Source organism: Panicum virgatum, chromosome 6N (genome assembly GCF_016808335.1).
Source record: "Panicum virgatum strain AP13 chromosome 6N, P.virgatum_v5, whole genome shotgun sequence".
Taxonomy (NCBI): domain Eukaryota; kingdom Viridiplantae; phylum Streptophyta; class Magnoliopsida; order Poales; family Poaceae; genus Panicum; species Panicum virgatum.
Genome location: NC_053150.1, coordinates 43,876,560 through 44,019,341, shown reverse-complemented (window position 1 = coordinate 44,019,341; position 142,782 = coordinate 43,876,560). Strand labels below are relative to the sequence as shown.

The following is a 142,782-nucleotide window of genomic DNA, read 5'->3' as shown; positions in this document are numbered from 1 at the left end:
CGCTATGGTAGTTATGAACGCTAAATTGGGTTATAGCGCAGCTATGGTAGTTATGAACGCTAAATTGGGTTATAGCTGCGCTAAATGTCATAGCTTTAGCGCCACTATAGCCTTATCCTTAGCTCAGTGATATTATTTTGGTCTTTTGAGCAACTGAATATTTGATTGTATGAATTTATTGCATTGTGAGCTTAAATAATATTCCCATAGCTATAGAAATATAGTTATGTTTATGAAATTCGCTAATTACTATATTTTTGTGCATCTATTACTTGTATTTTTTATGATTTAGTAGTAAATCGCTATTTGCCATAGCCTGCTATAGCCCCTTAGCTACGGAAAAAAATATACTGCTATTTGTCATAGTCCGCTATTTAAAACCATGGTAGAATGCAACGAGGCCTCCTCCTGCGGCGCAGCTATAAGCTAGCTTATGCCTTTTTATAACTGATGAATAGTGCCAAACAGTACCAAAATGAAGAGACCAGCGCGCTACGGAGCGCTAGCTCGCTCACGTCCTTCCAGAGATGGCTCCCTCTCTCATCCAAAGTTACTGTACCAAGTTTTCCACTGTAGGAGGAGGCCTGAGAGGCAATGCAGGTGACTACCAGGACCATACGAACTGAAATGGAATGGGAAACGGTGCGTTAAACATACAGGTAAAAAAGAAACAGACAAGGAAAAAGGCTCCTCCACGGGTGGGTACGTGGCATGGCAGTAGCACACGTCTGGATCTGGTCGTGCACTCCTGCAGTCCACAGCTAGCACTGCAGAGTGCAGGATAGCAGAGGATCGGACCGCATCCCAGAGTGGATCGTCGTATCCCAGCCCCAGCACGGCAGCAGCCCCTTTTCGGGGGGAAAAAAGGAGCCAGGCCACGGATCATTGCGGTGCGACCGTGCGAGAGACCATAGTGCATCAGTTCCGGGGGTGTTTAATTGGTGAAAAGTTTGAGTTTGAGTACCGTATCACGTTTCATTATTATTTGATAATTAATATCTAATTATAAATTAATTAAGTTTAAAAGATTTATCTCATTTTGATCAGTTGAACTGTGCAATTAATTATTTTTTCAACTACATTTAATAATTCATGCATGTATTCGAAAATTTGATGTGACACGAATTGCGCAAACTTTTTTGCCAACTAAACGCGGGCTCAGTGCAGCTAGCTACGAGTACTCCCGGCAATGCGAGGTGAAATCATGCATGGTTGTCCACGGATGTACAGTGTTCCTCCTAGAGGTGCAAATGAGTGCCCCTTAGAGTATCCATTGCCCCTCTTTAATACAAAAAATTGTACTAATTTTTCAAATTGAGCTCCCACTCTGAAAATTTAGTACAAACTTTTGAATTAAAAAAGGGCGATGGATATCCTTAGATGCACCTCTTTGCACCCCTAGTTCCTCCACAACCACAAGAAAGCAAGCGTGCTGCTCTCGGATGCTGCTCCCACAAACACACGCCACCTCACCGCAGGTCGCAGCGAGGGCGTTCCCCTCGCCCCGCCTGTGCCCTTTCGGAGCTTTAAGGTCTTGGTCTCGCTGTCTCGCCTCCCCGACCAAAGAGTATGTTCGGCTGGTAGAATGAATAATACTCGACTGGTAGATTGAATAGTATTGTGTGACAAAAAATAAGTCATAATAAGCTAAATCTAAACCAGCCGAACATGCTCAAAGTACGCGGATCCAGCTGAGGAGCACTAGTGCTAGCTCTAAACTCGTGCGTTCTGGGGTGGGCCTGGTTGTTGTGCGCACTGTGGGGTGACGCTGCCAGCTGAGCTGAAACCACGAGGGAGCCAATCACGCCGGCGGTGCCGGTGCAGGCTGGCCAGGGTGGATCTTGAGCGGCGGTGCCGGGGCTCGACACGTGGAGAGGCTCTCCCTCCTTTGTGTCGCGTGCGTCCTGTGCGGATGGAGAGCTCGGTGTGACTGACTGACCCCGACCAGACCCGTGAAGGGAAAGAAGGGGTCGCCGAAGGGCTCCAGGGCCAGCTAAGGCATCAGCAGCAGGATATGCCCATCAGCTAAGAATGGATTCGGATGTTAGATTTTTAGTCATTTTTTTTTGATTATGGACAAATAAGATATAGAATTTACTATGTAAATTCATAGCCTTGTATTTAACATTGATCTTGTAAAAATTCATAAAAACTAAACCTCAAATTTATCATATATATTCTTAAATAATAGATATAAAAATTCGAATACGGATCGGATACGGATTCGAATCTTTTTTCATCTTTTTAATTGTAGGGAGCAAATAATACATAAAAAAATCTATACAAAATTTTATTCTTATGTGTAATAATATGCTTGATAATATAAAAAAAAATTAGCATAAAATTTTAAACATATCTATTTTAAAATATCAAATTTGTTCTAAGAATTCGGATGTCTAGATCCATCTTTACCATCAGCCCGTGTCACTTACAGTGTGTGTAAGCTGGCGACGCCCAGAGCTTACAGATGGCGCGGCATCCCATTTTCCATCCACCTGCTTTTCAGGCTGTCCAGCGCAACAGCGGCCGAGGTAGTTGAACTGAAGACAGTAGTGTCTTGGTTCAGTGGAAAACACACAAGGCCACAAGGGGGTCCAGCAGGTTCAGGTTAAGGGTGAGGCATCAGCATCGTCTCCTCTCCTGGTAGGAGAGTAGCAATGTAGCATGGTTATTGGTTAGTAAGCTTAGGAGGTCGAAATTCGAATAAGCCTTGCAGCAGCGAACAATTTGCATAAATCCTTCACAAAAACGTGTCAATTCCTCTGCGGTTGTTCCTGAAGGGAGGAACTGCTGTTTACTGCCGTCTGTCGATGAAAATTTACACCTGGTTGGTCATCTGTACTAGCATCATCAGTTTCACTGCTACATAAAACACCCTAGATTTACAGTACAGCGAAACTCAGCACCGTGAAGTTTGGTAAGAATGGGAAACACGTGTGTCTAGAGCATGGTTATACAAAAATTACTTCAAGCTTTGCACAGGGGTGGTCTTTGATGTGTTGCTCAAGTTCTGAATCGTCTCTGAACCTGAAACCGTATAACGCTTGACGCTGTGTTAGACCGACTGGGTAGATCTTGTATACCTTCAGATCGTCCCCACCTCTAATACTCGGTGGTCTTTCGTCCTTCCATACAGGAACGTGGTTGAGGGACCTGAATTTAGCAAGCACCGCGGACTCCAAAGCACCCAGAGTTATCTGGTCCGATCTGCACATCAAAGATTGTAAGCATGTTTAAATATATACAGGCAGCAAGAGATACAATGGACATTGCCACTCAAAACATAACCAGTAGGATAGGTTGCTGAATTGTGAGAAAACGAACAAAAGAGCTAAAAGACCACAAAGCATACGAAGTTTGCTTTCCTAATGTAACTAGCAGGGTACTTTTCTCAATTACCGTAAGACCTATGATTGAAATGCAGTTGTATTTTCTTTTCTAATCTATGTCATTATAATCAGGCCTCACCAATATAACCTGTGTGTATCTTTTTGCATTCCTTTGATTTTTTTAATTTAATTATTTTGTAGCTTTCATATCTCAAAAATATTGAGGGTGAGCACAGCAGTAAAACTTCCATACCTCAGATAAATGCTCTCTGACTTAAACTGTCCTCTCTCTCGGACAAATAAGTGGTAAACTGTTCCCTTTTTGCTGGAACAGCTACAAGGACGACTTGCAAATTTTGGAGTCCTTTCCTCTTTCTCATGAATTTTTGTAGCAATATGTATGCAAAGCCGACAAGATGAATGAACTGCTGCCATGTCGATAAGAGCTTTGAAAGAATCTGACGGACCATCATACTTCCACCTACACATTCAAACAAAGAATGAGATATATTTTACTGTTTACAACAGGTGCTATAATAATGGTTGCAAGATGATTTTTTACAACTGCAGTGGCAAATGTAACCAATAGACAATATTCTTCCTTTTAATAGGATGACCTTTGACAAAATTTCACAGCAATACTTTAAGCCTCCATCAATATAACTAGGATCAAACACACATGTTGCAGAAGAAGTATTCACTCTGAATTTAGTAATAGAAATTCTGGTACTATTAAAGTATCAATATCCAAAGAAATTGTGAACAGATACTTAGTCTTACTAAGAGATGTAAACAAAATGAATTTACGATTCCTTTTCCGATCACCAAAATAAGCTGACGACAAATTTTTAGCTTCACACAAATTGTGTTTTAAATTGCATTGCGGATGATTACTCTCCAAGGTGCACTTGTGTGAAGCTAAAAATGGAGCAATGTGGCACTCTTATTAGTTTTAGTTTCATGGAAATTCTAGCAGGTTCTTGCACGCATATGCTTAAAGTATTTTTTCTAAGTAGTATGTCCATTTGAATTCTTAGGATTTAGAATTGGATGGTGGGATTAATTGGGGTGATGTGGCATTTTCTCATGCCCTGGTTTCTGCTGGCCTTACAAGAGAGATAAAATATACTCATATAGACTTTAAATGGAAAATCTGAAAAAACACTCAGTGATACCAGCATGTTATGCACCAAATAATTGCTGCAAGCAGAAACTCCAGAAATCCTAAGCGTGAAACAAGGGTGTGATGTCAAATCAAATCCTGGCACAGGCTCACAGTAGTACATTATGCCCCACAAGTGCTAGAGACCCTCACAGTTTTGTCCAATTAGCATGCCCATTTTTCTTCACATTGGCATAGGCAAAAGGGGAGCATTCAAGCGCAGTGCCAAGGTATGTACATGGATCTTATAAAAACAAGGTATGTACATGGATCATAATGTCAAATGCCATCTGTGAATCAGTTTCCTAAAAATAGATAACCTATTGATAACATCATTAAGAAATTGAGTCTCTCACAGTTATGACCTGTGGCCTAACTGAAGCAGTTTACCCATTAATTCAGTTTGTGGTTTGTAGCTTTCATGCTTTGGCAGTGTCAAAACCACAGAGGTAAAGAATTTGCAAGGTGAGCTTTACTACCAAAGTTGAGCCACACTATACCGTCTTTAAGGAGAAACTGTTTTGTTAAGGGGCAACTCTTTAATTTCATGGTGATTCAGTTACTCAGGAAGGCACATCGTTATAAATAAAATGTTTGTTATCACCTGATCTTGATATGGAAAAATTTAATTGTTCAAACCAGCACCGATTCACTATAATAAAGCTGATAACGTAATACATGCCACTCCTTATGAAGTTGAACTAAACTCCAATAGATACACACAGGAAACCTGATTCATTGCAGATCATGCTAAATCAATATACAATTGTCCCAATATCACCATGACTGTGCAAGGCTTGGCATTTACCTCAAGGACTGATTGAAGGCATCAGGATTTGAAGCAATATTTTTCATTGTCTTTGCAACTGAAGCAACATCATCAAGCTCCTTAATATGTAATATTGCGCCTTCTCCTGGAGAAAACTCCTGAATATTCGGAGCACCAACAACAACTGGAATAGAACCTGTAGTGGAAGGGAAGGGAAATGAAATAGTCAATCACTACACTACATTCCACTTACAACTTTAGAATTCACAAATACCGTTTCAGAATATTTTCGGCTGATAAAATAAGAATTGCAGATTGATTTTTTTTTGCATGTTTACAACATCAATTGGAAATAAATTACTGCATCAGTTAGCTAATTATAGAGAAACAATCTAAAAGGACAGGAAATCTGCCCATGGGGTGAAATGCTTCATCCTATAGATGAACTAAACATATGAAAACAAACGTATCCTCAGCATGCAATGGTGGAAGAGTATTTAGTGGAAAGTTGTGGGTATAAACAGTTACCTGCTACCAGCGACTGAAAAAACTTTTCTGTTACATAATCCTCCTCATTAGAATTCTCAAAAGCCAAGCTGAACTTGTAGCGCTTCAAAGTCTCCACTTTGTCCACTGCACCCAAGCAAGAGATAGAGTGTGAAGTGTGAACTACAAGCTCGCAGTCAAATACAATGCATCCCAACAGCAGAAACTACGCATAAAAAATAAAAGGATTAATAATCAGAGAAAAGCATCAATTAACAGCGAAGGTGAACGTAACAATATCTTCGAGGATCTAACATGGCTACAAGAAGACCATAATCCAAACCTACTGTCACTGCTAGGAAATTGGCAAGGCACAATAATATTATATTCCTACATGATTCCCATGAAATGTAGCATTCCAAGATGGACCTTAAACCTACATATACACCTTAATTGATTTACTAGGCACACCTTTATTAATGCAAATGGAAAACAGGGACCTTGGATAATACTAAGTCTTTGCAAAATGAACTGTGACTAATGCTGTCACATCTACTACAACTAGAGATGGTGACATTGATATGCCTGTGAAGAGATAGTGAATTAAAGGTGCGGATCTGGTGGGTGGCAGTAAGGTGGAGATCTTAGCCCTCCCAATGCCAGTAATACTTTCTCCAAGCCATAATGCAGAAGGAAGTGAGAACTGGAAGCAATAGGTGGATTAGGGAGGGCATGCGGCTTACTTGTTAGTCGACATGACAAAGTGAGATAAGTAGAAATTGGGTACCGACACCAAGCATTTCTTATTCACAACAAAATAAGTAGCTTATCTGCCACCCTGATTTCGTGCACTGCTACTGATGTGGAGTAATTCAAGTTCATTGACAATACGGTGGAAGAGAAATCAATGGTCAAAAAATCTACTTTTGATGGATTTATCATTCCAAACTATGCTATGGACAGAGGGAGTACCAACTTTTGCAAGCAGAACAGAAAATATCCCATTTGTGTGCCAACAATGACACCAAGAAAAAGATGATGCTAACATACAGCAGAGAAGGTGTACCTTTGCCATCGCGGTTACGATGACAACCACCATATGAATCGATTTTCACATCCAAGTTTTCAAGCATCTCAAGTGCTTGCAAACGGAAGTTCCGCGCACCACAGTTGGAAATAAAGGCTGCAGCAAGAGCCTCTTCGGTCTTTGGAGGCACAGGTGCCATGATATCATATTCAGCCCATGAAAAGTAACCAACGGGTACATCTGAGGAAAGGCTGGTTGTCATCACAATTTTGTACCCTCTCCTGTATAGAAGGCAATGAAATTGCTAGCCCATTAGAACAATGATTCTCAATATTAATAAATCCTGCTTCTGAAGACAAAATTCCAAAGCTGAATAGCAGGGCATGAATGATGAAACATGGTACAGAATGAGGATAGCAATCAACAAAGTGCTCAGCTCAAGATCAAAAGCATTTCCAGCGGATGAGCTTGTCGTGGCTGCTTGCTTTTTCCTCTTTCTTTGAAACAACAATGGTTAAACATCAGGAAGCAATAGTATTTGGCCTTCAAACAATAGTCCATACATTCTTACATACCATAAACAATAAGAATAAACTATGCTCACATTAGTCCCTCAACGTTGCACTCCTTAACATGGATATTAGGAGGCAGAAAACTAGTTCTAGTGTCAATATCCCATATATGGAAATATAATTTTTGTAACCAAAGCAGTATTAAATGTGGAGTACAGTTGAAGTTCATTGTACCAAATTTAGAAAATCATTTCAAACAGGTAAAGAATGTGGTACGAAATCACCAAACAGAAATAACTTGGTTCTTACCCACCCTCGAGCCACATCAATATTGTTTTCTGAATAATATTGAGATGATTCCATTGATCTGAGGATGCTTTCTACAGAAGAATCTGGTGCTATTCCAAAAGTAGCATCAGGGGTCTTACTCGCAGAAAACCCAAACTCACATCCTACAGCACATTTATTCCAATCCTGAGTGAGAAAAAGAAACACATAAGTATCATGAAGAGAGAGGAGCGATGCAAGCTATGGATGGTACATATGTTAGGATATGCAACACCATTTCCCTATATAACATCATGCCACTAACAGTGTGAACACAAACACTTGGCACCTCTTATTCTTAAGTGAACAACACCCCACCAATGATCAAATTTCCAAAAGCATTTTTTAGACAAAAAGCTTTCAACACTGCTTTTCTTACGTAAACTGGGACATCAGTTTACATTATAAGCCTAGTTCAACTCATTATCAGCAATCCCAAACATACGTAAAGTGAAGCAAGCACTGGCACAAAAAACAACAACAACAACATAGCCTTTTTCCCCAAGCAAGTTGGGGTAGGCTAGAGATGAAACCCGAAAGAAATAAGTTCAAGGTTCAGGCACATTGATAGCTAGTCTCCAAGCGCTCCTATCCAAAGCTATCTCTTTAGAGATATTCCAATCCTTAAGGTCTCTCTTAACCGACTCATCCCACGTCAGTTTAGGTCTACCTCTACCCCTCTTTACATTATCGACCCGCTCAAGAACCCCATTACGCACCGGCGTCTCAGGAGGCCTTCGTTGGACATGTCCAAACCATCTCAGCCGATGCTGGGTAAGTTTCTCCTCAATTGGTGCCACTCCGACCCTATCCCGAATAACTTCGCTCCGGACTCTATCCCTCCTTGTGTGCCCGCAAAACCACCGCAACATCCGCATCTCTGCTACACTCAGTTGCTGGACATGTCGCCTTTTTGTAGGCCAACATTCAGCACCGTATAGCATTGCCGGACGAATTGCTGTCCTATAGAATTTGCCTTTTAGCTTTTGTGGCACCCTCTTGTCACAAAGGATGCCAGAAGTTTGCCGCCATTTCAACCAGCCAGCTGAAATTCTATGCCTAACATCTTCATCAATGTCGCCATCCTTTTGTAGCACCGATCTTAAATACCGAAAAGTATCCTTCTGGACCACCACTTGTCCATCTAGACTAACGTCTCCCCCCTCATGCCTAGTCGCGCTGAAATCGCATATCATGTACTCGGTCTTGGTCCTACTAAGTATGAACCCTTTCGACTCTAACGTGCGTCTCCACAGCTCTAACTTCCTATTAACTCCTGCCCTACTCTCGTCAACTAGCACCACATCATCAGCAAAGAGCATACACCAAGGGATCTCACTGGCACCAAAAACACATTATTATAATCCTCCATAACAGGTTGGAGCATCAAGCCAAGCAGCTCGGGCTGTGTCCCCCTTTTCATTCTGGCACAATATGCATAATTAAGAAGCTGTTGTTTGCTGCATGCTAGGCTGTAAACTAGTATTTTACCTTCCATAATCCACCATTCTGTAAATTTTAGTACTGAGTTTTTCAATAGAGATCCCCCCCCCCCCCCAAGCAGGTAGTTTGGGCAAGTTCTACCACTGCTTCTAGAACCAAAGACATCCCAGAGCTTTCAGAACAATAAAAATTGAAACAGAGGATAAAATAGAAAGGAGGGTATTTATTAGTCACTCTTGGGAATTTCTTGCTCCATTGTATTCAGAAATCGCTACTTGAGTAACACATTAAACACTGGTTCGACTTTTCTTTCTACATGAACAGGACACCAGATCTGTTCGAATGTAGCAGTCCCTCCGAAGAGTAAATATCAAAATATTAATTGAAGAAGAAATAAATGCCAAATGTCAGTTAACTAAACCATACGCTAACGCTATTCAAACTTATCTCGTTCATCTGTAAAAACTATTCCAATTAAAATTTTTAGCAATAAATAGTGGCAGCAGAGATGACATGAATTAACATTTCCACAGCTTCCCATTAGCACTCATGGAGGAGAGTACTAATCTAGTACTAAGGTTTAGTACTCTAGGTTTAGACCTTGGACTGAACATCAAAAACCAGCCAATCGAGCAGTTAGGCTGGGATAAGCCCATCAGCTCTCATGTCAAGCATGGCCAGTATGGGACAGAACAAGAATAGAAACTAAAATGAAGCATTTCGCTTGTTGTGGCCTTATTTCTACCAGGCTCGATTTCTCGCGTTAACTTAGTTACACCAGATGCTACCTGAACACATGATACATGAGCTTAAGGTTTGGCAATCAGCTAGGAACTAGTGGCACTATTTCAGATAATGTACATACAAGCGGACCACAAGCAATCTGATGGAGCCCATTGTATCATTCAACGACTTACTCATTAAGTCATTATATTATATATGTTGTTCAGGCGACTCAATATTCCATAAATTTCGGAATGAAGAGCTAAACTTAAGAAACAGCGAGCATAAAATGGTGTCGTGCTTCACCAAGTATTGAAAAGTTCATGAGACTAATGCTAAGGTTAGATGGTCTAGTTTTCACAGCACAGATTTTGCTGAAACTTATGGAACAAATTCGATACCCTTGCGCAGCAGATCCCGTCGTTACAAAACTAACTGTCCTAACTCAAACTAAGAGCACGAAGGCAGTGGGCATGAAAGAGACCTTGGCAGCGCCGCCGACGAGCACGGGGTCCCTGTCGAAGTCGCGGTCGTACGGCACGGCGTCCTCCCTCTCGAGCCGCTCCTCGCACCGCCGGATCTCGTCGTCGCCCTCGTCGCCTCCCCCGCCCTCGCCCCAGTTGGCGGAGCGGCGGTAGAAGGAGGTGGTCCAGCTCTCGACCGCCTCGGCGTTCTTCGCCATGTCGAGGCGGCCGAGGAACGCGATCTCGGCGAGGAAGGCGGCGCCGACGAGGAGCGGCAGCAGCAGCCCCCAGCGCCGCCGCCGGCCGGCCTGCGCCTGCGCGCCCGCCTGGGAGTTGGAGGCGCCCTTCATCGGTGGCCCTCCTCGCGGACGCCTCGGCGGCGCCGGCGGGGGTGGGGGTGGGATCGCCGGGGGCGGCCGGGGAGGGTGGGCGGAGTCGTTGAGCGACCCGGTCGTTGGAAATGGACCCACGACCCAGCCTCTGTCGAGATCTCCCCTGCCGCTCGGGTGAGATTTTTGGTCCGGCTCGGCCGGCTCCGGCTGCGTTGGGACTTGGGAGGGAGGGCGGACGGTACCACATGTCAGTGAAAGAGAGCGGCGGCCTTTTAGGCTATCTCCAAACATTCCCCATCCAACCCCCAAACGTACTATTTAGTATTTACTATATTTTACTATTTTTCTCCAAAAAATTTCTCCCCCTATAACTCCTTCTCTCCAACCATTCCACATATCTATTCTCTCTATATACTATCACTCATTAACTAACTATTTATTTATTATTTTTAAATTTAAAAAATCATACAATATTTATATTGTCATAATACACATTATCATTATATTACGGGACTCAAACGAGATTAATATAATGAAAAAATAATGTGATTAGAATATAAGAGGAGGAACTCCCCCCTAGGGAGAGAGAGCTTCGAGGGAACGGTTGGAGCGAGCCTTAGGCCAAATGTTTCGTCCGTAGAACAGCCAGGTTGGGACCCATTTGGTAAAGTAATGGGCCGCGGACGCTGGGTACCTGGGTCCAAGCAGAATTCTAGTCTAGGCCACCAGGGCTTTGGGCTCCAAGTAAACCAGGCCGCAACAAACTTGTCAACCACTCAGCCTAGCAAGAAAATTGAGCGACCAGCCCTTCAGCATTTGGCAAGGCGCTGCTTCCCTTATTAGGCCTAATTAGTTAAGTGGACCGAGCCTTGGCCCACCAACGAAACTATTAACCGGTGTTCTTATTCTTAAGATTTCTTTTTGTTGGGCGTAAGCGGCGTCGTAGCCCATGTTCTTAGGACAAACTTTTTCGCTTGCTGCTTGTCCTCTCACCGTCATCAGGCGGTAAAAAGGCGTGCTGGACCACAAGCACAAAGGGAACAACCCTGAACATGCTGTGACGGTGGATCAGGACGCATGGGAGCAATATAAATCGTTACGGAGTGCCATCCGTGCACTCCGTGTCCGGGGACAGCAGAACAAGGACAGATCGGTAGGCCGGTTAAAAACAGCTAGCGCGACTGGAAAAGGGGCCGAATCATGCACACCGTGCACATGCATGTCCACATGCATCTTATGGAATGCCCGCTCTTAACACAAGAATAACTCACTCTAGAAAACGTATGATAAATTAATAGAGAGGTAAAACAAAGCGAGTGAATCTTTAATTTGCTATTCACTCTGAAGTCCGAAGTCTGAAATCTTTAATTTTTAACTCACTCTAGCAACTTGGTGAAAACAAAGCGAGTGAATCTTTAATTTGCTCTATACCTGGGCTGGGAGAGCCGGAGAGGAGAATGAAGGTATCTTTTTGGTGGTTACGATCAATCAGGCCCGCGCACGGGTGTGCCGACCGACCTGCAAGCCCCTCTTTCCTAATCCATCGTGCATGCTCATCCAGCGACCGCGTAACCATCTAAAAAGTAAGCGATCATGGGATCATCTTTCTTTCCCACCGAGGTTTTTTTTCGTGGCTATATATGTGCCTAGGATGGCTGGCTAGCTGCACGCCTGCACCTCCCTAGGCTAGGCTAGGGCTTTCTTTTTAGCCCAACCGTGCGTGTGTGCACGTAGGGTTTGTTAATTTGGGCGCGTTTAGTTTCCAAAAATTTTCGCATCGAAATTTGTGTCTCTTCTTTTGGACACGTGTATGGAGTATTAAACGTAGTTAAACAACAAAACTAATTGCACAGTTTGGATGTACACGGCGAGATGAATCTTTTGATCCTAATTAGTGCATGATTAGCCATAAGTGCTACAGTAACCCACTTGTGCTAATGATGCGGTCAAAGGCCTCACAAGATTCATCTCGCGGTTTCCAGGTGAGTTCTAAAATTAGTTTTTTAATTAGTGTCTGAAAAGTCCTTCCGATATCTGGTCAAACTGTTGATTTGACAACCAAAAATTTTTGATTTCGGAACTAAACGCGCCCTTTGTTTAGTTAAACCCACCATGACCGAAGGGGCTGCTTCGCCGTGTTTGGCTACTAAAGTGAATTTTTATGTGCATTTTTCTCGAGAAGAGAATCGCACATGTATGGAGTACTAAATAAAGTCTATTTGCAAAACTTTTTCAGGGATGGGTGTAACTTTTCGAGACGAATCTAATGACGGTAATTAATTGATCATTTGCTACAGTGATACTACAGTGACCGTTCTCTAATCACGCGGTCAAAAGGCTCATTAGATTCGTCTCGCGATTTACACGGGGGTGTGGAGGTGGTTTTTGTAATTAGACTTCATTTAATACTCTAAATTAGTGGTCAAAGGGCCAAAAAGTTTTCGCCAAATTTTTTACACCCCAAACCAAACACAGATCTGGTTCGTTTTATTTGCCTTTATGCTCAGGGCCGGCCCAGACTTTTTGGTGATCCGGCGCAGAACAAAAAATAGAGGCCACCTGTTCACCATAAAAATATAAGAAATTAAATTGGCAGTCGGGCACGACAAACAGGCGGTAAATTGGTAATGTGCAGATTGTGACGGCGTCCCGCGAGGAAGTCAAGTAGGCATTGAGACGTGCAGCTAGGCAGATGGTGCAGGAGTTATTAATTGGTCTTCCTCTTTATTAGGTCTACTCTCTCTATGTAAACTTGCAACCGGGCTTTGTTGGCACTTAAGATTTTTTTTAATCCCAACACAGCTCGTTGCTTTATTCATCCAACTGAACAGAGATGTCACGCCCAACAATACGGGTTATAAAGTCTAGGAGGGGATCATACCGAATACTTGATTCAATCCTTTTTAACACCAAAACAAACTAATTTATAAGTATAAGTGTTACATGTGACTTGACAGGTCTCTTAGCATAGCAATTTTTAGAGCCTCTAATTTTTGGAGGCCTGGTGTGGTAGCACCGCCCGCACTGCCTCAGGGCCGGCCCTGAATATGCTGCAGGCCGTAGAGGAGCTGGGGAATACTACTTAACCTGCTCTTTAATTGTTATTGAGGTTTCTAGAAAAAATTAATTAGTAACTACTAGATCCTCCATTTCAAATTGTTGGTCGTTTTAGCAAATCTAGATAGATACATAGTAGTAGTAATAATGTATAAGAGCAAGTATTATAGCAGGCTGTAAGCAAGCTGAATGATGAGGTGAAGAAGAGAGGAGAGGAGAGAGAGGGAAAGTGGGCTGTAAGTTTACAGTCTGCTTTGACACAAAAAGAAAATTTATGGAGATATGTGGGCTATACATTAATGGTGAATAGACTAACCACTATACAAATGTGCTGAAAAGTAGGATACAAGTATCCTTACAGCCAGCAATAAGCTAAATTATTATCCTTGCTCGAAAGGCTCATCATTGAATGTATATTGCACTACATTTTTTTCTTCGACAGAACTTATGTAACGTCCTGTTTGGATCCACATAGGATATATATATATATATATATATATATATATATATATATATATATATATATATATATATATATATATATATGGATCTGTCTAGATGTCAATCGATTGATATTTGCGGTATCCATCAATCACCGGTTTTAACTGTTGCATCATCATCCAGCGGGCTGCCTGCTGTCCGTCAGCTTTCCTGCACTAAGTGTGTTGTCGGGTTCACCTATTTTTCGTTTCAACCCGTTAGCGTTGATATAGGCAGAGCTGCTCCTGCTTTCTTGTTCTGTCAAAGCACAGTTGCCAGTTGCTTCTAACGGGTCTTTGTTATTAACTAGTCATTGGTTAAAGATTTAAGCTTTTAATTGTTAAAAGCCCAACTCATTGTTGTTCGACATGAGTGTACACAACATATACATAGAAGAAAATATCGCCCATAAGAATACTAGCAAGTAAAAGCATGTTATAAAAAAGTGTCTAATCTGTAGTGGCCACACAGCCATAACAGAACTAAGCTACATGTTTGTTTGAGGCTTCTATTTTCTATTGGCAGCTCAAGTACAACATAAAGACCCAAAAATATAACAAGAAAATAAAAAGTTACAGGCAAAAAATTTCAGCAACAACAAAGTTACAATTATAATTTTGCTAAAAAAATCACAATTACCAAAATCCATGTAATTTGCATATAATAAGACTCATATCACACAATCACATGCAGCTAACATCTACTACTATATACTAAAGGTCCTCCATCTGTTCCTCTTGCTGCATGCCTGTGTTTCTACACAACAGAAATTTACAGCTATAAAAATATATATTCAAGCGTGTTGAGTTATTTTATTCTCCATTTCCCAATATATATTGATTAGGATAATGAAGACTATTAGTTCCTCATGAGCCACAGCAAAGCAGATTTCTTAGATGAAGAGGTCATGGCACCTTGATCTTGTCAAATGACTAATATTGATACTCGATCCTACGAACAATAGATATATTTTAAATTCTGAACAGAATAAATAAATTGCACATGCTAGTAAAACACAAGCCTCTGTGTAACCATACCTCAGGCTTGGAGTCACTTTCAGAAAATCTCGGCTTAATGTCTCAAGCAAAGGAGAAAAACAACTCGCTCCACATGCTCAGTAAGATACAAAATGAAATAAAATCAGAAGACATTCATCATCAGTGTCGCAATCCAAAAAACGCAGCAAAATGAGTTAAAAATTAAGCAAAAGTGGCCACTTATAGAGCTTTGAGGAAAGAAGCTCTGTAACACACACACCCCTCAGCTCAGATTATATGTGACCGGTGATCCTGCTGCTCAGACTCCAAGCTTTCATTTCCTATGTACAATTTTTAGCTGATAATAAAGTTATATTTACTCAGACATTTATAGGTACAATTTCTAAGCTGATATAACAAGCAAAAACCCACAGATCTAAAGAAGAAAATACACATTTACTGGTACAATTTCTAGTCTGATAACAAGAAAAAAATACATCTGAAAACACACACATTTATAGTGCAAATTTTTGGATGATGACAAGAAAAAACAGCTTAAAAATAGAGGTTTAGAGGTACAATTTTTGGGCTGATAACAAGAAAAAAAAACACATATGAATAACGAAAATCAGAAAATTTTGGCCTGAAAAAACAAGACAGGTCCATGTTAATAATTATAGTTCTTGTATTCCAAAATTTAATAACTTAACTACTTAAAAATGATAGATATATATCAGCAAAGCCTAGACATCCATAGTCGTCACAAGACAAGTCCATGTTTATCTTAAAAAACAACACAAACAAAATAAGGTTAAACAAGGGATGTGTGAAGAACACCTATGTATAAATATTTTCTTCCAACAGAATGCAAGAAAAGACATTAGTTGCTAGAAGTAGAAGGTTTGAATCTTAGTTTTGTTAAGACAATGTACAATGAGAGGATTAAGTATGCACCTTGTAAGATAGAACTTAACAACCTCCAAGGGTAATAATAATAATAATATTGGTTGCCAAAACAGTTGTAACAAAATGAAAAGACATTAAGATCATGTGAAATTAGTAAATCGCGGAATGTTAGAATATGAAAGTAAAAAATAGGCATTCATGAGGAATGCACAAGGGAAAGGGAGAACAGTAAATGAAATGATATTCCAGCCACTAAATTGGCTATCTGTATGAAACATAGTGGTCATTCTAGGTTGAACAAAGTGGGGGGAAAGCAATTCCTTAAAGTAGCCCCATGGACGATAGGTATAACATACCTAATCAAAACAGCTAAGTCGACTATGAAAAATGATTTAATAATAAATTGATAATGCCAAAGGTCAATGAAATTACATAATATTGTTTTCTAAATGGGCCATGCAAGATACAACCATCAATCAACAACCCTGTAACCTGATAGATGTAACACTAAACAACATAAGAAGAAAGCTGCACCAGGAGATTGGCATATGCTCGCGTTTATACTGTTAAACACTGAACAACATATGCCATCGCCAAAGAATCCGAGATCATACCTCCTGTAAAAAGCGAGATCCGTGTATATGGAGCCTTTTAAGTGCCATCATGAGACCCACTGCTTGACAAAGTACTGACTATCAGAAAGCTACTCTTTCTGGTGCCAATCAACGTAGGGTGGAAACCGGTGGAAACCTGATGCATAAAAGTTCATACAAAGGTTTTAGAGACAGCTCAGTTACTGGTCTAGACTGTTAGATATGCCAGAAACTAGAGAAGTAAAAAAAATTGTTCTAATAGCTTTATTAACTGAAACTGACATTAGTAGTTCAAAAATATTCCTAGCTGGGTAATATGAGCTTTATATAGTAAATAGCTTTATAAATGACCATCATTTGCCATACAAAGTTAAGTACCAGACTATTGTTGTTCTAGCAAAAACAAGAGTTCAAGTTAATCAATTCAACACATGGAGAAAATAGAAATTCAGAATTAAATCAATTTACATCATATCCAGAGTATTTTAAAAATATCCAGAGTTGGCACAATGTGGCATCTGAAAACAGACATAAAAGAAAAACCACATAGAAGTGGCAATAGAAATGGATAGTAGCAAGACATGGTTGCTGCAGAATGAATAAAATAAATGATTAATGTAAGTTGCACACATATTTTTTAAATTATAGTGGCCATACACACAAGATGCACCAAAATTTGGGGGTGTAAGTATAGTATTAGGCAACTCTAGTTGAAATAAAAGAGGAAGTTCAACTACCAGAATGTAGTGTCACACAAAAAAAATGATAAATGTTCCAAGAAAGTAGCAGCACATCTTAACAGAATAGGCACGAGTTGATACACCAAAAATAAAATCCACAAAGATGCATATATGAACAGATGCTACTAAATATTGAATAAAAGAGGACTGATTATACCCCTCAAACTAAAAAATTACATCCAGCAAGAACATAAGATACAACAAAATCGTTCTCTGTAACTATAACATATTTAAACTATAATAGGGAAAGAAACTTGAAAAATACCTTGCTTGCAAAAGAAGGATCCTGACCCCTTGCAGTGGAGGTAGAGTAATTTTTTTTGCTCCATTTGGACTCATATGTAATTATTATAATTAGAATTGGCAGGAATAAACTAACACCCTTCTGGCCCCAACACAAAAAGAATCAGGAAAGTAGAAACACAAGGCAAAGGGGCCATATAAAGGACACACAGTGATAAAGGGGCACATGCATTATCTTTAGAATTACATACATGAAGAAAAATGACACTATAAAATATTGTGAAATATAGAGATTAAGATTCTTATAGTTGTCCTATGCACAAATTACACTTAAACGAAATTTGAAGTGAGGATTCTATTGCAATATCATCGGATGCCATTATTACCTATTCAGAAGCCTAATTATATATATAGCGCAGGTGCAAATCACAGATAAACACAAGAGGAAATCCTAGAATAGCACAAATCGAGACACACTACACATCTATCGGGGAAAACAAGTACAGAAGCTCCAGACCAACAGAAATCGAGATCCAGGAGCATAGTTGGCAATGCTTACTCCATGAAATGGAGGGGGAATATGATGCAATGCAATCATGGAATCCATATGGGGTGAACCAGATACAGAGAGGAGGGAACTAGAAATGCTCACCTGCAAAGGACACAGCACCCAGCCTGGATCTAAAGAGGCGGTGAGTGGGCTGCCGGCCAGGAGCTGGAGGCCTATAGCTGCAAATCAACAGACAACCAAATACAAATATCAAACCTAGTAAAACCCATCTCACACACAAACCAACGGGAAATGGAGAAAATAGTACTAGCGGAGAACACCCCTCACAGCGACGAGCTCGAGGAGCATGGGTCATGAGCCGGCTCAATGCTGTGAGCATTTGGTGAAGAGCGAAGCCCGTGCGACCTCCTAGTTGGTTCATCCAGCACGGTGCAAGCTGACCTCATCACAGCCCAGGGAGAAAAGAGGAAGGACCTAGATGCAGCCCGCACAACCTGATGTGGCGACGCCGGCGCAGCCGCGCCATGGGAGATCCCCGCCGCTGCGCTGAACTTGCTGGATGGAGAAGAAAGGGAGAGAAGTGAAGGGGACGGAAACACGAAACAATGTAGTCCGGGTAGCATGATATTAGTCAAACGGGTACACCAAATAGAGAGAGGCGGACCCGATTCCACATTTATACATGAATCACTCACGACCGTGGATATCAGATCCAACGTATCACATCGTCGATTGAGAGAAAGACAAAATCTCAATCGATTGAAGAGGAGCAAATATGTATATATATATATATATATATATATATATATATATATATATATATATATATATATATATATATATATATATATATATATATATATATATATATATATATATATATGACGGATCTAAAATACACCTTGTTGCATATGCTATAGAATACACAAACCCCCAAACTCCCGAACCAACCAACCCGATCCCGCGCGCCTCCCCCGCTCCCGTTCCCCCATGCCCCCGACCTCGATCCCCCACGCGCCTCCCCATCCTGCGCGCAGCCCCCTTCCCCGGGCCCCGCGCGCCCCCACGCCCTCGGTGCCCTCGGTCCCGACTCTCCGCTCGTTTTCTTCCTGTTCCTCTGTTAGCGTACGTACAGAGGAAGCTGCCCCTCGTTGATCTCCCGCTTTAGGCCACTAGAGCTCGATTCTTTCGACGGTGAGCACCCTATGATCCTCCTCTACCATCCCCAAGCCTAGCCTCTTACTATCCCCTTCTGTGCAGAGCTCCCTGCGAGCTCCAGAATATCATCCATGGTTGCCCCATGGCCCCGTCCTTTTCCAACAGCAGCCCCCATCGGGAAGCCCAAAAATCGAATCCACTCGTCCTCCTCTCTCTAACCATGTCCTCGGATTTGAAAACGGTGGATTGTAGCTCGATTTCGGCGAAGCTTCGGCGAACTGCCATGGGTTGTAGTTCCGCGAAACTAATTGCAACAACAAAAATAGATCAATTGCAACGAAGACACCATATCCATTGCAACATGACGGATTTTAATTTCTCGTTCCTCTATTCATGTACGGAGGAAGGCCACCCTCGTCGATCTCCCGGATTAGGCTACCAAAACTCGATTCTTTCGGTGGTGAGCACCCTAAGGCCCTCCTCTACCTCCCCCAAGCCTCGCCCCTTGCTATCCCCTTGTGTACAGAGCTCCCCACGAGATCCAGAATCATCATCCATGGTTGTCCATGGCCCCCTCCTTTCTCAGTAGCAAACCACCGAATCCCCTCACCCTCCTCTCTCTAACCATGCCCTCAGATTTGGAAACGGTAGACTATATCTCAATTCCGGCGAAGCTCCGGTGAACTGGTATGGGACTGGTACAGTACCAGTTCCACGAAGACCAATTACAACAGCGGGAATAAACCAATTGCAACGAGAACACCGAATCAATTGTAACGCGACGGAAGTGCACTCTGAACAGCAAATGCACAGACCGTGGCGGTTGCAACTGCGCCACTGCACCAATTGCAACTCAATGGACATGTTGCAACTGGACGCGAACCAATTGCAATCAAACCCAACCCAGTTGCAACTAGAGACGCAATTGCAATCAGACCCAACCCAGTTGCAACTAGAGACGGACCAATTGCAGCTGCGTGCGACCAATTGCAACAACGACACCATACTAATTGCAACTGACAGAACTATTGCGACAAATTTGATCCTGTTGCAACTAGATATGAACCAATTGCAATTGGGCCCGATCCAGTTGCAACCTGACACGAACCAATTGCAACTAGAGGCGACCCAGTTGCAACTACACGACGAGCTCAGTTGCAACCAGAGGGTGGGTGCATTCTCTATACAGAATGCACTCAGGTGTATTATAGAATAACTATATATATATATTCCTCATTATCGTCCCTCATCAAGGGAGACGAGAAGTAACCAGCAACCGGCTAGGGCGCAAGAGTACACGCGTCTGAGCTACAGTAGATTCTCTCTGTCTAGCGCAGCAGCAGATACCGTCACTAGCGAAGGCAAAAGGTTTCCCTCTTTACACCCAGATCCCACTCGTGAGTCTACAGTCTACCTGTTTATTCCTCGGAATTCTTTTTAACCCCTGTCATATCAAAATGAATCTTGCTATTTACTCCTCCGTCCCAAAAAAATAAGTCATTCTAGGATTCGAAATTTGTCCCAAAAAATAAGTCGTCTTACCCTACCCGAATACGCTAGAACGCTCGAACGATCGTCAAAACGATCAACACCAGCGGTGCCCTGGGCGAACCGGTCAGACCGGTCCAACCAGTCAGACCGGTCGGATGCAGAGAACCACGTCGGGCCTAGAAACGCGAGCTCGGGAGGGATCCAATCGGAGCTTGCGCAACTAGAGTTGCTCTGAGGTCGGCAGGCCACTCAGAACACCTTCAAACACCGTCGAGACGCAGGAAGAACAGAATTAGGGTTTGGTAAAGCTAGTGTTCGAGGGAAACAAATAGTAGATGTATTTTGTATTGATTTGATTGGGAATACCTCAATCGGCCTTAGTCTTTATATTTATAGGCCGGGGAAGTCGTACCCCTCTTCCAAGTCGGATTACACAAAGATTCCACAAATAAAACAACTCCTACTCGGACTAGAACTGGGCAGACCGGCCCGTCAGAACGGTCGGTCTCTGATCTATCAAATTTGGCTGTCAACATATGACCCCTTGCTTTTTGGTGAGTTTCACAAACCAAAAAGTAAGAACTAATCTGATGTACATGTTTTACACAGAGCATTGATGTACATGTTTTACACAGAGCGTACAAGTCTAAAAATAAAACTAAGGGCGATACCTAATACCGGCCATCTTCGTCTTCACGCACTTTGCCACATGCTGGGGTAGAATTTCATCAAGTATCTCCCATTGATAACCCTAGGTAGACGCTCACCTCGCACCGTTTCCATCATATATGAATTACTGGAGATAACCTTGATAATCTTGTATGGACCCTCCCAACTTGGCGATCATTTGCCAAACTTGTTGCTTTTCATTCCAAGAGGCAAAATCGTCTTCCAAACCAGATCTCCAACCTGAAAAGATTTAAATTTTACCTTCTTGTTGTAAGCTCGGGCTACCCGAAGCTTGTCCTTCTCAATTTTCTTCAAAGCCGGCCTTCAAACGCTTATCGGTCACCTCATTAATATTATCCATCATCAAATCATGGTAAACAATAGCGGAGAGATTATTTTGTTTTGCTAATCTATAAGCGTCCAGATTTATCTCAACGGGTAAAACTGCCTCTTGACCATACACAAGCTCAAAAGTAGTAACCTTAGCAGCACCATGTCTAGATATACGATGAGCCCACAATGCTTCGGATAACACTTCATGCCACCTCCTAGGATTCTCTTCTATCTTCTTCTTGACAAGTTTGATCAAAATCTTATTACTAGACTCGGCCTATCCATTGGCCTGAGCATAGTATGGAGACGAATTGAGCAACTTAATCTTGTAAGATTCGGCAAAGGCACGCACCTCTTTTGATATAAATGAAGAACTTTGATCCATTGTCAAAGTTTGTGGAATGCCGAATCTATGAATAATATGCTCAGTAATAAACTAAATAACCTCCTTATGTGTCATATTTTTCAAAGGAACCGTTTCGGTCCACTTAGCAAAGTAATCCGTAGCAACCAACACGAAACAATGCCCCTTATAAGATGGAGGATTAATTTGTCCAATGAAGTCCAACCCCCAACCTCGGAACAGCCATGGTTTAATAATAGGATGCACCAATGCAGTTCGACGATAAAACTCATCGTCAATTAAAACATACTTGAAAGCCAAACGCCGAATATTTCTTTCTGCACCACGACCAGGATCTCTCAAATATGATATAAGAGGGACCCTCCAATCCTAGACTTCGGCCGCGATGATCGAATCATCTTTTTTGGCCGAATTAAAATCAACAGCAGCATCACCGGTCAGACTGGTCTCTGGACCGGTCAGACCGGTCTCACTGACCGGTCGGACCGGTGCGTCCAGAACCAGAAACTTGGCTTTCGTTTACATCGGCTTGCGAATGTTAAAATATTTTTTCGTAACATTATAGCTAGATGCTTGCTAAGCCAGAGTGTTTGCCTTTCCATTCTCTTCCCTCGAAATATGTTTAATGATAAATTCATCGAATGAAGAAATAATATCAAGGCATTTATCAAGATACGCATTTAGAGAACTATTATAGCATTAGTGTAACACCCCAGGTGTTTCATTAGCTAAACCAGGGTCATTAGCACCAAATCATGTACCCTTAACCCAATGCAAGTCTACATGAAATGGTTAGCAATTCAAAATCTTGGTTGTGTTAAATTTAAAATAATTTTCAACTCGTGGTCTAATTGAACATTTTTCCTGAAATAAAACTGGTAGAGTTTTAAGTGTTGAACAATTGTCAGGCTCAAATATATTTAAGTTTTCATGCAAAAGTCGAAGAAAAATTTGAATTTAGCTCGAGCCGGGTAATAACTACGTTTGTCGGGATTCAAATTGAACTTTTGAATTGGGTCCCAAATGAAAGTAGGCCTGAAACAAAAGTGGTAGGATTTGAAATTTGGAACATCTTTCGTATTCAAATTTTTTCGAGTGTTAATTGAAAATTTTGAGAAAGATTCAAATTTGAAATCAATCAAATTTCTCTCTCTCTCTTTCTCTCTACTCTCTCTGCTCTCTCCCTCCCTCCCTTGTTTCTGCTGAGCCGAGGCCGCCGTCCGGGTCAAGGTCCCCGGCCACGCGCCGTGCTCACCTCGCCCCGTCCTTGGCTCCTCCGCGATGCTTCTCGGCATCTCCACGCGGCACCATCCCGTGCGCGCACGCCGAGGTTCGACGCCGAGCCGCCACGGCGAAGCCGTGCTGAACCGCCCGACCGCGTCATGCCCTCCCCCTCACCTTGACCCGCCTGGAACCATCCCGCGAGCTCCACGACGCCCTCACCCCTCTCTCCTTCCTCCCTGAGCCCGAGCGCCGCGTCCCGTTTGCCCCTCTGCCCGAAAACGGCCGACGCCGCCGCCATGAAGCGTCCCCTCATAAGAGAGAACTTTAAATGTGATACAAAACACCAGTCCCAGGAGGCTGATGCCACATTTATTACATCAGATGGTTCAAAACCGTACAAACCTTGGAGGACACTCGATACAGATGATAATAATGATTAACCAAGCTACGACATAACACCAGACCGCAAACCACATGGGGTCTCCCACAGGCTCAGAGTACTGCGACAGCGGAGGCATCTCGACAGGGCCGGTACCACATGCAAGGTTGGGTGTAGAACGATAACCCTACTCGGCGTCGTCTGGTACGAAGTCTGGGTCTTCTTCTGTAAAAAGTAAGAGTGGGGTGAGTACAAACGTACTCAGCAAGTCCAACCACACCCACGGAGGGGGTTATAACAGAATAATATGCATAGGTAAATCAAGGATAAGGTTACGGTTTAATTTGCAGAAAAACGACATTTTATGCAGGGGTTTATTTTACGGAAAACCTTTTAGAAATCAGTTTTTGCAGTAACACAGAGTTCAGGTTTTAAAACTGCTACCGGACTCCTCGTCCGTCGTAGCACACGGCACAACTGCCGGACACAATTCCAAAACAACTCACACCGGCCCATCCCAAAGAAACACTAGTTATGTGACCACACCGTAACTCGCCCAATACCGTGGGCACGGACTATTCGAATAGATTCTTAACTCTGCAGAGGTGTGCAACTTTACCCACAAGTAGGATACCACAACTCGAACACCGTCGTGTCGGTGTAGATCCCAACATAGCCATTACCCACCATAGCTAAGCCTGACTAGCCATCACGGGATGCACCAAGGGGTCATTGACCGTTCACTTAGGTATAACCGGGCATAAGCCACTCGGGGCTTATCCCTTTTCCTTAGTCACCCGTTGCTCTCAGCTCTCCTGATGGCTATCACACCAACTAGTGGGATTTATGCTACGCCGTTGCCCATTCAACGGTCGAGTGGTTTGCACGTTAGTGGAGTTAGGTGAGATGACACACCAACTCGGTCCTTAGACACGACAAGATGGATATCTCCCTTCTTTGCCCTGCCACACAGGCATAAGCACACCAATCGGCAATTCACACAGAAGTGCCGTCCATCTCGTCCATACTCATCTTTCGAAAATCCACATTTTATCCCTTCCCACACACACACATGTTCTTTATCAAATAAATCGTATTATGAGTAAAGTCCTAAGCATTCTAATATCGATTAACGTCCAAGCAAAAGCAGACATTAATCTAGGTGGTCAAGGAATGGTCATCATAAATCAAGGGGTGGCTATCCAATCGTGTTTTTCATGCAAGCAAAACATATGCAATTTTATAAAACGGGCCATGGGGTTGTGTTTATAAAATCTAGGACCGAAACATGCATCAAAGGATGGGATTGAACTTGCCGTCTTCAAAGCCTTCGGGGAAGTCCTGTCCTTCGGGCTCGGGGTCGCGGAACTGGTCTTCGTTCTCCTGCTCACAGTACGGCTCGTTGACGGGCTCTCCTTCGGTCACTCCGTGGTCTACAACGCACACAAACAAACACACAATCAATACACAGAAAAAGTAAAGATCTGTCGTCGAGCTCGGTTCGAAAACGCATGAAATATAGAGCTTAGAGTATTATTTTTGAATGGTTTCTGAATGGTACGTCCAAAACTGAGTTAAGAGAGGCGTGGTAAAATTTTAGGTTAATCCGGGGTCATTTGGCGCATGAAATGATAGGTCAAAGGAGTGTTCAGGGCCCAAACAGGGGTCCAGGGCCCTAATTGTAATTAAGACTAAGTAGGCAGGGGCTTGGTTTATATTTTAGAAACTTCATGGGTCAATCTAAAAGGGTCAGGGGCTTATTTATAACTAAGTTTATATGGTGGGGGTTTGTTTTGAGAATATAACAGAAAGGGGGGTTCTAATTGCAAAAATATCAAGAGGTGGAAGGGTTCTTAAGGAAATAGGAGAAAGGGAGGGGGTTCTGGGCGAAATCGCCCTTCTTCTTCCCCCTTCTCGCGTCCAGAACAGGGGAGGGTGGAGGCGGCGCTTGGCGCCGGCGATTCGGCGGCGTCGGGGCTTGGCGGCGGCTGGGATCGAGGGGAAAAGAGAGAGGGAGCTGCGGTGAGATGATCCCCTGCCTTACCTCGGCCGGAGGTGGCGTGTGGCGGCCCGGCCACGGCGGCCAACGGCGGCGGTGCTACAAGGCAGGCGGCGGCGGCGCTAGGGGAGCAAGGAGAAGCTAGGGCGGCGGCGGTGGCTCTGGGTGGTGGATGTGATACCCGGGGATGCTCCGCGGCCCCTTTTATAGGCGGCCAAGGCGGTGGAGGGGTGAGAACGGGGCGACGGCCAGCGAGGCGGCTCTGAGCGGCGTTAATGGTGTGGGGGGCGGCGAAGCTCTGTGCGGGTGTCAACGGGGGGTTGAGGCGGGATGCGTGCTGGTGAAGTGACGGTTCGAGGGGCGGCGCTGTGCTTCGTCAATGGCGCCAGTGGACGGCGAGGTGACGCGTGCGGGACAGGGCTACGGCTATTGACGAGACGCGTCGTGGGCAGAGGCGAGCGGGGCCGGACGGCGAGGCGCCGCGCGCGTATGCGTGCGTGCGTGTGCGCGCGACGTCGCGGCGGCGCTGGTGCGGCTCGGCGTGGCGGGTCGGGGTGTGCGGGCTGGGCAGGCGGAGCACGGCCAGGGGGCGCGCGTCGGTGTGCGCCGGGCAGCTGTAGGGCGGGCGCGCGGGGGGAGGACGACCGGCCGGGCCGGGCGTGCTGCATGGCCGGAGCGGGGTCCAAGGGTGGCGTGTCCGGGTGGAGGGCGCGGCCGGGTGGAGCAGGGGGCAGAAGGGGCCGGGTCAAGCGCGCGGCAGAGAAGAAAGGAAGGAGAGAGAGGGAGAGGGAAGGAGAGGGAAAAGAAAAAGAGAAAAAGAAAGAGAGAAAAAGGAAAAAGGAGGGAGAGAAATAAAGAGAGAAGGAGAGAGAGAGGCGAGCGCGTCGGCGTCGATCGCGGCCGCGGTCGGCCACGCGTGGCGCCCGGGCACGCGTGAGCGCGACGCGCGGGTCGGATGGGACAGCGGGAGATTTGGACCCGCCAAACGCCGCCGCCGGAGCTCCTGCTCCGCGGAGCCGCCGCCTCCAACCGTCCCGCGCCCAACCGAGCCCACCCTTGGGTTCCTCTCGACGCCGTGACGCTTTTCCCCCACTTTCCCCACGCCCCCGGTGAGCCCCCACGCCGGAATCCCGCCGCCCGCCGCTCCCCTGCTTCAAACTCCGGCCAGGGGCCTACCCGCGAGAAGAAAACTTCTTCCAGGGGCCTCTGCGCAAAAAGTTCTTTCTTTTTCTTTTTGTTTTCCAAACCAGCAAAGTTGTAAATTCGATATAAATTCATAGAAAAATCAGAAAAATGTAAATCCAAATGTTTTGGAATCCTTGCAACAAGATCTACAACTTTCATTCATGCACGTGTTTATTTTCTGTTTATATTTTAATCTAGGAAAAATATTAGATTTCAAAGACTATAATTGTTCTAGGAGTTCTACTTAGAATTTCTAGGTAGTACATGTCATGCTTAGTGTTGTGTAAAAATTTGAGCACCAGTTGACCTTTGTAACTAGATGAAACCCTAGTCTTGGCTAGATCTGGTAAAATATTTTGCTTTTTATTTCTGGATGCTATGACTTAGATATATGTATGAAACTTTTTCTGTGTATTTCCAATACTAAATGAGCACCACTGTCCAAGTTTCGATGTTTTTAGATTTGTGTAGCTATTTCTTTGATTTAATGCTTGTTTAATAGGTATTAGTTATGATAAATAGTTTATGTTGATAATGAATCATGAAAATATTCCTGAGTGTTCTTTTTGCATATTTTAGCTTGTCCATGGAGTTTGAGCCCCAGTTCATGACTAGAATAGGATCTAAAAATTAATCTTGATAAGCTAATGTATGTTTTGTTTATTTTCTCCTATTTATTTCTGTGCATAATAAATCCTGAAAAATTCACAGTAGCTAATTCGTCCCTTTTTAGACCTACTGTTAAAGTTTGAAATTGTTTTATACTCTGGTCTGAGCTGTATAATTCAATCTTTTTTCTAGGATTTATCTGATTACATGAATTGTTCTAGATACTTGGCTACAAGTTTTAGGATGAGTTTTTGCAGGATAGCTAGTCCTGTTTACCTTCTGTTTGAAGTAATTTTTGTTGAGTTTACTACTATATGTGTGCTGAGTTACTGATTTACTAACTAACCATGATTTAATTGCTATATGAAACTAATTCCACTTATTTAGGTAGTAGTATAGCTTTCTTGTGCTGTTAATCATGATGTCTTGTGTAGTTAGATATGTTGAGTTACTACTCTATAAACGATTGCCCAGTAAAATATGAATGCAAGTATTTTAATCTTTAACTTCGGGTTTTGTTTGATTTACCACTTTATAGTGAAGCAAGTTATAAGTTTTATCATCACAACAATTCACCCATGTGCATCTCATATAGATACTACAACTCTCGCTGACGGAACATACGAGCTGGTGCCCGAGTCCGAGAGTGAGCAGCGTGAAGCTCAAGTTAACCTAACTGAAGCTGCGCAAGACCCGAACCCGAGTTCGGAAGAGCCCAGATCCAGCTACGCCCAGGAAGGCAAGCCCCGGAGCATGTCCTACTGTTTTAAATTTATGCAACTTAATATTGTGCCTATCTATTTGTGCATTTAAGTTTACAGGAGTTGACTGGAACCTTAGCTGCATAATCCTAGGTACCGATATTTGAACACTAGTATGTGTAGGTCGCTAGTTGGCTATGCTAATGTTCGGTAGAAGTCGAGTGATTTCCTGTCACTCGCGAGAATTATAGGAGTTGGATGTTTACTACCTGTTGCAATCATAAGGCCTACGGGCGGGACTGTGGTACTTGGGATGTCCCGTCTGTTTAGTGAAATGTGATAAGGCCGCAGTGTGTGGTAGTGGTAGTTAAGCGTTTGAACGTACTAAACACATGCCGAGAATATGGTAATCGGTAAGCTTAAGTACCTGATTGGCCCGGCGAGTGGACTTTTCCCTCACCTTCTTTGAACGCCGTTTCTCATGCGCGCACATGCGGGTGCAGAGTCGTCGTACTCTGTAGTCGAGGACGGTGACCCTGATCCACAACCCGGAAAGAAAGGGGAAATGTTGCACGTGTGACTCTGCGAGTAACCACGTGACGTGTGTTTAGGTCTGCCTTGCAAGGTTAACAAATTCGATTCGAATCGTCCGCCTCTCACGGATAATGGGACTGCTTAACTCTTTTACCACATAGAGTAAGAAGTGGAACTTGATGATGATGATGAATATGTTTGATTGATGAAAGATAAGTTTTGTTCACCATGTATGTTGTTGGATAGATGCTCACTTAGAATGGGTAATTGAACTAGAACCTGAAAGCTAAAACCTGCAATTAAGGACCCACTCTTTATCGCTTTTCGGCAAAACAAACCCCTCAAGCCAAAAGCCTTGCATGTCTAGATAAAGGGCTAAGTATACCCTCAGTCGGGTAAGCCTTGCTGAGTATTAGAATACTCAGCCTTGCTTGTGGCTATATTTTGTTTCAGGTGAAACCTTTGAGGATATGATTGCCAGTTTGACCTGGCCTTGCACTCTTCCGCCTGGTTGGTCCGTGGAGTGGGATGCGTCCCCGGCCAATGATGACAAGAACGAGTGATGTCTTGTATTGGGCTTTCTCGAGACATCCATATCGTCGTTAGTTCTCATGTTTACTTGCCGCTAAAATAAAGGACTCTGATGAACTTCTGTTACTTTGGTTTGAAAAGTACCTTGTTAAATTTGGAACTTGGTTTGTAATTCTGTTTTTATGTCAAACTCTGTGGTGAAATATATCGTGAGGTGTTGTAATCTCTGGACTCGCCTTCGTGTGAGTTATGCTGCTTTGTTCGATCCAGGTTTAAGTGGTTTCATCGGGATTTTACCCGACAGCACTGCCGGATTGCTCCGTTTTAAGTGCGTGTTAACCCTGATTGGCGTTTTGATGATGGTTAGCGCACTTAAGCCGGTTTATGTCGGGCGGGGCTGCCACAGCTGGTATCAGAGCCGAACAAAGCGTGCACCAGAGTTAGTGACGAGTTTTTGAAGGATTTTATTAAAATTTTGACCGTAACACTTGCGTTTGCAAAATATGTTGGTTCGTTAAGGTGGTGCCTAGTCCGTAAAGCCCTAGGGAGATTATGGGAAGTTACTAGGTGGCTATCTAACTTATGTCGTTATATATCTGACTTCCAGCACTTACTTTCTGTCAGACCTTATTTTGTGCTCAATCAACCCTTAAATTCTGTAACGACGCACCTACGCCATGGTAAGAAGGTAAGGGTCCTCAGTCAGCTGAGGGAGTCTGACCTTCCCGTCGGTGATGCGAGCCGAACGTTGCCCTCAAGCAATGGCTTACTTGAGGTGCTGCCAATATATCAACTATCGGTTGACTATATTGGGAGTAAAGTATACTCAGTCAGCTGAGGGAGACTGACCTTCCCGTCGGTGATGCGAACCGAACGCTGTGCTCAAGCAGTGGCCTACTTGAGCTGCTACCAATATACCGACCTCGGTCGATTATATTGGGAGTAAAGGAATTTGTGAATACGCCACTGAGTAGCGTATGTTAACGTTGGCCATACGGCGGAAAAATTGTATGGCTGCCGTTTCTATAGTGAATGGCAATGTATGGGTGAATATGTGGGCAACTGCATATGCGTTACCCATGTGGCGTAGGACACATGGGGGCCGTTCGTGAGTGCTGGCACGAAGGGTCCAGTCGTGGATATTCATATATATATACATTCTATGCATCTTTTGCAGGTACACTAACCGCGGTTACGTTAAGTTAAGAACGGTTAGAATTCGGCTAGACATATATAGGGAGAGACGTAATTTTGTGCTATGCTACCAGCGCTAACCCCGTAAGTCCAAAGCTATTTGGCAATTGTTTGTTTTGTGAGGACGAATAGGTCGTGCATGCATCATGATCTTAATATGGAAATCAATAAAAGTACATGTGGTAATAGGAAAATACTGAGGTTTGCACCTGAGCACGTGTTATTTTTCACGATTAAGGTCTATCTAGACTCTGTTCTGTCTGCCGTGTTTGAATATAGGAATTTACCGAACTCAGCCAATGACTTTAATTGCCGAAGTGCTTGAGTAGAATACAAAGGTGTAGAATGTTAAAATACCCCTCTGCTGTCAAGAGTTGTTCTTGAAACGAACGACTTTTTGTCCATGTTGTTATATAGTTCATACAAGTTTCATTGATCTGCACCTATTCTTTTGTATTTTGGGGCTTTGCATCCCACTTGCTTACGAAGGAATTTTTCTTATTCCAGATGGTGGGATCAACGCGTGGTAATCCGGAGGGTTTCGTGAACGCGGGTGGTAGCGGATCACAGCAGCCGCCACCCCCACCACCAGGCATTGCGGAAGTCCTGGCCGCCCAGACTGAGTTGCTTCGCCAACTTGTCCAAGGGCAGCAGCGAGGTGGACACCACGCCCATCAACCTCAAGCTGCTGGTTATCAGGATTTCTTTGCAACCCAGCCTCCCTTGTTTCACAAGACAGAAGAACCACTGGATGCGGATGCTTGGATTCGCACAATCGAGTCCAAGTTTGCACTACTTCCGGTGCCATGTTCGGAGGAAAATAAGACTCTCTTTGCCGCACAACAGCTTCGCGGTTCTGCTCGTCTTTGGTGGGACAACTACCATGGCATGCTTCCGGCTGATCATGTTGTTACTTGGAATGAATTCAAAAATGCTTTTAGGGACCACCATATTCCAGAGGGTCTTATGGAAAGGAAACTGAATGAGTTCCTGGCTCTCACTCAAGGGACTCGTACGGTTATTCAATATGCCCAAGTTTTTAATGGTCTCTGTCAGTACGCGGGTTATCATGCTGACACAGATGTTAAGAAGCGTGACCGCTTTCGCAGAGGACTCAATACCAAGCTCAGGGAACGTCTGAATCCCATTAGGGTCGACACATATAATGAGTTGGTTAATCTGGCAATTACACAAGAAGATTGCATTGTGGCTCATCGTGCTGAGAAGAAGCGGAAGGCTCCTCCTGGACCCTCGAGTGCTCAGTCACCGAGGTATCGTTTCGTGCAGAATGTTTCTCCTACAATCCCTCAGAAGGCCCCTCAGCCAGGGCGTTGGGTTATTAGGCCGCCACAGCAGCAGGGTGGAATGCACCCCCTGTTCCTCAGTTAACTGGTCCCAGACCTTTTGCCCCACCACCAGCCCGTCCAGGCGATAAAAATCGTTGCTTCAACTGTGGGAGTTCATCTCATTTTGCTCGAGAGTGTCCGCAGCCTAAGAAACAAAACCAGGGTCAGGGTTCGACTCAGAACAACCAGAACAAGGGAAGAAGGCAGACTGTTCAGGTCAGGCAAGGGCGAGTCAACTTCACCACTCTTGCAGAACTTCCTGAGGGTGCACCAGTGATGACGGGTACCTTTTCTATCCACAACAAGCCTGCAGTTATACTATTTGATTCCGGTGCATCCCATAGTTTCATTAATGCAAAATTTGGTGCAAAAGTGGGTTTGGATTTCTGTCACACAAAAGGGTCTTATATGATATCAACACCGGGTGGAAAAATTGCTTCCAATCAGATTATAAGAAACGTACCCCTGAAGCTGGGTAGTAAAATTATCAGAACTGAATTGATCCTTTTGGCACTTGAAGGCATAGATATTATTTTGGGGATGGATTGGATGACGCGACATGGAGTAGTCTTAGATATTCCTTCCCGAGTTATGGAAATCAATTCCTCTACCCATGGAGCCACTACTCTTTATTTGCCCTCCCAAGAGTGCACCAATTCTTGCGCATATGCCACGAGCGAATCCAGAATAGTAGAAATCCCAGTGGTATGCGAGTTTGTCGATGTTTTTCCGGATGACTTGCTAGGAATGCCACCGGATAGGGACATCGAGTTTATTATTGAGTTGCAGCCAGGCACTGCACCTATCTCCAAGAGGTCCTATAGAATGCCACCTAAGGAATTGGCCGAATTAAAAATTCAACTGCAAGAACTTCTTGACAAAGGTTTTATTCGTCCTAGTGCGTCACCTTGGGGTTGTCCAGCCCTATTTGTGAAGAAAAAGGATGATAGTTTGAGGTTATGTGTGGACTACCGGCCTCTCAATGCGGTGACAATCAAAAATAAATATCCCCTTCCCCGCATTGATGTTTTATTTGATCAGTTGGCTGGAGCTAGGGTGTTTTCCAAGTTGGATCTTCGTTCTAGATATCATCAGATCAAAATCCGACCCTGTGATATTCCTAAAACAGCCTTCTCTACAAGATATGGACTATATGAATATTTAGTCATGTCCTTTGGCCTCACAAATGCACCTGCCTATTTCATGTACCTTATGAATTCGGTGTTCATGCCTGATCTTGACAAGTTTGTCGTGGTCTTCATTGATGACATCCTTATTTATTCCAAGAATGAGGAGGACCATGCCCAACATTTGCGCATTGTTCTTCAACGCCTCAGAGATCATAAATTATATGCTAAGTTTTCCAAATGTGCATTCTGGTTAGACAGGGTGAAATTTTTGGGTCATACTATATCCAGTGAAGGCATAGCCGTTGATCCTAGTAAGGTGCAAGAAGTGATGGACTGGAAATCTCCTGCTTCCGTTCATCAGATTCGCAGTTTTCTTGGTCTAGCTGGATATTATCGTCGATTCATTCCGGACTTCTCAAAAATTGCTAAGCCTATGACCGAACTGTTGAAGAAAGGAATCAAATTTGTCTGGGATGAAAGATGTGAGAAAGCTTTCCATAATTTAAGGGAGTTACTGACTAAGGCCCCAGTCCTAGCTCAACCTGATAATGCCAAGCCCTTTGACGTGTATTGTGACGCGTCGGGTACGGGTCTTGGTTGTGTGCTCATGCAAGACAATAGAGTCATTGCCTATGCTTCACGATCTCTTCGGCCACATGAGCAGAACTATCCTACTCATGACCTCGAGTTAGCAGCCGTCATTCATGCTTTGAAGATTTGGAGACACTATCTTATGGGCACTCATTGCAATATCTACACAGACCATAAGAGTCTCAAATATATCTTCACTCAAGCCGATCTAAATATGAGACAAAGAAGATGGTTGGAATTAATCAAAGACTACGATCTCGAGGTGCACTACCATCCGGGCAAGGCCAATGTAGTCGCGGATGCACTAAGCCGCAAGACTCATTGTAATTGCCTAGCTGTGGAATCTTATGACCAGACACTGTGTTCTGAAATGAGAAGACTCAATTTGGAAATGATTCCCCAAGGCACTTTAAACCACATTTCCATTGAACCAACCCTCCACGATCAAATTATCATGGCGCAACTACATGATGAAGGTATTAATATCATCAAGCAGAAGCTCTCCCAAGGGGAAGACAAATATAAGTGTTTCCGCCAAGATCACCATGGAATTCTATGGTTCGAAAGCCGCATAGTCGTTCCAAAGAATCATGAGCTCCGAAAGCAAATCCTCGATGAGGCACACCTTTCCAAGTTCTCCATTCATCCAGGCAGTAACAAAATGTATCAAGATCTTAAACAAAACTTCTGGTGGACTAGGATGAAAAGGGAAATTGCTAAGTATGTTTCCGAATGTGATACCTGTCGGCGAGTAAAAGCCAGCCACTTGAAGGTAGCCGGCCCTCTTCAACCTTTGTCTATCCCATCATGGAAATGGGAAGACATAAGTATGGATTTTATTGTTGGATTGCCAAACACATCCCAGAAGCACGACTCTATTTGGGTTATCGTGGATAGGCTCACAAAGACGGCGCATTTTATTCCAGTGCACACTACCTATACTGCCAAGAAATATGCCGAGATTTATCTCGATCGCATTGTTTGCCTACACGGTGTACCTAAAACGATCATTTCTGATCGTGGTACTCAATTCACAGCACGCTTTTGGGAACAATTGCAAGCTTCTCTTGGTACCAAACTGATTCGAAGCTCAGCTTATCATCCTCAAACCGATGGACAAACAGAGAGAGTAAACCAAATCCTAGAAGACATGTTAAGGGCTTGTGTTATTCACTTTGACAAGAGTTGGGATAAGTGCCTATCTCTAGCAGAATTCTCGTACAACAATAGCTATCAAGAGAGTTTAAAAATGGCACCATTTGAGGCTTTGTATGGTCGAAGGTGTCGTACTCCTTTAAACTGGTCGCAAGTCGGAGAACGAGTGGTATTCGAACCTGATCTTGTAACCGAGGCAGAAGAAAAACTGAAGGTAATTCAAGCAAATCTTAAAGCGGCACAATCTAGGCAAAAGAGCTATTTCGACAAAAGAAGAGATCCCTTGCAATTCAAAGTTGGAAATCATGTATACCTTTGGGTTTCTCCAACCAGGGGTGTACAAAGATTTGGAGTGAAAGGAAAACTAGCTCCCCGGTATGTAGGTCCCTATGAAATCATCGAAATTTGTGGACCCGTGGCCTATAGAGTGAGACTTCCTCCGCAACTATCCACCATACACGACATCTTCCATGTTTCTCAGCTTAAGAAATGTGTCCGAGTTCCCACGGAGATTGTCGAACAAGAGGATATACGGGTAGAACCGGACCTTTCCTTTGTGGAATATCCTATCAAAGTTCTGGATCAGAAAGAAAGGGTAACAAGAAGAAAAGTAGTTAAAATGTACAAAATCCAGTGGAGTCATCACACTGAAGAAGAAGCCACTTGGGAGACCGAAACTTATCTAAATGAACATTATTGTGGTTTTCTAGCTTCCCTCCAAGGTACACACCTTCCACACTTAGCCTATTTACTCGAATCTCGGGTCGAGATTCTTTTTAAGGGGGGTAGGCTGTAACACCCCAGGTGTTTCATTAGCAAAACCAGGGTCATTAGCACCAAATCATGTACCCTTAACCCAATGCAAGTCTACATGAAATGGTTAGCAATTCAAAATCTTGGTTGTGTTAAATTTAAAATAATTTTCAACCCGTGGTCTAATTGAACATTTTTCCTGAAATAAAACTGGTAGAGTTTTAAGTGTTGAACAATTGTCAGGCTCAAATATATTTAAGTTTTCATGCAAAAGTCGAAGAAAAATTTGAATTTAGCTCGAGCCGGGTAATAACTACGTTTGTCGGGATTCAAATTGAACTTTTGAATTGGGTCCCAAATGAAAGTAGGCCTGAAACAAAAGTGGTAGGATTTGAAATTTGGAACATCTTTCGTATTCAAATTTTTTCGAGTGTTAATTGAAAATTTTGAGAAAGATTCAAATTTGAAATCAATCAAATTTCTCTCTCTCTCTCTCTCTCTTTCTCTCTACTCTCTCTGCTCTCTCCCTCCCTCCCCTGTTTCTGCTGAGCCGAGGCCGCCGTCCGGGTCAAGGTCGCCGGCCACGCGCCGTGCTCACCTCGCCCCGTCCTTGGCTCCTCCGCGATGCTTCTCGGCCTCTCCACGCGGCGCCATCCCGTGCGCGCACGCCGAGGTTCGACGCCGAGCCGCCACGGCGAAGCCGTGCTGAACCGCCCGACCGCGTCATGCCCTCCCCCTCGCCTTGACCCGCCTGGAACCATCCCGCGAGCTCCACGACGCCCTCACCCCTCTCTCCTTCCTCCCTGAGCTAGCTCCCTTGGCCTCCACCGGTGCTCCCCGACCCGCTCGCCGCCGCCCCGGACCACCGGACCGCCGCCGCCGCCGCCAAACGCCGCCGCCGGAGCTCCTGCTCCGCGGAGCCGCCGCCTCCAACCGTCCCGCGCCCAACCGAGCCCACCCTTGGGTTCCTCTCGACGCCGTGACGCTTTTCCCCCACTTTCCCCACGCCCCCGGTGAGCCCCCACGCCGGAATCCCGCCGCCCGCCGCTCCCCTGCTTCAAACTCCGGCCAGGGGCCTACCCGCGAGAAGAAAACTTCTTCCAGGGGCCTCTGCGCAAAAAGTTCTTTCTTTTTCTTTTTGTTTTCCAAACCAGCAAAGTTGTAAATTCGATATAAATTCATAGAAAAATCAGAAAAATGTAAATCCAAATGTTTTGGAATCCTTGCAACAAGATCTACAACTTTCATTCATGCACGTGTTTATTTTCTGTTTATATTTTAATCTAGGAAAAATATTAGATTTCAAAGACTATAATTGTTCTAGGAGTTCTACTTAGAATTTCTAGGTAGTACATGTCATGCTTAGTGTTGTGTAAAAATTTGAGCACCAGTTGACCTTTGTAACTAGATGAAACCCTAGTCTTGGCTAGATCTGGTAAAACATTTTTCTTTTTATTTCTGGATGCTATGACTTAGATATATGTATGAAACTTTTTCTGTGTATTTCCAATACTAAATGAGCACCACTGTCCAAGTTTCGATGTTTTTAGATTTGTGTAGCTATTTCTTTGATTTAATGCTTGTTTAATAGGTATTAGTTATGATAAATAGTTTATGTTGATAATGAATCATGAAAATATTCCTGAGTGTTCTTTTTGCATATTTTAGCTTGTCCATGGAGTTTGAGCCCCAGTTCATGACTAGAATAGGATCTAAAAATTAATCTTGATAAGCTAATGTATGTTTTGTTTATTTTCTCCTATTTATTTCTGTGCATAATAAATCCTAAAAAATTCACAGTAGCTAATTCGTCCCTTTTTAGACCTACTGTTAAAGTTTGAAATTGTTTTATACTCTGGTCTGAGCTGTATAATTCAATCTTGTTCTAGGATTTATCTGATTACATGAATTGTTCTAGATACTTGGCTACAAGTTTTAGGATGAGTTTTTGCAGGATAGCTAGTCCTGTTTACCTTCTGTTTGAAGTAATTTTTGTTGAGTTTACTACTATATGTGTGCTGAGTTACTGATTTACTAACTAACCATGATTTAATTGCTATATGAAACTAATTCCACTTATTTAGGTAGTAGTATAGCTTTCTTGTGCTGTTAATCATGATGTCTTGTGTAGTTAGATATGTTGAGTAATTTTCGACAGCAGCAGGAGGCCATGAGGTTACAGCTTCAGCAGCAGTCCCAGATCCAGCAGCAGATGTTTACCTTCTTCTCGGGATGCTTCGGTCAGCTGTACCGACACACTGGACTGCCAGAGCCTCAGCTCCCTACACCCCAGCAGCTCCAGTTCGACCCCACTGCTCCTCCTCCACCTGCTGGCGGATTCATGCAGACACCCTTGTCATCTTTCCCGGTGTCACCACTTCTACCGACCGGGTTGTTTGCCAGTCCTGTTCCTACTGCTGCCCCGGTTCCTGCTCCACAGCCTAGTGTCTGGACAGCCGAGCAGCGTGCAGAGTTTCATAGACAGCAGCAGATCCTACACCAGCTCCAGCACCCCTCGGCTCAGTCACTCACGTTCGACTCTCCTTCTCAGCCCGAGGTGCTCCGTCCGTCCGTCGTGCGCCCCACTCAGCCAGACCTGACTCCCGTCACGTCTGCTCCTCCGACGGACTCCACGATCGTCGCCGCGCCAGCTCCTACCGCTACTCCAGCTACTTCTGCTGCTCCGACGACTCCGGTCGAGCAGAAGTCTTCTTCGGTCGACGACGACTGGACAGACGACGACGCCGACGACTCCGCCGCTCAGTTCTCCACCGGACCCAGCCGGAAGACCCCGCCTTCTCCAGCTCAGGATTAGATCGCCTTCCTTTTTGGTGCTTTGTTGCCAAAGGGGGAGAGGTGTTAGGGGGAGGGTAGAGAGTTAGGGGGAGGGTAGAGCTAGAGAGAGAGCTCGTAGTTATCAGGACTTTGATTCTTTGTATCACATTTGGTGTTAATTCATGGATATGTACATTTGTCGCTTGAGTATGCCGCTCTTTGAGACATATCTATGGATTTCGTTTGAGCCGTTGAGCTCTTTGGTCCTGCTTTTGGTTTGCTCGTGTTTTTCCTGCTTTATCTTTCTCGCTCTCTCGTTATTTATGGTTGTGTTGTCATCAATCACCAAAAAGGGGGAGATTGTAAGCATCTAGGCCCTCAAGGTATGTTTCGGTGATTAATGACAACCATTATTGTGACTAATGAGTTTGTGCAGCTTAATAGATCATTATCGCTCATTTGGTCATATGTCAAAAGAGGCCCCTCAAATTTCGATCATTCAAAAAGGCGATCTCGGCTTTTAACTTATATTTGTCAAGGCTAAGGATCTTTCTAGTCCTAAGTGTCACAAGGTTGAGAAGGACACTTAGGTTAGTATAGGTTTTATAGTTTTGTAGTGATCGCACTATTAAGAGGGGTTCATGAGTTAGTAGCTTGATCAATCTTGAGTTGGCCCTAGAAATATTACACACTCACTCAAAAACAGCAAAAGATGGTCAACAGAAGTCAACACAACTCTTGGAAGAAGAAACAATCAAAGTCACATTCGAATCCAAGTCAAAACAGCTGAAAACAAAGAAAATCAGTAGCACCGGTTGAACCGGTGCACTAGCATCGGAGCATCCGATGCATGGCGGAAGGACCGATGCCCTGTCGGTCTATCTTCTCTGGATGAAGGCAGACATCAAGTAAAGCACCGGTTGAACCGATGGTCAAGAAGATAAGCACCGGTGCAATGAAAGCCCTTTGTTCCAGAGAGCATGTTTTGATGGATTTCAACCTCTCTTCAGCACCGGTTGAACCGACGGTTCAGAATCAAAGCACCGGTGCAATGAAAGTCCTTTGTTCCAGAGAGCATGTTTGGTGGACTCCAACTTCTCTTCAGCACCGGTTGAACCGACGGTTCAGAATCAAAGCACCGGTGCATTGGATGTACTTTGTTCCAGAACGCTTGTTTGAGTTGATCAGCGAACCTCTTCAGCACCGGTTGAACCGATGCCCCTACGGAGCATGCACCGGTGCAATGACGCAAGCGTGGATACTGTGTCAGAACTTCAACGGCTACTTCTTTGACACAGAGAGACCGGTTGAACCGATGCCTATATTTTCTATACCGTCGGTTCTTCCGGTGGTCACGGTTTCTCTGCAGAAAACTTCCAACGGCTATGTGACCTCCTCCACTCTATATAAGGGTACTCCCTGGTTCATTTCAGTTGCCTTTGACACCTTGAAAACCTAAGGCCACCCTTGAGAAGAAGAGATAGAGCTTTGAGCAAAAGAGAGAAGATCTAGTGCTTAGTTTGTGCTTCAACCTTGAAGAACTCATCCATTGCAAGTGTAGCAAGTGTGCTTGAGCTAGGGCCAACTGAGTGTAGGTCAAGTGAAGGCTTAGGAACTTGTTACTCTTGGTGTTTGGCAGCACCTAGACGATCTTGGTGATCGAAGTGTTTCTCGCGGAGCTTGCCAAGGATTGTGGGAGCCCGGAGAAGAAGATTGTACGTGGCTTGATCTCCACCACGCCGGGATGGTGAACGGAGACTCTTAGTGAGCGCCCTCGTCTCGGTGACTTGGGAGGTGACAAGACTCTTTGAGAGTGTCACAACGTGGATTAGGGGTGTGTGCCAACACATCGATACCACGGGAAAAAATCCGGTTGTCTCTTGTCCATTCCTTTTATTCAAGCATTTTCCTTCATGCAATTTACTCATGTGCTTGACTTAGAGATCATAACTTAGCTCTACCTTGCTAGGCTTTACTTTGTTTTTCTCTCTCTTAGCTTGTGTAGGTAGCTTAGTTATCCGGTTGGTGAATTGGTGCCCTACTAGCTTTGCATAGGTTAAGGTTGCCTTACTTTGTTTTAGAAATTGAAAAAGGCCCAATTCACCCCCCCTCTTGGTCCATCGATCCTTACATGCATAATCCTAGGTACCGATATTTGAACACTAGTATGTGTAGGTCGCTAGTTGGCTATGCTAATGTTCGGTAGAAGTCGAGTGATTTCCTGTCACTCGTGAGAATTATAGGAGTTGGATGTTTACTACCTGTTGCAATCATAAGGCCTACGGGCGGGACTGTGGTACTTGGGATGTCCCGTCTGTTTAGTGAAATGTGATAAGGCCGCAGTGTGTGGTAGTGGTAGTTAAGCGTTTGAACATACTAAACACATGCCGAGAATATGGTAATCGGTAAGCTTAAGTACCTGATTGGCCCGGCGAGTGGACTTTTCCCTCACCTTCTTTGAACGCCGTTTCTCATGCGCGCACATGCGGGTGCAGAGTCATCGTACTCTGTAGTCGAGGACGGTGACCCTGATCCACAACCCGGAAAGAAAGGGGAAATGTTGCACGTGTGACTCTGCGAGTAACCACGTGACGTGTGTTTAGGTCTGCCTTGCAAGGTTAACAAATTCGATTCGAATCGTCCGCCTCTCACGGATAATGGGACTGCTTAACTCTTTTACCACATAGAGTAAGAAGTGGAACTTGATGATGATGATGAATATGTTTGATTGATGAAAGATAAGTTTTGTTCACCATGTATGTTGTTGGATAGATGCTCACTTAGAATGGGTAATTGAACTAGAACCTGAAAGCTAAAACCTGCAATTAAGGACCCACTCTTTATCGCTTTTCGGCAAAACAAACCCCTCAAGCCAAAAGCCTTGCATGTCTAGATAAAGGGCTAAGTATACCCTCAGTCGGGTAAGCCTTGCTGAGTATTAGAATACTCAGCCTTACTTGTGGCTATATTTTGTTTCAGGTGAAACCTTTGAGGATATGATTGCCAGTTTGACCTGGCCTTGCACTCTTCCACCTGGTTGGTCCGTGGAGTGGGATGCGTCCCCGGCCAATGATGACAAGAACGAGTGATGTCTTGTATTGGGCTTTCTCGAGACATCCATATCGTCGTTAGTTCTCATGTTTACTTGCCGCTAAAATAAAGGACTCTGATGAACTTCTGTTACTTTGGTTTGAAAAGTACCTTGTTAAATTTGGAACTTGGTTTGTAATTCTGTTTTTATGTCAAACTCTGTGGTGAAATATATCGTGAGGTGTTGTAATCTCTGGACTCGCCTTCGTGTGAGTTATGCTGCTTTGTTCGATCCAGGTTTAAGTGGTTTCATCGGGATTTTACCCGACAGCACTGCCGGATTGCTCCGTTTTAAGTGCGTGTTAACCCTGATTGGCGTTTTGATGATGGTTAGCGCACTTAAGCCGGTTTATGTCGGGCGGGGCTGCCACAATTAGCATACCTTAGATACTTGCTGCACCACCAGAAGAGAATCTCCAAAGGCCTCAACATGTTTCACGCCCATGGATTGCAAGAATTCCAAGCCAAATAGAAGCGCTTCATGTTCAACTTGGTTATTTCTGCATTCTTCTTCCAACCGGTTTGAAAATTCAGAAACGGCGCCATTCAGGGAAATAAGAATATCACCAATTTGTTGACCATCATCACAAACCGATCTATCAAAGTACAACTTCCATGGTGTGCAAGTAATATAGCCGACTTCTAAATCATGCTTGTCATTAATCCGATGCTCAACAATAAAATCCGCTACAATTTGGCCTCTCATAGATTTTAAAGATTCACAAGCCAAATCATATTCAACCAAAACATAAGCCCACTTGCCGATTCTACCACTCAAAATCGGCTTTTGCAACATATGTTTGATCACATTGGTTTGACACACTACTATGCAAGCACTAGATAGTAGATAATGCCTTAATTTGCTACAAGCATAATAGAGAGACAAACAAAATTTTTCAATGAACGTATACCTTGTCTCCGCATCAATAAGTCGTCGGCTTAAGTATGTAATGATGTACTCCTTCTCTTCGGTTTCTTGAGTCAAAACAGCCCCAATAACTTTGTCTTCAGTAGCCACATAAAGTCTGAAAGGTACTCCTCTCCTAGGCGCCTTGAGCACAGGTGGTGAAGACAAATAAATCTTGATCTTCTCGAACGCTTCTTGCTTTTTTACCCCCCCCCAAGTAAATTTGGTTTCATCTTTTAACCGAAGAATAGGAGTAAAAGCATCGATCTTCCCGGACAAGTTAGATATAAACCTTCTCAAGAAATTTATCTTGCCCAAGAAATTCTGCAAATCTTTCTTGCATGTAGGAGCTTCAACTAGCTTCATGGCTTCAATTCTCTATGGATCAATCTCTATCCCCTTCTCATGAATAATGAAACCAAGAAATTTTTCAGCCGACACACCAAAAACACATTTGAGTGGATTCATCTTCAAACCATACCGGCGCATCCTCTCAAGAGCAAGTCTCAAATCGGCTAAATGATGATCCAAGCCAGCCAATTTAATGATAATATCATCAATGTACACTTCCAAGATGACACCAAGCAAATAATGGAAGATCAAATTCATAGTTCTTTGATAAGTAGCACCCGCATTTGCCAAACCAAAAGTCATAATGACCCACTCAAAGAAACTGACAAATCCCGGACATCTAAAGGCCGTTTTAGATATATCTTTTTCGGCCATAAATATTTGATTGTAACCGGCGTTACCATCAAGAAAACTAATGACACGATGTCCGAAAGCCACATTGATTAACATATCGGCTATAGGCATAGGATATTCATCCTTGGGAGTAGCTTTATTAAGATCTCTAAAATCAATGCACACTCTAATCTTTTCCGAATCTTTTTTCTCAACGGGCACAATATTAGAGATCCAATCAGCATAACAACAAGACCGAATAAATCCAGTATCAAGTAAACAATTAATTTCAGATTTAATTCAGTCATAAATAATGTGATTGAAACGCCTAACCGGTTGCTTATAAGGTCTAAAACCGGCTTTAATCGGTAAACGATGCTCAACAAGATCACGACTTAAACCAGGCATTTCATGATACTCTCAAGCAAATAAATCAACATATTCTTTTAATAAATTAACTAAATCAGCTTTATATTCAGCCAATAAATTTTTGTTTACAAAGGTCGGCCTGAGAATAGTTACACCACCAATGTCTACCATTTCTAAAGGATCAGCCGATATAAACCCTTGGCCCAGCTTATCCAGATCATCAGAGTCTTCAATGGCTTCACACATATCATTCGTACGCGCCCGATATTGATCTAGCCTCTGCTGCCGCCATTCTGCATTAGACCGGTCTGACCGGTCGGGGGCCCGGTCTGACCGGTCGGCACAAGCGGTCTGACCGGTCGCCTCTGGAGTTTCTGTTGTACTCATCTGATTTACATTAAATGATTCAACTGATTGTCCATCGGCTTTAGTACAGCAGAAACAAAACCATCCTTAGTGCAACTGATCAAATCATAATCGGACAGATCCACACCCAATAAACACTTGACGTTGTCGTGTGCACTAATAGAATTGGGATCGGCCAAAGCAACAAAGGATGAAGTGTCTCCATGGACTATCTCAACCTCATCGCCGATCCACTGAACAAGAAACTGATGCAAGGTAGAAGGAACGCACTGATTTGCATGAATCCAATCCCTCCCAAAAATCAAATTGTAGTTATCTTGCACTTCGGAGACGAAGAAGGCTATAGCAAGCGTCTTGCTTCAAATAGTGAGCTCCATGGAAGCAACTCCCTTGGCGCTAAGGAGCTCGCTTCTGCCAACACCATTGACAGTCATGTTTGTCTTGATTAAGTCCTCGTCTTGGCCGCCGAGCTTCTTGTACAACGAGTAGGGCATAAAATTTACAATGGCCCCACAACCCACTAGCATGCGAGTCACCGGCTTCCCGTTGATGTGTCCCCTCATGTAAAGAGCTTTGAGATGGTTATCCTTCTCGCTGGCTTTTGGAACACAGCTTCACGGGGCCCAAACTGATGATGAGCCATGTCCTACTCCGGAACCACAAGTAATCTGAAGACAAATGCACCACATTGACCTCCAAGTTGGTGCGCTCCGGAGATGCCTCGTAATCCACCAATTCCTCGTCTTCTAAGGTTGGAGGAGCTACTAGGGCTTCATCAACAGAAGGAACCAAAACGGGTGGCACCGATTCGGCTGCTGGCTCTGCACAGGGCTCGACCGGTCTGACCGGTTGGTCAGAGCGGTCTGACCGGTCCATCTGACCGGTCTGACCGGTCGGCTGCGGCGGTCCGACCGGTCTGGCTGGCTGATCAGCCATATTGATCTGCCAAACCTTACCTTGAGGGATCATGGGTCTGTACCTGTTGAAGTGCTCATCCCTCATCTTCTCTGCCTCCTGCTCCTTCTTTTCCTTATTGCGAAGGCACTGCAGCTTCCTCTTCTGTGTATGAGTCAATCCTGAAGGACACCACCTAGACTGATGGTACTTATCTGCTGCGCTCTTGCTGCCACCGGCCTCATGATCATTAGCCATGACCGGCTTTTGTGAAGGAACATCAACCGGTTTCTCTATGTCCATCGGTTCTTTGCCCGTATCCTTTATGGGCACCTTGATTTCACCGATCTAAACAACAGCATCGACTTTAGCCTTCTCTGGATCAACAACAAGCTTCTACTCCTACTTCTTTTCTTTGACGCGGTACTCAAACCTCGGAATAGGAGCTTGACCCGGCCTCTGATGAGACCGGTCCGACCCACCGACCGGTCTGACCGATGCAACCTGCTGCGCTGGACCAGATTGGCGTGGCCCCAATCGGTCATGTACGGGTACTCTAGAACTTTCCCCCTGATAATGTGGAGGATAAGGCATCGGGAAACACTACATCCATATCTCTTCATGCTCCCATGCCGGATTTGTTGCATTTGATGCTGGTGGCACCCATGGCATGGTGGCATACATCTTTTGGGGAGGATACAATGTGACAACATCACTTCTGCACCTGCTGGATTTCCTCCTTGGGGACACTGGACGATCTTGGCGCGGTGGTGATCGCGGTCTCTTTTTTAGTGCCTGATCCTTTTGAATGGCCTTTGTGTACTTGTTTAACAACTGGTTGAAGGTAGGCTTTTGATTAGCAGCTCTTCCCTGCACCTTCACCTCATTGGTCTTCCAAGTACCCACTTCCGGACGCTTTGGCTTGAAAGTCCGGGGACAGTCACCAGACCGGTCTGACCAGCTGGAGGCACCCGTCTGACCGGTCGTGCCTGAGCAGCAGACCAATTTTTTAATGGAGAGCTTCCTTGCCCCCCGAGCCTTGGGTTCCTGATGATAATCTTCAGAGTATCCTTGCCATCATCAGTCTTCTCCTTGATAACCTCTCTGGCAAGAATTTTGTCACTTGTATTCATCGATCTTGGATCACCGATGACAACATTCTTCCCCTTAGCTCCTTCGGCTTGTTCCGGCCGAATGAGCACCTTTGGATTGTTCAATTCCAGCGTATGAACAGGAAAAGGAGCCTTATCAATTTGCATCTCAGAAAGCACCAATCGTCCTTTATTAATGGCTGATTATACCCGTCGACGGAAAACATTACAATCATTAGTAGCATGAGACGTAGAGTTATGCCACTTACAATATGCATATTATTTAAACTCGTCGGGAGATGGAATAGCATGTGACAATCGGATGTTACCATTCTTAAGTAATTCATCAAAAATCCGATCGCACTTAGAAACATCAAATGTAATTTTCAGCTCCTCTTGCCGATTCTTTTGAATCGGCTTGAGAGACGGAGCTGAATCGGGTTTGGCCTTTGATGGCCAAACAAACTCAGCGGCATACACCTCTTTACTCTCATCGTCCGAACTATCCGAATCACGATCAAGGATATGAGTATTGGACCGATGAGGCTTAAAAGTGTCCTTGGCATTTTAAGCTTAAACTCTAAACCCATGACTTTGACTTGCAAGAAATTCACCGTGTGATATTCAAAGCCCTCAAATTTTTCTTTCAAATATGAACGTAAACCATTAAATGTCAAATACGCCAATTTTTTTCGGAAATCGTCAAACTAAAACACCGATTTTTAATTTCTTTAAACCTTTTGAAATAATCTGAAGCAGGCTCATCACAGCCTTGCTTAATCGATGTTAAGTCCAACAATTTTGATTCGGTTTCCCCACTAAAGAAGTGATCATGAAACTTATGCTCCAACTGAGCCCAATTGCGAATAGAATTAGGAGCAAGCGAGGAAAACCAAGAGAAAGCCGTTCCAGTCAAAGATAAAGAAAATAAACGCACATGAAAGTATCTTTGAAACCGGCTTCCCCCAACTGCAAGACATATTGACTAACATGTTCCCAAGTTATACAAGAATCATCACCATTAAATTTGGTAAACTCGGAAATACGCCAACCAGCAGGAAAAGAAATAAAATCAAACTCGGCGGGATAAGGTTTTTGATACAAACGCATAGTACCCATATCCACCCCAAGCTTACTCTTAATCGCATTAGCCAGATCTTCTTTGAACTTAAGGAGATCGGCATGATAGTGCTGGCTGGTATAAAACTCAGAAAATTGACGATGTGCATTAGGATTTCCATGTGTCATCATCTGTGAGGAAGTTGGGATCGGTCCTTGGTTAGGTCCAGATCCTCGTGATCCACCTGCTACAGTAGTGGTGCGAGGTGGTGTATACAGTGACAACTCATTAGTTCGGCCAGGGGCAGCCGAACCTGGAATTGTCTCGAGAGGCGTCGGCGACGGTACTGAGTAACCGGTCTGACCGGTCGGACCGGTCTGACCAGTCGGACCGGTCTGTGGGACCGGTCCGGCAGGTGCAGTATACACGGTCGACAGTGGCGGGGTTTGCCCTGGGAATGAGTTCGGCGGCATACCATAGAGTGGTTCAGATGTGAACTCAAGAGTAGTCGAACTCGGATCTGATGAGTTAGGATCTGACATAGGTTTTTTGCCCTTAAGCGCATCAATGTCACTCATCAGCTTAATTAAAACAGCACCCGCAACGGCTTGTGCAACAACAATCTTTTGATCCATCATGGATGACATCTTATCAAACATATCAGAGGGAGAGAGGTTTACATTGGGTATCTCTTCAATCTTATCCTTGCTAAGCTTGAGAGACGACAGTACAAACTCCTCCACCCTCTTGACGAAGCCACCACGATCCTTCTTGAAGCCCTTCAAGAATTGGGTCTTGACGTGCTCCTCCACAAGAAGGTAGGCCTTGCGCTCCTTTTTGGTGAGCTCATCCAGCGTAGCCGTGATGATGTTTTCCTTGTCGATCTCTGAAGAGCCCATCTTCTTCGAGGACTAGATTAGATCGGTTTTAAAACCAGATTAATCTGTCCCCAGCGGAGTCGCCAAAAAATATGTTGACACAGAATCGCGCCAATACACCCGAATGCGCTAGAACGCGTGAACGATCGTCAAAACGATCAACACCAGCGGTGCCCTAGGCAAACCGGTCTGACCGGTCGGATGTAGAGAACCACATCGAGCCTAGAAACGCGAGCTCGGGAGGGACCCCGTCGGAGCTAGCGCAACTAGGGTTGCTCTAAGGTCGGCAGGCCACTCAGCACACCTTCAAACACCGTCGAGATGTAGTAAGAATAGAATTAGGGTTTCGAAAAAGTAGGGTTTGAGATAAACAAAAAGTAGATGTATTTTGTATTGATTCGATTGGGAATACCTCAATCAGCCTTAGCCTTTATATTTATAGGCCGGGGAAGTCATACCCCTCTTCCAAGTCGGATTACACAAAGATTCCACAAAAAAAAACAACTACTACTCGGACTAGAACTAGGCAGACCGGTCTGACCGGTCGGCCTCTGATCTGCCAAATTTGGCTGACAACAGTGCATATGCATGCAAGAATCAATTAGTGACAAATATTTTTTTTAGAATTACACAGTACAACGTAGACGCCCACAACACACACGCACACTCACACCTATGAACACATGTACGCAAACCCTATCCCTATGAGCACCTCCGAAGGACTGAGCACCGGCAGATTTGAAGATTCCCGAAGTCACCACTGGCGCCTCGTTGTCGACGGGAACGTCGCTTACCACTTAACGCATAATGCCGAAAAATCCTAAGAAAATCCCAAGAAAAGGTGCGAGCACCAGGATTTGAACTCTGATGGGTAGCGTCCCACTGGACCGTCCTACCATTGGACTACAATCCAATTCGCCAATTAATGCCAAATATGGGAAGTAAATAGAGGCAAACATGGTCATTTTACCCTTTTGTTAATTTGTCCTAGAATTCCTAGGATGACTTGTTTTTTGGGATGGAGGGAGTAGAAGTATTAAATAAAATCTACTTATACAACTTTTTGCACAGATGAGTGATAATTCGCGAGACAAATCTAATAAGCAAAAGTAATCTAAAATTTGCTACAGTGATACTGCAGTAACCATCCGCTAATCATGGATTAACATACCTCATTAGATTCATCTCGCAGTTTAGCCTCGGAGTTCCGCAGTTAGTTTTACAATTAAATTTCATTTTTTAGATAATGGAAACAAGTTCCGGCCTCTACAAAGTGTACACAGCCCAAAGATTATTACAAAACATAGTTGTCTATAGGCTAGCTGGGGCAATGAACAAAGGAAAAATCATCTAAACCAATTATAAGGTTATGCTTCCACCTATGATTGGATATCTCCAAGGCGACGACCTCCAATGCAAGACTTGCCTTTTAGAACATCACCTTTATCGTATCTTTATGCTGCAGTTGCGCCCATAAGCGCAACCCGTAGGTCCCTCTGAAAATAGCCTGCATAAATGATGAATACTTGGTTTTGTTAAAAATAATATCATTACGGCATCTCCAAATAGACCAATACAATGCAGCTACCCCCACAAAAACGACACGCCTCTCGTATCAAAATTTGAGAGCCAATTTTCTAGCATATGGGAAATCGATCTTGGCGGGGTTAACCCTATAGCTAAATAGACTATCTTCCAAATCTCCTTTACATGGTGACAATCAAAGAAGAGATGTGTAATTAATTCATTACAATTACAGAAGGAATACTTCAAACTCCGCTTCCAATTCTTCCTCGCTATATTATCTTTTGTTAGGATAACTCCTTTTTGGAGGAACCAAAAGAAAATCTTTATCTTGAGAGGAATTTTTAGTTTCCTAATTAATTTGTGGCGAAAGGGAGCATTTTGGTTCATCTTGTGGAGGTACATAGATCTAACTGTAAAGACCCCAAATTTATGTAAATTCCGTCTAAAGTGATCACTCCCTTCAACTAAATTGATGTTGGTTTTCTTAGCTACCAAATCAAGCCATTCTTGACATTTTTTATCAACCAATGCCCAGCGGTTCTGAACTTAACACACTCGCTACCGATGCATATGTGGTTGGCGAGCTATGTTGTAAATTGATGGATACTGTTCTCTGAATGGCCTTTGGCCCACCCAAGTATCCTCCCAAAATCTCGAGTGTTTCCCATCTTTAATCTCAAAGGATCCACAGACCAAGACTTCTTCTTTAATCTTCATTAACCCTTTCCAAAAATGAGAGTCATTCGGTTTAGTTTGGACTTGTAGTAGAGATTTTGTGCTCGAATAATTAAATTTCATTTAATACTAATAAATATTAAAATTTATTTTGACGTGATATGGTCTAAAATTTAGCTCATGTATCTAATCAACCCATCAAATTATCGGGTGATCGATCGGCCAAGAGAATTTGCCGTGCCCGCTACAGACTGCTAGAGTTGCATGCATCACATAGGCTAGACCCACATGATGGTTAGCGTTGCACGACCAACCCACCAAAAGCAGGAGCTGACAGAAAAGCAGAGATGCGGATTCTCCCTCCCGTGTCCTCCGATCCGCTTTGCCGAGATTGCTTTGGTAGCTAGACCAGACAGGCGCAAACTCTACATGGCGTAGGTCAGTATGTATATAGGTGCCGTGCGCGGTGGCAACGCCGGTCCACAACCGCACGAGAGCGTGAGCGTGCGTGCGTCGTGGCTTTATCGGGTGATCGATCGGCCAGGAGAATTTGCCGTGCCCACTAGCTTGCTCGCTCTGCCGCCGTGGAAACTGCTTCGCACGCATGCGGCATGCATAAACATATAGTACTCCGTTGATGGACATAGGCACAAACGTAGTGTAGCAGTAGCCTCTAGGAGGTGTAGCATCATGGCTGCATCTTTTCGATCGCCCGACATGGCTTTAACCATGCATTTGCATGTGTCTGCTGCTGCTGCCAAGCCAACTACTGTGCCTCTGCGCCGCAGATCGAAAGAGGTCGATCACGGCCAAAGCATAGGCCAAAGGGGGGCTAAGGGCTCAGCTGCAAGCCAGCAACACTCCGGCCGCCCGGGCGCACAAAGGTACACTACTACTCTCTCGTTACAAATTATAAGTCGTTTTAAAAATTTTGGAGAGTTAAATCATCTCAAAATTTGATCAAAATTAAAAAAAAAACAAATATTTATGACATCAAATAGTTATACTATGAAAATATAGCTAACAAAAAATCTAATGATATTTAATTGGTATCATAAATGTTATTATCTTGTTATATAATTTTGATTAAACTTGAAAAACTTTGACTTTCCAAAATTCTTGTAATGACTTATAATTTGAAACGGAAAGAGTAATTTTCAAAAAAAAGGTACACTACTAATGGTGCTGGAGAACTCGTGCGGTGCCTCACCCTTTTTTTGATGTTTTGCCCACCGGGACAGATCGAAGATCGCTCCAACGAGCGGCTCCAAAGGCAGTTCGCTACGGCCGCATTTTTTTATTTTTAACTTTTCTCGTGAAAGAATTTTACATCTAAATTCTTTTAGTAACAATTTGTGAAAATAGACCCAGGGTCCGCGCCGTAGACTACGGCGCTGCCGAGCTAACATGTCTCGGCGCCATAGCCTACGACGCCGAGCCCTGGGGAGCCGTCCAGCGTGTGGCTCCTTGCTGGCGTTGACGTGGCTGACAGCTCGGCGCCGGGCATTGTGACGCCGAGCTCGGCGCCACGAATCTTGGTGCCGAGCTGGCTGCCGATGCAGGACCACCGGAGCTGGGATTGGCCACGGCGGCCGACCTCGGCCCCGCCGAGCCTGGGTAGGGATGGGAATTTTACCCGTGGGTGCCTGACCCGAGGGGTGAGGGTATGGGTATGCAATTTTACCCGCGTATGGATATGGATATAGAATTTTACCCGCGGGTACCCGAAATACAATAAATAATCTAGTAAGCTCATATCATTAGTATATTTTATATCTCATTTTCTTGTAATTTTATGAATATGAACTACATAAAGGAATAATGAAATTGTGTGAACTAATAGATGTGAAAATGATATTGACATTTGCTTATTATTAGTAGTAAAGTGTATGATCATTGTTGCATTTTTGGATGAAATACTTAACTAGAATTGAACATATTTATTTACATACAACTACAAAATAGATGCTGAAGATAAGAAAAAAATGGTGCAAGATAATCTGTTTAGTTCTCTATTTTACTAATGATTTGTGTTCGTTTGTATGGGCGATAAATCCAAAATTTGCTAGTCTATACGACGAAATGATAGATTATTTATGCTATCATTAATATACTCGATGGGTACCCGAAACCCGACCCGTACCCGGCAAGTATGGGTATGAGTATGAAATTTTACCTGCTAGACTTCGCGGGTATGAGTATGCCTTATAGTTTCGGATATTATATTGTCGCAGATAGGTATTTGCTCTACCCGCATCTTATCCGACCTGTTGCCATCCCTAAGCCTGGGCGGGCCGCCGCGGCTCCCCTCGGCCGGGCAAAGCCTCGCCGCCGTGGCCCCGCTCGCGCCGGGCGCTGGCCGAGGCGAGGCGGCGGATTGGAGGGGCGGCGCCCGCCGGCGGCCAAGGCGAGGCGACGAAGGGGGTGGCGCCCGTGACGGCCGAAGTGAGGTTGGGGAGGGGACAGCAGCCGGCAGCGGGCGAGGCTCGGCGGCGGAGGGGGCGGTGCCCCATGACGGTGGTGCGGAGAGGGGGCGGTGATGCTTGAAGAATGGGGAGCCGGCGGAGTCGGATGCACGAGCGGTATAGGGAGGCGGCGGAGCGGCCGGACCGAGCGGAGGCGGCGGCGGGGGCACGGTAGGGGCGTGAAGCGGGTTGCAGGATGAAGGCAACTAACTCGGCACTAGAGATTGTGGCGCCGAGCTCAGCGCCAAGATCCGTGGCGCCGAGCTCAGCGCCACAACAGTCCCTGGCGCCGAGCTGGCATCCACGTCAGTGCTAGCAAGGAGCACACGCTGGACAACTCTTCAGGGATCGACGGCGTAGATTATGGACTCGAGACGTGTTAGCTCCCTCGGTATCCATTTTCGCAAATTGTTACGAGAAAGGTTTAAATGTGATTTTTTTTTCCGGCAGAAGGGCTACAAAGTAAAAATATACGGTCGCTACGGTTGCTGATTGTCGGAGTAGCTAACATAGCTGCTAGTAGGCTCGACGGCTGCTCGAGCAAAGGAGCAGCAGCGAGTGATTCCTTGTCCCAGACGGCCGGAGCAATCGCTCACTGGGACTGCTAGCTAGCTAGTCGTAGTAGGCTCGCTACTAGTGCCGCGGCGCGTGGAATCACGGGCGCGCGCGCGCGCGCTTTCGGTTGGCGGCCGCATGGGCCTCGCTCTCACCCGCACGCACGGGGGAGACACACGAGAAAAGGGGTGGTCGCCATTCATCCAGTCGGCCTCGGAGGTGGAGCGGTTAGCTTTAGCTCGGCTTGGCTTGGCTTTAAAAAGGACCACGAGAGGGCAAAGCAGGAGCCCACAGCACACTCATCACCAGTTGCTGTACAGAACTACTGGCACGGCAAATTGGCACCACGCAAACGGTGAAGAGCCTCTTGTCTAGATTGATTAAGGCTAGTTTTAATAGAAATTTTATTGAGAGTTTCATAATATCGTCAATTTTGCTGACACGGCAAGAAGAAAGAATGCTGAAGTTTTATGGGATTTAAGAAGAGTTTCGTCACTATAAAACACGTCAGCCACAGTTATCTAATTTCTAATTTAAATAATTATACTATAAAACTGTGCCCTGAGACTTATCTTAATATAACAGCTAGGCGCGTAGTAGTACTTTGCTTTTGAGTGGGTGACTGCTAGTCACGTCCACCAACAGCATCCTAGAACAAAGTATGGTAACCTAGACGCGTAGATTTGGTGCACGGCTGCACGCCCGCCCCGGCCTCAACAATAATTAAAAGGAGACACGTACTACAGCGTAGCGCCCCCAATCAGTAAGCTAATTGCTGGTAAGTACTGTGACCTGATTGAACCCTACTAGTACCTTGATGGAATGGAAGCACCACGAGGCCTTCTGTGCGTGCACCTCAAAAGCAGCATTGTTCGTTATCCACAAAAAAAAAGGCAGCATCGTTAATTGGGACTTCTCGAGAACCGAACAATTTAATATTATTTTAATCAAACTGCTAGTCATTATCTTACAGATGAGAGTTAACACGTGCCTACCAGAGAGCGTGCCACGTGTTACCTCATATCTAAAGAGACGAATAACCGACACGTCATTCGTCTAAAATAATATTAAATCCGGTAGTCCTGATATGTGCTCCAACATACGCCCAAAATCAGTATATACACATACCATTTATAATCAAATACATCGTCAATGAACCACAAAGAGCAGTTTTACATTACCTGAGTTCAAAACTTAATATTACAAGTTCAATATGGGAAGGTTCAAGCTAATCTCCATTACAAGCATTGAGCCCACGGAAGCCATATTATACAAAAACATAAAAATTATTATATTTACATGCTCTCACGAAGTTCTGCTGCGAGAAAAACTAAAAGATAATGGTGCCTTGCTCAAGGACACTATCACAGCCTCAACGACCTACTCCCCCCCCCCCCCGCACCTTGATCGGCGGGGTAGAAGTGGCCGAACACCACTTCTGGTTCACCTGCAACTAAGTTTAGAAGCAACCTGAGTACAAATGTATTCCGCAAAACTTACGCGATTAAATAAACAAGGATCATGCAAAGGCTCAAGTAAAGGCTTTAGGGTTAAATAATTATTGCATAAGTAGGAGTTGTCTAGACTATCCCCTAGCAAACTTAATTAATCTTGCCCAACCCCCAGAATATTTTAGTTGATTAAGAGAGTAACATAATAAACATAAGGTCATCACTATGACATGAATCCAAAGCCAACAACACCAAAACTCTCGATGAAGAATTCGACGAACCAAGAGCTTGCTCATATCCAATAGCGCGGCAATTCGAATTGATTATAACCTTGCAAGGGTGTACTACTTTACCCACACGACGCGAGGACCATGCGACTCACCCAACCGATCACGCCGGGCAAGGGGGTACTCACGTCAACCGTTCCTAACAAGGCTCGATTATTGAACCTCACACCTAGCTTACGAGTAGAGACTTAATTCCACCAGGGGCATCTCTAAACTTTCCTACACATAGGTCCACCTGGGGACACATTAAGCCTCTCTGCATAGCCCGTAGCCACGTATCTTGGACTGCACATCAATGATCAAGTCAAAGAAGGTAATTGACTCATCCGTACCATTATATTGGATATGTGGTAGCACAGAAAGTTGCTCAAGGCCGATGGCATCCACTTGGTCCTTAATCGATCCAAGCGGACTATGCCCATGTGACTTCATTCTCTAGGCCCTACCATTCCGCTCGAACCTCGATACTACCAGACCATACAACCAAGGCGGACCAGTGCGATCAAGGGTAACCGGTAAATGTGATCCTCCAAACTATTCCTATCTAGCGAGCGATATAAATATTCTAAGCAGGGCTAAGCATCTAGTCAAGTGATTAACTGACTAACTAGTGCCAAGAACAAGGATAACAAATCAAGAAAGGATAATGCACTCAGATAGGTGCAAGAATGCAGTACATACATAATATATATAACACAATATTACCCGGTGAGATAACTAATTAAATTAGGTTAAATAGGAGCAAGGATTCATGCTTAGCTGCTTGCCTCGACTAGCTTCGGACTCGACCACGAACGGGACTCCGAGTTCAGGCTCGATGGACACGATGGGCTCCACAGGTTCGACCTCTGACAGTTCGGTCACTATAATGCATGAATCAAATGCATGCGTTAGTGCAATGCTATGATTGTGCATAAATAAACTGCATGAAATGATATGCGTAAAAAGATATACATGAGATAACATTTTGGATATGCAACCCTGATAAAATCGGAGGTTTCGGAATTTCAAACCGGAGGTTCCGGTTTTAGGCACTTGTCAGGCCAAAACCGGAAGTTCCGGTTTCTAAAACCAGCGGTTCCTGTTTCAGCCGCTCTTTGCCATAGCATGCACGCGACGCCCGGAATGGAAGAAGAAATGGCTGGAGAGGTTGAGGGGAATGCCGTGATGCTTATCTCGAGCTCAGGTCGTGCGGAGAAAGGCCGGAGAATTGAGCTCGACGCGTGAGGCAGAGTTTCAAGCGGTGGCGGCCGTGGGGAATCGATTTCGGTCGGGAAACAGCTCAAATGGTCTCGTGGATGGGTGGAGGACGAGGCTCGGCAGATGCTGGTGGGAGGAATTGACGAACGGCGGCCGGAGATGGCCGGAGCGGCGACGGGGCAGCTCAGCTCGGCTTGAGCTCGAGCAAGAAGAGAATGAAAAGAAGAACACGACAGCTCCACATGGGGCAAGGACGTGCACGGAATGAGGATGGCCGGCGCGTGGCACGAGGATGGCCGGCGGCGGTGGCGACGTGCGGCGCACCGCGATTCGTGCTTTGCCCACCGGAGCATAGTAAAACTGGAGGTTCCGATTTTTGAACCCGGAGCTTTCGGAGTTTCAATTTTTCCAAAACCTGTGATGTTACAAACTTGGGAGCCTTGGAACTCCATGCAGATGCATATCTAATCTATCGGCAGATTGTGCTTGCTGCAGTACTGTTCCGGCACTAAGAGACAGGATTAGAGAAAGGGGCGGCACAGGTTCTTCAACAGGTGATGAGCACCTCACTTCCAGGATCGAAGAGAGTCTTCATTTTGACAACGAGCGAGCCAGCGAGGTCCTTATCACCGTCCCTATTCCGGTTCCATGTGAACAGCTTATGGCCGGCAAGCAAGAGATCGATCGAGCAATAACGCCAGAAGGAAACGTGAGAAACAACCCCTTAATTAGTTCTCAGCAACGAAAGTCAGACGGCGGCGACGGATCTGACACTGACTTTCAGCAAGCAACTGTGAAGCTCAGCCTTGTTTAGTTGCGAAAAGTTTTGGTTATAAAGTACTGTAGCACTTTCATTTATATTTGGTAATTATTATCCCACCATGAGTTAACTAGACTCAAAAGATTTATTTTGTAATTTATAGTCAAACTGTGTAATTAGTTATTTTATTTAACTATATTTAATATTTTATATATGCGTTCAAAGATTCGATATGACAGAATTTTATAAAGTTTTGAAATTTTAAGTGCATCTAAACAAGGGGTCTGTCGAGATAACACAAGTTGTGCCATGGATCACAGCAGATTCTTTCCGTCTCTTCTCGTGCCCAGCTGCAAATTTTCTCGAGGCAGCTAGACATCCATTGGCTACCATTGAGTTTGAGTCCACGAGCCAAGTAAAAAAGTCATCTTGATAAGGTGTCGGTCTTGTCTAGGCCGAACGGTCATGTAGAGGTAGGTAGGTCGTTTCTACTGGCGTCTGACATGAATTTCTAGTTACTGGGCCAGCACCGGCCGAGAGCCATAGATCGCGTGCTAAATTCAGCTGAACACCATCGCAGATAGCGAAGGGATGATGCGATACAGTTTGAGCATCTCCAAAAAACTCTTTATATTTTTTTCTAATTTATAAAAATATAGATTTTGATGAAAAATTAGCCTCCAACAGATTCTTCAAATGAATATCCAAAGATAGATATCCTCTATTTCGGATTTCATGTTAGCCAAAGATGAAGAGTAAGGATGCCTCTCTAGACTACAAATAAGATATAGAAGAGCTGTTGGAAAAGACAAAGATATGGAAAACGATTTTCACTCAAATAACTCTCTAAATGATAATTTAGAGAGTAGATTTTAGAAAAGCTCTTGAAGATGCTTTTACATATGCAAAATTAAATGAGGATTTTTTTTTTGCGAGAAGTATAGTAGACTGTACCCGTTACAAACAAGAGGATCGACCCAAACACGTAAATAAAAAAACGGCATGCAGCCGCAAAGAGACTCCACATTGGAGTGGCTTTGTCATAAACAAGAGCAGCCGGTCAGGAAGAGAAATCTTCGAAGTACTTTGCAGAAGTGCATCACTTGGGGATCCATGCGTTTCCCTGGCGCCGTCGAAGGCCACGCCCGTCCAAACGTTTAATGTGGGTCCAGTTCTAAAGGCTCCACGCCGTCCTAAAATTAGTACCACGCCTCATCTTTTCCGTCGACACTAGATTTCCTTTGAAAACTCGCCACTGCACACATGGTCGTACAGTGAGCATTGAAAAAAAAACGCATCTTTTCGTCCATGGAAAAAGAAAAAAAATATGCCCTGAAAACTTTGTAGGCCGTTTTGGCCGTGCAGGTGGGAACACGCATCTCTGGCAACTCAACGGCCGTTTCCTTGTGCCAGTGCCAGGCAGGCTGAGGCGCCGCTCGGGCACGTTCAAGCGAGCTGCTCCATCATCTGCACGAGCCTCCCTGATCTGCCCGGAGGCGCCAACCACATGCCGATATGCCGTAGGCCCCCAGTAGAGCATGCGAATGTGCTTCAGCTCCAGCCGCGACAAACCTCCTAGGAGCCGAACGCGCCGGAGGATCCAGGCATCGCCGCCGCTACCCGGTTGCCGGCGGCAACCGCGATGCGAGCGAGCGGCGAGACCTCGCGGACAGTGACCACCGGAACGGAGACAAAAATTTCGCTCGCAGGGCGGAGAGAACAAAAACGAAGCGAGCGACGCCAACGCTGGCCAACTCATCAGGAGCGAGGGATGGGCGGGCACCACCCGCTCTACTAGGTGGCCCGGAGATCTCTGCCGCGGGGCCCGCCCTCCCCCGTGCCGCCACCTCCCCACCACGCGACGCCGACGGCCAACGCGTTGGCCGCCTCCCACCTTTATATAACCCCGCCTCCACGGCTCCGACCCGGCCTCTAGCCAGCCTCACAGCTCTTCATCCGCTCGCTCCGGCCGTTACCCAAGCGCACGCCTCAGCTCAGCGCACTGCCTCCTCCATCCTAGGAGTAGGAAGGCGGCGCCGGCGCCCGCAGAAGAGAGAAGCTCGGGGAGCGGCTGGTCGGTCGCGGCGGCCGCGGCAATGGTGGACGTGGACCGCCGGATGGCCGGCCTGACCCCGGCGGCGCACGCGGCGGGGCTGCGGCGCCTGTCCACGCGCGCCGCGGCGGGGCCCTCGTCGGCGTCGGCGTCGCCGCGGCACGGGCTGCACTCCTTCGCCCCGCTCGCGGCCGCGGTGCTGGCCCACCTCCGGGCGTCCGGGGTGGCCGTGCTCCCGGGGCTCACGGAGCTCGAGCTGGCGCGCGCCGAGGCCGAGCTGGGGTTCGCGTTCCCGCCCGACCTCCGCGCGGTGCTCGCCGCGGGGCTCCCCTCGGGGCCCGGGTTCCCGGACTGGCGCGCCCGCGCGGGGCTCCGGTCGGCGTTCGACCTGCCCATCGCCGCAGCGTCGCTGCAGATCGCGCGCGGCGCGCTGTGGCCGCGCTGCTGGGGCCCGCGCCCCGCCGACCCGGACCGCGCGCTGCGGCTCGCGCGCTCCGCCATCCGCCGCGCGCCGCTGCTCGTGCCGCTCTTCGACCGCTGCTTCCTGCCCTGCCGCCCCTGCCTGGCGGGCAACCCGGTGTTCTTCGTCACCGACGACCGCGTCCTCTGCTGCGGCCTCGACGTGCTCCACTTCTTCACCCGGGACTCCTGCTTCCAGCCGCTGGACCCGTGGGCGGCGCCGTCGTCGGCGGCGCAGCACGGCGAGGCCGCCGCCGCGACGCGCCGCAGCCTCGACGCGGCCTGCAGCGGCGCGGCCCCGCGCTGGATCGAGTTCTGGAGCGACGCGGCGTCCGACCGCCGCCGCCGCGACTCGTCCTCGTCGGAGGCCTCCACCGCGTCGTCGCTGTCCTCCGGGTGCGCGTCGCCGCCGCCGGTGGCGGCCAGGATGGCGAGGACCCCGCACTGGGTGGACGCCTACCTGGACCGGCTCGGCGCCGTGCTGCGGCAGGGCGGGTGGAGGGACACGGAGGTGACGGAGATGGTCGAGGTGGCGGCCTACGGGGTGTTCGACGGCGAGGAGGCGGCGGCGGCGCCCCCCGCGGCCGACCCCGACGCGGTGCTCGACGCGCTGCTGCTCAAGGCCGACCGGTGCTCGGACTCGCTCCGGCACGCCGGGTGGAGCTCCGAGGACGTGTCGGACGCGCTCGGGCTCGACCTCCGCCGGCGCAAGGAGCGGCCGCGCCCCGCCGTGCGGATACCGCCGGAGATCGCCATCAAGGTCGAGCGGCTCGCGAAGTCGGTGGCGCGCCGCTGACTGACCGGCCTCGCCGGAGAGGCACAGCCGCACAGGCACTTGCCACCGGCGGCCGGCGGCCATTTCCTTTTCTCTAGGGAAAAAAAGTTGCTCTTTTTTTATCGACTTTTTCGCTATACAAGGAAAGAATACCTGTACTTTAATCGAGTAGTAAAAACTGTACGAAAAAGTTAACCCCATGATCATGTCCATGCCAAGGTGTAATTAAATGCTTGGAAGTGAGCAGTACTAACGGCTACATTTGATGGCGCAAGCCATTTCTTCCCCGTCTTCCATGGCTGATGGGTCTCGCTAATGCTGAAGTTCGAAGGCCTATAAGAAAGAAGAAGCAACAATACTTGAAAGATCGCCGTGATTTGCATGGAATTTACAGAAAAGTGTTCGGTTTCAACAAGGGCATGAAAGCACACAGACACACACGGAAGAGTCGGAGCCGTCGCGATTGCGGAGTTTCCCATCCAAATTTTTTCACTCAGCACATCAAAAAGAAACTTACATACATAAAATATTAAATATAAATTAAAAAATAACTTATTACACAGATTAGCTGTAAATTGTGAGACAAATTTAGTGAGTTTACTTAATTCTTGATTTGCAACAATGATGTCACCGTAATTATTTGCTAATCGTGATTTAATTACCCTTTAATTATTTTTATTAGATTCGTCTCGCGATTTCTATGCGAGATCTATAATTAGTTTTACAATTATTCTACATTTACCGCTTCTAAATGGTAAAATTCTATTCGCAAAAAAATTTCGTCAACTAAACATCCCTCCAGAGTGGTTTCGTTTTTTCCAATCTGTTTCCAATCTGGCTGTGTTTAGATGAGGTGAAAAGAGGAAGAAAAAGTCACATCAGTCACTGTAGCATTTTTCATTGTTTGTGGTAAATATTGTCCTACCATGACCTAACTAGGCTCAAAAGATTCGTCTCGCAACGTACATCAAAACTATGCAATTAGTTTTTTTATTTAACTACATTTAGTACTACATGCATGGATTATTTGCTATATTTAATGTTTCGATGTGATAAGAGATGTGATAGATATGATGGAAAATTTGGAAATTTGGTGGTAACTAAACACACCCTCTTTTGATAAGGATACGGTACTTTGTGTCCATTCTCTGGGTGTCAAGGCGGATGCCGGTGTCTGCCGCCAATCTACAAGATCATAGATCTCATCTGCCGAGCCCAGTCACTTCCAGGCTGTGTTTATATGAGGTGAAAATAGGAGAAAAAATCACATCAGTCATTGTAGTATACTGTAACACTTTTCGTTTGTTTGTGGTAAATATTGTCCTATCATAACCTAACTAGACTCAAAAGATTCGTCTCGCAATGTACATCAAAACTATGCAATTAGTTTTTTTATTTAATTATATTTAGTACTTCATGCATTGATTATTTACTATATTTAATATTTCGATGTGATAGGAGATGTGATGGATGTGATGGAAAGTTTGGAAATTTGGTGGGAACTAAACACACCTATTAGCAAACGGTCAGATTCCAGGTAGCCGCTGCCGTACCGGTATAGTTTTGCGCCAGGGATCTTCCGTGCGAGATCTAGCCAACTACTACTTCGATGTCCAAGTCTGTGATCCTGTGGTCTTTCCCTTCATCAGAGTTTAATTCACCCTGTATTTTATTCACTGACTGTATTCACTCTGTTTTACCGTCCAGATTCTGCTTTTTAACCCTACCCTTTTCAAAGCCATGAAACGTTGGTTGGCTCGTGAGCTCGTCGGTTGGGCAACGCTCGCGCAGTCATGCCCGCACTAGTGCAGTGTCCTCTGCTTTGCTCGCTTTTGGTTAGGGTTGGGGGTGGTGTTCTGTGAGCGTGCATGCCTAGGCTAGCTCTCGCACCCTTTTCGTACAGCCTCTGCTCGGCCACAGGGGGAAAAGAGCAGCCTTGTTCGTTGTTCCGTTGCCGCGGGCCCGCGGAGGCAAAGCGAGCGCGCGCACGCACGCACACGCGCGCGGCCGGGGGGAGGGAGCGGCCGGCTGGCAGGCCCTCGGGAGCCGCGCGGTCGTGTCGCGCGCGCCTGCCTCTGCGGCGCTGCCCGCCCGCCGCGCCGGCGCCTCCGTGCGGCTGGCGGCCGCGCGCGTGCTAGGGCGCAGCATCGCGTTCCCACCTCGCCCCGTCACCACGCCGCGCGTGAGGACTGAGAGCGACAGGTCTGGGGGGGGTGCTGCGGCGCCGGCGCGCCATCTCGGTTCAACGCGGCGGGCGGCGTGCGCCCGCCCTGCCCTGCCCCTCTGCGCGCGCCGCGCGGCGTCGCGGAAAGCGGAGCCGCGGCCTTTGGCGGAACAGCGACCGCTTGGCGTGCCCGGCGTGGCGGTGGTCCTGGCTGGCGCCCTGCGGCGCCGGTCTCCCCACCGCCAGGCCGAGGCTGCCCGCCGCCGTATCTCGACCGTTGGTTTGGTTGGATTCGATTTGAAATGGCTGGCGAAGGCTGCGCGCGCGGAGCGGCAGGGCCCGGGGCTCGTACTCGTTCGCCTCCAAAGCTGTCGCCGCCAGCTTTGACGGAAGCAGGAGAGGGGAGGACGGCGACATGCACGCACGCTGGCTGCTGCCGGGGTTCCGAGTACTTCGCTGCGAGCGTTGGTCGGGAGCTCCGAGAGGTTCCGTGAATTTTTGAACCCGGGAGGTGCGGCAAAGCAGAGGCGGATGGATCACAGCTTCCGTCCCGCTTAAACTAGGTTAAACCCAGCTTCGTTTACGCTGCAACTAGGGGATTAAAAATTGGAGCAGCGCGGTAATATCCTGTACTCTCTTTTTTTTATTAAACTTGATCCTGTCAAATTGTTCCTTTGTTTGACATGTTAATGGTCGTCAGAGGAGGTAACAGCTACTAGCAGCTAGTACTCTTGTAGGCTGTAGCTTCAGCGTTGTGCCCGGCCTTTCCACTTGGGACTGTCCGCCACAACGGGAGTTTCTTACTCTTCTTTGCATGTACGGTAGTAGCATTTACGCTTGAGGTCCTGCTAATTTGCGAGTAAAAAAACCCAGGCGCAAGGGCGGGCCCAACTCAATTCAAGGGTATTCAACTGAATACCCATTATTTTGGTAAGAAAAATTTATACATATAGTATATAACATGTGTATATATTCAAAAATCGAAAAAGGACATGTAATAGCAGCCCAATCAACCTCCTCTCCTTCGGCTCAAAAATGATACTATCCCACCTTCCCTTGCCCCTAACCGACGGCCCAATGGCCCAATTCTACCCTACGATCAACTCCAGCGCTCCCAGCGCAGTGCGCGGCCGGTGGAGTCCGAGCAACTCCAGCACGTCCACGCACTAGGCCCCACCACCACTAGGGCTCCGCGCCTCCGCGCTGGGTGGTAGGCTGGCAGCAGCCGAGTGTGGAGAGCTTCATGGCGCACGCGTGCGCAGCCAGCAAGGGATTCACACCTCTGTGGGCCGGCGGCAGCAAAGCAGCACGCGCTAGGCTCGCAGGGGCTACGCACCTCCGCGGGGCTAGCGGCAGCCGAGCGGCGAGCGCGCGCTAGGCCCGTGGGGGCTCTGCAGCTCCGCGGTGGTCGGCGGCACCAAAGCCACGAGCTGCGAGTGAGCCAGGCAGCCAGCGAGATAATTCAAGTCGTTCTCTTTCTCTTATTATTAAGTAGCTTATTAGTCAGTTCTTCATGATTGTGGTCCACCTTGGTTGCAAGTTTTTTGTTTGGTTTTCTAGTAGTTTTGCAAGGCAGGGGCGAAGCTAGATCACGAGAGCACCGGGGTCTTATGTAGAAGAGGATGGGATCATTAACAGCTAGCTACAATAATTTGCACTGATTTCCTCAAAATTTGTGGGGGTTGGCGGACCCCGATAACAAGCCGTAGCTCCGCCACTGTTGCAAGGGCAGTAGCCAGGGTTATCTTCGTGAAAAGAAAACAAAAGAAATGATTAATAAGATTTGCTCTTCTTCATTTCTTCCTTTTTATGTTTGTTGTCATTGTAAATTTTAGATATGATTCTCGACTCGTTCATTGGTCAACACAGCAGAAGAAAAAACTTTCTGGATATAATTGGTAGTAGTTTCATATATTATATAATTACTCAATTTGAACTATTCGATGCTATAATAAATTATGCAGGCTAATATTTTTTTATGGATACCGGCCAAAAATAAAGGTTTAGGTTGCAAAAAAAATCTTTTACCCATTGAGATTTTGAATACCCATGTTCAAAATTCTGGGCCCGCCCCTGCCCAGGCGCCCAACTTTTTACTGCTAACGAGATCAACTGAACCGCGAGGGACAAATGTTGCCACTGCTTTTGCATTGTTATTATTGCCAGCACACCACTAGAAAACGGCAAAAAAAAAAACGATACCTCTGTAAAAAAGAAGATTGCAAAATTCAGTGGCGAATCTGCACATCACTACAAGATTAAGGTTCAGGATTTATGATTCACTCAACTCTTAGGCCCTGTTTGTTTTCGCTCAGCTTATAATCTAAGTGTGTCCGAGAGAAGCGAAGATTTTCTCGCTTCTCAATTCTCGTTTCTCGTTTCTCGTAGTTCAAATCTCTGAAGCGGATTACCATATAAGCGAAAATAAGCGAAACATTTGTTGAGATTATCGTTTATTTCCCCTGAGAAGTCAATTATAATAAAAAACAAATAAGGCCTTAAGCCAACCATAGAGCAGATCGGATCCATCCAATTGGCATAGTAGTACTAGCTAGTACAAATGTGGAAAATGTATGTATGAGTTAATAATCAAACTCTACAGCTTCTAACTACTAAAGCTGCCTAGTACTATAGGATGTAATGCGTTATTGATTAGTAGTCCTAATCCTTTGCGTTGGTAAGGACGACATGCGAAGAGCATCGTGTTAGTTGACGGGTATCATGCGTGCATATGATGCACCGCTATGATTGCAGGACGGAGGGTCCTTGCATGTCCTATGGTGTCCGTCCAAGCCTCCAAAAACACCAAGAAAGTGGAAACGCTAGCTTGTCGCAAACGAGCGCGCGAGCCAACGCGGATCGATCAAGCACTGCAACTGCAAGGATTCCCTGCGTTGTTTACGTCGAATCCTTCAGGTCTTTCCTGTGGTCCTGCTCCAACACTCATCTGCCGACTGCCGTCCCTGCCGCCGACGGAGTTCTTTCGGAGCGCTCGCGCACGCGGATTTCTGTCGCGGGACGGGGTTTTTTGGGTGTAAAAGCGTGTCCAAGGTTTGGCTTGCTCGCTCGACGGGGGAGCACGAACTGGACATGAAAGCGTGGCAATACGCCTGGACCACAGTCACGAACGGGTGATGAACTCGATCTAGACATGATTTGGATGGGATGGTGATCGATGCACACGCTTCGTGTACTTTTTCGTTCTTGTCTAACCGAGTGCTGAATTGTTTATGGTTGGATGCACCCCAGGGGAAAAGCATAACGAGACGAACGGGTTGTCCCAATACCTTTTGTTTTTTCCCTGAATGGAGATTAAAATTGCCACACTATTCCTGGACCACATCGATGTAATCCGGCCCGATGCAGCAGAGGCTTTAGTAGCTAGCAGGCATCACACACGCATTGGTACTAAGATGACTGAGGTTACTTCGTCAATCTCAAGATAAGTGAGGTCGATCGTGTTTGTATATATGAGCATCATCAACTGTGCTATCCTTTGGACAATATACCCTTTTTTTTCATATTCTTTGTAAATCCTCCAACTAATTCTTTTAGCTAGCAAAGGCGGTGTACAGCTCATTGTGGGGGCTACTTTGTTAGATTATATTCATCGCATTCTTAATAGAGAAAAGTTCAATTTACTCCTCGGGGGGGCTCGCTGGAGCAGGAGGGGGATTTGATGACGGCCGGAGTTAGAGAAGAAGAGGGTTATTAGGCAACAGTAATGGAGGTACCAAAGGGCACTTTCATCCGGTGCCTTAAGCCATTTTTCTAGTAGTGTTAGGCAACAGTAATGGAGGAAGGGAGAACAATTGGTTGATGTTGCTTGTGATCTTGATATGGTAGTGTAAGTATTTGTGCTATTTTTATCTCGAGTGTCTTAGAATTTATGGTTAATATAATAATCGCATCTGATGAATCAGAGTGAACATAAGAAACTTGTATATGTATTCGCTAATTAATGGATACAAGATATGTGTGTATTCTCGGTAAGCTACAAATGAGATGGTGACAAATAGATCCGATAAAGGAAGTAGTTTTTGCATGGTCTAATTTGTGTGCGGGGTGGGGGTGGTTTTGAATCAGTTTTTCCTCAACGTTTTGTTTCTCGGTAAGCTACAATGAGACGGTGACCAATAGATCGGATAAAGGAAGTAGTTTTTGTATGATCTAATTTGTGTGCGTGGGGGGAGGGGGGGCAAATTACCCTCAGACACAAGGGTGGTTTTGAATCAGTTTTTCCTTGATGAATTGTTGCATGTGTTGGTCCATCATGAGGAGTTGGATCCAGGGCCGGCCCTGGGGCAGTGCGGACGGTGCAACCACATCAGGACTCAAAAAATTGGGGCCTCCAAAAATTGCTATGCTAAGAGACCTATTAAGTCACAAGTAACAGTTTGCTAAGAAACTAGCTCGTTTAGGTGTTGAAAGGGACCCGAATCATTCAAGTATTTGGCATGACCTCTCCCACACTTCGTAACCCGTATTGTTGAGTGTGACATCTCTGACCAGTTGGATGAATAAAGCAATGAGCTGCTTTGGTATAAAAAAAAGTCGCAAGTGCTAATTTGTGTGCGTGGTGGGGGGAGGGCAAATGTCCCTCTGACACAAGGGTGGTTTTGAATCAGTTTTTCCTAGATGAATTGTTGCATGTGTTGGTCCATCATTAGGAGTTGGATCCAGAACCGGCCCTGGGGCAGTGCGGATGGTGCGACCACATCGAGACTTAAAAAAATTGGGGGCCACCAAAAATTGCTATGCTAAGAGACCTATTAAGTCACAAGTAACAGTTGTGCTCAGAAACTAGCTCGTTTAGGTGTTGAAAGGGACCCAAATCATTCAAGTATTTGGCATGACCTCTCCCACACTTGTGACATCTCTGACCAATTGGATGAATAAAGCAATGAGCTGCTTTGGTATAAAAAAATCGCAAGTGCTAATTTGTGTGCGTGGTAGGGTGCGCAAATGTCCCTCTGACACAAGGGTGGTTTTGAATCAGTTTTTCCTTGATGAATTGTTGCATGTGTTGGTCCATCATGAGGAGTTGGATCCAGGGCCGGCCCTGGGGCAATGCGGACGGTGCGACCACATCGGGACTCAAAAAATTGGGGGCCTCCAAAAATTGCTATGTTAAGAGACCTATTAAGTCACAAGTACAAGTTGTGCTCAGAAACTAGCTCGTTTAGGTGTTGAAAGGGACCCGAATCAATCAAGTATTTGGCATGACCTCCCCCACACTTGTGACATCTCCGACCAGTTGGATGAATATAGCAAAGAGCTGCTTTGGTATAAAAAAAGTCGCAAGTGCTAATTTGTGTGTGTGGTAGGGGGGAAATGTCCCTCTGACACAAGGGTGGTTTTGAATCAGTTTGCATGTGTTGGTCCATCATGAGGAGTTGGATTCAGTGCCGGCCCTGGGGCAGTGCGGACAGTGCGACCTCATCGGGCCTAAAAAAATTGGAGGCCTCCAAAAATTGCTATGCTAAGAGACCTATTAAGTCACAAGTAACCGTTATGCTCAGAAACTAGCTCGTTTAGGTGTTGAAAGAGACCTAGATCATTCAAGTATTCGGCATGACCTCTCCCACACTTGTGACATCTCTGACAAATTGGATGAATAAAGCAATGAGCTGCTTTGGTATAAAAAAAAGTCGCAAGTGCTAATTTGTGTGCGTGGTAGGGGGTAAATGTTCCTCTAACACAAGGGTGGTTTTGAATCAGTTTGCATGTGTTGGTCTATCATGAGGAGTTGGATCCAGGGCCGGCCCTCGGGTAGTGCGGACGGTGCGACCTCATCGGGCCTAAAAAAATTGGAGGCCTCCAAAAATTGCTATGCTAAGAGATCTATTAAGTCACAAGTAACCGTTATGCTCAGAAACTAGCTCGTTTAGGTGTTGAAAGAGACCCAAATCATTTAAGTATTCGGCATGACCTCTCCCACACTTGTGACATCTCTGACAAGTTGGATGAATAAAGCAATGAGCTGCTTTGGTATGAAAAAAAGTCGCAAGTGCTAATTTGTGTGCGTGGTAGGGGGGCAAATGTCCCTCTAACACAAGGGTGGTTTTGAATCAGTTTGGATGTGTTGGTCTATCATGAGGAGTTGGATCTAGGGCCGGCCCTCGGGCAGTACGGACGGTGCGACCTCATCGGGCCTAAAAAAATTGGGGGCCTCCAAAAATTGCTATGCTAAGAGATCTATTAAGTCACAAGGAACCGTTATGCTCAGAAACTAGCTCGTTTAGGTGTTGAAAGAGACCCAAATTATTCAAGTATTTGGCATGACCTCTCCCGCACTTGTGACATCTCTGACAAGTTGGATGAATAAAGCAATGAGCTGTTTTGGTATAAAAAAAAGTCGCAAGTGCTAATTTGTGTGTGTGGTAGGGGGGCAAATGTCCCTCTGACACAAGGGTGATTTTGAATCAGCTTGCATGTGTTGGTCCATCATGAGGAGTTGGATCCAGGGCCGGCCCTGGGGCAGTGCGGACGGTGCGATCTCATCGGGCCTCAAAAAATTGGGGGCCACCAAAAATTACTATGTTAAGAGACCTATTAAGTCACAAGTAACAGTTGTGCTCAGAAACTAACTCGTTTAGGTGTTGAAAGGGACCCGAATCATTCAATTATTTGGCAAGACCTCTCCCACACTTTGTAACCCGTATCGTTTGAGTGTGAAATCTCTAACCTGTTGGATGAATAAAGCAACGAGTTGCTTTGGTGTAAAAAAAATCGCAAGTGCCAACAAAGCCCAGTTATTATAGGTTTACATAGAGATTAGGCCTAACAGAGAGGAATCAATCGATAACTCCCCCACCATCTGCCCAGCCACACGCCTCGGTGCCTCCTTTACTTTCTCATGAGACACCGCCGCATTCTGTAGATCACCAATTCGCCGCCTATTTATCATGCCTGACCACCAATTTGACTTCTTATATTTTTATAGTGAACGGGGGTCTTCATTTTTTATTCCGCACCGAGCCACCAAAATGTCAAAGCCGGCTCTGGTTGGATCTAGGGCTATACTGAACTAGGGTATGTAGTTCTTGTGGAGATTAGTTGGAGCGAGCGATATTATTGTGTGCGGTTTGTCAGCACACGCGCATGAAAAACGCACACATCCAGATGAGGCTGACTGGAGGAGGACAGATTCCGAGCGTTGAGCGACGAGGACAGATTCCGAGCGTTGAGCGACGGAGCACATCGGGATAGCCGTTTCCGTTTGTTCCATCACGTGCCATATGCATGCATCCAAAGTTGTTCCACGAACCATCTATGGGATTCCACCGCCTGCGCGCCGCGCGCTCTTCGATCAGCGGCAGGCCGTCGGCAACTCGGCACCCGCGAACAATGATCCATGGGTGGTTGGGGAACCGTAAAACTAGACGCGTCCTCGTGCCCGAGCCATCGGGGGCTGCGCACCTGCGTTCGCTCGCCGTGTGAACAACTCGATCCCAGTCATCCGCGAAGGTGCTGTGCGACTGTGCGAGAGCAAGCTGCTCTGTGCCTCGTGCGTGCCGGATACTGACAGGCACCGGGAACGGTGGGCCCGCCGCCAGCCGACGCGTCGACCCCGAGCCGGCCGGGCCGGTCCGTTGGTTCATTCGGACAGCGGCTCCACCCGCTAAGGATGGATATGGATGGCGGAATATCCGAATTATTCGTATTCCGCTTAAAACGTTAATATGAATGTCCGTATTCGTATTCGATTTTAATATGAATGTTATATGGATATATCCGAATTCGACTTTGAGAATTTTTCTCTATCCGATTCCATATTCATATTCAAGAAATATCCGATCACATCCGTATCCGTCCGTATCTGCAAAGAAAAAATGATTAGTGAGACAATTTTAAACTTATCTCTATATCTAATTACTTAATGATGTACACTATTTAAATCATTTAGAAATCTAGATGACTAATAATATATTTATTTAAATTAGTAATGATATAAAAATTAACTTTAACTATTTAATATATTTATTTCATGATAAAATTATTTTATACAAGTCAAATTAATTATTCATTTAATGATGAAATATTTTTTATATATCTTAATTATTAAGTATTTAAATATTTATTTATTTTACATTTAAAATTAGTATTATATATTTAATATAAAAGCTATATCTAGATAATTATATTCTTTTTTATTAGCTATCTTCTAATCCTTTACTTTCTACTTGTATAATGATTCTGATCTACAATAAAATTATTGACAAAATAAATTGATACTCGTGATAGCTCTATGTTTTAAATTGAGAAGGTATTCGGATTCGAACTATCCGTTTTATATTCGTATCCGATAAGATCCGCATTCGCATTCGTATCCGGATTAAAATATGGTAAAAAATGACATTCGAATCCAAATTCATGCGTATCGTATCTCAATCCATCCTTACCACCCGCCGCACGTGCCCGAGCCATCGGGGGCTGCGCACCTGCGTTCGCTCGCCGTGTGAACAACTCGATCCCAGTCATCCGCGAAGGTGCTGTGCGACTGTGCGAGAGCAAGCTGCTCTGTGCCTCGTGCGTGCCGGATACTGACAGGCACCGGGAACGGTGGGCCCGCCGCCAGCCGACGCGTCGACCCCGAGCCGGCCGGGCCGGTCCGTTGGTTCATTCGGACAGCGGCTCCACCCGCTAAGGATGGATATGGATGGCGGAATATCCGAATTATTCGTATTCCGCTTAAAACGTTAATATGAATGTCCGTATTCGTATTCGATTTTAATATGAATGTTATATGGATATATCCGAATTCGACTTTGAGAATTTTTCTCTATCCGATTCCATATTCATATTCAAGAAATATCCGATCACATCCGTATCCGTCCGTATCTGCAAAGAAAAAATGATTAGTGAGACAATTTTAAACTTATCTCTATATCTAATTACTTAATGATGTACACTATTTAAATCATTTAGAAATCTAGATGACTAATAATATATTTATTTAAATTAGTAATGATATAAAAATTAACTTTAACTATTTAATATATTTATTTCATGATAAAATTATTTTATACAAGTCAAATTAATTATTCATTTAATGATGAAATATTTTTTATATATCTTAATTATTAAGTATTTAAATATTTATTTATTTTACATTTAAAATTAGTATTATATATTTAATATAAAAGCTATATCTAGATAATTATATTCTTTTTTATTAGCTATCTTCTAATCCTTTACTTTCTACTTGTATAATGATTCTGATCTACAATAAAATTATTGACAAAATAAATTGATACTCGTGATAGCTCTATGTTTTAAATTGAGAAGGTATTCGGATTCGAACTATCCGTTTTATATTCGTATCCGATAAGATCCGCATTCGCATTCGTATCTGGATTAAAATATGGTAAAAAATGACATTCGAATCCAAATTCATGCGTATCGTATCTCAATCCATCCTTACCACCCGCCGCACGTGCCCGAGCCATCGGGGGCTGCGCACCTGCGTTCGCTCGCCGTGTGAACAACTCGATCCCAGTCATCCGCGAAGGTGCTGTGCGACTGTGCGAGAGCAAGCTGCTCTGTGCCTCGTGCGTGCCGGATACTGACAGGCACCGGGAACGGTGGGCCCGCCGCCAGCCGACGCGTCGACCCCGAGCCGGCCGGGCCGGTCCGTTGGTTCATTCGGACAGCGGCACCACCCGTAAGGATGGATATGGATGGCGGAATATCCGAATTATTCGTATTCGTATCCGTTTAAAATGTTAATATGAATGTCCGTATTCGTATTCGATTTTAATATGAATGTTATATGGATATATCCGAATTCGACTTTGAGAATTTTTCTCTATCCGATTCCATATTCATATTCGAGAAATATCCGATCACATCCGTATCCGTCCGTATCTGCAAAGAAAAAATGATTAGTGAGACAATTTTAAACTTATCTCTATACCTAATTACTTAATGATGTACACTATTTAAATCATTTAGAAATCTAGATGACTAATAATATATTTATTTAAATTAGTAATGATATAAAAATTAACTTTAACTATTTAATATATTTATTTCATGATAAAATTATTTTATACAAGTCAAATTAATTATTCATTTAATGATGAAATATTTTTTATATATCTTAATTATTAAGTATTTAAATATTTATTTATTTTACATTTAAAATTAGTATTATATATTTAATATAAAAGCTATATCTAGATAATTATATTCTTTTTTATTAGCTATCTTCTAATCCTTTACTTTCTACTTGTATAATGATTCTGATCTACAATAAAATTATTGACAAAATAAATTGATACTCGTGATAGCTCTATGTTTTAAATTGAGAAGGTATTCGGATTCGAACTATCCGTTTTATATTCGTATCCGATAAGATCCGCATTCGCATTCATATCCGGATTAAAATATGGTAAAAAATGACATTTGAATCCAAATTCATGCGTATGGTATCTCAATCCATCCTTACCACCCGCCGCACGTGGAGCCGACCGTTGCGGGCGGCCTCGCGCGCACGGCCACCGCATGCGTTGCGCTTGCGCAGCCCCACGAATCCCCCCCGCCCCCAGCTTCACGTGCGCCTGCCCTGGTCCCCAGATGCCCGCCACGAGGGACGGGTGGTCCCACGAGCCGGCGCGACGACCACCGCGCCCTCCGGGACCCTACCTGCCTGGGACATGTACTTGCATCCGGAAGTCTCTCTCGGCCCTCGTCTCAAGTCGCAACTTGCATCGCGACCCGACACGATCTTGGAGTACTCCGGCCGCGCCGACGACTCCATGGAGGAGACAGGAGAGAGCCATGGCGCATGATCGATCAACAAGAGATGCGCCAATCATTTTTCCCGTGCTCCGATCCGTACAGCCTGGGCTACAGAGGACGGGAAGGCATCTCGTCGCCGCGCGGGCCCCGGCGTCGGCGGTCGGGGGCTCGCTTGCCGGCGGCCACCGCCAGCCACCGCGACGCGCCTGATCAGCCTCTGCCCGCTGCCGTCCTATCCGATCCGGAACAGTTGGTGGCGCGAGGATCGCGGATCGATCGGCGCCGGCGGCCGCCGAGGGAACTGGCCATGCCGCGCCACGCACGTGCGGGTGCATGCAGCAGCAGCCAGCGCCGCGTGGACGGCTCAGGGTAAGCGGCTACAGTGCATGCCGGCGACAGTGGACGATGAGGTACGGCGCACGCAGGTACTGGTACAGTACATGTAGTGGCTGTCGCCAGTCTACGAGCAGTCGGTATGGTGACGAACTGATCTCTCCGGATTCCGATAGGAGAGTCCGAGCGACCGGCAATCACGAGCACCCGGCGGCGGCAACGCCCCGATCGACGACTGTGGCCTGCTCCATCGGAACATGGCAGTCCAGCGCGGCCCTCAGGAAAGCATCCGCCGCTGTACTGTGCATCCCCAAAAGTTTCCGTCCCTATCCCGCGACGACCATCCAAATCTACCCGATCCGGTCGCCGGCGGGGATCTTGCGCTCCCGGTCAGCCGCCGGTCGCCGTCGCCCGTCCGGTTGCGCGTCGCCGGACGACGGCGAGGGGCCGACCGATGAGACCGACGGACCCGCGCGCGGAAAGCGACGGCTCGCTTCCGATACGATGGCGCGTCGCCAGCGAGCGACACCGGCCGGGCCGTGTCTCGCGGTGGTGGGCTCGCCGTGTCCCGGCGCTTAGGGGACACGAGGGTGGTGCCGCGCGCATCGGACCGTGTTCCGCCGCCAGGGCCCAGCGTTCGCCCCCCGGCACGGCGACCCCGCGCTCCCCTCCGGCCTCCGGACAGGGACTGTGCGTGAACGGTTAGGCCGATCGATCGAGCGGGTACCTGTTCGTGGGGCATCTACGCCATGGCTGGTAGCAGGCTAGCACCACTAGCAGCTACTACCTACTAGTAGCAGCGTTGGCTGCTGGTCATGGCCATGAGCTGATCTGCCCGGCCGGTAGGCAACCAAAGCTTGGTGCCATATCTGGATCTCATCAACATCCAAAGCTTTATTGCGGATCAGCACCACGAAATGTACATGACGTGGACATCGGGACATGCTGTTTGGGGCCACGAGGAATTGAGGATCGAGGAGCGCATCAAGAAAGACTGGATGGCAGGGCATGGTCATGACAGGGTACTGGGACGTAAGGGACCTGCCTGGGCAACCAGGTTTGGAGGAACAGGGAAGAACAGAACGCATGGAAGAGACCCACTTCAGAGGAAGAAAGAGTTGCCCAGGTTCTGTTCTGCTCTGTTCCGGTGCGAGTTGCCCGGCCCGCCGTGCACCGGTGAGGCGAAGGGGTCGTTCTCCGCCGCGGTGGCAGGTTCCTGTCCGCCTTTCCCGTTGGAAATCACTTGCACGACCGGCCGGCCCCGGTGAAGATCACCGCGTGCCATCATCCTCCCGCTATCGAGTTGGACTGTAGCGCGAGGCGTTTAGCTGCTTGCCCGTGATGGGAAACCACGGTGAGATCGACGGCTTTTCTGAGCGCGAGCGCTTGGCATTCAAGTGGTGTCGTTTTGGCGGCCCGGAGGCCAGTGGAGCTCGTGTGATTGAGGCAAGTGTTCTTGTTGTGTTCCCGTCGCTGACTATGACTACGGGGCCTAGTTCTCCAGTGCCGTAGCGGCGATGCACGGTTACGCAGCGGCAGAGCCATCAGTCATCACAAGAAGGTGTAGGCGAAGGCGAATACAAGCCTCCAAAGCGCAGTCCACATGCAGAAATGCCTTACACTTCTCTGAAGGGAGACCGTAGCAGATGTGCACAAGTCCAGCGCTGATCAAAGAATGTGTTGGAACGGAAGCATCCGAAAGGTTTATTACTCCTTTTGGTATCAGTTCAGTTTATGGCAAGCCGGAATCAAATCTTCAGACTTCAATCCTAAAACTTGCAAATACCATCCGCATCATCTCAGAGGGTAGTAAGCATGGACTGTATACATCTCTGATGGTTACTTTTTCCGGCCTTCCCCAGGTATCAGTTCAGTCATATGACATGGCCCAACGCTTCGGACTTCGAAGCTAAAACCAGCAGCTCCCAATCAGATACCAACAGAGTGCTGTAAAATCTCAACTCTGAGAACAGAAACATAGCCAATGGCATGTAAATCGCACATTGGAATACCTGTGCATGCTAATTGTATGACCAAGAGAAGCTTCAGTCTAATGACAGGATCCAAGCCTTCAGACTTCCAACCTAAATCTTATAACATTCAATGTAATTATCAACAACGAGCTCCAGATGTCACTGCCAAAGAGTCCCTTGTGAATTCAACTCGACTACATATTAGGTGCTTCCTGGATATCCCATAAGGTCGATTCTATGACTTGAGCCAAGAGGGTTCAGACTGCAGTCCAGAATCTTGCCACTTTATGCCCTAAATTATCAAATTGAGTTCCCCCGTCTGCAACTTCTGGAACAGATGCAGTTCAAAGTCATTTCTAGTAAGCATCAATAAGCTGCAAGACGCCCCAGAGCTTCTCTTAGAGAACACAATTGATGCCTGATACTAATATCCATCGACCTTCCTATGAAATCATACAACAGGTACTATTGGACTATCGCTCATCAGGGTATACAAAGGAGCATGAAGGCACAGAAGCACAATAAAGCCGACAGACTCAAGGAGGCATAGTGACAGGATAAGAAAGTTAAGCACTGGTACACTCAGACTCTGTTGATCACTAATATACAACAGAAATTTGGGTTCACCAAATCCTGACGATATGTACAAGTACCATAATGTTAAATATTGTCAAGTCCGATCATCACCCAGTTACCATGGACCTGTCAATGTTCTTCGCAGGCAGCGTTTCTTCTGTGCATATGGATTGCTGACCACTTCCAGGACCTGTTTGGAGAACAAGTCTTGTGATCAGTTATCTAAACAAGACAATAGTACCATGTGCATATATATGTGCAAGAGGATTTGCAAATAAAGAGTAAACTTTATGGACAGTACAAGGATTGCAAAGAAAAGAAAAACTACAAAACAGAACACCCAAAAAACTGAAACGCATGCAAGAGCCATGCACCATGATGCCATCAGACCTATTTACAACTGGACTCTGCATTCTGCAACGAGGCAATATTTGCCAGACAAACGGCTAAGTTGATCTAGTTATTGCGATAACCTTACCATAATACCACTTACCATGACAAATGGACGGCACGACTACTTAACATACACATAACATAATGGAGTGTATGATATATCCAAAGCTTTATGTATATAAGAAACTCATGGATATATCAAACCTCCAAGTGATCAAAACAGAAAGGTGACGTAAACTCTTGATGACTATACTGGAACATTGTAAGGGAAAAGAAGGTTTAAGGCTGTAGTAAACCAACGTTTATTCATTTTTGCAAAACAAACAAAAATCACATAATTTTTGCTAGAGCTGACATATGGTAACGTTTATTCTAGGGCATTACAGAGTTCAAAGTACCCATTGAAGAAAACACACTCAAAGTCACTGTAGTCTATTCAAAATTTTCCCATTTAGTGTGTTCAAGGGTTGCATGACATCATGGAGTTACCAATATGATACATTTAGTCAGTAAAAACAAAAATTGTAAAAGATAGTAGGGTTTCGGTTTTCTGCTAGCAGTTCTAAGGAAATTTCAGAGAACTACACTTCTGCTCAAAATTATTGTCACGCTACACATATTGTATCGCCATTATAAAAAAATATACATACTTTCTATACATTATCAGAAAATTATACTTGTTGGCATGAGCTGGTATGTCAGGCACACAAGTCAGCCACCCTAAAGCTAGCAGAACCACATATGCCTGGCACGTTGGTTCCTGTGCTCAGTACGTCCTAAATGTGTAATAGAAATATAGAATGATAATATGTGTGAAATATGTTCCACGACAAAGCTTGCAAAATATGTAGCCTTATAATAGTCTTTACTCTTTAGCAGACTAGTGTGGCCAAAATTTAAACCAAGATTCTAAAACAAGATTCCATTCTGAATCATTCTATGAGTCTTACGAGATTTTTGCTTTGTGTTAAGTGAGTGAACCATAATCAGAAATCAGTATTTAAAACTACATCCATTGGAAGTGTAAATACAATGCACAGAAAAGTATGTTGGGCACATTAAACGCGGTACTTATCCCTCCTACCCTGACTTCTGCTTCCCCTTCTGTGGTGTAATTAACTAGGAATGGCGAAATCAACCGGCATCCTAATAAACACGTTTAGGCTGCCCACATAAACATGATTGCCATTATCATCCCTGACATAATTATTTCCTCTCCACCTTCAAGAAAGGCTGCTGCCTCTCAGGTACGTCACAAGAACACAAACTCCCTAAGCCTCTGGTGTAACAACCGATGAGGCTGTCCCACCAGTGTACAGGTTCTCTCTTGCTTGGACGCATTTGTCCAAGCGCTGCTGCTAGATTAAACCTTTCCAAAGTGCTCATGTTCAACGTGTGAATCAAACTATTAGAGGACCATAAATAACAAACCTACAGCAGACCCACTACAGTCACAAGTTCTCGTGCATATCTTATGCTGTAAAGATCACTTTTTCAGTTACAAATTATGCACCTCCCTTGAAAAACAAAAATAAAAGTGGTCTTGCTCTCCCTGATAGATTCGAGTCAGAGATAAAGCTGCATGGTTTGACCTCTGACTTTGGTTAACTAACCCACAAACAATCTAGATGCAACTTTCTGGATGAATAGTACTATTCTTTAATGACCACATCTACCCTAATTTCCATACGCACCGAAATCCAATGATAGACCAGCAACAGAAAGTCACAAAACCACTTCAACCAATGTTATGAAACAATGCATTCATATGAACAAAAAAAGATAACAGCCTAGTTTCCTTCGATCTTCTGATTGGAAGAGTGAAAAATACTCTTGAATTCACTAGTTGAAAAAAACAAGAATGCATCCATTAAGTGCAGGGTGAAAAAAAAAAAGAACATCAAGGATGGAAGTTTGACCCCAAAAAAAACTACCTGATTTTTCTGCATTTCCATCATTTCTTCCTGAAATTTGAGAAAACAAACAAAATTACTAACTTAAAAAAAATGCTAATATTATTTATAGAGATGCTTATAAAGAATATGAGGGCACGAATTTGAAAGTAGACATTGGAGAACAAATAATGGTTCCTAAAAGATATATTTTGTCGTTCATTAAGGCACAAAAGTGTATCCACAATTGCAGTACCATAGTTCAGATTTTGCAAGCTGGCACTGGTGTCCATTTTAATTTGGCAGTTATTTTTTGGGGAGGCGGAAGATGCAGTAGTTAATAGCATGGGATAGGATTACCCACCCCTGTTTGGAATTCGGATGAGGGGGGATTGCTCCAAATCCTATGCCCCTCTCAAAAATAATGATGAGGTAAAAGTTGGTCCACTAAAATAAACTCGAAGGCAAACACCTGTGCAATGACTTTGCAGTAGTTATCGAAGTTCAAAATCTATATTATATTTAAGAGACAAGGTTCATGTTTTAATCTCAAGTGTTACCTAGTTTTTCAGTTAAAGCCCAGCTCATGCAATTTTGAAAAAAAAGTGCTTCTTCTTTGAAAATTGTTGGGCTGTTTAAATTGAAATGGCACTTTACTTCAATTCTTAAAATGGCCTCATCTTTTAAGTTTGTTCCACAATTCAGTTGTGCTCATATAAAAAATTGTTTCAGTGAGATCCAACACAACACCTGATCAAACGGATTTAACTAAAGAATTGAACATTTTAAAAGTTTAACAATTCAAAGTGAATAGTCCTCTCAGCTTCTCAGTAACCAACTTCCAAAGTCTTAGGACAAGTAACTGTAAATACTTCAGTAAAGGACTAAGCATTTGCTGTCCAACCAAAATCCGTGAAATAACTGGTGATGTTAGCAAATGGACAGACATGCAAATGTAGTCAAAATTCCTTCCTATCAAATGATGGAAAATGTACAGAAATGGTACAACATGATATATAGTTATATACCTGCTTCTTCTGCAACTCTGCCTTCAGTTCCTTGAGTTTCTGAACTTCAGCTTCCAACTCCATGGTATATGCCTGTAAATCATAAGAGGTATCACTGAGACATGTACTCAGAGGAAAAGATTTTGTATCAAAGTTGCACGCAGCAATATGCTAGGCCAGACCCAGACCTGCCTTTACCAGTGACTACCTTATCGAGTACCCATCGTTTTCAACATGGCATAGGCAAGGCCAATGTTCTGATTTATCAGAATTGTAATACAATATTTTAGCTCATCAACTTGCAATAGGAGAAACAGCTGCTACTTAGTATGCAACACAGACAGATGGCAGAATTCTAGAGAAGAGTACTACCTGCTTCCGGGCACGGGATCTAGCTGCAGATTCCCTGTTCTTGATCATCCTCCTCTGCCGGCGCTCCACCACCTTCTCCACACCCGCACCGCTCCTCCTCCCCCTTATCACTCCCTCAAATGGGTACGGCACCGGCGCCATGGGTGAGGACAGGTCCCCGTTCCCCTTGCCCACGGAGTCCAGCTGGGCCACCGACGTATCCACCGGGCTCACAGTGACGGCAGCACTCGCCATCCCCGCCACCCCAGGCATGAGCCCGTTGCCCATGCCCTGATCCCCAATCCCCATCGGCGCAAACCCCATCGCGCCCGCCCCGGTGTCATTGGCGGCCCCGAAGTTGCCGAAAAAGATGGAGGCGCCATTGCTGACCGCCTGGATCGGCCGCGGAGCCACCGGCTGCGCGGGGACCGCCGCCGCCATCGCCGCGGCGGCGGGGTTGTCCCGGACGACGCCGGCCCGGACGAGGAACTCCTCGAGCGTCATCTCCCCGAGGGTCGGCTGCCGGCTGGGCTGCGGCTCCGCCCCGGCGGCCGTCCCCGGCGGCGGGCCCTCCCGGACGAAGTCCCGCCAGACCTCGTCCACCGTCTTGACGCTGAGCGTGCGCGGCAGGGTGAGGGAGCCCTGCCTCTGCAGCGCGGCGCCGTCCTCGCCGGGCGCCCCCGCCGCCGCGGAGGCCGACGCCATGGCCTGGCTCTCCTCGGCGGTCCAGATGCTCCGCAGCAGCTCGTCCATGTTCATGGAGCCGAAGTCCTTGCCGAGCCCTCCCCCCATCCCGCCGAGCGTGCTCTGGAACTCGTCGAACGTGAGCGAGTAGATCGACCCCTGCCTCGACAGCGGGCCCGGCCCCGCCGCCCCCCTCCGCTCGCCGTCCTTCAGATCCATCTCCCCCCTCCCTCACTCCCACCGCGGCGCGACGACGACGAGGAAGCCGGCCGGCCGGGATTCGCGGCGCGCTATATAGGTTGCTTGCGCGCGAGCGGAGACGGCAAAGCGACGGGGCGGGGGCGGGCGCGTGCGCGGGCGCAATCGATGCGTGGGAGTCGACGACCGAATTGGAAGGCAAGGGACTGTGCCGTGGCGGCCCGCGCGCCCTCCGCCTCCGCCGCCTCGGTGGTGGTGGTGGTGGTGGGGTTCGGTGGGCGGAGGCAGGCGCTACCAGTCTCGCCTGCTCGCCTAGTCGCCTCGCCGCCTCGGCTCGCCTTGGTGCGGGGGGTGCACGCGCGCGGCGTGGGCGGGGGTCAGAGTGCGGCGGGGGACAGGTGTCCCCTCCCCGCGGCTGTGCCTATAGTGGCCCGCTGCCGCCGAGATCCTCTGCGCCCGCCCACCAACGGCCGCGCCGCACCTGTCGCGCGCCGCCCGCAGAGGATCCGGGGGGCCGCCCCGTAGTGGGGTGGGCGTGGGGGCGCGCTACGTGGCGGCGTGCGGAGGACGCGGCCCGGGCGGACGCGACGTCCGGCCAATCAGGGCGCGCGACGTGGGGGCGCGGCCAGCCATTTTTTAGGAAAATTTATCTACAGGTTACTCTCGATACGTGATTTCGTGTGCTGCGTATTTCATTCCCTTAATTAGTCTGCAGCACACCTTAAATATTTATTTTTGTGCGCTGCACATTACCTCTTAAACAATTCTTTTTCAGTCTAAAAGGTGAGAGAAAGCCAAGTAAAAGGATCAAAATGTCCCTAGCTATATTACAAGGCCTTCCAAAGCCTTCCACGTGCCGGGGTCGTCGGTGCCATGTACACCACCCACATCCCCATCATCGTGCCCAAGATCTCCGTCGCCGCCTACTTCAACCGCCGCCACACAGAGCGCAATCAGAAGACATCATACTCCACGCTGCAGGGGGTCGTCGGCCCCGACGGCGCCTTCACGGACGTCTGCATCGGCTGGCCGGGCTCCATGCCCGACGACCAGGTCCTGGAGAAAAGTCGATGCTCCACCAGCGCGTGGCGGCCGGGATGATGCGCGACTCGTGGTTGGTGGGCGGCGCCAGCTACCCGCTCACCGACTGGGTGCTGGTGCCGTACACACACCCAACCTGACGTGGACGCAGCACGCCTTCAACGAGAAGGTCGGCGACCTCCGGCGCATCGCCGTCGAGGCCTTTGCGCGGCTCAAGGCGCGGTGGCGTGCATGCAGAAGCGCACCGAGGTGAAGCTGCAGGACCTCCCCGTGGTGCTGGGCGCCTGCTGCGTGCTCCACAACATCTGCGAGCTCCGCGGCGAGGAGGTGGACCCGGCCATCCGCTGCGAGCTCGTGGACGACGAGACCACGCCGGAGAACTCCGTGCACTCCGAGGCCGCCAAGCACGCCAGGGATGCCATCGCGCACAACCTGCTCCATCGCGGATTCGCCGGCACCACCTTCTTCTGATCTCACCGCCCTACACCACGCCGGGAAATTGGGGATCGATGCGATGACATCAGATCAGGCGAAGCGCGGCCTCCTCGCGGGCGAACGGGCGGAAGCTCGGCGTGCCCAAGCGGAACGGTGCTGTCGCGGACGGACGGGAGGCCGGTGGCCCCGCAGACGCGCGCGGGCTCTGCGCCAAGGCCGGCGCCGTCGCCAACGCACCAGCGCGCACTGGGTGGGCGCAGGGGACTCGGCGTGAAGGCGGCGCCGGCGCGCGCTGGGCTCGGCGTAAAGGGGCGGGGGGCTCCGCATGAAGGCCGGCAGGCGGGGGCGGCCGTCCCAGCCCCAGCCCTAGGTCTTGCTCCTCCACCGTGAATGGATAAGGAATCGAAGGGATAAGGTCCCGGTGGAGGAAATACAGGGGACATTTTAGTCTTTTCAGGTCATGTTCTTTCATCACTCAGAACTAATTCAGGAAGTTGTTTAATGGAGTCAATGTGCCACACACAAAATTTTCCACTCAAGGTGTGCTGCAAACTAATTCAGGAAGTGGAGTGTGCAACGCACAAAATCACGCTTTGAGAGTGTTCTGTAGACAAATTTTACCATTTTTTTACACCCCCACCAGACAAGAACAGGAGTCACCCACGAGGCCGCCATCCCCGGCGGGCGCCGCCGCGGCCGTGCGGCCGGCCGGTGGGGCCGCGCCCGGCATGGGGCCGATTGATCAGCTAGCTGGTCGCGTGGTGCCGGGGTTTTGCGTGGCGTGGCGGGCGGCTTCCGGGAAGCATCGTACCTAAGGATGGAATCGGATCGGATACGCATGGAATCAGATTCGGATAGTACTTTTTACCACATTTTAACTCGGATACGGATACGAATTCGAATGTTGTCGGATACGATGCAAAACGGATGTCTCGAATTCGGATATTTACTTGATTTGGAACATAGTTATATTCGTTTGTTTTATTCATTATAAATATATTTCGAAGGTATCACTAAGTCATTATACAATAAGAATTAAAGTATGTAATTATTGTAGTTAAGAAAAAGACATCTCATCAAAACATATTTATCCATAAATATTTAAATAGTTAATAATATAAAGATATAAATGTAAAGGAATAAATATTTAATGGAAATATAGATAGTTATAAAGAATAAATGGAATAAAGTATATTTATAATTTTATCAATAAGTGGATAAACCAAAGTAAATTAAAATCAATATGATTATCCATATAAAACACAGCTAATTAAATTGAAATTAATTAAACTTAATCTTTATATATCATTAGTAATATTAAACCTTGTAGCACATGTCATTTATTCATGATCACTCTTAAATAGTTCTACTAAATACATTATTATTAATACTAAAACTAATATGTCACTAATCATTAGTTATATATATAATTTTTTATAGTTTTCTATGTGCTCATTCTTATTCGAATACGGATGTTGCGGATATTGTCGAATACGGATGTGGAATCGGATAGAGAAAAATGAGGGAAAATGAATTCGGATATATCCACTTTAGTACCCATTACAATCGGATACGAATACGGATATTCATATTAGGTGCGGATATGAATATGGATATAAAAAATTCGGATAACCATTTCCACATTCCCACCCTTAATCTTACCTACCAGATCTGGGGTAACATGGGGGTGCCCTTTTTTGGCTTCCCTGTGCCTCGTGCTCCGTACTGGTAGCACTGCACTGCTGCCAGTAGAAAAAAAATCCGGCAGTTAAAGTAAGCTCAGAGGATCAGGCGGTGAGATCGGGGGAAGATTTTACAGTCATTTTCCTTTCTAGTTTGGACAGAGCATTTAGTGTTTAGTTGGTGAAAAATTTTGAGTTTTGGTACTGTAATATATTTCGTTGTTACTTGACAAATAATATCTAATTATAAACTAATTAGGTTTAAAAGATTCAGCTCGTGCTAATCAGTTAGACTGTGTAATTAGTTATTTTTTCAACTGCATTTAATCCGAAGATTCGATGTGACGGGTATTGTACAAAATTTTTTGGGAACTAATCAGGGACTTGAAATTCCTTTTTCATACACCTGCATGAATTTAGTTGAATTTTGTGGGATTCAAACTTTCAAACAGGCTCTGGGGGTGTTAAGTATAATCTTATTAACAGTTTGTCGTTGTCTACCAGCTTTGACGGCGAGTTAAGGGGTATTTAGTTGGTGAAAAAGTTTGGGTTTGAGTACTGTAGTACATTTTGTTGTTATTTTGTAATTAATATTCAATTATGAATTAATTAGGCTTAAAAGATTTATCTCGTCCTAATCAGTTAAACTGTATAATTAATTATTTTTTAACTACATTTAATGCTTCATGTATGTGTTTGAAGATTCGATGTGGTGGGTAGTGTAATTTTTTTTTGAGAACTAAACACCCCTTAGGAATCTGATTTCCAACAGGGAGCCTGGTTTTTTCTTTAAAAAAAAAAAACAAGCTGCCTGGATGCCAACATGTGCGACGGGGATGGGCGCGCGCGCATGCTCTTGGCGTGAAGCGAAAGGCTGCGCCACGGTGCAGTGGCGCACGCATGTGGAGTACAGATCAAAGATGCCGCGAAGAGGTCTTAGCAGGTGGGCGGGAGATGATGAGTAACCGTTCCCCAAACTTTGGCGCACATTAAGCACTTTAATTTTCTTTTGAAAAGGAAAAACACTTCATTTTAATTTAAACCCATCATACATTCGATGTGAGATTTTTTTTCGAAAAAGCATTCGATATGAAAATTATGTGTGAGAATTATATGTATACGGTTGGCATTGGCAGAGTGACCGCTCGGAGTTTGCAGCAAATAAGGGCGCGGAGACAGGGGGCGGGCAGAGGCCTGGCCCCCCATGATCCCCAAATTTGCACTACAAATTTTAATTTTGATTAAATTTTTATATAAATTTATATGGTTGGCCCCCCCTAACAATGAAAAAATCACCATCCTAGCTCCGCCCTGGCAGCAATCACATGTTTCGGGGGAAAAGATATATAACGCCATTTTATACCACCAAGAAATGAGCACACCGTTCTTTCCCCCTTTTTTTCCTTCCAAAATATTTCTTTTGTTGTGATACAATACGTCACTTCGTCCCTACACGGCAACAAGAGATATAAAGCTATCTTTTTTTAGATAATGGAAATAGTATCCGGCTTTGACCTCGAGAGGCTACAGCCAAAACAAAGTTTGCAGCCCGAAGGACTGCAATCACTCACACATGACTAAGCAAGAATTTTGCAGCCAGCCAACAGTTTGCTGAAAACACTTATTAAGAGCAAATTCTATTACTAAATTTCCAATCATGGTTGGCAAAGATCTGCATGACCAGAACCTCCATGGTTCGACACGCCTCCTGTAGCTCCTCCTTGTCTTCATCACACCTTTGTAGCAGAGCCCATAGCCTGAGCCAGTGTGTGCCCCGGTAAAGTACCTGCATGTAAGTTTTAGATGGTGATCTGTTAAACACTATGTCATTCCTACTAAGCCAGATAGCCCAACATAAAGCAGATGCTCCTGTTAGCAGTTTTCGTTTTAACTTGGTTCCCACCCTTCTAAGCCAATTACCAAATAAATGAGTAATACTTTGAGGTGGAGTTAAATCAAAGGTATAGTGTACAACTCGCCACAGGAATTTGGCCACATGACAGTCAAAAAAGAGGTGTTGAATAGTTTCATCACTAGAGCAAAAGCAGCACAATTTGTTACCATTCCAGTTCCTTCTTATTAAATTATCTTTAGTAAGGATAACACCTCTTTTTAGATACCACATAAAAATTTTAATCTTCAGGGGCATCTTTAATTTCCACAGATGTTTGTCAAACTGTACATTACCATTGCTAATAAGTGCATTATACATTGAGCTAACGGTGAACGTACCGGCTTGAGTCAGATTCCAACGAAAGGCATCAGCATTATTATTTAACTGAACATGACTAATGCGAGCAACCAAATCATGCCATAAATATAGATTGTGACCTGTCAACGTTCGTCTAAAGGACACGTTAAGAGGTACTCGATCGAAGACTGATGCTACCGTTGCATGTTTTTTCCGCACAATATTAAAAAGAGAAGGGTATTGCTGTCTAAGTGTATGACTACCTATCCATTTATCTTCCCAAAAACGTATTTGATTGCCATCATTTAACTGAAATGACCCAAAAGTCAGGAAGGAATCTTTTACTTTCATGAGACCAGCCCAAAATTGAGAGTCCCCTGGTTTCTTTTGAACTTGAGCAATAGTCTCATTCTTTAAGTACTTCTTTCTTAATAAGCTCTGCCACATACCCTCCTCATTAATGAGCTTAAACAACCATTTACTCAACAAACATCTGTTTTGTATATCGAGGTTCTTAATGCCTAACCCCCCGACTTCTTTAGGTTGACATAAGACATTCCATTTGGCTAATCTATATTTCTTTTTTATGTTCTTCTGATTGCCAAAAGAATCTGGACCGATAATAGTCTAGTCTTTGAAGTACCTGTTTCGGTACTTCGAAAAAGGATAACATAAACATCGCTAGACTAGTTAAGACTGAATTTATCAGAACCAAACGTCCACCGACCGACATATGTTTTCCTTTCCAACTACTAAGTTTTTTCTCAAACTTTTCCTCCACGATCTGCCAATCTGCATTCCTTAGCTTCCTAAAATGCATTGGTATGCCAAGGTATCTAAAAGGATACATCCCAGATTGACAACCAAACAATTGCGAGTAATGGTGTTCCATCTTCTTAGCTTGTCCAAAACAAAAAATTTTGCTCTTGTGAAAGTTGATTTTAAGCCCAGATAATTGCTCAAAAGCACATAATATCATTTTCATATTAGTAGCTTTTTCAATATCATGGTCCATAAACAGGATGGTGTCGTCAGCATACTGCAAAATAGACAAGCCACCATCTACGAGATGAGGAACAATCCCATTAACCAGACCCTCGTCCTTGGCTCGATTTATTAATATTGCTAACATATCTGCAACAATATTAAACAAAATAGGTGATAGCGGATCTCCTTGTCTCAAACCTTTCAAAGTTTGAAAATTTTGTCCCGTCTGATCATTAATTTTTATGCCCACATGACCCCTTTGAATGAAAGTTTCAATCCATTCACACCATTTTTGTGAGAAACCTTTCATTCGCAATGTTTGTTGGACGAAACTCCACTTTACTTTGTCATATGCTTTCTCAAAATCTATTTTAAAGATGACTGCACTCTTTTTTTTCCTATGTAGTTCATGAATGGTCTCATGTAAAACGACGCCCCCCTCCATGATATTCCTACCAGGAAGGAATGCAGTCTGTGTAGGACTAATAACTTTCTGTGCCACCAGCGAGATCCTATTAGTGGCCACTTTGGTGAAAATCTTGAAGCTTACATTAAGCAAACATATGGGTCTGTACTGTTGGATTCTAATGGCGTCTTTACACTTTGGTAATAAAATAATTGTTCCAAAGTTGAGGCTATAAAGAGGTAGCTCCTGTTTATGAAACATTGCGAACATTGCCATAAGGTCATCCTTAATTGTTCCCCAAAAAGCCTGATAGAATTCAGCCGGGAAACCATCAGGCCCTGGGGCCTTATTATGTTCCATTTGAAAAATAGCCTCTCGTACCTCCGCCTCAGTAAACTCTGAAGTTAGGATCTCATTTTCTATATTCATTACTTGGGGAATGTCATCTATTCGAGTCTCATCCAGATTAAAATTATTATTATCTGATGGACCGAAAAGACCTTTGTAATATGTGGTGATATATTTCTTTAATTCATCATCGCCACTTACTATATGGTTCCCATCCTGTAACTTATAGATTCTCGTTTTCCTGTGTTTTCCATTGGCAATCAACTGAAAGTATTTGGTGTTTGAGTCACCTTCAAGTAACTCCTTAACATTTGCCCGTTGATACCATTTAATTTCTTCTTCTCTAAGCATTTCAGCCAGCCTAGTTTTTAAGTATTGTTTTAAATCCACCTCTTGTGGTGATAGAATACAAGTTTCCGCTTTTTTGTCTAAACTGTCCAACTTGTCCAATATTTTTTTCTTTTCCTTTTTTAGAATTCCACTTGTATTCTTAGCCCATCCCCGCAGGTGTTGACGAAGTCTCCTAATTTTAGTTTGCCATGTTTCCATCGGGGTGGGTCCCGGATCCACACTCTCCCATACCTCCTTTACCATATCCATGAAACCATCACGAAGCAACCAACCCAGTTCAAACTTAAATTGGTACTGGGTAGCATTCGAGGATGAATCTCTCGTGTTCAACAATAAAGGGGTATGATCTGAGATATCCCGATTGAGTGCAATAACATTCGAAAGAGGGAATTTTTGCTCCCACTCCGTTGCCATTAAGATTCTGTCCAGCTTCTCATAAGTAGGTTTTTCTAGAGAGTTAGCCCATGTGTATTTTCTGCCCGACATCTCTAGCTCACGAAGATTAAGACCATCAATTATAGCATTAAAGAGAAAAGGCCAACGATGATCATACTTATCGTTATTTTTTTCATTCGGGCTTCTTAAAATATTAAAATCTCCTCCAATTAGCATTGGAAGTTGTTCATGGCTACACATGTGAACTAATTCTGTTAAAAAATTCTCCTTGAATTCAGCTTGCGCAGGTCCATATACTACTACCAGCACCCACTTGAAGCTATCATTTTTATTGCACAAGTGGAATTTCACATAATAATCTCCTTCATCTATTGCTCCAATATCGAAAACCTCTAGGTCAATACCAAGTAAGATCCCACCTGATCGACCCTTAGGTTCTTTCACATGCCAAATATAATTCTTGCCACTACAAAGATTCTTAAGGAAAGGACTAGTAAAACTTCTCCTTCCTATCTCTGAGATAGCAATAAAACTCAAATTGTGTTCCTTTGTTAAGTCCGAGATAAACCTATGTTTCTTTGGGTCCTTGAACCCATCACAGTTCCAAAATATTCCTTTCATTTAAATAAATTGGGTTGCTTAGGATCGGTTGTCTTCTTTGCTTTCTTTCTTTTACAATCAGGATGTAAGATCATTAGGATCACTGTTAGCATCCATTACCTCATCCATTATCTCCCCGCATAAGTGATTAAGAATAAACTTATCAATTTCTTCTTCCTCTGCCAAGTTTTTTTCCTCCTTATCTAAAAGAACTGATTTCCAGTCTTTACTACGGGACTCATGCATCATTTTTCCTTCTAACTCTTTTAACTCTAAAATAGATTTACTAATACTAGTATCATCATAGCCTAAAGAAACACCAATGCTACTGAAACTAGAATGAATAAATTCATCAGGTAAAGAAGAGAAAGAGGATGGTTCGCATATGTCACCTTTAGAAGACTGAACCGTATTGTCCTTGTCCGCCCTCAATCTTGTGGCCTGCTGCAAGACCTCCCCATCGCTGGTAGTTGCCACGCGCTTGCTGCGACGGAGCTCAGAAACCAACGCTTCCGGAATGGCCGCAAGCTGCACTGGGTCAACAAAAGCTTTGTCTTCCGCCAACAAAACTGTACCCGCAGTCGCCATAGTTGTCGGACGGGTAACAGTGTGTTGGGATGATGGGGTTCCTTTGTTACTACCCGGCTGTGTGCTGCTGTTTTTTGCTTACTTGTTTTTGTCACTATCAACAGGTGTATGATCTCTCTTGGTCAGATCGCCCGCATCAGCATCTCCCCCATTGTCATCAAACCCGAAATCCATATCCATTGGTTCGGGATTTTCTTCATCTATGTTCTCTTCGACTCTAAACTGGAGACCATAAAGGTAGTCGCCAATGACCACATCCACAAATTGAGGAATGATGTTAGGATCCAGAACAAGGACCTGTAGGCGGCAGATATCATGCTTCCTAGTGAACTTCATATCCACTGCTTTTGACACGCTAAGTATAGAACCGATCGCCCAGATGGTTACAAACTCGCGTAGCTCCTTTGGTAATCCTGTGAACTGTACCCAGACTTTGGGCATAGCAAACTTGACCTCGTCTCCACCAACACTCTCTTGAAATCTCAGTGTTACACCAGTGAATTTGGTGTGTAAAACACCCCACTCCACCATGCGTTGCATCTCTGCCCTGGACGGGAACACTGTTCTGAAAGTATTTGCACCAGTTTCCTCCACAATCCAGCGCCACCCTCCTGGAAACAACCTTTCCATCTCAGAGGTCACATTGGCTGCTGTGAGAGAGCCACCACTAACTCTGATCACTGCCGTCTTGGATTCCACCTTGCTCTTAAAGCTTTCAGGTGAATTAATGTAATAGAATCCGAGACCTTCAACAGCATAACCACACGGTATTGCAAAGGCATTGGCTTTTTTTGTGTCTGGCTGAACTGAACGGTAGATAGGACACCGTTCCATGGCATGCTCATTGCAATCACAAATATCACAGTATAATTTCGTTGAACAGTCTTCCATTTTGTGGCCCTTGGTGTAGCATCGGTAGCAATACGGGGGCTTGCCACTGCCCTTCATGGCCCCAAGCATCGAAGACTCAGGTTTGTCAGCACCTTGTGAATCCTTGGACAATGAAGTAGCTTGATCCACCTTGCCCAAGATCTGATTGCACTCAGTGCGCGGCGTCACGAGCGCCCCGACCGCGCCGCAGCGTGCCGTGGCAGGGAACGACGCGCGTGCGGCGAGGAAGCCCTCCGCCAGCGCCGGGCCGGCCTTCCCCCAGAACGGGAGCAGGCGGTCGCCGAACGCCTTGCGGACGACATGGGCTCCTAAGCAACTGAATTCATGCAATCAAAAAGTTGTCGCTAACTATGCAGCCTAACTAAACAAAAGGTAGCACAAATGCACAATACTGAATGCAAGGTATTGTTGTAGTAAATATAAATCATAAGGCAAACTAACAAGAGATTTACTCCTTATAAGATGACTTAGATCTTGTATTTGCGTAAGTCACTAACGTGAACCGTTGGATCCTGTCCAGCATCGATTTGTGTGTCTTGTTTTGTTTTTATTTTATTTTATTTTGTTTTGTTTTGTTTTTGTGTCTTGTTTTTTTATCTAAGTCACCTGATGAGGAGACAGATCCAACTAACAAACCTATATGCGTCAACCTAACCTGAAGGAGATGTGAAATTTGTAGATTTCGTACTTATTAGTGTTATAAAGAAACTTCAGAAGAAGCTACATCCGTAATTTATATGGCATAGACTCAACAGAGAGAAATCCTGAAGCATCTAAACTCCTGCAATCACGAATTATCGCTAAGGTGGTGTTTGTTTTCAGGGACTTTTTGGTAGCTAGAACTTAAAAAATCCTTTAGAACCAAAACAAAGGGATTTTTTTAGGAATTTTTGTGCTGTTGGGACTTAAGAATAAAAGCACCTCCATAAAAGACTTCTTGAGATTTTTCCAGCGGCTCCCTCACATGGTCCCCCTATTTAGATCTTGTTTAAGTCCCTCCAGTGGCCGAACCAAACACTGGATTTTAATGTTTTTCTACTCGGGGTTTATCTATCTCTCGCCCTACACTGTTCTCGTCACTGTCTGAGAAATTTTTTGATATTTGACATTCAATTCACATGCCTCGTACAATTTAACATTCAATTTACAGATATTTTGAAATATAACCTTCCATACTAAATTCTTTCAATTCAAGGGTTTTTATCTATTTTTTCTTAAATTTTCTTATTTTCCTTCTCATTTTCATTTTACACACCCACGAGATTACCCCTGGCCTTATCCAATCCGCCTGGCCTTAAACCTCCCGGGCGTTTGTTCTTTCTTCCTCCTCGCCTCCTCGCGCTGTCTGTCTGTCTGTCTGTCGGCGGAGCGTGGCCGGCGCTACTCGGCTCCCTCCTGCCCGCGCGGCCGACGCCGCCGGAGCCCGCCCCGCAGCTACCGCCCGCGCTGCTGACACTGCTTGCTCCCGCCCGCAGCTGGCGAAGCGCCACACCCACCTGCCAGCGGCTGGCGGAGCACGCCCCGCGGCTGCTCGGCTCCCGGCACACGGCCGGCGGAGCGCGGCTCCCTTCGCGGCCAGCCGCCTACCCGTGCCCGCGGCGGTGTCGGGCAGTAATCTCGCGGCCGCCTCAATCCGCCGCTGCTGATTCCCATTCGCCGCCTCCGCTTTCGCGTCCTCGCCCGTGCCGCGGGACCTCGCCGACGACCCACCTTTTCGCGATGCTCTCTCCATGGCGTTCTCTCCTCTCCCCGACCGCACCTCCTGCCACTGAGATACGGGCACCGCTGCGTCCACCAAACCGCTACCTGCGCTCCCCGCTTCGATCACCACCACCACGTTCCGTGGCGCGAACCGCCCCCACGCTCTCCGCCACCACGACGGCTGTCTCCTCGCCGCCCTCTCCAAAGAAGAAGGTACGTTCTCCATTCGCCACCCTACTGCATGGTGATGACAGCGCCAGGAGGTTGACTTTCCGCGCTTTTGTGTAATGAAGGTTCTCGTGCCCATCGCCATGGGCACGGAGGAGATGGAGGCGGTCGTCCTCGCCGGCGTCCTCCGGCGAGCCGGCGCCGACGTGACGCTGGCCTCCGTCGAGGACGGCCTCGAAGTGGAGGCGTCCTGCGGCTCCCGCATCGTCGCGGACACGCACATTGCCTCCTGCGCCGACCAGGTGTTCGACCTTGTGGCTCTTCCGGTAATTCACATCTTCTTATCTTACTGATCGACGCGGTACCAACGGTTCCTGTGTAGATTAGTGTATCGAGGATTGCAATTAGCAGGGAAGTGATTTAGGAACGTTTTGGTATCTTGACACAGCACCGCACCGAAATGTTGACAATACTTCACTCCTGTTCTATTATCATGATTACTCGTTTTTGGTGCTGACGACAAGTGGTCAACCTCATTTTTGGATTACATCACTTGCTATTATCATGATTAGGCTGTGTTTAGTTGGTGAAAAAGTTTGGGTTTTGGTACTGTAGCACATTTCGTTGTTACTTGACAAATAATGTCCAATTATGGACTAATTAGTTTTAAAAGATTCAGCTCGTGGTAATCAGTTAGACTGTGTAATTAGTTATTTTTTTAACTACATTTAATACTCCATGCATGTGTCCGAAGATTCGATGTAACGGATAGTGTGAAATTTTTTTGGGAACTAAACGGGGCCTTACTCGTTCAGGGAGGAATGCCTGGTTCAGTGCGGTTGAGAGACAGTGATATCCTTCAGAGTATCACAGTTCGTCAGGCTGAGGAGAAAAGACTGTACGGTGCTATATGTGCTGCGCCTGCAGTTGTTCTAATGCCGTGGGGTCTCCACAAGCGAAAAAAGGTGGTCGTTTTACTATATCAATAAATTCAGTCCACTAATGTTTGGGTTCATTTAGTGACATCTTTTTTTCTTCTTTTTACAAGATCACCTGTCACCCATCTTTTATAGGAGATCTCCCTACATTCCGAGCTGTTGAATCAAACGTTCAGGTTTCAGGAGAGCTTACTACAAGTCGTGGGCCAGGGACATCATTCCAGTTTGCTTTATCATTTGTTGAGCAAATGTTTGGGCCTCATGCAGCCGAAGATGTGGACAGAATTTTGGTTTGTCAGAAGAAACTTTAATATCTATGTTATTTCACATAATAGACTTAAAATATCTTAATGTTTTAGCTGATGAGAGAACCGAACAACAGCTCAGTTGGCATTGCCACCAATTGAAGGTCGGCACACCCCAGGCTTAAAGCCAGGTGCTTGCAGGCTGTGTGTATACCTCCCTAAAGGTTCCGTACTCCCATCTCTTAGGACAAAGGGGGACAATCTTCTCCCTGTGTCGAGTTTCTTTATCTTTTAGATGATTATAGGCACTCCTGTTCAAGGATAAATCTTTGGGCACATTCCATCCTTGCAATTCTCCTTTTATTGCCTCCTCCAATGTCAATTTCGGCCTTCCCCTGAGCACTCGTTCAACTAGCCCTTCGTGCTGGTTAATGAGCTGCGACTTTTCTTTTCGCAGAACTTGACCGTTGCTGAACTACTGTAATTTCGTTGCTCTAAGTAACGAAATTTGGGCTCACCCCGCTATGAAAAAAAAAATTCGGCCTTCCCCTGCCTACTGGCTAAACTAAAAAAATTAAAGATACATAATTTTTTTTCTTAAATTCAGTTTGTTCGGGCCCACTGGCAACTCAAACTACTCAGTTTCGGTTTATTAGTGTTGATGTTTTTTTGTATTACACTACAGATGACACAAATTGACGGCGATTTTGAAAGGAGTGCAGAGGTCAATGAACTTGAGTGGTGTATTGATCGCAATCCTCGTGTAAGTACGCCTTAAACTGCATGCTGTGTCATGTCATGCATGGTTTCATCCTTCACCATGATTTTATGTCATACTTTGGAGGGCATCGTGCTTTAATGAAATTTGACCAAATCTTGGTTTGCTTAAATCATTTATTTTTAAAAATCACTACATCATAGTAAATCATTGCACAACTTAGTCTGCTATTCTAGCTGATTCTCATTTAAAGGTATACCCTTGATTTAGTAAAGTTCAGTTCGGTTGCACATTCCCTAGCACACAATATAGTTGAACTCTCTGTTCACTTTCAGATGCTGTTGTTTATCATATCTAGTTCTCTCAGTAAGTTCAGTCATACTCGTATGCACGGACACATTAATTGAAATGTTATGATTGGCTTCAGGTGTCTTTTGATGGAGGGTTGGCTGTTTTGTTATAACATTGATGTTAATTTGACATGGAAAACAGGTTCTTATTCCAATCGCAAATGGGTCTGAAGAGATGGAGATCATAATTCTGGTTGATATTTTAAGACGTGCAAATATAAATGTGGTATTGGCATCAGTTGAAAAATCTCCAGGTATTGTTGGATCTCAAAGGATGAAGATTGTTGCTGATAAAAGCATCACGAGTGCCTCCAATTCAAAATACGACCTAATCATTCTTCCTGTAAGTTTTCTTCCAGTTCATTTTTTTTATTTGGATGGTCATAAATGGCAACACACATTTCAACAAGATATCTGCCTTCTGCCATTAAGTTCCCAGATGTGGGACAAATTGTCCCCATCATCCCACCTTATCTGATGATGTCATATTATTCCAAAGTGCGTGCTTAATGTATCACAATCAAGTTTAGGTCATTTTTTCACAAGAGTTGATCTAGATGCATATTAGCTGTGAGCTAGTTTGCAATGAAAGGATTCATTGAGCGAAAGCTTAAAACAAGATAATCTCATTCTTGCATTTTACATACGGCCTGGTTTTCAGATGTCATTTATAGTTTTTATGCCATCACAATCAGTTGTGCCGGCACATTGATCTTGTAATAGTAGTTTTGTTTTTAGTGGAAGAAGAACTGTATGTAATCTTGCTGCAACTCCATGCTACTATGCTAGTGTTGTTGTTTCTCAGCATATAGGTCGTCGCAATGTTTGTATGTTTCTCAGATAAATTATGTGCTTTCTTCAATTATGAATCCATATCTTGTTCTTTTGTGCTTAAGATGCAGTATCGGGGACGCCTTATAAAGAAGGTGTAGTATCGGGACTTAAATGTTAAACAGACTTGAACTTAAGCTGTTATGTGCAACTGCATGCTGTATTGTTCTTTAGCATTTCATTTGTAGATGTTGAACCTTTCAGGGAGGAACTGCTGGAGTTGAGCGGTTGCACAGGTCAAGAATTTTGAAGAAGTTACTCAAAGAACAAAAGCAAGCTGGCAGGATGTATGGTGGGGTCTGTTCTTCTCTGAAGGTCTTGCAGCTGCAAGGTTTACTTGAGGTGAGATTATAAGACTCAAAACTCACGGCACCTCATATTCCTTGGAAATGGAAAATGACATTGGATTTTTTTTTTACCCAGGATAAAATAGTGGCAGCTTGTCCTGCTGTAGCCAATGAGCTTACATGCAAAATTGTTGAACGATCAAATAATGTGATCGACGGAAATTTGATTACTGGGAAGGGGATTGGGACAGTTGTTGATTTTGCCCTAGGTATCATCAGGAAATTTTTTGGCCATGGACGAGCCAAAAGTGTGGCAAATGGAATAGTTTTCGAGTACCCTAAGAGCTAAAGCACCAAGAATTTGCTGAAAATACGAGATGCACAAACATTTATGGTTGTAATCAAAGATCTGGCTATCTATGCTCCAGATAAAAGGTGAACTGATGCTTTTGGGACTGCAAGAGTCCTCCTTTCTGGACAGCTGGACTGAAATCTCCAGATCCACTATATATGTTGGGATGGACAAAATTACACTAAGAAGCTTCAGTGGAAGTCATTTCATTGTCTTGTTGATATGATTTGTTGGCGGATAAATGACACAGAGTGATTGCAAACTGGTAAGTTCTGTGTGATGTTAATAGGCATGAATACTTGCTTTCACACACATTACTACACACTCACTACACAGGCAACATATATCTGCGACTTTAGCTCAGACAACAATTTAATAACATTTCACTATTGAAATAGTTGAGGAATTTCGAGCTCTTTAATTTACAAAAATGAAAAACCTTTGCAGGGAATTAACTGATGTACTGTATGCTATATGCAGATTATGTGCATTCAGAGGAAACTTTACTGTCTTCAGTGTGCCTGTATTGGTCTGGGAACACATTTCCTGAGGTCTGAAGCCCTTAGATGTTGCTATATACAATCTGTGGATTCATCTGAAAAGCTTATCCAACTCTGGGACTTTCCCAGATACTGGGTTTCAGGAGTGCAAGCTAATTGAATCAACATTTGCTTAAATTGGCACTTGTGCATTGCTGTTTTTTTTTTATCAGAAGTCAGTTTGACCTCACTGTGTGTGTTACCGATTTTATTAGAAGCAGTTTTGATCTTTTGTACTGATGGATTGTGCTTTTCAATTCATGGTTCAATGTCACTATCAGAAGCTACACGAGTTACTGAATTTAAAACGCAGTTAGCATCATATAATTGCTTATTTTATCTGCGTCAGTCTTCAGGTAATGAATATACCTTTTGGGGAGAAGCAAATTGAGGAGCGTCCTGCTTCTGACCCAAGTCATAAGATTATTCCCGGCTCTCAGATTGGAATGTAATATGTACTCTCTGACAGTTTCTGTAAAAGCAACACAGTGCAAAACTAGCAGAACAGGAACTCTTTTATTATTCTGTGGTCAGATACCAATAATCACAATTCACAAGTAATGCATGAGAACAGTAGTTCCTCTTATTTTTCTTCTGCTTTCTTATGTTCCCCTGGTAGAATCATCACTAAAGGAATGCCCGGAACGTGAATCCTGTTGTAGTCTTGTAGACTAGCCATTGGATGGGGGGGGGGGGGGGGGGGGGGGGAATTGGCTGGCCCTAATTTTTTACTGACAAGATCTGGTTTTTTCTCTACACCATCTTGAGTAATAATAGTACCTGTAAGCAGCAAAAGATACATTAAGATCAAAGCATGCATGGACCTGAGGTACAAAATTATGTGTTTCTATTATTGTACGGTAAATTTCAGGTTCCAAATCTAGTGATGTTAATTCTGTCATTTCCGTGTTATCAACCAATTGTTGCCAGCAACATGGTGTGAACTATGTGCATTTATTACTCTGGTAGGGAACATGTTAAAACTCTCATGTTCGTGTTGCTAACTGATAATCCGCTGTAGCATTGGACTTGGAAAATTATATTTTATTATCAAAAATAGATCATGAGAAAACACTGTGGACAATCCTTGCAACCAAACATATACAGAAATGAAAGTCTGAAAGACCATATCTGCAACTGCAAAAGTAGTGAATGCTATTAGTCAATGGTAAAATCTGAATTCATCTTACTTGAGCATAGAACTACATCTCTTGAAAGCACGACATGTGAAGCATCCACTCAACAAACACATTTAACATTCTTGCTGAGGTGTTGCGCCATTTGATACTACTGCAAAATGCTGATCTTGAATTGCAGTTGATGTACTGCATACCGCCTGCATTTCCTAGGACCAGACTTGAGGGTACTGAAAATCGTCTCCAGCGAGTATGGTCTTCTTTTCAAGTGTTATCTGGAGAATCACAAGTATGAGTGGATATCAACCCCCTATTAGCCAGGAAACAAGAATGAAGCATGCGATAGAAAACTAAACCCTGAAACAGATAAACAAGCATACCACAAGCTTTTGAATTGCTGCTTTTGCTTTCTGCATATGCCTCCTTGCGGTCATTTTTGCTTCGTCTGCCTCAATCCTTCAAACAAACAAACACATCCATCAGCATTTCATGGAACATGGTAAATCCCTATATTTAATGATTGGTTGACCATCTACAAAAGATAAGAACTAGCTGCGCATTTTACAGAACAGGTGACAGAGGAACTTCTGCCTGCACTGTGGTTGATAAACTATGTACTCACAAGGCTAGTTCAAAACCACTATATTAGTTAAGCACCTGCCCTCATCCTTTTGTTTGCCTCAGTAGGTAATTTTAGAATGCGTATAGATGCAATTCACGAAACTCAACATAAGTAATGGGAAAAATAAGAGTTCAAAGATCACCCAAGAACCGCATCTGGACTGCTGGCCCAACAATTATTTCTGCACTCTGAATGGAACCTGGGGATGTATTCACATCTTTTCTCACAATGCCTGGTAGCCAAAGCTATACTGGATTGGCCACGTCTGTTCTTACCTGCAAGCTGGAACTCCATCTCCTCCTTGGACTTGGAGGACTGGTATTTGCAGCTTACACACAGCCCCAGCAGCAGTCAGGCAAAAGGAACGTGATCCCTCGCCATGCTCACAATGTGGACCCCATTTCGAAAGAGCAAACCAGTATGGTCAGTCATGGAAATTATCTCGAAAATACAAGATGAAGCCCAGAGCTGGAACATTGCCAAGGGCCAAACACCTCGCCATGATGCTCCCTCCCCCATATCCCTTTTTTCTGTCCTTTTGGGGTCTTTTGCCTTTTCACACCATGTTTTTACTGCTCCTATCCTTATTACTATAAGATGGGTGACCAGGTCTTTTTCTAAAAACAAGATCACCCAAGACCAAGAAAAGGTTTTATAAAATGCACTGTGAAAAGAACTAATTAGGGGCGTATATTGTTCTTTTTTTTTTGAAATGTATGGAAATTCCTGGCCTCTGCATTGTCAGCACGCTAGCTTATTAGAAGAGTCAATCAGGGAATATGTTGCTATTTTATGAAGTATCTGTGTCGCAAGTCTAATATTTTTTGAACAAAAGTAGTTACTCTAATAAAAGATAGTGCATAGAAATAATGATATGCCTGAAGATGATTAACAGTAACAGTAGTCCCCTTACTTTGATATACACTTCGCAGTTTCTGGTACTTCCCAGTCAGAAGATTTAGATTCCAAATGTTTTCCTTCCACTCTAATATTTGTTGTTTTCTTGTCAGAGCCTCGACTGAGTTCCTTGGACCATCTAGTCAAAAGTCACCGATCATCCACATGCACATCCCTGATCCCAATCTTAAAGAAACAACTCTCCAGCTCTTTTACTTGTTGCGCCGATAGTGAACAGGAGAATGAAGGCCTCACGTTGGGATATCAGGGCTTGTTTGTGTTGCCACATCCTTCCTCACAATTACAGGGGCACTATAGTGCCAGAGTCTTCTATGCTATCAATTCATCCATCTGCACAACAAGAAAATGTTATTTAAAAAGGATATTAATGCCTCTTAAGAAATTTGAGGACACACAATAAGTTTGAATGCATTGCATGCTCAATAGCATTCGAATGAAGTTGGCCATCAAACATTTAACCCATCTAAAACTTTTTTCTCGAATGAACCCATCTAAAACTGTCTAGTCCAATAAGAAATTTTGGTACATTGACCATAGACGTATTCAAGAATCAATGCTCTATCATAGTATCATTAACATTTTTAACAGTTGTCCAATGCTAACCAACACATAAAGGAAGAATATATAGTGCTTGAAAATACGAGGCATGTACCTTGTTTATATTCATGGGCCCATCAACATCAACACTAAGGTTGGTTGGTTTGTCAATATGAATTTATGTAGCAATTTCCTGAACACTCGCAACTGTTATTTCACCTGTAAGCCTAGCATATATTGCAGCACTAGGACGGCAATTCTGTTCCTCCATGAACGATAGCAGAGTAGAGCAGTCAGCAGTGTTTCCCTTTTGTAATAAACCATCAATCAGAATCTTCCAAACAATCTCATCACAGTTGTATTCCTTTGATAGTATGTCACCAAAAATGCTTTTAGCAGTATGAAAGCTTCCCTCCTCACAAAGAGCACAAATAATAAACCTATAAGATTCTAAATGTGGTAAATAGCCATTTTTGGCCATTGTATCAAGAAATCCTAATGCTTCTTTTAGCAATTTCAGTCTGCAGCAACATTCTATAATACAAGTATATACATCCTCACTTGGGGTCAAGTTAGCACTCTGCATCCCTGTGAGAAAACTTTTTACTTCCTCCAATCTGTCAAATCTGCACAAACATCTAATAAAACAATCGTAGATATAGCTGGCTGGGGTGGACTGAAGCTTAATCAACTCCTCCAAAAGTCCATTGAGAACTTTCATGTCAGCTATTTTCCATACATTAACAAAGTTGGCAACTATATCACCAGAGGAATTTTTCTTTAGCAGCAGTTCAAGAAGAACTGTGTAAGACTCCTCATTTGGCTTGCATCCATTATCAACCATGCTCTTATAAGATGAAAATGCCTGATTGACTTGTCCAAGATTTGCATACCCTTTAATCAATGTGTTATATGTGACTAAATTAGGGCAAACACCATGATCAATCATCTGAATCATCATGGATTCAGCATCTTCCATCCTTCCCTCTTGACAATAGGAGCGTATAAATACTGTATAAGTGAAAACATCAGGCTTTATACCTGCTACAACCATCCTATCAAATATTTTCTTTGGACCTTCAGACCCAAACTCCCTAAGTAACTTATCAATTAGAATGGTATATGTGACAGCATTTGCTTGTACTCCATTCTCCATCATATCATCCAACAGCAACATTGCTTCCGACAGCTTGTTTTCTCTGCATAGCCCATCAATAAGTGAACTGTACACATGGGCATCTGGCACAAACCCCTCAGTGGCGATTTTCTGCATCAGCTTATGAGCAGCATCAAACTTTCCCGCCTTGCACAATGCATCTATCATGCTGGTGTGGACAACCTGATTCACATTAATTCCCTTCTGAACAAGAGACCCGAGAAATTGCTGAGCTTCCTCAATTCTCCCACGTTTGCACAAAGCATCAATCAACACTGAGCAAGTCCACTCATTAGGGACCAGCCCACTAGCTTCCATCAAGTGAAGAAGCCTAAAAGCACATTCCAAGTGCCCCTCGTTGCACTGCCCCTGGATTAAGGCTGTGTATGTCACCACATTTGCAGCTAAACCTGCCTCAACCATCCGATTGTATAGCACCATGGCCCTCTCTACTTTCCCAGACTTGCAGAACCCACATATCAGCTCAGTATATGTGCGGATATTCGGCGAGCACCCTTTACTCTGCATCCCCTCAAAGACACCAACTGCAAGCTCCAAATCACCAGCACTGCAGTAGCCATCGATCAAAGCATTGTAAACAACAACATTCGGCACAAATCCCTCCCCCATTGCCTCTGTGAGCAGCGCATCCGCTTCTCCAGTTCGTCCTGCCCCACACAACCCGTGCACCAACGTGCTGTACACATGCTGATCAGGGTCGCAACCGTCAGGCCGCATCCCAGCGAAGACTGCCATAGCCTCACGCACCATCCCAGCGCTACACAGCCCCTGGAGCAAGGCCGTGTACGTGAACGCGGTGCGCGCGCACCCCCGTAGTGGCATTAGCACGAACACCCGGCAGGCGTGCGCGAGCAGCCCCGCGCGGCAGTACCCGAGGACGAAAGACGTGTAGGCGTGGGAGTCCGGTGCGAGACCGGCGCGCAGGAGCGAGGACAGGTGGCGCTTGGCGGCGGGGAGGTCGCCGGCGAGGCAGTAGGCGTTGATGAGGGTGGTGTAGGTGCGGAGGTTGCGGGCGGGCATGCGGGCGGCGAGCGACTCCATGTCCGGGAGCATGCGGTGGCGGGCGAGCGCCATGAGGAGGGTGTTGAGGCACCGGATGGGGGGCGGTGGCGCGGAGGGGGAGAGGAGGAGGTGGGAGAGGCGGCGGAGGTCGGCGGGCGAGGAGGCGGCGGCGGAGATGGCCGCGAGGAGACGGGGGAGCGCCGTGGGCGCGGGCGGGGGCATCGCGCGGTGACCTATGGCGCGGCGGCTGGCATTGCCGGACCCGGGTGATGGAGATGGGCGGCGGCGGCGGCGGCGGCGTGGTGGGGAGGTGAGAGACGGAAGGCGGATCCAGGGCCGCTGGGCCGGGGTAGTCTAGTCAGAAGACTGAAAATTGGGCCCGGCGTCGGAATGGCTGAGCCGATCCCAGCCTGTTCGGCTGGCGCTGGATGGCTGGCTGGTCCAGCAGGAGCCCCAGCCCAGCCAGCCCGCCCCCATCCGATCAGCCAACCAGCCCATCCGATCAGTAGTCCGTACAGCCGTTCAAAGCTGCAGCTGCTGCTGGTTCAAGCGGCAGGAGCTTCAAGCGGCTGGTTCACCAGCCGTTCGGCTGGGCTGCGGCTGGGCTGACCAGCCCAGTCAATCTAGCTCAACCGAACAGGGTGCCGGTTCGGGCGCTAGGGCAGGAAATGGGTTTCATTTGTTGAAGCATAATTGCGGTTAAGAAAACAAATGTGTAAACTCACGCTAAATTAATGTAAGAAGTAAGAAAATTGTAAATAAGATGGAAAATTTTCTAGCTAAAGCACTATTTTGGCTGCCTTCTAATGAAGATACATGAATGAACACATTCAATACAAATAAAGTATCTAGCGCGTGAACTCTACCACACAATATGATAGATGGCTGCCATCTTGAGCCTAACTCCCGTGGTACACTAGTCCGCACCTCTTGATTCTTGCTGCACCGTACATCTTCTAAGTAAAAACTCGACCGTTGGGGCTATGATGGCCCTTCCATTCCTCATCAAGAGAAAATGACTTCGACTTCGTGACCGATAAAACCCCTTCGAAGCCTATTTTATTTGGCTAGCTAGGAGGATTTTTTTAACCTCTACTTGAAATTCGTTTCTACTAGGAGTTGAACCTCACCTGAGGAGTGCTACTAAAGACATCTAACCAACTCAACTAGATGCCCTTTTGCACATCGTCCAAGTAAAGTTTTGACAAGCTACTAGCGGTAATAATAAGCTAATAAAATCTTCGCTTGGCTTGTCAGCTAACTAGCCACCAGTGGTTTTCTCTTATCCAAAATCATCACTAGCCACCAGGCAACCAGCAGTACTTTTCTATCATAACAAATCAGCAGCAGCCAGCAGCCACAGCCAAGTGAACAGAGTTATCCTGCCGCACCTTTCTTTGCATCTCTCGTTTATTCTCGATCCTCCTTAGAGCAAGTATTAAAGACCACTTAAGCAGGCCGTATGAGATGTCACATCACATTAATGCTGAGGTAGTGGAGAGAAGAGAGAAGAGAAAGAAGAAGCGGGCTACAAGATTGTAGCTAGCTGAAACACAGTTTCTAAGGAACTTTGTGAGGGGATGAAGTGAGCCATACATTAACGATGGAGCCTACATAAACTATAAAACAATATACGAGTTGGTTGTTAGGTGGGCTTTAAGTGATGTGACTAGTATAAGACCATCAACATATTTAGGCATCCTTTGGTTGGGCTTTCCAATCTGCTTTTGTTTTTGCTAAAGTCAAAAGCCAACCAAAGGAAGCCACGACAGTTTTTGTCCAAAGCCAGTTTTTGTCTAGTACAAATCCAAAAGTATCTCCCCTCTTACTTTTACTGACTTTTGGACATAATAATTATCCACTTACCACTGATTACATACATACCGATTTATTTTTCTCGTTCTATTCCCATTCTATTCCTCCCTCTTGCGACCCTCTGCTTCCCCGTTGGCGCTCCTCTGCCTCCCATTCGCGCCCCTCGCCTTTGCGGCCCTGCGCCTCCCCTCCGGCGCCCCTCCATCTCCTAGCCGAACGTCCCTTCCCGGGACTTCGGCGGGCCCTCCCCGCCTGCAGCCACCGCCTCGCTGCCTTGCGCAGTACCGTCGCCGGCTCACTCAATTCGCCATGGCCATCGACCGCCGTAGTAAGCCACGGTGCCACGAGCTTCGCTGAGACGACAAGCATCTCCCGACCAACGGCGGCGGTGCCCCTCCCCCTCCTCTCCTGGCCAGCGACGGCGACGCCCCTCTACGAGCTAGCGGTGGTGAGGCCGGGTAGGAGGTGGGGGGGGGGCAGTGGAGGTGGGGGGGGGGCAGTGGAGGAAGGAGGGGGCGTCAGTGAGAGAGGAACATTGTTGATTGGTGTAGCCCAAAAGTCAGCTGTTCCACTAAACATAGATCAATACTAGTATTCTTCCAGACACGCAACTTGGAGTCCTTTTTTATACTTAAAGTCAATTTTCTAAACACAGACGCACATTTATTTTTTTAGCAATGTTGCAGTTCCTAATTTTGAATGTTTTAGAGTTTCTTGGTAAACGTCACTGACTCACAGTAGTTCAAACTGCATAAGTTTGGTTTGTTTTGGATCTTTTTTTAGTCCTTGTGTTTGGAGCTAGGGGTGCAAATTGGTAACACTTAGGTGCACCTCCAAACCTTTTTAGTTCAAAGTTTTGTACTAATTTTTTAAAATGAGATATGATTTTGGAGAAGTAGTACAAATTTTAAACTAAATAAGATTGGAGGTGCACCTAAGGATTACTAATTGACACCCCTATTTGGAGCTCTAGGGACTAAAAAATTCTAAACTGGTGGGACTAAACTTTAGCAACTGTGATCCAAACAGGACCTTATGAGTAAGTTAAGCCCTGTTTAATTCTCAAACTTTTTCCTACAGTACCCGTCACATTGAATCTTTGAACACATGTATGGAGCATCAAATGCAGTTGAAGAAAACAACTAATTACACAGTTTAATTGATTCATACGAGATGAATTTTTAAGCCTAATTAGTCAATGATTGGACATTAATTGCCAAATAAAAACAAAATGTACTACTAAAACCCAAACTTTTCACAAACTAAACACCCCCTTACTCAAAGACCAACAGCAAGCTACTAGTATGGCTATTACCACGAACTTCTTTGGTCATGGACATGCCAATAAAGGTGCGGGGACAATTCACTTATATTTAACACTCCCCTCGCGTGCTCCATCAAGTTTTGTACAATTTAATGGCTCCCATATACGCATAGGTGTGCATGTAATCCTGCAGGTTTGCAGTTTGTGATTCAGAGCAATAAGTAGGCGGGGTTTTATTTTTTCTAAGGCACGGACAAATACTCCTAGTAATATAGTATGGTCAGCAGCAGCAGGGACATGCCTCATGTACAAAGCCAAACTGAAGCCAAACAACATGGCGGCGCCATCAGATTAGAGACGAATTTTGGTATGAGGCACAACCACCTGATGACCCTTGTCATAAGATGGTTCCCAGTCTCTGAGACTACGATTCCTATACTCTCTAGTAGTTTCTGTAACAACAATGCACTGGGAGAATAGCAGAAGAGGAACCATTTTATTGCTATGTAGTGAGATACCAATAATCATAATTCACAAAGCATATATGATACAGCAGCTCCTCTCGTTTTGCATCTACTTATGTTACCCTGGCAGAATCAAAACTTAAGAGAGAGAAAAAACAGAATATGAACCCTGTTGCAGACAGGCCATTAGATGGAAAATTTGGCAGGCCCCATTTCCATACTGAGGAAGCTTCGAGTTTCCTCTAAACTCCACCTTGAAAGTAAGAGCGGTGGCCTGAAAACAAAAGATTATGTTCAAACTTAAGGCTAAATGGATCCGAGGTACATGATTAAGTGGTTCTAAACATAGTCACAAAGTTCCTGGGTCAACCGGGTCGAGGAACGGGGTCGAGGGTCGTCACTTTATAAAATTATGGTACGAATGGGGTATACCTCTATGGAACGATAAATTATTATGTGGAACGCGACCCTGATTCATCGGGGTCGATATCTTCGGGTCCATGTGTCTTTATAAAAACAAAAACTATATATGTGCTACTAATGAAGAAATTAATCTGCCCAAGCATATAAGAAACGTATAAAAGAGTACATTTAGATCATGCTACACGTATTCAGCTCATTTTCTAACAAAAACCACACCAATCCACTGTCCTTAACCTCCTTATCCCAATTAAATCTGCAAACAATGGGGCTGCGACCCCTTTCAAACCAGGACGCGATCCAACCTTGAATGGGACACTGATCCTCTTCGACCCTGACCCTCGAATCGGAACGGCGTTCCCGGGTCGTGGGACGAGGCATCGACCCCGAATCCTGTGACTATGGTTCTAAATATACCTAATTGAACAAACATAAATTTTTTGTTGTCTTAAACAAAAGGTTCTTGGGAACAGGACATATGATACAGGTACAACATAAAATCTGTGCAAATGCACAAGGGTAATTTTCAAGGGATAATAACTCCTGCCTAAAATGATATTTGGTTTTTATAGTTTAGCAGGACTTTCCAAAAACTAGTTTCAAAAAGCATATTTCTGGTTTCTGTCATATTGTCCATAGTATTTTTTTTTGAGGGGGTCTATAAGACTATAACACATGGGTTTTGAGTTGTCAATCCATTATCCATGTCCATTCTATTTACATATGAGATGGAAAAAAAAATTATTCAAGAACTGACACATGCTATGTCATACGCTAGTGTGAGATTGAGTAGCAACATTTACTGCATCATCTTCCCACATAGTATGATATTATATAATTCATGATGTAATGGGAAATGCAGATTTCAAACCCACAGCTACAAAAGATTACATCATATTTTACTTATTATAATAGATCATGGGGAAAACACTTTGGACAATCATCGCTACCGAGCATATGCGGAAAGAAAGGTTGAAGATCATATCTACAACTGTAAGAATTGACATTCAGCTTACTTGACCGTGCAACTTATATCTTTAGAAAGCGTGACATGTGAAGCATCCACTCAACGAACTCATTTGACCATTCTTGCTGAGGTGTGGCACAGTTTTGACACTCCTGGACATATACTGATCATGATTGCCAGTTGATGTACTGCGTACCACCTGCGCTTTCCGAGGAACAGACCTGAGAGTGTTGAAAATCCTCTCCAGCGAGTATGGTCTTTTCTTTTCAAGTTTTATCTGAAGAATCACAAGTACGAGGGAATATCAGCCAAGAAACAAGAATGAAGTATGCAAAAATGGGAAACAAAGCTAAATCCGGAAAGAGAGAAACAAGCATACCACAAGCTTTTGTATGGCTGCTTCTGCGTTTGCTTTTTGCATATTCTCCCATGCAGTCATTTTTGCTTCCTCTCCCTCAATCCTTTAAACAAAGAAGTGCATCTATCAGCATTTGATAGAAGATGGAAAATGTATTACAGCTTCATTATCTTCTCAAATCCCTATGTTAGATGATTAACCATCCACCAAAGATACGAACTAGCCCCAAAATTTAGGGAACAGGTGATAGAGGCCATAAAGTTTAGCTGCACTGGCACGAAAGGTGTAAACCATTCCCCAATTCGAACTAGACCCAGATGTAATGGAATTACAAACAACTAAAAGAACTATGTACTGACACGATTCATATACCTATTTCTCCTAAAGATAATTCAGACACTGTTATATTAGTTAAGTGAGGACTTGCATTCATTCTTTTGATTGCATCAGTAAGTTATTTTAGAACGAATATTAACTGCAGTTCACAAAATTATTAAATTAAACACAATTAGTTATATGTAAGTAATAGGAAAAACCCAAGAGTTTGAAGATCACCCATAAAAAGGCAACGCAAACATGCAGTGTGAAAAGAACACAATTGAGGCAGGCTAGCATAGTAGCATATTATTCTGTGTTACCCGGACACCCGTGTCTTAATTTTTTTTGCCGAGTCGGATACCCCGCACCTGTGTCGGATTCCGACACCCGTGTCGGATTCCAAGTGTTATTTGCCGTGTCCCCAAAAATTCTAACGAATCGGACACCCGCACCCGAGTCGGATACCGACACCCGCACCCGTGTCCATGTAACACTGATATTATTTAATGGGAGAAAACTTCTTGCCTCTGAATACACAAACTAGCATATCACTATATTAGAAGAGATAATGAAAGAATATGTTGCAAATGAAGTAAATATCTAAGTAGTTAGTCAGATACTAAAATATAGTGCATAGAAATAATTGTATGCCTGGATCAAATGAAGTAAATATCTAAGTAGTTTATCTGAAAAGCCAAAAGCATAAACAGTAATACTGGTCCCTTACTTTGATATACACTTAGCAGCTTCCATTACTTCCCAGGCAGAAGATTTAGATTCCACCGTCTTTTTCTTCCATTCTATAATATTTGTTGCATTCTTGTCAGCACCTCGCGTGATATGTTTCTTGGACCACCTAGTCAGAGTCACCCGATCATCCACCTGCACATCCTTGATCTCAAGCTTCGAGAAACAACTCTCCAACTCTTTGACTTGTTGCACCGACAGCGAATGGGAGAATGAAGTCCTCATGCTGGGAGAAGATGACCTGCTTATATCAGGGCTTGTTTGTGTTGCCACATCCTTCCTCAGAATTGTAGGGGTACTGCTAGTGGCAGTGTCTTTTATGCTTTCAATTCGTTCATCTACACAACCAGAAAAAGGATATTTCAGAAGGACATTAGTACCCCTTGAGAAATTTGAGGATACTTTTGTAAGGAATAAGGTCGAATGCAATAGTGCATTCTGTTCTGCTGAATAACATTAGAACCAAGGTGGCCATCACCATTTGAATTTTTAGAAACATTTTTGTTTCGGCAAACCATAAATATATTAAATAAATTAATGTTTTATGACCTAAATTTTTCAATGGTACTCTAGCGATAATGGAAAACATGAAGAAAGAATGAAAATATATGGTGCTTAAGAGCATGAGACATGTACCCTGTACAGATTCATAGGAAGTAGGCAATGACTGATATGACTCGGTTGCACTACCAAATTGCTGAGAAACCCTGGTAGATCGCATAGCAGGATACGGACCATTCGTTTGACCGAACCTGGCTCCTCGCCCATTGCTGCTATCCTGACCCGATGCTGCACCCAGATCCCTTCCAGGGTCCATAATGCCACCACAAACATGCTCAGGTAGCAAAACTCCAGCCAAGTAAGGTGAGTTCACAGTGAGATTTCCAACTCTACCACTCTCAAGGAACAGAGCCGATGATGAAGAAGATGAGTATGGTCCACCAAATCTGCCAGCAGGCCCAAGAGGTCCACTTTTGGACTTCGGCCGCCAGAGTTGTGGGATTGACCTACCAAGTGCATTGCTGGGGTTCGGACTGAAGATCCACCGTTCTGCGTCCTCCCATTTTGATGGCAATGTCCTCCCACTGCTATAAGGTAGCACCGTGCTGCTTGCTGGATGCCTTCTATGACCGGTTGAAGGCGGGATCACTCTTTCGGAATTCGAACCCTTCTGATACCCAACAACTGTCGTTGCATGCCGATGGTAGCTCGGTGTCCCTGGACTAGACAACACGTCTGGCCTGTTATATGATGAATATGACACACCAAACCCCTTGTTGATCACCCCAACACCGTTGGCAAGGAACCCTGGAGAATGCGTCGAGGATTTGGCAACACCAGGGCTGCCAAAATCAACTGAGGCAGGTCGCTGTGCCCGATCCTTCCTACCTTGGAAAAGAACCGCCCCCAACCGATGCCGCTGGTCTTGGCATTCTATCAAACAAGTTATGAGCATAACTTATTAATACTCATGAACCGTCAATGGACCGTCACCAGGTTCAATAATATTACCTCTTGTAGGACGGAGGACAGCATTCTTGGCCTGCTCTTGGAGTCGTGCACGTACCCACCTATTGTCCTTGGCCCCCTGTAATGCCCCTTCATCCCCATCCTCTTGTGGTTCCGTGGAACCTGCAGAAGCTTCAGAAGGCAAAAAAGTCCATCAAACTTTAATGGCTGCAAAGTTGTGTGCTAACAAGCAAATAAGCAACAACAGTGTACAAGCAAGACAATGAAGCAGTGTAAGAGTACAACTGCACACCGAAACGAGCTGTTGACCACATCCTGCGTGCTCACCGTAGGAGGAGGAGGAAGTGAGCCTCTCGTCAGGCTCCGGAACCGTCCCCACTCGACCGCCCCGGCGCACGAACCTTGTTAGAGGCTGCACCAACAATTCTCTTAGATGAAGCAACACAGTCTATCCTAACAAGTTGCAGTTTGCAAAGAAGCGATCGATCGAGAGAAAGAGCGACGCAGTGGGATGGGAATTTGAGCATCCAAGGTTTAGGGCCCCATTTGTTTGTCCCAGTGGGGTACAATGTGTTTAGATGCCGTAAATGCAAAACGCAAAATTTTTGTAAATCGTTTGTATGATGTACTAAATGTAGTCGAAAAATAAATCGTATTATAAAAATGGACTGTAAATCGTGAGACGAATCTAATGAGCCTAATTAAGACGGGATTAGACACTAAATTGCTACAGTAATGCTACAGTAAACATGCTTTAATGATGGATCAATTAGTCTCATTAGATTTGTCTCGTAGTTTACAGACGAGATTTGTGATTAGTCTACATTTAATACTTCAAATATTGAAGATTCCCTAAAACACACAAAATACAAAGCTATCTAAACACACCCAAAGATCTCGTACTGTATCTTTTGCTTGCTTGCTACAGTCTATAGCTGGACAGTATCTTATCTAACCCTGTTCCTCCTTGTCTCTAGCATCGGCATCGGCATCTCTAGGTGTACGGCATGTGTCTCGTTGACTACCTAGATCAGTGTAGCGCCACTTGCATAAAAAAACAATTAGCACTAATCAGTACTTCAGTAGTCACCCAACATCGATCCCACCTCGGATACCATGTGTCAAGAACAGAGGGGGGGGGGGGCAAAAAAACACAGAGAAACGACCCACTTATGCTATCCGATCATGGCTGGTTCGTCATCTCTCTCAGGAAATGCTCAAGCAAACAGAAACAATCAGTCAGGCGCGCCGGCCGTCCCGCCGTTTGCATCAAAAGTTCGGCACTTCCACCATGGCAGTTGGCAGGCATAGTGCGTGGAGCAGCAGTGGCTATGGCTATGGCTACACAGACAACAGCAACGAACGCGAGGAAGGAAGCAAACCAAGCAACGCAGCAACGAGCGCAGGACGGAGAGGATGGCTGACTGACCGAGTCGCCGCCGGACGATCCGCGCGCGCTGCTCCCGCGGCTCGTCGAGCTCGCCGACGCCGAGCACCCGCTTGCCTGCCCCTCCCCCTCCTCCTCCTCCACGGCCTCGCGCCTCCCCCTCGCCGCCGCTCCCTCGCCTCCGCCTCCGCCGCCGCCGCCGCCATCACCAACCCGCATCTCCCCGCCCGGCCTCCCCACAGGGACCGCGTGAGCCGCAGCGCCGAGCGCGGAGGGAGAAAGCACGGCGCGGCGGGAGGCGCGCGCGGGTATTAAAAATGGCGGGTGCCGGGGCGGTGGCGTTTAATAGCAGAGGCGAGGTGGGAGGGAAATGAATCCGGATGTCACCCATCCCGCCCGCGGTGGCCACGCCGCCACGCCACGGGACACCACACCACCACCGGCAGAAGCCGCAGAGGGTGGGGCGTGGGGGTGAGGGATCTCGAGGCCGGCGCCAACGTGGTGGCCTGGGCGGCTAGTCCCCGTAATAACTGCGGTTTCACGCGGCGCTTACCTGGCCTACCGCCTACCGCAGTCACTGCGCCGCCGTACATTTTCCCCCGGCTTCGTCAGCGGTGAAAGCCTCCGAGCACCAGGCGGGCACTGGTGGGAGTCTCGGTCAGCTTGCGAGGTGGTAGGCCGTAGGCGGGCGGCTGACCTTGCTCGCCGGGGCGCACGGAGCCGGCGCCGGACGGTGGCTCACCGGTCACCGGCCAGCCAGCCACCAACCAGCCGTTGGCCGATTGCTGGTTCGCAGTTCTACGCTGTGCAGGTGGCGCGCGACGCCGGGTGGCAGGTGGGGATCGTCCGTTTCCGCTGCAGGCTTGACACCGCGGCGGGCGGCACCGGCACGGTGACCACCGGTGACAGGTGCCGACGGGGCTCGGGGATCTCGGCGCCTCCGCCGCCCGGATCGATCTGACACCGGTCTGGACCTTGTCGATCTGGTTGCTGGATCGATCACCTGTAAACCATCCGGCGCGAGGCTGATGGAAGGCGAAGTGAAAGTGAAAACGTAGGAGTTTTTTTTTTTTTCGACATTGCCAGAGCACTGCCCGTCATTTAAGAACTCAAATTAGATACCCACGCTGATCGCACGCTCAACGCAGATGGACTGCCGGGAAGTCCGAAGACGCGCCTACCAGGATGCACACACGCGCACACCCACCCACACACACGCACCCGGTACCCTCACTAGGGAAATACCCCCGTGCCACACCCGGTTATTCGTCCCAGACTGGGATCGAACCCGGGCCGGTGGCCTCCACGACGGGAGCGCTCACCACCACGCTCAGGGTTTACAAAACCGGTGGGAACCGGTCAAACTGGTCCGACCCGGTTTCAGTTTGGGGCCCAAATTCAAAATTTAAATTTGAATTCAAAAAAATGAAAAATTCCCAAAAAAATTCCTAAAAATACTTCAAGGTGCGACGAATCTAATAGTGTCAAATTTTTTCAAAAATTCGTTCATTTAGTATAGTTTACGAAATTTTGAAGTTAAATCAAAAAAAAAACCAATGGCCCAATAAGGCCCACGGCGCTCTGGCGAGGTAGATATAGTTCTGGACAGAGGTGGGAGGGGTCGCGCGACCCCCAGAACCCTTCCGCCCCCCACCCGCTCCCTGTCCGCCGCTCGCAGGAGGCGACCGGCGCCCGCAGCCGGGAAGCCGCCCGCCGAGCCCGGCTAGCCGGCCGGTTAGTCCGATAAGCCGGCCCGGCCTCGGATCTGCTCTCCGACCAGCGCACAGGGGCGGTTAACCGGCCGGTACGAGCGGCTAGTCGGCCGGTATCGCCGGTAAGCCGGTGCGACCGGGAGAGAAGGTAAGAAGTGAAATTTTTTAATAGAATGATTGGTTAGGTGTATGATTTAGAATATTAGATGATTTGTTTTAGGATTTAGGTTAGAGTTAGGTGTATGGCATATACGATGGATCCGAGGTATGCATATACGATGGATCCAACTCAACAAATGTTTCGTGGACTCAAGGATACATTTCAGCGTATGACGGATCTCCAGAGCGTCGTGCAGGCATTGCAGGAGTTTGACGTGTTTCGACAGAAGGTTGGCGAGTATGGCAGTGAAATGGCAATGCGGATGGCGATGGACCCAAAGACATCCCCATGTAAGAGTTACTCCGTATGACATTGCTATTTTCTCTATTCGAATATATTGCTTACATATTCGGTTGCACATGCATCGTCCTGGTGGATGGTGTTCGGATCAAGCACTCCAAAGCGATTGGGCACGTAAAAATGCGGGTGACACTCACCTAGGGAAAAGGAAGTTGCAGAAGGGGCCTACAAAGGGTGACACGAAGCGTCGAAAAGGCAAAAGAACAGCAAAACCAGTAAGCAGCGACACCGAGACTGATGATGGCGAAGGTGAGCGTAGTCCTCCGTATCAGGAGTCCAAGGATAGCACCTCGGCCGATGATAGTGATGATAGTGACGGTGCTGATGCTGATGCTGGTAGTGGTGCTCATGGTGTTCGTTTCACAGGTATATATTGCACATACAAATACACACATATTTCTGACTATGAGTATTGACTACTAATTATGATATATGGTTGATTGCAGGAGAGACTCAGTTCACACATGCTACTCAGGACACCGACCATGGAGCACCGCAATCGCAGAGGAGAACATGTGGACTGACGGACTACGACACTCCACAGTACTCTTCTTCCTCCTACAGCGATTCCAGTCACTCTTTTCACTACCCCATTCCTGACATCAGCATGCACCCACCGACGAGATGGGTGTACGAATGAAAAGACCACCATTTTTATACTATGTTAGTTCAGGAATGACAAACAACATCGGCGTGGACGGGTCAAACTTGGCAACACTACAAGGCTGAGCTGCTTAGAGTGCGAGGTATCGCTTTGATGTCCACCGCCGAATACCAAACCGCGTCCTAAATGGGGGTCTTCCCATTCCTACATTGAACTCTTATTTGATGTGTATAAGTGTATGACTCGGTATTTGTATGCACGCTTATTACTATTGTATTTGTATGCATGATTATAAATTCTTGCTTTTTGTGTGATTATTTACATTAATATGTGCATAGCTCATGCCAAAATTTCCTTTTATTTCATACCGGGATCTATTTTTTAACCGCCGGAAAATTATTTTAAACCACCGGTATACCGGCCAAATCGACCGGTAAACTAGTCCAACCGACCAGTAAACCGGTCCGAACCAGTTGCACATCGGCTTTTGAATTCAACCGATTCCGACCGGTTTCCGGCTAAACCGGACTGTATACCGGAACCGGGCCCGCCGGTTTAGTCGGACCGGTAACGTAAACCCTGACCACGCTACGAGCGCGTTGGCAACGTCCGGAGATTTTGGCGGCACGTGCGCGTATGATCCAGGGACAAATCGACAGCGCGGTGGCGGCGGCGTTGGGTGGCCAATGAAGTGCCGCTTGAATACCGCGGCGCCCGGGTTGGTCACGCAGGGCCGCCGCCGGCAGCCGTCGGGCATGGCGCGGCGACCACGGCGCTAGCTGTGTTGCGTGCGCGAGCCGGCAAGGGCGGGAAGGCAGGCCACACCAACACGGGGGCCGCCGCCGGCCGGCGGTGCCGTGCTCCCGCCACAGTTGGTTCACGGGCGCGGGGGGTCTCATCCCCATCCGCCTCGGTCAGGTCGCGCGTACGCGTCGCGCAATTCAATACGTGACGCGTACCCGTATGGGGAGGCGTACACCGTACTCCGCCTTTGCTGCATGCTGGTGGTGCGCCGCTCCTATCAAATGCAGAGCACCTCGCTCTACGACTGCGAAGCTGGCACCACGTTACTGCTGCGATCTACTACAGCACGAGCCAGACACGGACCCCTGGCGACGTGTGATGCCGACCGTGGCCGCGCGCCGACGATTTGGGACCCCGGCCGGCCCTTCCTGTGCCGGTCTGGGTTCAGTGTTCCGATCACGATGGTAGACTGAAAAACAGGAGCGTCTTAACTGTAGCTAGTCCCCTGGCGTTGCGCTAGAGAGAGAGGCCATCTCACCCATCGTCAGAGACTCAGGGGGACTGTTTGGTTGGGTGCATAAAGGCCAGCCAGGCTCTAGTAGTACAAGCAGGCCATGTTTGGTTGGCTGAATGAAGCCCGGAGCCAGGCCTCCATTGTGCAAAATGAGGCCCGTGGCCTGGCTTCGCTTATGCGGCCGATTCGGTCGCATATCTCGGGCCAGGCTCCGCGCGCTGTCCGCTCACCTCCCGTGCCAACTGCTGTTCGCCGCTCCGCTCTTGCGACGCCACCAAGCTCGCAACTCGCAACGTGCCAACTGTCTGGCGGCGACCGCCGGCAAGGCTCCACGGCGGAGCTCCCCGCACGGCCGGCGGCAAGACCCCGCAGCAGAGCACCCCCCTACGCCCGGCTGTGAGACCCCGCAGCGGAGCTCCCCCGCACGACCGACAACGAGGCCCCGCGTCGAGTAGCTGTCTCTTGGCCTCGGCCCAGGGAGAGGGTGACTTGTTGAGGTAGTCGAGGAGGTAGGTGACTATGCAGAGTAGGGCGCCTCCCGCCTCCCGCCTCCCGTGTCGTCGCTCCCTAAAAGCCATCACCGACGTGCCCCTGCCATTTCCTTTGGTCGCGACTCGCGAGGGGCGCGGGTACCGTCGGCTGATGCATCCCTGCCTCCATCGATGATTTTGATTTTGATTTTGATTAATCGATTCAATCGATTGAGGGCGCCCGATCTGTCTTCCTCGATTTCCCCCCTTTGATTTTTGTTGATCTGATTCAACTTTACGCATCTATCTTCTCTCTCCGGGCCTCTGCTTCTTGATGGCTGCACATGCCTGTTCGTTGCTAGCTCGGAGGAATCCCTCACCTTTGTTTGACCGATTTTTGCATTTGTGACTCCAATTGGATGCTAGTGATTTTGGTTGGCAGAAGTTTGATTCAGTGGAGGAAAAGCACGATTGGATAGGGCTCAGTGTGAGAAAAGTTGATTTGATTAGCTACAAGTTACTGAAGTTAGATCCAGAGCTTCTCGATGGAGTTGGCTGCCATGGCAGCAACGGTGGCTCATCGGCGGCGGAAGGGAACAAGGCTACAGAGAGAGGTGACAGGCCAGTGACTCACCGGTTAGAGAGAGGAGGTGATGCCACCCAGGTTATGCATAAAACCAAACACACCATAACTAAATCAGGCTTCACTTGTACAAGTAACCAAACATAGACCAAACGCATACTGGAGACAGGCTTGAGCTAGCCTGGTTGCAAAAGCTAGCCAGGCTACTTTAAGCCAAGTAACCAAACAGAACTTGGCCAAGAGCATCTCCAAGAGTGCTCAATTTTCTAGTTCCAACATATGTATATTGGGACCTTGCTAAAAAAAATTTAGGCATGGAAAATACCCACCTCTCCAATAGTGCCTTAAAATTTGCCAAACCAGCAAAAATAGTAACGTACCAACAGTTTTATTTCTCGCGGAAAAAAAGGCACGACACCTCCTTGCCCCTCCATCTTCCATCCACGTGGCCCTTTTTTTTTCTCACGGAGAGATTGGGAGTGCAGAGAGGAGAGTAAATTTGGCTCAGAATAGCTCTGTTATTGGGCACATGAAAAATTTGGGAACAGATATTGGGCACTATTGGACCTTTGTTTTTCGATTTTTTGCCCAAAACTGATTATTGGAGGGATTTATTGGGCACTCTTGGAGAACCAACTCTTTCCCTGAACGAACCTTGCCAGCCGGCGCGGGGGGGGGGGGGGGGGGGGGGGGGGGCGGGGGTCGTGACCGAGAGCGAGGTCTACGGCCTGTCTGAATTCTGGACCGACCGATCGAGGGCGAGTTTGTGATTGAGGGCTGTTCAGTTTCGGCACGGTTTTGGCACTCGCACGCTCAACCCACACCAGATGCTGCAAATCATGCACGGGTTAAATTCAAGCCAAACAGCGCTCAGGTTCAATACAAGACGCTCGCTTATGACGATTAGGGCGTCCGCAGTGGTCGACGATTTACCGGCGATTTAATTTTTTTAATCGATAAACAGTGCCTGCACAGTAGTCGCTAGCGACTCTCTCCGCGCTAGCGCGCATGCTTGCCGATGCCGTCTCCTCTCTCAGACACGCTCGCCACGCCCCCGCCGGTACTGTGCCGAGCTTGTTTGAGCCGGCGACGTAGCTAGCACTAGCTAGGACCGTTGTGGGTGGCCTTACTGCTGTGCATCTGCAAAACAAGCCATGCCAGTCAGTGTAATGATGAATACTGTCAGAATGAAGCGCGGTGAACAGCTTGTTTTTCGAACAAATAGGGGGCGCCATCCAGGCTCTCCGGATGCATGCAGTGAATGATTGGATGGCCGCACAGGGGCAGGGCCTGGCTCGCTGGAAACGCCGGAATCGGCCGTTTCTAGCGGGCCTGGCTTGCGGGAGCTAGGCATTAGCATACTAATGATGTTATTAGTACATAATTAGCATATGTTAAATAATATTGATATATTTTAAACTAGATTAAGCTTTACAAAGGTAAATTACAATCATTAAAACACAACTCCATAAGCTAAACATTATCAAATCATTTATTTTTTCTAATCTTATTTCATGCGACATGACACATAACCAAAACACTTTCTCTTCTCAACCAAGCTGAACACATACGCACAACCAAACACGAGAATTTGCATACACCCAGCCTGGCTCACAGGAGCCTGGCTCACAGATACGAGCCAGGCTAGGATCACGCAGCCAATTAATCAAGCCCTAGGTGAGTTTGCATGCCTCAGCGCCATGCAAAGCCGCGTTGCCGATCTTTTCCGTCCCTCTGTGACCTTTTCATCCCATCAGTTGTGCTCTTCTTCGTATCCCTGGAACATGCCCGCGGGAGTTTTTGGCTCACTGCATCTTCTAGGCCCTCGTTGAGGCGGAGCAACTTCTGCTAAAGCCCATGGCCTGAAAAGCCTTGAAAGTGAAGGTGGGCCCGTGGGCAGTGGGCACTGCCGCCGTGCTGCATTGGAGTTAGTTTGGCATGGCTTGGCCAGGCCGACTTTTCTTCCGTTTTCCTTGGGCCATTGGCCTGTTTTCGATGCTGGAGTTCGGCTAAGTGCGTCTTTTCGGCCCGCTGTGAATCCCCTCCACAGGCCGAGCCGCTTCTGCTAAAGCCCGTGGGCTGAGGAGCTTGCAAGAGAGGGTGGGCCGCTTACTACTGCCGAGAGAGACCCCTAGCTCCAAAGACTTTGGACTCATTTGGTGGGGAATCTGGTGAAAACCACAATTTCGTGAAAACTCGTACAAATCACGATAAATAAATCGTCTAAATTCACTAAAAAATCACACATGTAGATGATACGATGATACACAATTTATAAAATATCTTGTCCAAACTCGACTTCGTTTGTGAGATATAAAAATAACAAATTTCAAACCAGAAAGCTGTTCGGATGATTTGTTACAAATTTGTTATTTTTATATCTCATAGATGAAGTAAAATTTAGACAAGATATTTTATAAGTTTGTGTATCATCATATCTCCCACATATGTGATTTCTTTAGTGAATTTAGATGATTTTTTGCCATAGTTTGCACGGATTTTCACGAAGGTTATGGTTTGCACTAGATACGCCCACAACTTCATGAAAAACAGTGCAAACCACGGCAAATAAATCGTCTAAATTCACCAAAAAAGCACACATGTAGATGATACGATGATACACAATTTTGTAAAATATCTTGTCCAAACTCGACTTCGTTTGTGAGATATAAAAATAACAAATTTCAAGCCAGAAAGCTGTGCATATGATTTGTTAGAAATTTGTTATTTCTATATCTCAACACTTTTTTTATTTTTTTTGAAAAAATCCAGCAAGCTGAGAGTACAATTACTGGCTCAACGCAGCAAGGAATTTACAAGCCACACATGCGACATCCCTTCACAAGGAGCTTGTAACACGCACAACCTGCCGGGAAACATATTTTTTAGCCGAAAAAAGGAATATATTAGGCTATAGTTGAGTACATCATCAGATTACAAGCACGCTGGAATACAATCTGATATTCTAAAAAATCTTGTGTAGTCTAAATTCTCAATTCCAGACTTATATGACGTTTCGAATAGAAGGCCGCATAGGCAAACACTCGGTGTGCACAGGCAAACACCCAGCAATAAACTCGAGAATAGAAGCCTAGAGAACGGCGGCTAACACTCCTACAGGCGAAGTTGAGAAACTCATTCTTTCTTGTGTCTTCCATCTTCTTCTTTCTGCCACCGAAGAAAAAGAAAGACACCAAACAAATCCGCCATTACCGAAACCGGTGACCGGAAATAAGCTCCGCAGCCAGCGACGGAGCCGCCAACCCGAAAGTAAAAGCTCACAGGGGAGCCAGCACCCATGGGGATGCCGCAAACTCCTCCGCTTTCGCAAAGAAACAGGAGGAACCCACAGAAAGCGATCGGGTGCTCTAACCTAAGAGGGGGTAGGAGTGAATTAGGCACTCTAAAAATCTTAACCTATAGCTCCAACTAGTTTGCATAAAAATTAAACTAAATCAAGGTATCTAGATGTGTAACTATGGTTCACCTTAGTGTGTAACCCTCATCCCAAAAGAGTTTTGCAACCTATAGCCAATCCTAACAAGATACTACACTAAGAAGGCAAAGGCACACAAATTGCAATATGAAATGCGGAAGCTTAAAAGGAGGAATGAGAGGAAGCGAACTCTCAATATGAGGATTTATTCCGTGGTTCGGATTGCCACAAAGTCACCCCTACGCCCACGTTGTTGAAGCACTCACGAAGAGTATCGCTTCCCGGCAATCAGGTCTCTTCCGTGAACACAATCACGATCACCTTGATCCCGATCTTCACTAAGGGAGATTGCCCATGAATGAGGGGTCTCCGTCCCTCTTACAATATCGTCGACGCCGCTCCACACCAAGCCGGAGGGTCGTTGACTTGCCGGCGAGCCACCAATTGCTCCAAGGGGCCGGCGCACCGTAATACAAGTGGGGTTCACTCTAGAACCAGCCACAACTTTCTTGTTCACTCACTCAATAGCTAATCTAGCACTCACACTTTACAAAGCTAGTGCTAAAACCTAATAATATGATCAATGAGCTCTTGTATGGCTTGGAGGTGTTCTTGGGTGTGTATGAGATGTCTTGGGACTCCAACAAGTTTCAAATGGCTGGAGGAACACATATATATAGGCCTCCAACTTGAACTAGCCGTTTAGAGCCATTGGCCACATTTCTGCGTAGGCATCAGAACTTCTGGTGCAAGGGCATCGGTTCTTCCGGTCACTTATAGATTGAACTAGCCGTTGGGCCTTTCTGACGAGTTCTGTAGCTGAAAAATGGTACCATCGGAATATCCAGTAGTAGCATCGGAACTTCCGGTACTAAAGGAACTTTCTGGGGTTAAAAACATGCTCTCTGGACAATAGTACGGGCATTGCACCGATGCCCTTTTTTGTAGCATCGGAATTTCCGGTGCTTATAGAAATCAGCTTCAAGGTGCTTCGTATTTTGGCCATAATTTTTTACTCCGAACTCCGATTTGGATGATCTTGTACTATTTGGAAAGCTTGTGAAATTCTCTACAAGATTCTGCTAAAGTCCATCTCATTTGATCAAATTTTGAGCAACGGAATAACTGGTGATAGGCATCGGTTCAACCGGTGCCACACAGAAATCAGCTTCTCCGTATTTTGACCATAACTTTTTACTCGGAACTCCGATTTCGATGATCTTGTACTTTTTGGAAAGCTTGTGAAATTATCTACAAGATTCTGCTAAAGTCCATCTCATTTGAATAAGTTTTGAGCGTTGGTTAAACCGATGCTTGTCGGAAGGTCTGGTGCAGGGTCATTGGAAGAACCGGTGCTACTGATTTTTGCATAACTCGTCCAATTCAGCATTTCTTTGAGTTCTTTCTTCATGTTTTTCTTTGATAACCCTTTTTAATATATTTTTTGGACCTAAAAAGATTCACTTAACAAACTTGTTAGTCCTATTGATTGCGTTGTCATACAATCACCAAAATCACTTGAAATGACATAAATGGTGCCATGTTCGTTACAATCTCCCCCTTTCTGGTGATTGATGACAACACAACCAAAGCAAGCATAAATTTTTTAAAAATTGACAAATTAAACTACTTACACTTGCTTGGATGCTTACCACCATCCAATGACAGTTTGGCCTCCCCCTAAAATCATGATCCCCCTCTGTTTCTCCCCCTATTTGCTACTCTTCTCTCATATGTTGACTTGATCCAGTCGGTATTTTCCCCCTTTCGAATATACTTTTCCTTCTTGGGAACATCTCTCCCCCTTTGTTGGGAACATGCCTTGCTTTGATCCACATTTCTCCCCCTTTGGAATCAAATCACCTAAAAGATCTTGCACCTAAAAGGTCTTGAAAATAATATAGCTCAAGAGAAGATTAATAGTCTAGGGAGTTAGTTTCATGACTTATGATTCAATTGTATGATATCAATGAAGATACCAATTGAAAATTTATTATGGTTGATCACAAAATCACAAAACTAGCATGACATGAGTTAAGCTTTCCATAAGTATGTGCACAAAATGATAATGTAAAAATCAAGTGCACAACTAGATGTTATAACTAGAAAGCTTAGATCATATCATGCACGGAGGTAGCTCTAAAAATAAAAACTTGATAATGATACCAATTGAATGAATTTAGAATCTTGCATACCTTTGGGGATCCTTTGTTTACCTTGTAGTACCAAATAAAAGTGAGTTGCCACAATTGAAGTCATTAGAAGATGAGCACTTGGTACACCAAGACTTAGCAAATGTATGAGCACATAGCCTATGAACTTAGATATGAGCATTTAAGTTCAATAGAGTATGGCTCAATATGCATGAAAGCACAATTTATCTAATCACTCTTATAGAATTGTTTATTCACATTGATCGTGAATAACATTCTCTTAGAGTGTTAACTCTATCGTGAGACTACAAAAGATAAACTTATGGGAGACATAGGCAACAAATGTCCAAGTTGTGGATAAACTTAGGGGAGACATGGGCAACAAATGTTCAAGTTGTGAGCTTAACTTGTAAGCTAAGCCTCCAAATATCCCGAAGCCATTCTTGGGCTTCAAGTCTCATTTGGAACCCACACCATTTGAGCCCCCTTCATATTGGTGATGATGTCCTTGGGCACCCAAATGGACTTATTCCAACTCCTTTTCTTTTTCCCAATCTTGTGAGCAACCACCTTGCCATTGGTCTTCTTTTTGATTACATAGGAGGTGCTATTGCTTTTGTTCCTCCGGTTGGGCTTGGTGTAGATGAGAGAACTCTTGATTGTGAGCTTCTTTTTGTTCTTCTCATCCGAAAGCTTCTTCCTTGGTCGAGGACACTTGTTGTACTTGTGGCCTTCTTTGTAGCACTTTGAGCAAGTCACGGTGGACCCCTTCTCAAACTTCTTCACCATGTCTTCACGGTTATCTTGAGAAGGTTGGACATTGCTCATTATGACTTTGCCTTTCAATCTATACAAGTCCTTCATGAGCCTTTCCACTTCTTGCTTGAGCTCATCATTCTTCTTGGCAATGAGATCATCACATGATTCTACAACAACATTCTCATTGCATTTCTCATTGCAAGGGTTAGAATAAGATTCATCAATTAAATCAATGCAAGAAGTTGAAGCATCTACCCTAGAGATAGGAATTGCACAAGGGATAACTTGCTTCATTTCCAAAGAGTCATTTGTATCATGAATGCTATCAAATTTGAATTTGAGCTCTTCATGCTTCTTGCTAAGCAATTTGAATTTTCACATTAATTCTTCAAAATTTGTAGCAAGAGAAACATTTAGATCATTGAGAGCATTAAGATTTTTAATTTCTTTTGATTGCTTCTTAATGAGTTTTTGGTGCTCATGAACAAGGTCAAGAAGTTCATCAATTGAAGGAAAGTCGGAGTCATCATCACTTACATCTCTATCCATACCTTTGGCCATAAAGCAAGTATTGGATGATGATCCCATGCGGATGGTGAATTTCTTATTTTATTCATCACTTGAATTTGCACTTGATTCTTCACCGCCACTTACCCATTCACCAAATACGGCATATGATTCATGCTTGGGTTTTTTCTTCTTCTTTTGCTTATTCTTCTTGAACTTCTTCTCAACCTTCATAAGTTGATGGTGAGGCCCATCTTTGAGGAAGACCATATACCCCATTGTGTTGATTTCCTTCAAGGATTTGTTCATCTTCTTTACTTGCTTGTAGAGGTTGGGGTTCATTGGCTCTTTTTCATCATTTGAGGAGCTTCTTGCATCCTTTTCTTCCTCATCACTTGAGCTACCTTTGACGGCCATCTTCTTCAACTTCTTGAGGTGTTTGCATGCAAGTGCGCTATGTGTTGGTGAAAAAGATGTCGCTTTTGCCTTGATGTCATTGCGTAGCTCATGGGCGATCACCTTGTTGAGGATTTGATTTGGTGTCATTGTGTCGAGCTCTTTCTCATATAGAATTGTGGTCACCAAATCATAGTCCGGCCTTCGTAGTGAGTGAAGAATCTTGCGAATGAGTTCCAAGTCTTCAATTTGCTTCACACCTAAGGAATTAATCTCATTCATAAGAGTGTTCAAACGTGAGTACATTGATTCAGCATTCTCATCATCAAGTTGTTTAAACCTATTAAGCTTATCAATGAGAACATGATATCTTTCGTTGGCAACATCCTCCGTGCCCTCAAGGTTCTCAATGATCGTCTTCCATAGCTCTTTAGCATTTTCACAAGAATAAACACGATTGAACACATTGTCACTAAGAGAAAATAAGATTATGCATTTAGCGGTGACATCATGTTGCCTCTCTTGTTGGCCACCATTCTTTTTCATGCCATCACTCACTACTCTCCAAATATTTAGGCCCGTTGCTTGGAGATGGGCTTGCATTAAAATCTTTCAACATTGGAAGCCCGTGCCATCGAACCGTGGAGCGGGTATAAAAGGATCCATCCTTTCCCCATAAGAGCTAACTCACTAGGCGGTGAAGCCTACCGATCTAATGAGCCGGTAAACACAAATTTGCCAATAAAATTGACTTTCTTTGTGAGAGAAGTGAGTCCCGGCTTTGATACCAATTGAAAGCGATCGGGTGCTCTAGCCTAAGAGGGGGAGGGGGTGAATTAGTCACTCTAAAAATCTTAACCTATAGCTCCAACTAGTTTGCACAAAACTTAAACTAAATCAAGCTATCTAGATGTGCAACTATGGTTCACCTTAGTGTATAACCCTCATCCCAAAAGAGTTTTGTAACCTATAACCAATCCTAGTAAGATACTACACTAAGAAGGCAAAGGTACACAAGTTGCAATATGAAATGCAGAAGCTTAAAGAGAGGAATGAGAGGAAGCTAACTCTCGATACGAGGATTTATCCCGTGGTTCGGATTGCCACAAAAGCGCCCCTACGTCCACGTTGTTGAAGCACTCACAAAGAGTATCGCTTCCCGGTATTCAAGTCTCTTCCATGAACACAATCACGATCACCTTAATCCCGATCTTCACTAAGGGAGATTGCCCACGAAGGAGGGGTCTCCGTCCCCCGCACAATATCATCGACGCCGCTCCACACCAAACTGGAGGGTCGTTGACTTGCCGGCGAGCCACCAATTGCTACAAGGGGTCGGCGCACCGTAATACAAGTGTGGTTCACTCTAGAATCAGCCACAAGGATCTTAACCTTGCTTGTTCACTCACTCAGGAGCTAATCTAGCACTCACACTTTACAAAGTTAGTGCTAAAACCTAATGATATGATCAATGAGGTCTTGTATGGTTTGGAGGTGTTCTTGGGTGTGTATGAGATGTCTTGGGACTCCAGCAAGCTTCAAATGGTCGGAGGAACACATATATATATATATAGGCATCCAACTTAAACTAGCCATTTAGAGCCGTTGGGCACATTTCTACGTAGGCATCGGAACTTCCGGTGCAAAGGCATCGGTTCTTCCGGTCACTTATAGCTTGAACTAGCCGTTGGGCCTTTCTGACGAGTTCTGCAGTTGAAAAATGGTACCATCTGAATATCTGGTGGTAGCATCGGAACTTCTGGTGCTAAAGGAATTTTTTGGGGTAAAAAACTTGCTCTCTGGACAATAGTACGGGCATTGCACCGATGGCCTTTTTGTAGCATCGGAATTTCCGGTGCTTATAGAAATCAGTTTCAAGGTGCTTCGTATTTTGGCCATAACTTTTTTACTCCGAACTCCGATTTGGATGATCTTGTACTCTTTGGAAAGCTTGTGAAATTCTCTACAAGATTATGATAAAGTCCATTTCATTTGATCAAATTTTGAGCATCGAAATAACTGGTGATAGACATCGGTTCAACCGGTGCCACACAGAAATCAGCTTCTCCGTATTTTCACCGTAACTTTTTACTCGAAACTCCGATTTCGATGATATTGTACTCTTTGGAAAGCTTGTGAAATTATCTACAATATTATGCTAAAGTCCATCTCATTTGAATAAGTTTTGAGTGTCGGTTAAACCGATGCTTATCGGAAGGTCCGGTGCAGAGTCATAGGAAGAACCGGTGCTACTGATTTTTGTATAACTCGTGCAATTCAGCATTTCTTTGAGTTCTTTCTTCATGTTTTTCTTTGCTAACTCTTTTTAATACATTTTTGGGACCTAAAAAGATTTACTTAATAAACTTGTTAGCCCCATTGATTGCGTTGTCATACGATCACCAAAATCACTCGAAATGACATAAATGATGTCATATTCGTTACACCACTCGCGCTGACTTCACCATAGTCCATGAGGACGCCGAAGCAGCATCCAAACGGACCACCAAAGAAGCAGCAGTGAAGACAAAAGATCCACCACTCCACAAGGCCACCACAAGCAACCACCAGGAGGAGGAAAACAGGCCGCAGAGGATTCACCATCCATGGCTTCAGCTGAACCAAATCGAAGAAGAATAGGGACAGGAACCTTCCGGCAGAACCAAAAGAGAGGCAAACTAACCTCAACCAGACTTCACCGATGAAGATGGACGGATCATCTTCCAGGTTGAAGAAGAAATTTATTGGCCGACTGAGCAGATCAAACATCAACACCGCTCGCGGCAAACTAGCTTCACCGCCGCCGACGACAGCGAGCAACCCTTGGTATATACAGACATCTAATCTATACAAGTCCGCACGTCGATTTGGCCGCCCCCTCCCTCTCCGGCGCCCATCCGGCCACTGGAGAGGAAAGGGGCCGGCGGAATCGCGCCAGAAAGCTTATCGCCTCGTGTTCGCCTCTCTCTACTGTAGAAGCAGATAAGGATGGGCAGCGAGCGAAAGAGGCCACTTACCTGCCGGGGAAACACTTGGGCTGGCTAAAGTGCACACATCTGCATAGGTCTTTGGAGCATGAACACCACGACAAAATCGCCGCGTCATTGTTCTTTGGAGCATGAACACCACGACAAAATCGCCGCGTCATTGTAAAAACAAAGGAAAAAAAACAACAGATCTCTCTGAAGAATTCCTACAATTAACATGCACAAGCTAAGGCAAGAACGGTGAGATTACTGCGGAGCCCTTCACTGTTTACAGCTCACCAAATGGTTTTTGATAAGGAAAAAAAAAAGAGAAACACAACAGTCCACCAATTGGTGCATGGCCAGAGGCGGTCGAAAGTCGAAACCATGGGTGCAAACGGACATTCAGGGTGAAGACTGAAGAGCCAAAAACCACACAGTACCCTAATGGTCGGTACACCATACCGTTGGTGACCTACAGCAACCTAGCCGTCGGGCACGCGACCACGTTCCCTTCCCATTCAGTCACCGTCCAACGACCTGATCACGACCCGCGGAAGAGAGAGCCTTCCCGTCCCGTCCAACCGCCCCGACCCGCGTCGCGATCCCTCCGATCGCCAGTTGGGCGGGCCCGGCCTGCCCGGCCGCCGCCCTACGAACTAGCAGTAGCTAGCCACCCAAACGCCCGGCGCCATCTCGCCGCCGGCCCACCCCCGCCTCCCATGTGGCCGTCGGCACGGCTCCGCCCCTGCGTGGCCGGGTTCGGTACCGGGTCTCGTCACCCGCGCGCGCGCGTGTCCGGCCACAGACCGCCCCGGGGTCGGCCTCGCCGCGCCAAGGCCGGCGATAACGCGAGGGCTGGCCGGGGACAGGAAGCTTTGGTGTCTTCCTCCATACCCCTCCCGCGCGCCCGCATCTCTCGCTCAGGTGTCGCTCGGCCGGGCCCTGTGCACGGGGATGGCGCCGCCCGGCCGGCCGGCCGGGCACGTTCCGACGCGACGTCGTCACGTTATCCCCCCCTTCTCTCCCGCGGGTTTCCCCGCCCTGTGCGTATCTCGCCGCGATTTTGGCTCTACGTACACGTGGGGCTCTGCCCCGGCCCCCCATGTGTGCCGTGACACCGATCCCTCGTCTCGCCGTCGTCGTTGGCTCGCGCCGCGCTAGCTTGCCCTCCGGCTGCCGCGCGCCTCACCGGCCGGCCGTTCTGGGTGGCGATCGGGTCGTGGAGCGCATGCGTGCTGTGCGGCGGGCAGCAGGGGTCCCGTCCCGTCAGGGACGCCGCTGTCCCTGTCTGGAGGCCGGCAGGCCGCGATCTGACGCGCCCGAGCGATCGCTCTCCCGGTTGCGCAGAGCTCGCCGGCCGGCAAGCGTCGGGCGTCGCGTCCACGTCGCGGCCGGGCTGGACAGGCCGAGCCCGAGACCGGCATGTCCTGGGCAGGGTTGAGTCCCGATTTGGTTGACAGGGGCTTCCTGTCACGAGAGATGAGACACGCAGGATAACGGATAACCACGCTCACACCTGTACGCGGAACAAAAACACTGGTCAGTGTGGGCTCCCCACACGCGATGCCAACATGTTGGCACCACGCACAGGGTCATGCTCATGCATGGTGGTCGACGGTCAGGCACTCGAGGAAGGAAGGAGGCTAGGTTCATGCACGCACCCTGGCCAACAATTTCCCTTTTCCGGCCGACTGCACACCACACACACGCACACAGGATCCGGCGCATGTCTGTGGTGGCCGGAACCGAATCCATGGCGGAAAACAACGTCGCCGGAGAAAGAAGAAAAGCGATGACCACCCCAATGATGGGGCAATGAGAAACCAATCAAAGCTAGCTAGCTTGGGCCGGCCGATGGAACATGGAACGAAGGTGCCAGCTTTGTTGGAGAGGGAGGTTTTTGGTAGGATCGGGCCGGGCCGGCGGAGTAGGACGGCTGCTGGGCGGCGCCCGCGCGCGCGTGACGATGCCGACCCGGTGCCATCGGCCAGCGCCCGCGGTCTTCGGCGCCGGGGCCCGGGAGGGTGCACCTGGGCGCTCTGGATCCGTCGGAGGCCACACCAGATCTTGCCGCCGTGGGGCCGGAGCGGAGCCAGCCCCCGCCGTCGCGCGACACGTGCCCTTCATTCCCCGCGACCTGTTCGCCGGACGCCGGCGGCCGTGGTGGGCGCGCGCCCCGCGGGACAACGAGGCCCGATCCGACGCTCTCCCCCCAGCTTTTCTCGCTGATGGGGATGTCTCGTCTCGCATCGCGTATCCCGTGCACTGTGGTGGTAGACCGGACGCAGCAGGTTCAGAGCACGCGTTTTTTTCCTTCCCGTGTTCCTCTCCTGAAGAAGCCCGAGGGGCACGTATCGGCTGACGCGACGGCAGGGTGACGCTGACGAGCTCCGAGCTGTGGCTGCCGACAGGCAGCCGAAAAGATTTCTCCTCTTCGCCAGTGAAATCCCAGGAGAGCTCGCTCAGTGAATTAAGGTACCAGACGAGGGTTCGTCGTCGACGACGGCCTTACGGGGTGGACTGACCTGAGCACGTCGGTCTCGCGACAGGTCCATCTGTCGAGAGGCCCGGCCGGGCAGGCCAAGCGAGTTCCCGGCACATGGCTGCGACGGGGGCGGCACATGTACAAGGCCTGGGATCTTGTGGTGGCGGATCGCCTCGCGCGCCCCCGGTCTTCTCGCGGCATCATCGCGGTTCCACGGCGAGCATTGGCCGCCGCCGCCGTCGCCGCTCGGATCAGGGTGTGCCAACGTCTCTATTTTTCACCTGTACTTGCATGTGCCGGAGCCACTCGATCGGTCAGAACTCAGAAGGTTCCGGGTCGGCTGGCGACGTGCGCGTCAGGGGCGGTCTAGACAGAGAACGGTGTGACTGAAATCGTGAACGTGTGTGGCGCTTGCATGAATAGTGTACGAGAGAGGATATGTACGCATCATCGTACGGTGGGTATCTGTACAGATGTCAACTGCTCAGCTTGATTGACGGTCGTGATTACTGACCCAGTTAATCCTTGATTGCCGGAACAGATGTCAACTGCTTAGCATAACTTTTGGCTCTAATGGCCGAAGGTGGTAGGCCTACCTGAAAGCTTTACCGAGAGCATTTACGAATCAGTGTCGAGCAATTGCTGACCAGGTCGGATAATATGTTCAGTGTATAAAATACCTAGGAAAAAAATCCACTTTACACCTTCGAATTATCACAAAAGTCTGATTTTCAACTTTCAACTACGAAACCGGATAACAGAGGCCATCCAACTGTTCAAACCGGATAAATTTAGTCCCTTATGTGGTTTTGAAGGTGGTTTTCCATTTTGTGAGAATTACAAATATTCAATTTTAAACTATAAAATTCATAAGTAATTCATTTTAAATAAAAAAGTTATGAAATGGGTATTAAAAGTTTTCTAAAAATGTAACCTATCTATTGGCACAATACTTGTCAATTATTCAAATCTATTTTTTTATATTCATAATATTTGTGTGCTTGTAGTTATAACTATGATTTTTGAATAACTAAAATTCAAATGGAGCAATAATAGCTAGGTTATATTTTCAGCAAAATTTTGGTACTAATTTCATATTTTTCTGATTTAAAATGAATTAGTTTTGATTTTTTAGAAATGATTAGATATTTTTATTTTATTAGAAAAATGCAAACTCTGAATAAAAGTGACGACGAATCTTGTAGTGAGATATCCAAACATGCCTTAAACTTGTCCGTTTGTCCCTAACTAAGCTCGTTAACTGTACTTTTTGCGAAAGGATTGAATGCGTACTGTCATTATTAAAGCCTAAATCTCCCTAACATGCCAATATGTGACAAATCGTCAGTTGGGTTTGAACCACATGTCCTTGCTAATTATGGTGACTTTGACATCAAATGGATCGGAATACAACGGTATATATGCCACACCCGTCAACTTTTAGAAGCGCTAATTCAGCTGCGATGGATATATCATGGCGATAGAGATGGTGACGACTGAATCTAAAGGTCGCAAGGAACATAAGTCAGAGTAACATGAGCTTGTCTAGCATGTATAGTAGCATGGGAATTGAACATATCAAGCACATGTGTACACAATTTCAAGAAACTAGCGAGCTAACCCTTACTATGGTGTCACCACTTACATCCCTAGCATGAGGTTCATAACTTAGGGGGAATGCTAATTTACGGTTGACCGTACGGAAAGAGTCCGTACGGTCGATTTTCTGACAGCTACATTTTTTCATTTATAGTAATTTTTTTGTCGTTTTGTGATAAAAATTTTCCTGAAAAAATTTTTCGAAGGGAAAAAATGAGGATGCGAAAAAAATTTGACGAGAAAAAGTTTGGAAAAAAATTTTCAAAGAACAAACAAAAAAATTTAAGGAGAAAACTTTTACATTAAAAATGAAAAAAACTTTGATTTTTTTTTTGCATCCAAACGAAAAGAAAAAAGGCTCTGAAAAAAAATCATCCAAAAATAGGAAAAAAATTCAGAAAAAAATTGAAAAGAAAAAAAGCCTTGCGCGGGGCTTGCCGCTGACCTTGGCGCCGCCATGGTGGAGCTCCCACGGCCGGACCTCGCGGCGCTGCCGCCCCAGAGATCCCACGGCCAGGTCTCGCGCGCTGCGTCCCCGAAGCTCCGCGGCAGCCTCGGTCACCGCGGTGGCGGAGCAAGCACGACCGGGCCTCGCGCGCACTGATCCTCCGACCCTGCGCACGCGTGCTGCCACTCCGTTGCGCCCTGACTCCCCGTGAGCGCTCAGCCCGCGAGCCGCCGTGAAGGAAGCTGCGCGCCGCCGCCAGGATAGGGGAGGCCCGTGCGTTGCCAGGGAAAGAGAGAAGAACGAGTGGAAGAGAAAGTGAAAAGGGGAGGGGGGATCCGGACTTATGGACGGGGGCGGACCGAACGGGTTGACCGTAAGTTTCCAAACTTACGGTCACCCGCATTTTCAGCATCCCGATAACTTAGTCTTGTTTGAGGGATTTTTTTAGCAACTTTTGCCTCCCTAGGAAACTCCGAAATCCATGAGCTTTCCGAATGGAGGAATCCCCCAAAAGCATATAACCTCAAAAAGCTTGGTTTACACTATAAGCCCAAAACCTTCCTAGCTTAGCTTTCTGAGCTTTTCCCCCACACGCCCCATCCACACCACATCGGCCTTGCCTTCTCATCCATACTGACGGTGGGTGATCACCGCTAGCAGGGATTCAAGGGAACCCCTGTTTAGAGTTGGCTAGGGGTGTAAACCGCGCAAGGATCTCCCTTAAGGAAGCGAGTTGAGAACGTGATTTTTAGAAAGGTTCAGGCCGCCCGGAGGCGTAATACCCTACGTCCTGTGTGTTGTGATTGGTTCTTTGCTGATCCGAAATGGGGAGCCCAAGCCCGAAATGTAAGAGTTATCTCCCAAAGAGCGGTCCCTTTACATGTCCTAGGACCCTTCTATTTATAGACTACAACTGCCTTCTCTGCTTCTCTCTAACTTGTGTGAAAGCACCCTTTGCATGGTGGGCGCCGTCATCCAGGTTGCCCTGCCTTTGTCAGGTGGGCAGGCATCTTGTCGGGCCCGCCGTAGCAGGCTTCGGGGGAACCCGCCAGTGTCAGAGGCGCTTCGGGGTGGCCTCGGAGTGTCCGGGGTGTCTCGAGGTGGCCGTAGTCACTGTCGGGTGGACCCTAGCATCTCGGGGTGGTCCGGGGTCGTCCGGCCGGCCCTCGTGCCTCCGGGGTGTCCTAGAGGACATCCGGGCTGGTCGGAGGCGGCCGCGTGGTGATTTTCGTGGTAGCCCCGCGGACCCTCTTGGTCCGGGGTGACCTCGGTCAACCCCGGGGTGGCTCTGGTTTTACCGTGACGGGGCGCGGTAAACGACGGTGGGTCCCGGCCACCGTCCATCTTCAAGCCGATGGGATGGATAGCTCAGGGATAAGCTATCCGCCGCCTATCGTCTTATCTTCTGAGCGCACGACATCCCCGTAATCATGATGTTCTTACGGAGAAGCCGCGCACCCCCTCGAGCTCTGCATCGAGCCCGGCGGTGAGGCGCCGTAACCTCCGAGATTTCCCGTCTGGTAAATATCTTTTACCAGGCGGGTGTCTTCAAGGGGAAGGAAGCGTCCTTCCCAGGCTTCACGTGTCGGGTCGGGCCCGGCCCGCCCCTAGTGGGCGTCCACTCCCGTGGACGGTTGCGCTGCGTAAGGGCCCATGGCTGCGCTCGGCTGACGTCGCCGGCTGACGCGGCTGGTGGGTCCCCTTCTTCCTTAATCGCGCATAAGTCCGGGGTCATGGGGTCCCCGTTCCCATTATGCTGACACATACACCTCCTCAAGATGGCCGCACCCGCCTCTCACCCTGCGCCGACCGCCCTCCTTCATGATCGGCACCGATCTCACCATCACACATCTTCGTCGTCCACCCTTTTTTCCTTGGACATCCCACTTAGTTGATGGCCAAGAAGCTGAAGGCCAGATAGAACGGTTTCACTTATCAGAGAATGCAACTTTCTACATTATTCTAGGCTAGCAAGCGGAGCTGCTCCACGAAGGAGAGCGTTTGGAGAAGCTACCGCTCGCTCAAATAGTGCCTTAGTCAAGTTTGCAATGACGCATGCTTTGGTCTTCATGTTCGTTAGTTAAATATATTTGATGTTGCCATTATACTCCTAAATATTATTTTGTGTAAATTATAACAATGTTTCTGTTCCTTTAAAATGTTCAGGGGCTGGAATATTCATTTTCAGATTTTTATATATATGGATGTACATATATAACACACCGTGGTGAATGGACCGTGCTTTTTTTTTTTTGAAACGGATCGTGCATTTCAATGGAACTAAAAAGAAATGAACCGGAGTACGTCCAGTCCAAGCAGACACACCACCTCGTTGCCTCGTCTGGGACGGAACGGGTAGGATACGGACTGACGGGCAGTCAGTCAGTCAGACAGACACCAACTGCCGGGGCATTAACATCAGCCTGACACGGGCACATGGCGATGGCCGGCGCCAGAGACGGTCGCGCACCGGCCGGAGTCGCCTCGCCGCCGGAAAGCGACGCCCAGGCCGCCCCGCTTCGGGGCGGCGCGCGCTCCCGCCGCCCCCACGGCGGGGCGCCGCTGTGCGCGCACAGCGCCGGGTCCTGTGCGCGGGCGTCCGGGGTGACGAGGAAGCGGGCAGGCCGGGCCGCGGCCGCGCGCGCCGAGGCGCCGCCAGGTTTCCCGTTTCGCGCGCGCGGGTGGATCATGCAGCGCGGCACAGTTTCTTGCAGTGCTCGTCGCCGTGCAAGCACGCCCTGTGCGCGGAAAGTTGGATCGCTCGCGTCCTCGATCTTCTCTCCCCTGTCCAGCTACGAGTATGATGAGAGGGTATAGCCTGCTGGGTACGGTTCCATGTATAGCATCATGACATCTTTGATTTGACTGGGTTTTTTCTTGGTGTTTTTTAACAGCTGGTGAAACTTCTTTTTTTTTTTTGCAGACGGTAAACATTGAGATGATTGATGACAGTATAGATTATAGGGAGATGCGACGACGAAGAAACGGCCGGTTATCAAATCTCAAAGAAGGAAAGGAAGCTAGGGTTAATTAAGTGACAAGGGAAGAAAAAGAATGTTGCCTGGCGAGTGGCGACGAATATAATGGAAATTAACACGTTCACAACATGAGATGCGTGCAATGTACAAGCTATTATAGTATGTGTGCATGCATGTGCTGTGAGAGTAGTATAATCGCAAGCATGGAAAGGGCAGTAAAAAAACATCTCTAAGTACTAGTAGTAAAAATGTAAGGCGTCTAGCCAAGTGCATCTTAAATTCTTAATTTACACAACATATGATCGTACACGTGCTGCCGACGCGCGGGGGCTCGTCGCAGCACGTGCGTACGTGCAAAGCTCCAGGTCCGACGGCGAGACGGCGAGTCGGCGATTAGTGCATGATCGACGACCACAACCTTGGCCATATGCATGCCGGCCGAAGGGTGGCCGCGCGCGATCGAACGATCGGTTCGATCTACCACTGGCCGCTGAAGCGGCCGGGGTAGGGCGCGGCGGCGCCGTCGTCGTCCGCCGCCGGTGGCGCCGGGCGGCGGCCGCTGGCGGCGGCGGCGCGCTCGAGGGACTGCACCTGCGTCTTGAGGAACTTGACGTAGTGGATGGCCTCGTCCAGCATGGACGCGGTGTCCATCTTGGTGCCGCCCGGGACGAGCCGCTGCAGGATGCGGATGCGCTCGCTGATGCGCTCCCGCCGCATCCGCGCCGCCACGCTCTGCGGGTCGGTGGAGATGCGCACGTTGCGGCGCTTCGGGGGGCGCACCATCTCCGGGTCGATGTTCACCGGCTGCAGCGCCGCCACGCGGAAGATCATCTCCCGCATCGCCGACGACCCCACGGCGGTGGCGCCGTCGTCCATGCCGCCGTTGCCCCCGCCTCCTCCTCCGCCGGCGGCGGCGGCAGGGTAGTCCTGATGCGCCGCGTACTCCGAGCGGGCGCTGCCGTTGCACGACGCGTGGGACGTGACAGCGGAGGAGCTATAGTACTGGTGGTGGTCGTGGTAGGTGGCGCGGCCGTTGGCGGCGCCGCCCGCGGACATGTGATGAGGCACCGAGGAGGAGAAGTGGTGATGAGCTTGCTGCTGCATGCACGGCGGCGACGGGGGCGGCGTCGAGGGCACCATCATCATGGCGCCGTGGTGGTCAGGGAACGCCGTGAGCTGCTCCAGCTGGAGCATTGCGTTCATCAGCTCCAGCTGCGCCTCCGGGTGGGAATTCAGCATGTCGAAGTCCATCCAGGGCCGCGATCAAGAGCTCGACTGGATGGGAACGAAGCTAGCTGATCTTGAACAGTGTGCAGAGAGCCAGAGAGAGGTCGGTCGTCAAGGGGATCGGGGAGCTGGTGGAGAAAGAGTAGTGGCTGCCTGGCTGGTGCTGCAAAGCTAGCAGCTAGCTAGCTTGTCACTCTGGCCTCTCTGGAGAGGCCTATGTGTATGAAAGGAAGATTGTGTTGTTACCATGTTGCTAAAGGTGAGGGTCCTATTTATAGGAGGATTGCCGGGTGCTAGGTGGCCTCTCTGGACTTGACAGGCCACACAGTGCTCGTGTTCCCTTGCATCAACCTCTAATTCCTCTTCCATTTTGCGGGGAGTCTTGCTGCTCTTTTTTCTGGCTTCACAAAGTAGCATGTGTTAAAGATAAACTATCCCTGTCTTTTGTTTTCCGGAAAATGATGTTTCAAGATAATGTCTCGCAGAGACACGGAATCTGTTCTCTGACACCTCAGGACCTTTCAAGAATTGCCGACTGTATGTCCAGCCAGCCCAAATATCTCCATGAAGGGTTCTTTTGTTGGGATATATGATGGGACCAAACATTTCGTTTTTCCTTAAATATACCCCCCATTTTCTTGATTTCTGCGTCCACGGTACAGTTATTTCACTGTACCATCATATCCTATCTGATCTGCTAATGAATACAAACTGCATCCGTGTGTATTTAATTTAAAGTAGTATTAGTTCGAATTTTGGTATATTCCGCGAAAAGTTCTTTTTTGGAGTATTATAATGTTTGAAGTCCTAATTGGTTTATTATATTCTCTCCGTTCTAAATTATTAGTCGTTTTAGCTTTTTTAGATTCATAGACTTGCCATGTACCTAGATATAATATAAATCTAGATGCACAACTGAATCTATACATCTAGAAAAACCAAAACGACTAATAATTTAGGATGAAGGAAGTATTATTCGTTCTGCAAATTTGCTACACGTACTGCCTCCTTATTATCAAAAGACTTGCCGGTCGTCTCAGCCCCAACAAGCTAAGTTAACCATCGATCTGGTATTCCACTTCGTTCGTACGTCATGCATCAGCCAATCAGTGACAGGTTCGGATGAACGGATCCTTAATACGTCGTTCTAATGCGGACGGCGGCATCATTAGCTTGCTAGCGTTCCCTGCACCTAGACGCAAAAAACTATGAGAAATGTTTCTGTTCCATCATGCAGTAGCTAGCTAGCAGGTCCCTCACGCGGTTGCTCAATATATAGAGCATTAGTGTTGATCTTGGCACGATGTGGTTTGCAAATGGTTCCTCGGAAAATATTTTGACGAGCATTACAAGGCTTTTTTTTAAGAAAAAGAAGCCAAAATTTTCGAGTTTTAATGTATTTTACCTTACCTATTGTTTTTAGAGGGGAGGGGGTTATAACTTGTCCTACCATTATTGCACCTTTTTATCATCACGAAACTTATGCAGAAACACTGATGAAAAAACAAATTAAACATTTTGCCTCTAGTGCGCACCATGAAACGTCCTTCCAGCCGGGCCGACCTGAGGGACAAGCTAGCTAGTTTGGATCTACTGTTATACTAATTGTTCTTGTTCAAACACTGTTGCAAACAGAACATGTGAGAGGGCTTCACTCTCGAGTCACGAAATCAATGGCAAGAGACAAGAGTCACTACATTTCCCTCTCGGGGGCAATACCAGAAGGCGATATAGGAAAAATCACGTAAATAAAGTTTCTTGTTTTTGGAATCAGTAAAGATGTTTTAATCAGCTTTTAAAAGCTGTCAAATGTAGGAGTTGCAACCATATATGAAGAATTTAATGGTCGGGTTCGGTTTCATGTGCAAGATATAGAAAATTCAATAAATAAAAATAAATGATGAAAAAAATACAGATATAATTGATGCTGAATTTTGTCCTCTTGCATCTTCTGTTTACAAGTTGAGTTTTTGTGGTCTTGAAATTTATATTTCTTTATAAAGGTTTAAAGGAATGGTACCTAGATCTTTTTGTTTTATGTTGATTATTTTGCTGATACAACTAGCTGGTTAGTTTCCTTGTTCTTGTAGGCTATTTCTTTCAGTCCTAAATACATGATATTTTGGACAAACTTGGGTGAAACACTTAGAACTCTCAACTATATTTTATATACATAGATAGATAGGGAGACATGAATATATATGAGGGTCCATACTATCAAAACTGTGCTATGGCTTAAATTATACATGAATGTATTCATACATGAAAACAGTGGTCATGAAAGCTACGTTTTAAATACTGTGTTGCATCTTTCGATCTGTACATCAAGTATTCGTGATGGAGTAGTTTCCGAATTCCAACCTTGTGGTTTCTTGCTGTCTTGTTTTTTTTTCATATGAATCTAAGCCATACCTTATAGTTATAGATCAATAGTCCTAGAAAAATCAACTTTCAGTCATGTGACAACTAGTCAAGCACAAATTACAATTATTCATTTGTGTCCAAAGAAATAAATAGACAATGCCTGTACGCATATCAAGCTTGAGACGTCAAATTCCATCGTGGATGGTCCCATCACAAATTGCATTTTTTTCTGATGAAATTTCTTTGCCTTTTCATATACTCCTAACATGCAACTGATTCCATCGTGGAGTTCCACTTTTAATAAAAATAAGATTCTTAACATGCAACTGCAACTTATGCAATTAATCTATACCCTTGTAACCCTAAATTGCTAGCTAGGAGAATTGGTGTGTGATTTGTTCCTTTTTTATTTTCTCATTCAAGGATTATTATATATAAAGAATTGCCTTGTATCTCGTCAAATGCTTATGAATATGTAAAGATAATGTGACTCAATTGAATCATCTTGATGTTACTTAATGAATATATGAGTACGTACTCCTATATATTTATAAGATCTAGTAATTAATATAGCTGTTCTCGATCTGGCACATCAGAGTAGTCCAAACAGGCAAGAACAAAGGGAGCGTCTATTCCCCCGCATAATGACCCATCGCACAAGCTCCGTAGCTCACTCCTGCCCGCCCCGCCTCCCCTGGCTCCAGCGGCCTCTGCCTCCACCGCCGCCGCCGCTAACCACTCCTGATGCCGCACCAGTAGGGCCGGCTCTAGGGAGGACAAGAGGTGCGGCCGCCGGGGGCCCACCGAGCTAGGGGGCCCAAGATTATACATGTAACTAGTAGTATTAGTATATGTAATTAATTGAAAGCTCATTATGCCAAACGTCCAAACCAGCCTTCTTGAGCAGGCCATGCACATGACTACATGAGGCCATAAGCCCATAGGCCATAACGTGACGTGAGGGTGGGGGAGGCTGCTCCCAGGTTTTGCAGGGTACCGTCGCTTGGTTTTCTACCGGCCGGCGCCGGCCGCCATAAGACGCAAGTGCGAGACACCGAGACCCTGCCCTGCGTGTGCATCCCTGCGGACTGCGACAAGCAGATCCTCAAGAGGAGAGGACTAGAGAGACAACGCTGCGATCTCATCTGATTCTTCTCCGCAGCACGGTCTCAGCGAGCTGCGACTGGCAAGGCAGCAACACGATTACAGTAAGCAACACATCAACAACCATGAAATTCATCATTACTATATATAGTGTGATTTTGACACTAAAAATTTATTGAGCGGGCCCTTATCTTCTTCGTCGCCCAGAGGCCCTCAAAATTATATAGCCGGCCCTGCGCAGCACCCTTCCACTGCCGGTGCTGCCACCTTCTCCTCGCCCTCGCCACCAGCCACCGCCCACCGGAGATCCTACTTTGCCCGGCCGGTGGCGCTCCCGTGCTGCCTCGCCCTCCGCCGGCCCAACTGCCACCGCCGCCAGGCCGCCCCGCTCCGACCTTCTCCTCTTCTATAGCTGGTGGTCATGGAGCCGCCTCACATCCGGCAACCCGAACCCTAAAGGTCAGCCGCCTCCCTCCACCACCCAGGCCACCGGCAATCTCACCGTCGGCCGCTCCGCCCACCTCCCACCCCTCCACGGCCACCCCTCCCCCTCCCCTTCCCCCTCCCCTAGCTCGCAACCCCGCCGGCCAACCTGAAGTCTGGCCGCCGGAGCTCGCCGGGGAAGAAGTACAGTGCTTCTGCGATGGATCACCGGAAAATCGCATATGCGATGAATAGATTTCCCGAGAACAAACACATACATTCTCCAAAATAAACCCCCTTCTATCAATCTATTAAGCTTGTCTTTGGTGCATGATTCGGTACTTGGGTGGGTGTCAATAATTTAATTTCATTCACTTCATGTGAAAAGTACCCTTGATCAAAGTGCACGTGCTCTCCCGTCACACGTACATAAACTGATATATACTGTGCATGTATACGCATGCAGTAGTTGCATGATCCGAGTAGTAATTAGTACGCACGCGTGTAAAGCTAGCAGAGTATCAGACCGGACCATATTAGGGGTGGGCATAATTTCCCGAACCTGATCCCGAATTATCCGAACCTAAATTACTTGATCACTGTCTCGGGTAGGAAGTTGAGAAACCCGAATTTAATTTGGGTAATTCGGGTTTTGACTTCCTGTACCCGAATTACCCGAACTCTTTTAAAACCCAATAGATTATGGTCTAATCCACTCATTTGACCCCAACAACCCAATAAGAAATTTAATTGTTTTATTTATTGATTGCTTGCTTGTTTGATTTGTGCAATAATGTTGATATGCTGATCTAACTTTTGTATTTCATCCCCTTTTTTACTTGTTGCCTAATGTGAGAGACAATGATTTGGCAATTGACCGGGTATTTTGGGAAAACCCAAATCTGAACCGGATATTTTGGGTACCCAAAATTTCAGGTATTGCTTTTTTTTCGGATCAATTTCGGGTAGCATTTTTAGATACTCGAATTTTCTATTACCCGAATTACCCAACCCGAATTATCCGGATTACCCGAACACCCAGGGCTAGACCACGTACAGGAGCCGATCGAGTTAGATCATCTCCAACATATTACTCTTCCCTCTCTCTAATATTAAAAAATTAATGTTCTAGTAATGGAGGTGCTGCAGCAAATTACCAATCCAATCCTCATCACCTATAAGTAGGGATGCAAATGGGTACTTAATGGTGTTTTTAGGGTCAGCTAATTAATTACGATGGCATGCCACTCTAGTTCATTTCTCATCCCAAATTATTTACGCATAATGTCATTCTAGTTCGTTTTATCAACTTTTTGGGTCGACCCAGTGATCCAAAATTATCTAACATGCATCCCTGCCTATAAGTTTTTGATAATCACTAAAATACACCTCCGGATCTCTCTCCCCTAAAAGCAGGGTTTTTTTCCCCTCTATCTATTCATGGTTATTGTATTTTGGTAGTCTGCTGCAACAACTATTATCTAAAACATAAAAATAGTTGTTAGTAATAGGGAGAAAATATATTTTGAATATGGAATATGACTATATGAGTAATTTGTTGAAGATGCTAACCCCAGCTACGCGCGGACCACGAAGCCGGTAGCGCTTGTTGCGGCCTCGGATCGAGCTGCCACCAAAGGCCGGAGCATGGTCAACGGCCGCCGAGGACGCCGGTCGGTTGGCCGTCCGTCCTGCCCGCGCGCACGTCCGTCCGTCCTGCCCGCGCGCACGTCCGTAAGCCCACCGCGCGATCCGCGCCGCAGCGCAAGCACGCTCCGTTCGTCTGCCGGCCGGCCGGCCTCTGATCCGTCGTCCCCGTCTATCGGCTCGCTGCGTGTGCGCCACCGGTACGTCCATGCATGATCCACCGATCGCGCGAGAGCTTGCGACCCTGCTGCGAGCAAATTGCTGTGGGGGTGACCGTACCTGACGGCGTTCTGACCGGCCGGCCAGATATTGTTGGACGACGGAGACCGCCGCCTAGCTAGCTAGCTCCGGTGAATTCCAGCTCCGGGCCCGGTGAGAGAGCTGAAAGGGCCTGCTGGAGCGCATGCATGTGGTAAAACTCATCGTAACTCGATCGGATAAAAGACAAGTTCGTCGTCTCTCGGCTGAGTTGAAGTAAAAGAAAATAAGGAAAAAAAATGTAATTTTCAACTTTTAACTACAAAACCAGATAACAAAGACCATTCAACCAGTTTTACTCGATTCAGTCTCTGGGTCATTTTCGACGCGCTGCCCTGGTGAAGGTACGTGTGAAAGGTGACCTGAAAAATCCATGTACAGTAGCTAGCTGATTACTCCCTCCGTTCGGAAATGATATACATATTTTGACTAGAGAAAGTCATTCGAAGTAAAGTTTGACTTATTAATCACTCTTAGAATATAATGTCAATTACGAATAACTCAATGTCATCTCAAAACCTCTTTGAATACATATGTATTGACATAAATTTTATAAACTAATTATACATATAATTTAACTAATTATTAGTCAAAGTTTATAAAGTTTGACTTTCTCTAGTCAAAATATGTAGATCATTTCCGAACGGAGGGAGTATACCTTAGTCAAGCAACAAAGCCGCCGCATGTGTCGGTCGGCAGTACAGCGCGCGGCTTTAACTTTACCAATTTTTGCGGATCAGCCTTTTCATTGCATGTTGAATAATTTGGGACGCACTGGTATATATAGGACGAACGGGAAAGCGAGTGAAGCTAGATCATTACTGATTGGAACATGCATGAAGAATCATCGAAGATACATCGATCTTCTGGTGACATTACAGTGTAGAACGAGGTAGTTCGTTCGATCTCGAAGCGGAGCCTAGCTATCTGCCTTTCAAGCTACAGCCCGTACCAGAACGAACCGGCTTATTACACATACACTAAACCACACAGGACCTGAACCTACCCATTTGGCCTCATCGTCCCTGATCGCGGCCTGCACGTTGTGGGCACTGCCCGGTCGGTCGCGCGAGAGACTCGGTCGACGGGGTGATCGATCCACAAGTGTCAGTTCCGGTGACCTACCCATCTGTCATGGTGCGAGCCTATCAGCACCGGTTGGCAAGGGCTTTACGTACGGATTCTTGAACCGGTAACTGACACCGGATAAAATCTCGGCCAGGATTAAAAATCTCGGTCTTTACCACCGGATAAAATAACCGATGCCAAATATCCTCTTACTGGGTGAAGGTTCCATCCGGATCTCTTGCCTCACGTATATTTTATTTACTATCTCAAGTATACAGCGCTTGTGATGGAAAGTGTTTGTGATGGAAAGAAAGATATTTTTCTTCTAAAGTAACATATGGATGATCCTTTAGTACCGGGTGGTAACAACACCCGGTACACAATGCTAGATATTGGTACTAGATGACGTTACCACTACTAATGGATCTATATATATAGCATGTTTTCTAGTAGCGGTATGTCTCATTGAAAGAAATTTCTCTGCGCAGGGACACCCGTTTCTAGCATATTATTGGGCACAACCGCACGAGCTGTTCACAATTCGTATCGACATTCAAATGTGCATGTGTGAATCAAGACCGTATATTGTCTGACAACAATCCATGAGACAAGTACAAAATTCGATTTTTTTACTATTATTACTACTTCGATTGAAACATAATTACTAACCGTAAAAACCCATAAAATTTTTCAGGGACGTTTGTTGATGTCCCAAAGGTCATATTGTTGGACATGAGGAATAAATATGGGACAATATGACACACACACACACACAGCATGGACCTGTGGCAAACAAATTTATTGTCGACTCAATCAGGCGCTGTTTGGCTTGAGTCGCGCCGGTCCACGTCCTCCGTCATTCTGTTAGCGTTAATATCAGGAGGCCAATGCAACAATCTGCAGAACCCGGGTGGTCCGTCCGCGACAAATCGCCGGACCGACGACGCCATCCTGGACCGACCCCATGCCGGTCGGGGCCATGCATCCGGGAAACCAAAACACGCCATTAGTAATAGGATGCGTCAAATCCCAGGTGCTGTCGCATAGCCACAGTAGATACGACCTAGTATTGCTAATCTAGGGTCCCGTTTGGTTGCGTTCCGTAAATTTTTTGAAAAGTCATCTTTCTACATTTGAAGTACTAAACATAGACTAATCACAA

General features: G+C 46.1%; 7 protein-coding genes, 1 long non-coding RNA gene and 1 pseudogene across 13 annotated transcripts; 3 read left to right on the top strand and 6 right to left on the bottom strand.

Moving 5' to 3' along the window:
• Positions 1 to 2,726: 2,726 nt before the first annotated feature.
• LOC120678853 (glycoprotein 3-alpha-L-fucosyltransferase A-like) lies at positions 2,727 to 10,740 on the bottom strand. The gene is made up of 7 exons (XM_039960259.1): positions 10,263 to 10,740; positions 7,599 to 7,759; positions 6,813 to 7,054; positions 5,789 to 5,893; positions 5,300 to 5,456; positions 3,583 to 3,810; positions 2,727 to 3,207 (listed from the first exon to the last, which is right to left on the bottom strand). Exons 1-7 carry the CDS (start codon positions 10,590 to 10,592, stop codon positions 2,952 to 2,954), a joined length of 1,479 nt encoding a protein of 492 aa, XP_039816193.1. The 5' UTR covers positions 10,593 to 10,740; the 3' UTR covers positions 2,727 to 2,951.
• A 3,957-nt stretch (positions 10,741 to 14,697) lies between these two features.
• LOC120679880 lies at positions 14,698 to 18,711 on the bottom strand. Of its 2 annotated transcripts, XR_005677372.1 has the most exons (3): positions 18,223 to 18,711; positions 15,149 to 16,744; positions 14,698 to 15,062 (listed from the first exon to the last, which is right to left on the bottom strand). It is a non-coding gene; the product is annotated as an uncharacterized LOC120679880 (long non-coding RNA). The 2 variants fall into 2 exon arrangements; XR_005677371.1 differs by having other exon boundaries at positions 15,149 to 18,704.
• A 39,655-nt stretch (positions 18,712 to 58,366) lies between these two features.
• LOC120677314 lies at positions 58,367 to 60,035 on the top strand. The gene is made up of 2 exons (XM_039958464.1): positions 58,367 to 59,855; positions 59,897 to 60,035. Exon 1 carries the CDS (start codon positions 58,558 to 58,560, stop codon positions 59,767 to 59,769), a length of 1,212 nt encoding a protein of 403 aa, XP_039814398.1. The 5' UTR covers positions 58,367 to 58,557; the 3' UTR covers positions 59,770 to 59,855; positions 59,897 to 60,035.
• A 15,322-nt stretch (positions 60,036 to 75,357) lies between these two features.
• On the bottom strand, positions 75,358 to 80,458 carry LOC120678832 (bZIP transcription factor TRAB1-like). Of its 2 annotated transcripts, XM_039960222.1 has the most exons (4): positions 79,205 to 80,457; positions 78,854 to 78,925; positions 77,868 to 77,897; positions 75,358 to 75,730 (listed from the first exon to the last, which is right to left on the bottom strand). In XM_039960222.1, exons 1-4 carry the CDS (start codon positions 80,084 to 80,086, stop codon positions 75,656 to 75,658), a joined length of 1,059 nt encoding a protein of 352 aa, XP_039816156.1. In that variant the 5' UTR covers positions 80,087 to 80,457; the 3' UTR covers positions 75,358 to 75,655. The 2 variants fall into 2 exon arrangements, with proteins under 2 accessions (XP_039816156.1, XP_039816157.1); XM_039960223.1 differs by lacking the exons at positions 75,358 to 75,730; positions 77,868 to 77,897 and adding an exon at positions 77,948 to 78,297 and having other exon boundaries at positions 79,205 to 80,458.
• Positions 80,234 to 81,656, top strand: LOC120678195 (annotated as a pseudogene).
• A 9,635-nt stretch (positions 81,657 to 91,291) lies between these two features.
• LOC120677263 (protein DJ-1 homolog C-like) lies at positions 91,292 to 96,632 on the top strand. Of its 2 annotated transcripts, none has more exons than XM_039958410.1 (9): positions 91,292 to 91,895; positions 91,976 to 92,176; positions 92,666 to 92,815; positions 92,899 to 93,078; positions 93,719 to 93,796; positions 94,244 to 94,444; positions 95,137 to 95,274; positions 95,356 to 95,836; positions 96,052 to 96,632. In XM_039958410.1, exons 1-8 carry the CDS (start codon positions 91,701 to 91,703, stop codon positions 95,566 to 95,568), a joined length of 1,356 nt encoding a protein of 451 aa, XP_039814344.1. In that variant the 5' UTR covers positions 91,292 to 91,700; the 3' UTR covers positions 95,569 to 95,836; positions 96,052 to 96,632. The 2 variants fall into 2 exon arrangements, with proteins under 2 accessions (XP_039814344.1, XP_039814345.1); XM_039958411.1 differs by having other exon boundaries at positions 91,314 to 91,895; positions 96,019 to 96,444.
• Positions 96,608 to 101,832, bottom strand: LOC120677262 (pentatricopeptide repeat-containing protein At5g65560-like). The gene is made up of 5 exons (XM_039958409.1): positions 99,439 to 101,832; positions 98,782 to 99,116; positions 97,627 to 97,702; positions 97,301 to 97,521; positions 96,608 to 96,890 (listed from the first exon to the last, which is right to left on the bottom strand). Exon 1 carries the CDS (start codon positions 101,722 to 101,724, stop codon positions 99,502 to 99,504), a length of 2,223 nt encoding a protein of 740 aa, XP_039814343.1. The 5' UTR covers positions 101,725 to 101,832; the 3' UTR covers positions 96,608 to 96,890; positions 97,301 to 97,521; positions 97,627 to 97,702; positions 98,782 to 99,116; positions 99,439 to 99,501.
• A 3,226-nt stretch (positions 101,833 to 105,058) lies between these two features.
• LOC120678684 lies at positions 105,059 to 111,093 on the bottom strand. Of its 3 annotated transcripts, XM_039959975.1 has the most exons (9): positions 110,496 to 110,736; positions 110,282 to 110,369; positions 109,653 to 109,737; positions 109,368 to 109,496; positions 108,492 to 109,289; positions 107,836 to 108,193; positions 106,812 to 106,893; positions 106,482 to 106,709; positions 105,059 to 105,319 (listed from the first exon to the last, which is right to left on the bottom strand). In XM_039959975.1, the coding sequence occupies exons 2-8, from the start codon at positions 110,315 to 110,317 to the stop codon at positions 106,503 to 106,505; spliced, it is 1,695 nt and encodes a 564-aa protein (XP_039815909.1). In that variant the 5' UTR covers positions 110,318 to 110,369; positions 110,496 to 110,736; the 3' UTR covers positions 105,059 to 105,319; positions 106,482 to 106,502. The 3 variants fall into 3 exon arrangements, with proteins under 3 accessions (XP_039815909.1, XP_039815908.1, XP_039815910.1); XM_039959974.1 differs by lacking the exons at positions 110,282 to 110,369; positions 110,496 to 110,736 and adding an exon at positions 110,755 to 111,093; XM_039959976.1 differs by lacking the exons at positions 110,282 to 110,369; positions 110,496 to 110,736 and having other exon boundaries at positions 109,618 to 109,654.
• Positions 111,094 to 133,766: 22,673 nt separating this feature from the next.
• LOC120677482 (transcription factor LATE FLOWERING-like) lies at positions 133,767 to 134,989 on the bottom strand. Its single transcript, XM_039958635.1, has one exon. The coding sequence runs from the start codon at positions 134,778 to 134,780 to the stop codon at positions 134,007 to 134,009; it is 774 nt and encodes a 257-aa protein (XP_039814569.1). The 5' UTR covers positions 134,781 to 134,989; the 3' UTR covers positions 133,767 to 134,006.
• Between the last annotated feature and the right edge of the window lie 7,793 nt (positions 134,990 to 142,782).

What these genes read in the sequence shown, in the direction of transcription:
- LOC120677263 (XM_039958410.1), top strand. Translation starts at nt 91,701, where the DNA reads ATGCTCTCTCCATGGCGTTCTCTCCTCTCCCCGACCGCACCTCCTGCC. An exon ending in TCGACCTTGTGGCTCTTCCG is followed by an intron (nt 92,177 to 92,665) that starts GTAATTCACATC and finishes TTACTCGTTCAG; the next exon opens with GGAGGAATGCCTGGTTCAGT. An exon ending in GTATTGATCGCAATCCTCGT is followed by an intron (nt 93,797 to 94,243) that starts GTAAGTACGCCT and finishes CATGGAAAACAG; the next exon opens with GTTCTTATTCCAATCGCAAA.
- LOC120678684 (XM_039959974.1), bottom strand. Translation starts at nt 110,931, where the DNA reads ATGCGGGTTGGTGATGGCGGCGGCGGCGGCGGAGGCGGAGGCGAGGGA. An exon ending in CACTTCCTCCTCCTCCTACG is followed by an intron (nt 109,497 to 109,652) that starts GTGAGCACGCAG and finishes TGCCTTCTGAAG; the next exon opens with CTTCTGCAGGTTCCACGGAA. An exon ending in TTCCTATGAATCTGTACAGG is followed by an intron (nt 108,194 to 108,491) that starts GTACATGTCTCA and finishes CTGGTTGTGTAG; the next exon opens with ATGAACGAATTGAAAGCATA.
- LOC120678853 (XM_039960259.1), bottom strand. Translation starts at nt 10,592, where the DNA reads ATGAAGGGCGCCTCCAACTCCCAGGCGGGCGCGCAGGCGCAGGCCGGC. An exon ending in TCGTCGGCGGCGCTGCCAAG is followed by an intron (nt 7,760 to 10,262) that starts GTCTCTTTCATG and finishes TTTCTCACTCAG; the next exon opens with GATTGGAATAAATGTGCTGT. An exon ending in TCGTAACCGCGATGGCAAAG is followed by an intron (nt 5,894 to 6,812) that starts GTACACCTTCTC and finishes GCTTGGGTGCAG; the next exon opens with TGGACAAAGTGGAGACTTTG.
- LOC120677262 (XM_039958409.1), bottom strand. Translation starts at nt 101,724, where the DNA reads ATGCCCCCGCCCGCGCCCACGGCGCTCCCCCGTCTCCTCGCGGCCATC.
- LOC120677314 (XM_039958464.1), top strand. Translation starts at nt 58,558, where the DNA reads ATGGTGGACGTGGACCGCCGGATGGCCGGCCTGACCCCGGCGGCGCAC.
- LOC120677482 (XM_039958635.1), bottom strand. Translation starts at nt 134,780, where the DNA reads ATGGACTTCGACATGCTGAATTCCCACCCGGAGGCGCAGCTGGAGCTG.
- LOC120678832 (XM_039960222.1), bottom strand. Translation starts at nt 80,086, where the DNA reads ATGGATCTGAAGGACGGCGAGCGGAGGGGGGCGGCGGGGCCGGGCCCG. An exon ending in GATCCCGTGCCCGGAAGCAG is followed by an intron (nt 78,926 to 79,204) that starts GTAGTACTCTTC and finishes TATGATTTACAG; the next exon opens with GCATATACCATGGAGTTGGA. An exon ending in CAGAGTTGCAGAAGAAGCAG is followed by an intron (nt 77,898 to 78,853) that starts GTATATAACTAT and finishes CTCAAATTTCAG; the next exon opens with GAAGAAATGATGGAAATGCA.